The 142,555-nt window shown below is 39.3% G+C and overlaps 4 protein-coding genes and 1 pseudogene across 4 annotated transcripts; 4 read left to right on the plus strand and 1 right to left on the minus strand.

The window, feature by feature from the left end:
- Positions 1–2,680: 2,680 nt before the first annotated feature.
- LOC148358581 (A disintegrin and metalloproteinase with thrombospondin motifs 15-like) lies at positions 2,681–29,849 on the minus strand. The gene is made up of 8 exons (XM_088345310.1): positions 28,748–29,849; positions 23,095–23,227; positions 21,214–21,381; positions 16,294–16,577; positions 14,401–14,578; positions 14,117–14,292; positions 11,019–11,194; positions 2,681–9,265 (listed from the first exon to the last, which is right to left on the minus strand). The coding sequence occupies exons 1-8, from the start codon at positions 29,663–29,665 to the stop codon at positions 8,491–8,493; spliced, it is 2,808 nt and encodes a 935-aa protein (XP_088201436.1). The 5' UTR covers positions 29,666–29,849; the 3' UTR covers positions 2,681–8,490.
- A 6,019-nt stretch (positions 29,850–35,868) lies between these two features.
- LOC148358582 (A disintegrin and metalloproteinase with thrombospondin motifs 8-like) lies at positions 35,869–65,544 on the plus strand. Its single transcript, XM_088345961.1, has 9 exons — positions 35,869–36,720; positions 43,286–43,525; positions 47,696–47,828; positions 47,903–48,070; positions 53,097–53,389; positions 57,686–57,869; positions 59,531–59,703; positions 59,843–60,018; positions 62,953–65,544. Exons 1-9 carry the CDS (start codon positions 36,001–36,003, stop codon positions 63,692–63,694), a joined length of 2,829 nt encoding a protein of 942 aa, XP_088202087.1. The 5' UTR covers positions 35,869–36,000; the 3' UTR covers positions 63,695–65,544.
- A 7,861-nt stretch (positions 65,545–73,405) lies between these two features.
- On the plus strand, positions 73,406–90,996 carry zbtb44 (zinc finger and BTB domain containing 44). Its single transcript, XM_088346092.1, has 7 exons — positions 73,406–73,672; positions 74,298–74,391; positions 77,270–78,368; positions 80,782–80,866; positions 81,741–81,892; positions 85,509–85,809; positions 89,121–90,996. Exons 3-7 carry the CDS (start codon positions 77,306–77,308, stop codon positions 89,533–89,535), a joined length of 2,016 nt encoding a protein of 671 aa, XP_088202218.1. The 5' UTR covers positions 73,406–73,672; positions 74,298–74,391; positions 77,270–77,305; the 3' UTR covers positions 89,536–90,996.
- LOC148358584 (U2 spliceosomal RNA) lies at positions 79,775–79,943 on the plus strand (annotated as a pseudogene).
- An 8,113-nt stretch (positions 90,997–99,109) lies between the features above and the next one.
- pou2af2a (POU class 2 homeobox associating factor 2a) lies at positions 99,110–139,426 on the plus strand. Its single transcript, XM_088346163.1, has 7 exons — positions 99,110–99,127; positions 99,322–99,386; positions 105,284–105,375; positions 125,681–125,781; positions 135,382–135,421; positions 137,844–138,139; positions 138,935–139,426. Exons 1-7 carry the CDS (start codon positions 99,110–99,112, stop codon positions 139,316–139,318), a joined length of 996 nt encoding a protein of 331 aa, XP_088202289.1. The 3' UTR covers positions 139,319–139,426.
- The last annotated feature ends 3,129 nt before the right edge of the window (positions 139,427–142,555 follow it).

The following is a 142,555-nucleotide window of genomic DNA, read 5'->3' on the forward strand; positions in this document are numbered from 1 at the left end:
AAGAGGACCCAGATGCGTAACGTTTTCACACAAGCTTTTTTTTACGGGAATGGGGCAGTCATGCGCATGAACACAAACGCCAGTGATTTAACGATTGCTGGGCGGATGAAGTAAGACAAAGTCCGGCGTGGAAAAACAGGAAGCCAGAGGCCGACGAGATTGATTCGAGATACACGAGCAGATACCGGACAGATGGGGTCAATAAGCAGACCGGACAGGACAGACGAGATTGATACCGGATACTGGAGACTGGAGTCAGATATCAGACAGGACGGGACAGACGGGATCGATACCATACACTCTGGAGCCTGGATTCAGATATCAAACAGGACGAGATAGTCGGGATCGATACCCGATACTGGAGAATGGAGTCAGATATCAGGCAGGACAAGACAGACGTGATCCATATTAGACACTGGGGACTGGAGACTGATATCAAACAGGACGAGCTAGACAGGATTGATACCGACCAGGATACACAAGCAGGATACCGGACAGAGTCGAAACACATGTCTTGCGGGTGCAGAGGTTCGTTAACGGACTGACAAGGGGTGAGTGAGAGCACTGAGCTTAAATAGGAGGGGAGCCAATCAGGCAACGAGCCGCAGCTGGTGCCAAATGGGCGGGGTCAAGTGAGGGCAATGGACAACCGTGTCAATTATCATTTTATCTATCATAGTTCTTGTATAAAATAAAAATAAAATAGTTACGTAGAAAAAATATTTTAAAATTAGCAAAATGATCTGCTAGTAGTACTTAAAATAGTACTCCATTGACGTGTATTGAGGTCCATGTCTGTTGAGGAACAATCAGATTTGACCAAAAATGACCATACATCTTATCAATCAATTGATTGGCAGAGCAAGAAAGTAATACATAAACAGTATCATAGAAACACAGTGTGATTGTCTTTTCTTTATAAAAAAAAGAGTTAATCTGATGCTCCTTTTGGATAAAATAATCAAAAGAAAGATAATACTCTGTTATGAAAAAAATTCAGTGCAACAAAATGACTGGACGGCATGATTTTGCATAAGCTTGTCAAAACTGTCACTAATTCTATTGTTTGTGGCTGAACTGTGTGCCAAAACCGAATCCTTGGTCTCACTATCGCCCTCCGCCATGAGGCAAGATAATTGTCTGCCTTACTCTGCATCTGCAGACGCTCAACACAGTAATTTGTACTGAACGTATTATGAAGATTCATAACTTAGCGGGAAAATTTAATGAATGAATAAATGGGTGTTGTTGTCATTTAACAGAAGTATACCGGAAATTCCGGACTATAAGCCGCTACTTTTTTCCCTAACTTTCAACCCTGCGGCTTATTCAGTGATGCGGCCAATTTATGTAATTTTTCTAACGGCCGCCAGCGGCGCTCGAGTGTTAAAACCATTAACTGCCCTGTCAAAGCTATATTATTATTAAAGCTTTGAAAACTCTCTCGGTGTACCGTCTTTCTTTGTAAATATGTGTAATGTATAATATGTATTTGCAACTGTATATTTTTGTAATGTATTTATTTGTATTTATTTTAGACACTTATTCTGATATGTTTTGCACGTGTGAACAAAAAAAGAGGGGCGGAACAAACGCGGGGTGCCGAGATTAAGTGGGGACCGCTAAAGGTGAGGGACAGACAAGGAAAGAAGAGGGAGTAAAAAGTTGGTTAAAGAAAAAGGAGTTGCGCCAGTAAATGTGTTCATCTGATATATTTTTCCCACCCTTACCATTGGAAATATACACTTTTTTCCTTGGATTACTTTCAAAGGGGCCCGGACTCTGCAGGTCTGCATCAAACATTAAGTACCGGTATCATTTTCCATTAATTTTGCCGGCTGTGATTTTTGGACTGTGGACTTTAATGAAGGACATTTAGTTTCAATCGCGGGACTTGAAGTCGGGTTTGGGTTAATTTTGTGTTTGTGTTACATGTTTAAATGTGGGCGCATGCAGCTTATATACAAGTGCGGCTTGTGTATGTACAAAATCGTTTTACCTCCTAAAATGTGGTGGGTGCGGCTTATAATCAGGTGCGCTCTATAGTCCGGAATTTACGGTAATAACATTGGAGGGAATCTTCTTTCAGTGCAAGTAAAACAAATCAAAAAGAAACAAATTTATACAAATAAATACAACGTTAAAAAAGAAAATGCAAAAAATGTACAGTTTAAGGAGAAATCACGACTTAATAAATATGACCATTTAATATACATATTATTTAACATTTACATGTCTCCCTGACTGAACGCAACAGTAATACTCCGATACTTTTTTTCGAGCATTTTCAGGTTCTTCCAGACCACTATCCCCCAGAGGACGCCAACCGGGTATGTGGTAAGACATATCTGAGCCCAATCTCCACCCACTTGCCCGTAACTATCTGAATACTTTATATTGACTGCTCAGACAGTACTCTGCGTCGGATCATTGCCATTTTCATGTATTTCTATTTCGGGTTTGGTCTTTGTTTCTGGTTTGATTTTGTATGGACATGATTTGCGTTTATTGATCCCTTGTTTGATTGTTACTTTGTTCCTTGCATTTCCATTCCCCAACCCCCAAAAAACCCTAAGCATGGTATGATAAACAGTATATCTAATGTACTATATGTGAGTGGGCATACTTGTAATTGTGTGTACACTGTGAAGAAAATGTAGAACAGAAAAAAGTCCCATGCTTCACATATAAAGTATATATTTATTCAAGATTCATAGTTATTTTCCACCTCTAGAAAAATGTATACACAGTATACAATTCAAAAGAACAGAAATAATATCTTCAGTAAACAGAGGAAAGAGAAATAATCGTTAATTACCATCGTTTAGAGTCTATGAAATGTCTCCCTGAAACTAAAATGACAACAGCCAAGGCAAAATCGGGCATTTTTAACTTGGAAGACAATTTCTGTGGAATGGAGATTTTTTACAAGAGCTTGAATGTCAGCAACATTTCAACAGTTCGAAAAAATCCGGAATGATGAGCGACATGCATTCTGCAATATGGACTTAAAATATCAAGTCTATTTCATGGGGATGGAGCATGGTACAGGTTCACGTTCTCTTCAAATGGCTTTGCATTTTCTGTATCATAAACATATCGGCCTTTAAAAGCTAACATCAAGATGCCCTTTTTTATATCAACTGTGATGAAAGCGCTGAAGCGGTCATGCAGAACAAATTTGCAGCCAGTAAGCAATCTACCCAAAGCGATGCAGCAAATGTGAACGGAATAATCAATTGTGGAATTATATAACAGTGACATGGCTCAATGTAATAGGTGAACGTGTTTTTCAGGAACTAAAAGTTGTACAAAGCTTGATATAGACAAAGTCCATTGACCACATGGAAATTTGAAATAAAACCAAAAATAATTCATGTAACTGACACAATTTTATAATCGTATACTGATCATTAAAGGTGGACAAGCACCAGGTGTCAGTAACAGTCCTGATACCAGACTTTTTACGAAATTGGCACTCACAATGGTGAGATAAGAGTATCAGCTGCCTTCTGGTATGATTTAACAATCAAAAAGCAATCAGGGATTGCCGAACTTTTTGAAGGCGAGAGCTATTTTTTTATTACTGATTAGTGCGAAGGGTTAGCAGTTTCAGATCCATTTCTAAAATAGCATTCCGTGCTATTACTATGTTATTACCGTGGTATAACTACATCATTACATGGTTGTGAATATTTAAAGTTGGGTTAAAATAAGCATAGTCAATGACTAAACTATTGCTTTTAGAGACACTGATTATGTTTGATTTTCCATGCCAGTTAGAACTACTCAGGTGCCTTTGGGGGAGTCCTGATTTTTACCCATATACTTCCAGCTTCACTAAAATGGATCTTTGTCGTAATTGGCAATCTAGTCCGAATGGATCTTTTACATCTAAAGCAGACAATGGCAGCCTAAATAGAATGAATCTCTGATGTCTGTATTATTCTATGTCAGTGACAAAATAATATCAGTCTATGGCAGCCTAGCTAAACAGGAGCTATGAAACAGTTAGCAGACTATGGCAGCTTTGCTAAAACCAACCCATGAAGTTGAGTTGTTAATGGCAGCCTTGGGAGAATGGATCATTAATTTCTTAAACCGTCTACTGCAGCCTAGTTGAAAAGGATCCATGGCGGAAATAGCACGCTATGACGGCCTAGCTAAAATGGATCTTAAGTAGTTGTCAAAGTGTATCTTTGATTTATCTTTGAAACAATATTGATTTGGATAACAAGCAAAAATGTAATTTTTAAAAAATATTTGTAGGTAAAGAATTTGGTATCTATTTTACAAAACACGAGGCTCACCTAGAGGAAGCTGACATAATTGTCTGCTATCTCGCTGAAACTGATCTCAAATCAAAATACAGCAACATTTTGTGGTCAAATATTACACAATATTCTTCAAAATTAATTATAATAGTAAAGTTAAGGGGAAAATACTTAAACTGAGCAATGACTGTTTAATCAAGAGATGCAGTAGTGATATTGACCGTGTACGAAATATTTTGTTATTTTATTTTAAATTTGATGTATTAAATTTGTACTTTTTTAACACCCCCAAAAAGGGTTGCTGGATAAGTTAGGTCACACACAACACTTTGAGAACCATTGATGTACCGGTAACTTATTCTTTGGCTTGATTAGGTATCCAGTAAATATAAAAAAAGAGGTTGCAGAATTTGACATACCGTATTTTCCGCACTATAAGGCGCACCGGGTTATAGGGCGCACCCCCAAAAAATAGGTTTTGGTCCTATATCTTCCATACATAAGGCGCACCGGATTATAAGGCGCTACAATGGGAACGTCGACAAAACAGTCAGATAGTTCAGTCAAACTTATTACCCCCTTAACATTCCGAAAGCTTGCAAAGAAGCAAATACGTGTCTCAGACATATACGGAAACAGTGTCTGTACGATGTCACTCAAATGCATCGTTCCAAATATCATTCGGAAGGTTAAAGTCTTGGGATTCAAGAAATGCCAACCATTCCTTAGTTTCTATTTTCTTTTTCGCTCGCAACTTTACTGTGCATATGACAATAAACACTTGGAATTGAGTTTAATTTAAAAATAGACACTCCATTCCATCCATTATCTGCACCGCTTATCACAGAAACATCGAGATCAGTCTGAAACAAGATACTGGGAAAATATATAGCTCACCGAAGTCGTCGCGTTCAATAATAATGTGCAACCATGGTCCTCTTATATCCGTGAGTGTAGTAAATACAGGAGAGTAAAATATTTACAAATACAGAATAATAAAACATGTTTTCTCTATGCCGTTGTTCAAGCAAACTTGCTATTCACATTCATCTTTTTGGGCCAATTGCAGGCTTTGTTTTGCCCCTTTAGCCTATGCGAGCCTGTAAATGATAAAAAGGATCCGCCCCCTTTACCTTCGAATAAGTTTAGCCAATAGTGATCGATTCAAATGATGATTGACACATTGGCTGGGAAATGAAACGCCGGCATGTGTATCCTAGCATACACCTCGGACCACATCGCCTACGAGGAAAAATCTAGTCGGCGGCTGCTTGCCTTTGTTGCGAGACCTTGCGACTTAATATTGATCCATATATAAGGCGCACTGTATTATAAGGCGCCTGGACAGCTTTTGAAAAAAATGAAGGCTTTTAGGTGCGCCTTATAGTGCGGAAAATACGGTACATGAAATAGTTAACAGAATTTCACCTTGGCAAAGAATCGAAATTGGACCTTTTCTGTAGACCTGCAGTATAAACCTCGCCTAAGGTTATTATTCAGCAGCCAAAAACATACGTTTGCAATAATACAGTACTGCTTTTCACATTTCCATCTCCGTAGCGAAAATAATGGAAACCCATAATTTCACAGGTAACGCACGTTACGCTTGTGAACAGTTAGCCTGCTATTTACATGAGAGGAATGCTCCCATCGAGTCCAACCTGCCTGTGTTGGTTGAAAAATCGAGGTAAGCAAAACCTTTTTCTAAACAGAAAGTCTGAGGAAGACCCTCCCTGTCGCCTGTACTTTATTTGCTGCAGTCGTGGAGCGTTTGAGTGTACAGTGGTACCTCTGTAAACTGGCACCTCTGTACACGAGAATTTCGGTATAAGGTTTTTTTGCTCTACGTAGGAAAATCCAGTTGATGCGCTGTCCATAGGTTACCACTAAAGACCACCTGAGAACACCCACTGCTTATTGCCAGCTTCAGATTGTTCAGTTTCAGCATGCACACTACATCAGGTAAAAAAAACAAAAAAATGTTCTTTTACATTTTTCGTGTGTACGTTCATCTAAAGTTACCGTAACTTTAATTTAAATGTACAGTAAGTGCTTGTGTATCATCAACAGTCTCTCGATTTCATAACTGTCAACCTCAACCAATTGCTCCCTTTTATTAATGATTTCAAATCCTCCTTATTAAGCAATAATGAACATTACACACACAACGAAGCACCTATTTACTCAAAGTGGGACAGAATAAAAAGAATACCACCACCATATTATATTAATAACAATAAGTTTGATCAAATTACCATGATTTTAGCTAACCTGCATTGGCGCCCTGTAAGCTTAAGATGTGATTTTAAGGTTTTGTTGGTGGTATGAAAAATTGATCATGGATTTGCTCCCTCATATCTTTCAGATTGAATTTCGCCCTATTTTCCGGTCCGGGGCCTTCGCTCTGAAAATGCTGGTCTACTAGTGATCCCAAGAGCCAAGAAGAGATCCGCAGGTTCGAGAGCGTTCTCCATTCGGGCCCCAGTGCTGTGGAATGCTCTTCCCCCTGAGTTCCAATTTGCAACCTCAGTGGAAATGTTTTAATCTAAGCTTAAAACACTCTTCTATTCTATAGCATATGAATAACCTATTTTTATGTTGACAATATCTGTGTATTATTTGTTATTGCAACATCCATTGCAGCCCGGTTATCCTGAAAGAGGGATGACCTCATGTGCGGTCCCTTCTCAAGGTTTCTTCATTTTCCTCATGTTGAGGTTTTTGAGTTTTTCCTTGCCCTCATGTAAGTTTTAGATCAGGGGATGGTGTAATAATCTGTGGTCTGTGCAGCCCTTTGAGATTCTTTGTGATTAAGGGCTATACAAATAAAAATGACTGGACTTGACTACACAATTTGAAAGGATGAAAAATGGGGAATACGTGAGAGTTGAAAGCTGTTTTTTTAACTAAAGCTTCATTTGTAAAAGCATATAGAACATCTTAGAAACCTGGCCTTACATTTCATGCCCCAGGGAGTAAAATTAGTTGACAAATATGGTTGTTTTAAATGTAGATTTAAAGTTTTAAGAAACAAACTCTTAAGAACATTCAAGTCAAGTCAAGTCAAGTCATTTTTATTTGTATAGCCCTTTATCACAATCTCAAAGGGCTTCACAGGTTATTACACAGATTATTTTTTCAGACTATTATTACACCATCCCCTGATCTGGAACCAACATGAGGGCAAGGAAAAACTCAAAAAACCTCAACATGAGGAAAATGAAGAAACCTTCGAATTAAATCCAAATTCAATAAGACTAAACCAACCTCCACACCAGGGGCACATATTCGGGGGCACATATATTACTAGGGGCACAAATACTCATCGTAAACTCACATTTTATTTTGTTAATATGATCTTATTTATTGTGTTCCTGTATTTTTTACTGTTTAATTACTATTTTATAGTGGAAGCTATAGCTCTTGTTGGTGATAGGATTGAGTTGAGAGGTGCTGTAAAAGGATAGTGGGGTGTTTAGACGCATTCTAAGGGATAGGCAGGGCACCTGTATGATGCGGCAGGGGTAAACCAGTGAATGCTGTCAGGCCCTGCTGTTGAACAGAAGAGTGTGTTGTGTCACCCTGACCCGAATGACATGGCCGTTTTCTTGTGTCCCGTTTCATCTGGGGGGACGAAAGCATGACCAACTTGGGTGCCGAGGTGCTTAACTTGTTTGGGTTTTTGGCAATTTGGGTTGGCCGTGGTCAAATTTTTTGTGTTTTCTGCTACTTTTTAACTTTTTTTATTGTCTTTGTTTTTGCGTGTGTTTGTCTTGCTGTTGGTCACCCCTCTTGAGGGATATGACCAGGATAGATTGATAGTTAATGACTATTTGAATGTGTTTTTAGTGACCAGGAAGATGAGTTATAGCATTCACACGTTCACTTATACCTAGTCACCAATGAACCTGCCATGCATGTTTTAGGAATGTGGGAGGAAATCGGTGTGCCTTGAGGAAACCCACGAAGGCAAGGAAGAACATGCAAACTCCGCACCGGTAACTGGATTTGAACACAGGACTTTAGAACTGTCGTGCGGACGTGCTAACTACTCATCCATTGTGCCGCCCTAGGATTGTCCCAATTAGTTTTTGATTATTTCGTATTGGGAAGATGCGCCCACTACGAGCACAATCCTATGAAGAGGTACCACTGTATTTTAACCCAACAAAAAAAACTGATAACCACAATGTGTGGAATTCTCATTGAGCCAAGTTTAGCATACCCTTAGATAGCATATATCCAGTTCCTGAGGCTTCCGTTTCCCAGCACAATGGTCTCTGGGTAGATGGAGACCGTTCTCAGTCATGCATCGCACTGGTCGCCGTTTAAACCCCCTTCCACAGGTTTTGGAGCAGTGAGACCAAACCCCAACGTCCCACATTGGGCACGGATCTCCGCACGCTCTCATGGCAGCCGGCTTGCCAGCAGCATCGCAGCCAAAGGCCGGGGTCCCGTCTGTGTTCTGACACATAACCAGCCTTTTCTGCAGGCCGCGGCCACACGTTACAGTGCACTTGTCCCAGTTCCGGCTCACCCAGTGTTTGATAGGATGCTTTCCTAGGACTTTCTTTTTGGCTTCCACTTTGTTGCCATTTAATAAGACGCTATTGTGCGAGGAGTGGTCCTCTTCTTTGCGCAAGGTCTTTCCTTCTTTAGTCTCTTTGACAAGGTAGTAGGAGTAACGCACCCTGGGAGGGGTCATCTTTCCCACGGAGAGGACTTCCACCGTCAGAGTTTCCTGAAGAGGCCGAGTGGACTGAAGGATCTCCACAGAAGTGGAAGTGCCGCTGTAACGCAACAGGCTTCCCTTCACGATCAGGTCGCGCTCCGCCGCCGACACAACGTAGTTTCCATTCAGCAGGTACTTCCCGTGCTTGTTCTTAACCGCTAGGTAGTTATCGTCATTGAGGATCCCTCGATAGCCCCGCTGGCGAATGTCGATGTTGGATGCGCCCGCGGGAAGTGTCACCACAAAGTTATAGCCGTGGCTGGAAAACAAGAAGGATGTAGAGTTTTAAAGGAGAAACGATTACCTGAATCGACTTCTGGGGGCTTTTGGCTATTTTGCTAACTCTTCACTTAAAACAGTGGTCGGCAAACACACAGGCACACGTGGCACTTAAGTTTTGTAGTAGTACATCACCAAGTTTCATCTGCTGACCACATTTGCTCGAATTGGATTCAATGGGATTCAAACCTGGATTGCGGTGGTGAAAATGCTGAATCCTAACCACTTGGCCACTATGATTGTAGATGACACGGGAAACGGCCATCAATTTTATCTCATCATCTCACTATTTTTACTCACTGTGCCACCTTGTGCAACGTTTTAATGGAGCACTATGGGAAATAGTTCAGCCAAAACAACATTGAAAACTGTGGTACCATGAGTAAAACCTGTGTGGATAAGATAAATCGATTGCCTTTTCCTATGGCATGTAGACCCCTAGTTGTCAAGCGATTACTTGGTGGATAAAGGCTTATTACAATAATAATAATAATATCTACAATTCATGTTATCATTATAAGTACTGATATTTTTGTTTGGCCGGGCCGCAAAAATATAGTCAGTCATAAAAATGGCTGCAACCTTTCACAATAGGTTTCTCAAACTCAATTTACTTTAAGGCCAACTCAAGATAAAAACATTCCACTATTCTCAAGTATCTTTTTTTCCACACAAAAGAAGAGCTAAAGATCAAAACCCTGTATTACAAATTAACAAGAAAATATGCAAATAGGGAACATAGGAAAGACTTGAGATACCAAATACAATATTTGATTCCCTGTCTCTTTCTCTCTCTCTCTCTCTCTTTCTCGCTCTCTCTCTCTCCCTTTCTCTCTGTCTCTGTCTCGCTCGTTTCTCTGCTCTCTTCCTCTTTTTCTGTCCATCTGTCTTTCTCTTTAGGCCTTTCTCTGTCTCTCTTTGTGTATCTGCCTCTCTCTTTCGCTCTCTCTGTCTGTGTCCATTTCGCTTCGTCTAATGCTCCTAATAGGAGCAGCCAGCCTAGTCCACAGACTTTCAAATACCGCATTTAAAGCACACTAAGATGGGAATTTGTGTATGTGAGCTAATGTTTTTTGATTTTTATATCCCGCACATATTGTAAGTGTGGCTGCATTTGTGGGTAAAATGTTTGCAATTTCAAGCCCTGTCTAACTAATTAACACATATCCCCGCTGACATTAAAACATTAAACTTTCATATTAAGGCCAAGTGTCAAGGCCGGAACAAATAGTGGACCCAAATGCGTAACGTTTCACACAATGCTTTATTAAGGGATCGGGGAAGCCAGGGCGGAGTTTGCATGTTCTCCCCGTGCCTTCGTGGGTTTCCTCTGGATTTCTTCCCACATTCCCCAACACATGCATGTCAGGTTAATTGTCTGGTCCAAATTTTCCCTTGGCGTGAATGAGCGAGTGAGTTGTATGTGCCCATCGACTGGCTTGCAACCAGTTCAGAGTGTACCCTGCCCACTGCCCGAAGATGGCTGGAATGGGCCCCCGCGACCCTACTAAGGATAAAAGGTGCAGATAATGGATAGACGGATGGATGTATAAAGGATCTAGTTTAAGTTTCTAGGCGGGTATAAAGGTCTTTTTTTTATTAGGCTAGGTAATTCATGGAGGCACTCTAATAATAATGTTTAGGCTGCCTGGTCACTCCCTATTGTCTTAACGTGTCTTTTGTTAGGAAATGTTTTGTCAACCATGCTGACGAATCACATACAAACCACATACATGGGTTTTGTGAACATTCCCGAAACCTTCTTGCAGCCCTGGTTGTCACCGCCACACACGTTGCACTTGTCAAATTTTTTCTTGGAGTCCAGTTTTCCGTCGCAGCCCGCTTTGATGCATCTTCCCTGAACGCATACAGCCGTGGAGTCCGGCGAACACGGTGTCCCATCCACAACCTGCAGGGTACAAATGTTCAATCGTTAAAAAAATCAGACGCAATAAAAAAGCTTTTCAGAAGACAGGGATGATTAAACAACCTACAAAATTAACTGTAATATTGACTTGATTCATGTTTAGTACAAAATTGTAACAATTCCGCATGGAACTAGTGCAAATACAATTTATGTTTATTACTATTTTTAAAGGTAGGGTTCATAGTTTGAGGGGTGTAAAATAGGTTTAAAATTAAATATGTTCTGTATTAAGTACGCTACAATGCCCAACTGAGTTCAAAGACCCTTTATATAAATCCTTTGTACTGCGCCTATATGCTTTTACCTTACTTTTATCGTGTTCTGATTAGAAGCGCGTTAAGGGGGACGGAGTGATATCCCGAGTTTGGTCGTAGTTTATGTCATGATTACTCATTGCACTCACTTGCACCCGCTCGTTTGGCGCCAGCTGTTGCTTGTTGCCTGATTAATTCCCATTCTATCTGTACTCAGTGCGCCAGTCACTCCCTGTCAGTCCGTCAGCGAACCTCTGCATACGCAAGGCAAGCACTTTGACTCTGGCTCCCGTCTGTCCTGTTTTCACCTGTATACCACTCGTCTGTTCCTGATTTACCGTTTGGCTCTGGCTACGACCAGTTTTTTGACCACCGACCACGTTCTGATCTCCTGCTCCGGGAGATCAACTTCCGTATTTCTATCACGCTCCGATCCCGTGAGCGGCTTGCTTCCCTCGTCCAGCGAGCATCGGATCTCTGACATTTGTTTTCCTCTACATCTCAATAAACTTGTGAGTGAACGCTACGCATCTGGGTCCTCCTCCTGTTCTGGTTCTTACAGTTTAGTTTATTCCAGGATGAAAATGGTGAGAGTAGAAAAGGACTCAAATACAGTCCAAATGACGACCTTAACCCCAAAAGGATGAAAAAGGAAGAGTTTATTTGAGCGCATCAGAAGGAGCTGCAAAGATGATTTTAGCCAAGTAAAATATTTTGAAGTTACATACACCGCCTTTAAAGCCCCAGTGTGTATTATTAGACAACTAGATGGCACTGCATTGACTGGTGCGAACGAGGGCCGTTGCCACAGAGCACAACGCGTCGGGTGGATGCCATACAAACATGGCGGCAACCTAAGTGTGGATTCCGAAGTGTAAAAAAAAACACATTTATTTTTTAAATAAAAAATAACGTTGATGTGATTGTTCATTTACATTCTCCCAGTAATCAAATCTGTGTTTTTTTTAAAGTTAGCAATGCACCTTTAAGTAAATGAACCCTCATAAACCTGATACTACTTTTGATCTGTCTTTTACCAGCTGATTTTTGTCTGATTTTTGTCTAAAATATCTATTTATTTGATCTATTTCACCTTGTTGTTTGCATTTATTTACATTCAATACCATACTCATACTGTGTTTATTATTAATTAAATGCAGTTTTTTGCCCTGATTTTTGTTATCAGCGGTTTCCAATGTGGTGCCCGCGTGTACCAGGTAGCCCCCTGAAAGCACCTAAGAGATTGCAGACAGGTTACAAGTCATTGGAATCTTCTTGTAATTTGTCCTATGCTGTCTCAGTCAGATGCGGACATTATTATTCACACATTTGTTACTTCCCGTCTTGATTACTGCAATGAACTACTCTCCGGTCTTCCGAAGTCCAAAATCAAGAGCCTTCAGCTGGTACAAAATGCTGCAGCGAGGCAAGAAAGTTTGATCACATTACCACGATTTTAGCTAACCTGCATTGGCTCCCTGTTAGCCTAAGATGTGATTTTAAGGTTCTGTTGGTATTATACAAAATCATGCATGGACTTGCTCCCTCATATCTTTCAGATTTAATTTCCCCCTATGTTCCGGTCCGCAGCCTTCGCGCTGAAAACGCTGGTCTACTAGTGATCCCAAGAGCCAAGAAGAGATCCGCAGGATATACCAGTATATGTCACTTTATTGTGTAGTGCAACCAAAATCAGGTGCTAAAAAGGACAGAGAAAAACAAAAACTATGGAGACTTAAAGTGGCCAAAGTCCACCATTTTTTGGGTACCCGTAGCAGCAAGATGGCGGACAATCAAGTCAACTCCTTCTACGTGAGCCTCATGTTTTGTAAAATAAATCCAAATGTTTTTGACCTATGAGTATTTTTAAAAAGGTTTTATGTTTTATGACACTCATTGTTTTTGCATATTATTTAAATCAGTCTACATTATTTTTAAGGAATTACAATTTTTTGGGGGCGGCAGTAGCTCAGGAGGTAGAGCGCTCGTCTTGGGATCAAGGGATCCCAGTTCGAATCCCGGCTCGTCCGTGTTACATGTCGAAGTGTCCTTGGGTAAGACACTGAACCCCTAATACCCCCAATAAGCAGGTTAGCGCCTTACATGGCTGCAAGGCCGCTATTGGGAAATGTGGAGCACATTGTAAAGCGCTTTGGGAAGTCATTGACTTGAAAAGCGCTATATAAATGCAGGTCATTTCATTTCATTTCATTTTTCCCACGAGCAGGCGTTAATGATAGACAATTGTGGAAAAAAAAAGGTATCCACAGTTTAGATAGAGATAGATAGATAGATAAATAGATAGATAGATAGATAGATAGATAGATAGATAGATAGATAGATAGATAGATAGATAGATAGATAGATAGATAGATAGATAGATAGATAGATAGATAGATAGATAGATAGATAGATAGATAGATAGATAGATAGATAGATAGATAGATAGATAGATAGATAGATAGATAGATAGATACTTTATTCATCCCCGAAGGGAAATTCACATTTCCAGCAGCATCCCTGAGCTGAGAACAGTACAATAATAAAGCCAAAAGAATACAATATACAAATACCCAGTGTGACGTGCAAATGCCCACTGTAGCGTGTTATATAGAATAACTAAATAGTGCTACACAGAAGGTTTACAAACCTTTGGTGCAAGGACATAGAAGTAACCAGTCCCGTTGGCGCGACAGATGAGTTTACATTTATCCTTGGGGGAGATTCCAGAATATTTTGGCACCCACGTGACAGACGAGCCTAGTCTGTTGGTGTTCAGGTTGATGCCATTGAACGCCTCACACTGCTCCTCACGGAAACTCTTAACTACAGTGCAAAAAGGAGGAGTTTATGTTGAAAAACCAATCCAAAAATCATGACGCGGAATCCAAGGTCCTGTACAAAATGTTTGAATGTGAAGACAAATATTTGTACCTGCGTCAAGACAATGGTTGAGGTTACAGGAGCGATATTTAATGCGAAGTCCGTAGCAGTATTTGCCTCCGTTTTCAGGGACTGGGTTGTTACAATCTCTCTTGGCCAGCTGGACACCACCACCGCACGTTCTGGAACAATGTCCGAATAGTCCCCACTTGCCCCATCTACCATCTACCTACAAACAAACAAAAATCAAATTACTTGACTTTTTTTTCTGCCAAGTGCTCAAGGTTATGTTTTTTTTTGAGCATTAAAGCATATCCTGGTCTAATTGGGTTATTCTGTTAATCCTATTTTCAGGACAGATGGCATATACTCTCTTCAGCGTTTTTAATGTCCGAATCAAATCTGGCCCAGATGACATCAGTTACTGTTCTGACTGTTTTTTACAACATTTTGACAACACATCTTTTATCGCTTAACACGGCCTGACTGCTGATTCGTCATTCTGACAGTGCCTGTGATGTATTTGAATTTCGCATTGCGTAAAAACTCCAGCTCCGGGGCTATTTGCAGCCTGACAACTATTTTTCTGCCTACAGTGTCCAAAATATGGTGCGTGCATTTGAATGGGTTTTATACACTATGTATCGGGTTTTTTTCATATCCAAAGATGATTTAGCTGTCATCTCAAACTTTACATTTTTAAAACAGCAGACAATGCACCCAGCAAGGGCATCTGATCATAGGGACAGCGATCATAAACCTTCCATATCCAGGCACTGAAGAGCTCCTCTAATGGATTTTTAAACCTTTAGAAAAGGTTGGACTCTTTGTCCAGCCTCTCTAAATGAAATCTCAGGATTGATAACGTGATCAATAACAGTTGCCTGAATTACATCCCAGACCTGAGCCCTTCCAACTTTACCTCCCCCTCCACCTAGAACTTGTACTATTTTCCTCAGACTGCTTGGCCTCTTACTCTCACTCTCATCTGCTTTTAACCTTTTCCATCAATGTGTTGTCAAAGAAAAACACATACGCTGCAACTTTTGACACCTACCGACTAATTGCTAAGTGAAGATTTCTGTGCAGGAGTGTCAAGCAAGGGCTTCAGTGATTTTATACTGATGTAGGTAGTTTCTAATAGTTAGCAACAAATGGTTCCTATTTGGTTACCAGATCGAAAACAATGGAGTTTTGATTGATCGAAAGACACCAGTGTTTACTGCTTTACAAAAAGTGGTGAAAGTTTGTCAGTTTGTTGGGAAAAGTTTAACACATTCGCAGGAGGTGTTTTGTGCTCTGCTGAGACAGCGATGATAAAAACTCAGTACCTCCCGTATTGTTTAAGCAGGTCAAAGCGATAGACAAACACCTGTAAAGTGATTCGTAAGGGAATCAACAGGGCCAATATACAAAGGAAAGGGGGTGGTTGCCACAGGTAAAAGTTCCAGGAGAGCAGATGATGTAGCGGGGCGAATTGGCGGCTGCTAAATCCTTGGTTTTCCTCAACACATTTAATTAAATGCTTACAATTTAGAAATAAAGTTTTTTATTCAGGAAAACCTATTTTTCATTGAAAACTGGCATTATAAAAAGTGACTTGGGTATAAAATAGTTTATAACAATGTAAATTAATCATATTTGCTGAGCAAAACATCAAAAGATCATTTCATTCTTTCTTTCTCTTTCTCTCTTTCTCTTTCTCGCTCTCTTTCTTTTTTGTTCTTTCTCTTTCTCTCTTTCTTTCTCTTTCTCTCTTTGTTTCTCTCTTTGTCTCTTTCTTTCTTTCTTTCCTTGTTTTTCAAAACGGAAGAAAAGTAGTATCCCAGTGTCTCGCTCAATTAATTGAGAAATATTTAAGTTGTGATGTTCAGTATCTAAATAAGAAAGGTCATCAAATTATTAATGACCCGTAGTTGTAAAAACGTAAGCAGTATGTCACACCTTGATATGCATGGTAGTGTTCTTCTCACTGCAGGATCCTTGGTAACACACTCTTCCATTGCCACAACTGGTGCCATCTGCCCAAGGAAAGTGTCTGGTCTGACAAACCAGCTGTCCACGAGCCTTTCCAGTGCACCAAAGTTTGGAACATGGCTGCATATACGGGCAAGGCTTGGAGCCATCCCCGAAAGCCAATTCGCACTGACTGTGAAGACTGTAACTGGAGCCGGGCAGGTTATCCGGAAGAGACAGTTGCCTCTGGGGCTGATCCAGCAAACAGTCTCCTGAAACAACAAAAAACAGCAGGAAAAACAGTCAACATCATTTTTTTGTGTTGATACAAAAAACATGCATCAGTTTCTTTTTTTATCGCTTGTCCTATTTAGGGTCCTGAATAACTGGAAAGTATCCTGGCTGACTTTGGATGAAAAACAGACTAAATGCTGGTGTGAATGCTAGACAATCACATGTCACATATTCTTGTCGAAACAGACGATTCAGACTTAACTTCACAACATAATGGAGTAAGAACTGAGCCCATTCTGGGATTTTTGTTGCAATATAACATGTTGGTTTTATACAACGAATAATTAACTCATTCAATGTCAGAAAATTCGCTTAAATGGGAAGAGCTGGTGGCAGACAATTTTTGCCAATTTTTGGTCTATGGAAATTTCAGTTCTGTAGCTATATAAACATAGGACATCAAAAGAAAGCTTCAAGGCTCATCTTTCATTGGAAAAAAATAATGTTTCTACTTTTTACCAATGTTTAGAAAAACAACAGTTGGACATTTCTAGGTTTTTTGAAAATACTTGTTTACTTTTTGTGAAGGGAATTTCAATGAATGCTTTTAGTGTTGCATTTGTGATACTTCTAATATCTAAGCAATGCTTTTCATAAACACATGAGCACTTTGCTTGCAAAATCAAATTTCATTGCAAGAAAACATAACTTCTGCATAAACGATGCATCAACTTTAAAACAAATGTTCAGCCCCGATCTTTACAGTGACGTGATCACACAATTTCGGTCACCATTGGAATCGTGTTCCAGGGGAGGTGCATGAAACATCATCCCTCCATTCACAAAGAGACTTACTAATGTTTTTTTTAAAGGAAAAACCTCTGTTGAAGCATCCGTCCTTATTCATATGTTGGCTTTACTCACAACACTCTTTCACTACATCTACTCTGGAGCAGCCTACACACTCTCAATCGCTGGATACAGGAAGCAAAACTAAGAAGTGAGGCCCTCCTTGATGTGGAGACAAATATTTGATCAAAACCCCTTCTGACATCCAATAGTGATTTTTCATACTGAAATCATTCCTAGAGGCTCGATATTTACTGATGATCTGCGCCAAACCCTTTATAACACATTTTTACGTTTTGGTACTCAAGGACAATGATTCTGAAAACGTATTCATGCATTATGGCACTGAATGAGTTATGGGTTATGAAGGCTAAACTGCACATATTTACAAAAGAAGTGTGGAGTCAAAGGAGGCAGGTTAGGCTGGAAATATAAAATTAAAAATGTATTAAATGGTTATATTTATTAAGTATTAACAATATTTCTCCATCATCCTTACAATCTTTGTTGTTTTTTGACCAATATTGCAGAATTTTCACATTGTATTATAAATATATTTAACACAATTAGTATATAACATATTACTGTGCTGAGTGTCTGCAGATACAGGGTGAGGCACACATTTATCTTGCCCCATGGCAGAGGGTGATAGTGATACCGAGGATTCTGATTTAATGCACAACTCAGCCCAAAACAATTGAATAAGGGATCTGAAACTTAATAGCGAGTCAAGCCATCCGGTATTATTTTCCTTTATGCATGGACCCTTTCTCATAATGGAGCATTGATGCTTTTATTTAGAAGAGAATAGAATATACCTTTATTGTCATTGTTACAAAATGGGTTAACATATTGTGACAACGAAATTGGGCATGACACTCCAGTTTTACACATTCACAGTGAGGTATGAGCCAAGAAGATAAAGGAACAGAGAAGATAAGGTTATAAAACAAGGGGGATAAGGCTATAGTTATAATTTACATGGTATTTACACAAGAAATGTCGGCATGTGGGATGTTACATACAGTGTTGTCGTGATACCGTTGGTATCGTAAGGGTTGTGCAATATTGCATTTGGTGCAAAGTCATTATAGTGCAAAAAATAGTCAGCATATGCATTGGTGCAAACATAGACAACATAGTGCAGAAAAAAGGAAATGGTCAAACATTGTGCAAGGTGAGCAGTAAACGTAGTGCAGTCGACATGTAAAGGGAGCAGCACATAAATGTATGTATCTTTAAATTAAGGTAAGACAATTCAACGTTTTTTCCCCTCTGTTACAGTTTATATATTGCTTATATTGCTGATAAATACAATTGTGTTTCATTATTTGTACATCTTACTGTGTCTCACCCAAAACGAGCCTCAACGCACAACACTGTTATACACAATTGTATACGCTAGCATAGCTAGCAATGACTCATCACATAAATAACTTCATGACAGCCGACTTGCTAAGCAGCTTTTTGCAAGTGGATGTTATAAATTGTGTTTTATTGTCGTTTACAGAAAACTACTGAGAGGAGTTTATATTTGAACAGAAAATGCTGGTTCTTGCTTGAAGTCAAATGACTAATGAATACAAATATTATTTTAGGTGTGCGATACCTTATTTTCTTAGAGGATAAGATTTGATGTTCTGCAAACCTGACTTGAGTGGGCTATCAGTCCAAAAAATGTCAAATAAGATCACCGGTTACGAACAATTCTCACAAAAGACATTTTGTTGGCAACAAGCCTTTTTGTTGTTCTAATTATAAACATTCTTTTACACTAATTAAAACAGAAAGTTATTTCCCAACACTTCTCAAAAAATACCACCTGAGTGTGTAATAACATTTTGTGTGTTTTTTCATAATGTACATGTTTCCATAGCGGTCGGTGACAAGCGTCTTTTGAGCTCGTTGGCTAATGGCTCCTAGGCGCTTTTTCCAAAATGTTTGATAATGGAAAATGATATGAAGTCTAATATGACAATCATGGCACAAACATTCTTAAAGTTTTCCAATTAATATAGATCTATACATATATATATATATATATATATATATATATATATATATATATATATATATATATATATATATATATATATATATATATATATATATATATATATATATATATATATATATATATATATATATATATATATATACTGCGATTGGCTGGCAACCAGTCCAGGGTGTCCCCTGCCCACTGCCCGATGATTGCTGGGATGGGCTCCAGCATCCCCGCGACCCTACTGAGGATAAGCGGTGCAGCTGATGAGATGAGATGAGAGCTAATAATGATACAGAAAATGATGATGCCAGGTGTAATTTGTGTGGTACAGTGGTCTGCTACTGTGAAATCAGCACAATTTACATAAACACACGAAAAAGCTTACCCTGCCGTGAGCAACGAGCTGCAAACAAAACATGTTACTGTTCCCGAACAGAAATCTGTAAATCCGTTGTCACACAACCAAAGGGTCTTTTTAATGACTTAATTTTCAAAATATTGTGCAATGGATTTTTTTTTTATATCTTATTGACATTGTAATGCAGTATTTGTATTTTCTCCGGGCTTTATATGTTTGTATTACCGTAAATTCCGGACTATGAGCCGCTACTTTTTTCCCAAACTTTCAACCCTGCGGCTTATTCAGTGATGCGGCCAATTTACGTAATTTTTCTAACGGCCGCCAGCGGCGCTCGAGTACAAAAGGTAAGATTTAAACTGCAACTTCTTAGCCTGTGCACAAATTAAATTAGCGTAGACATATCCTCGTCATGCAAATTGCAAAAAGAAAGGCACATGACGCCACTTTCAAGCTAATCGCAGACGTGCAAGCTAAATGCAGTCGAGCAGTCCGATATAGGACTTACCCTGCTAGCGTGATGCTAGCGTGTTTTTGAATAAAGGAGCGTGGGACCACGTCCATATGACAAAGTCTCTTTCCCATATTAAAGGAAGACGATTTGGGATGAAAGTTATAATATTATTATTAAAGCTTTGAAAACTCTCTTGGTGTACCGTCTTTCTTTGTAAATATGGGTAACCATGTATAATATGTATTTGCAACTGTATATTTTTGTAATGTATTTATTTTAGAAACGTATTCTGATATGTTTTGTACGAGCAAATGAGGGGTGGGGCAAACACGGGCTGACGGAAAGTGGAGTAAAGGTGAGACGTGTTTGTGGACGCGGCCGACAATAGTGGATATATATTTTTTCCACCCTTACCTTTGGATTTATACACTTTTTTCCTTGGATTACTTTCAACGGGCACCTGGACTGGCAGGTCTGCATTAAATGTTAAGTACTGGTATCATTTTCCGTTCATTTTGCCGGCTGTGTTCTTTGGACTGTATCGGGTAAGGGTTAATTTCGTGTTTTTATTTCGTTTTTTTCCAATGTGGTCGCATGAGGCTAATATACAGGTGCGGCCGTCTTGTGTATGTACAAAATCGGTTTTCCTCACGAAATGTAGTGGGTGCGGCTTATAATCGGGTACGCTCTAGTCCGGAATATACGGTAGTTCATATGCTAGGTATGTATTTATGTAATGGAAAAATAATCACGTAGATAGCTAGAAGATTGTGCTGTTTGTTGTAATCATAACCCAAAATGAAGGGGGAAGGGTTGTACATTATTCAATGATCATGACGTTTCCAAGCAAAAAGTATCGGTATCAGACCAGTGACCATTGATATTATCCTGTATTTACTCAATTCCCAAATTCCCAGTATTGCCCAACCCAAGTACTCAATACGACCAGCTGATAACCCCCGAAGAGAATTCTTAATCAAGACTCACACATGGGAAAATTCCACTCACCGTGACCTCGATCCAGAAATTCAGTAATGATGGCCGCACTGCAAACTGACCAGGGACGACTCCTGTCGATCTGAATCAGAGTCGGGGACATCATATGGTTGTCGTTTAGTTTCCCAAAGACGTCCTCACATGCCTTCACGTTATCATGGGGCATGTTAAAGACATGACCTAAGAGAACAGTGTGGGAAGGGAAGACGAGAAAAAATAGGATCACATCTTCATATTTTCGTCCTTCAGTTTATTGAGAACAGGATAATCTCTAATTTGACACGGTTTGTGGTTTTATGTTTCGACATTCAACATTGACAAAAAAATAAAGTAAAAATAAAGCCTTTGCCAGACCTCAATTCATTGTGTTTGGAGAAGGAAGAGTGGACTAAAATTGGACTGATTTGAAGCTGATGTCATAGCAGGAAGGAATGTAGTTATGCATGGGAATATAAAACATGGCATCCATCCATGTTCTAAACTAGGTCTAACAGGGGAACTCAATTCCCAAGGAAACAATGTTTTCTCATAAACGAACATGAAAATCCTTCGAAATGAAGAAGACACTGTGAGTTTAGAGTGATTAACTGAAGAAAAAAACACACATTTGGGGAAGTTGTTGAACTATTTATATTCATTGTATGCATAAGAGGAATATAAGTTGATTCGTCTCCAGGGGAATTATTAACTCACTTAAACATGACTTCAGCTAACTTTATAAATGATCCTAAGGAAGCTCAATATATTTGAACCTTGAATCTACTTCATTTTTATGAATAAAACAAAGTGCTACCCGGTTTATACACCTAAAACAAATAAACATCCTTAATTTAGGGTAGAGGTAAAATCGGGCCTCAAAAATTCAGCCCGGCCCGCCCCGGGTCGCCGTCATATAAACCCGAACCCGCCGAAACCCGACGGATTAACTTCATGTGATAACCGAGCCCGAAACAAACCCGAAACTTTAATTTGCCGCCAAAGTAAACACGAACAGTGCTTTTTAGTTGAACTACGCAGTTCGGGCTTTCCTCGGGTGCCTCAAATCAAGTGTGCACTACAAGTGGCGCACCAAAAGTACGGTTCAGCGTCGAAGTTCGCATTTCGGTGACGTGCAGCGAACGAAAGTGAATGTGAACGAAAAGGCACTGAAAAGAAAATCATATTCTGCAGATCACAAGCTGCAAATAGTGAAATATTTGGCCAGAAAGCAGAACAAAAGTTTTTCAAAGCTTGTAAGCTATTGGCGAGAAGCGTAAATGACATCTGACGTGAGGGAGGTGGAAAGAGGAAGCGGCGCATCTTTTACTCCAACACCGAGGATGCAAATTTCTTCGGATTTAATGATTTGGAGTTAAACTGATGTTTTGATAAGCATCTTCTTTATATAAATTATTACTTGAGTAAACGTAAGTACATGCTGGCCCGACTTAATGATTGACATTTTAAGGCCGAGACGGGCCCAAGATCATACCTCTAGTTCAGGGTATATCTCATTGTTGTTGAGCTCAGTAGCTTGTTGTCGATGTTATGCTTTTGACATTTAAAACATCCATCCATTCATTATATGCACCACATATCCTCTGTAGGGTCGCGGGGGTGCCGGAGCCCATTCCAGTTATCTTCGGGCAATGGGCAGGGGACACCCTGAACTGGTTGCCGGCCAATCGCAGGGCTCACAGAGACAGAGAACTCACTTGCTCATTCACACCTAGGGACAATTTGGACCAGCCAATTAACATGACATGGATGTTTTTGGAATGTGGGAGGAAACCTGAGTCCCAGGAGGAAGCCCATGCAAGGACGGGGACAACATGCAAACTCCACACAGGGAGGCTGCGATTGCTGGACTTGAACCCTGAACCTCTGCACCGTGGGGTTGCATCTCCATCTTACCGAGTTCATGAGCTGTTGTGAATGCTGAGGGAAGGCCATCATCTTCAATGACTGAGCAGCTCCTCTTGGGGTCACACATGGTCCCCACATCAGCCATCCCCAGCGTATCGCAAGTTGTGGCCCCACAAAGGTCCTGGTGGGGAAATGTTTCTTATGAAAAACTGATTCCAACTCTTACTCATACTGTTTTGCATATCCGAGCCATGACGATGACGGACACTAATACGAGGCACATGCTCTCTCGGTCTTTGTTGTCAGCTTACTGGATGTTAATGTGTATGATCATACAAGCTTGGATTTTGCTTAAAGGGGCAATAACGCAGTATAAGGAAATGATACATACATTTCGCCGGCCTGCGGCCTCCGGTAGCCATCAGGAATGTGTTTTGTTAATGCTGGTGAAGTCGGTTCGGGCAGTTTTCCTTTCGGTGACGGCATCACAAGCAAATGGTGAACCCAAATTTGTCTTTGATTCATTTGCGGTAAACCGCCGGGTTGGATCGACCTTGTGTTGGATCATTTAAGGAATTAAATGAACTGGCAGAAGCCGGAATGAATTTGTAGCTCATCAGATCCATGGTGAAGCAGTGAATTTAGCTTCTGCGCTTATTTTTCTGTTGCTAGTAGTTTTTTTTTTTCCAACATAAGTGTATAGGTCCAAGGTTGGCAACCCAAAATGTTAAAAACAACTTTGAATCATATCAGTACATGTTAGACCCAGTTATAACAAGAAGTGCCGTTGAAATTTCCACAGCTACTTTATGTTTCTTTTTCCTCAAAGTTTAGGTTTCGGTTTTTCGAACCACACTTTTAATGTAAGAGAGCTTGTTTCATTATTTTCTGTTTCCTTAAGTTTTTTTCACTCATGGATCCAGTATAGTCAGTCATGTTAGTCAAGTCACGTTTATCTTTATAGCCCTTAATCACAAAAAGTCTCAAAGGGCTGTACAGACAATACACATACATCATCAACATGAAATATAGCTAATAACAGAAAGTCCGATTGACAGCTTCCTGATGTCAACGTCATTCATAAACTATATTCATATTCATAAACAGATATTAAGCCTACTACAACCATTGTTCTGAAGCTCCTTTGTGACCGGAATATTCTGTAATAAAAACGTTTTAAAAAACTGTACATCTCACCAGATTTTATTGGGACCAATTTATTGTTTACAACCCAGGATATAAAAGGAATGTAGGGCAGATGAACAAGTAATTCCTCTTTAGTTGCGTCATATTCAAGTTGCAATTTAGACATAGGGTGATAGAAAATAACCATTTGGAACGAATAAGACTGTGCTGGTACCTCAGAGCAACAAACGTTGGTTGCTTTTGTTTTCGGTGAGGCTTAATGACGACATTGTCACGGTCGCCATGACGACCAGTATGCCACGCCCCGAACTCAAGCTGAAGCAGATCAGCTGATTGCTGTTCTGCTTTTTAAGGCTGGATTTTGGGTTTGGCGGGTGCTGGTTTACTACTCATTATTCACAATCCCGGTCTGTTATGCCTTGTCCTGTTTTAGTCTGTTATGCCTTGTCCTGTTGAGTTCGTGCCGGAGGAACTCTGTATTGTTCTGTTTTGCCTCGGAGTATTGGGCGACTTTTATTTTATTAAATAAAACCTATGGATCGTCAACGCATTTGAGTTCCCCCTTCATGCCTCCTGCCTCCGTTCTGGTCCGGTCACCTTCCACGCCACCACGTCCCGTGACAGAATGAACCAGCCAACAAATAGAACTCAGCGAACGATCCCAGCGCGACTTGGGAGAGCTGGAGAGCGCAGTTCGGCAGGCGCCTACTGAGTTGGCCTTCCCTGCCCGTTCGAACCACGGCCCCGCCCGTCGTGGCCCTTGCTGTGCCTCGAATGGGGTCCCGGGAAGAATTGACGCCTGCCTGTTCAACTCTCATGCCTGCCTGCCCGACTCCCGTGCCGATTGCCTGCTATTCCGTCTCCCCTGCGTGCCAGCCCGACTCCGACTCTGCTGCCCGTCGGGCCGACTCCGACTCCGCTGCCCGTCGGGCCGACTCCGACTCCGCTGCCTGCCAGTCCGACTCCGCTCCTCCTGTTTTGTCTGTTCTGATTTTGACTCTCTCATGTCTTGTCTGTTCTGATTTTGACTCTCTCATGTCTTGTCTGTTTTGATTTTGACCCTCTCATGTCTTGTCTGTTTTGATTTTGACCCTCTCATGTCTTGCCTGTTCTGATTCCGCCTGTCCTGTCTGAATCGCCACTCTGAACCCGAACCCCCAGAGTCTGACTCTTCTGAACCCGAACCCCCAGAGTCTGACTCTTCTGAACCCGAACCCCCAGAGTCTGACTCTTCTGAACCCGAACCCCCAGAGTGCGACTCTTCTGCATCGGCCTGACCTGAGTGCGACTCTTCTGCATCGGCCTGACCTGAGTGCGACTCTTCTGCATCGGCCTGACCTGAGTGCGACTCTTCTGCATCGGCCTGACCTGAGTGCGACTCTTCTGCATCGGCCTGACCTGAGTGCGACTCTTCTGCATCGGCCTGACCTGAGTGCGACTCTTCTGCATCGGCCTGACCTGAGTGCGACTCTTCTGCATCGGCCTGACCTGAGTGCGACTCTTCTGCATCGGCCTGTCCTGAGTGCGACTCTTCTGCATCGGCCTGTCCTGAGTGCGACTCTTCTGTAGAGGCCTGTCCTGAGTGCGACTCTTCTGTAGAGGCCTGTCCTGAGTGCGACTCTTCTGTAGAGGCCTGTCCTGAGTGCGACTCTTCTGTAGAGGCCTGTCCTGAGTGCGACTCTTCTGTAGAGGCCTGTCCTGTTTATCTGTCCTGATTTTGCCTGTCATGTTTATCTGTCCTGATTTTGCCTGTCCTGTTTATCTGTCCTGTTCTCGTCGGTTCTGCCTGTCTGTCATCCCCTGTCCAGTTGGCCACCAGACCCCCCCCTGCCGAGCGCCGATTCCGATCCGCCCGACGCAGATGGCGCCTGCCTCTCCCCGTTCCTGCGTGTTCGGAGGAGGGAGCAGGGTTGCCCCAATCGCGATCGTCAACATTCCGGGGCGCGAGGTAGTAATTTTTTCTTTTTTGGGACCTCGGGAGCTGTCCCTTAAGAGGGGGGCTCTGTCACGGTCGCCATGACGACCAGTATGCCACGCCCCGAACTCAAGCTGAAGCAGATCAGCTGATTGCTGTTCTGCTTTTTAAGGCTGGATTTTGGGTTTGGCGGGTGCTGGTTTACTACTCATTATTCACAATCCCGGTCTGTTATGCCTTGTCCTGTTTTAGTCTGTTATGCCTTGTCCTGTTGAGTTCGTGCCGGAGGAACTCTGTATTGTTCTGTTTTGCCTCGGAGTATTGGGCGACTTTTATTTTATTAAATAAAACCTATGGATCGTCAACGCATTTGAGTTCCCCCTTCATGCCTCCGTTCTGGTCCGGTCACCTTCCACGCCACCACGTCCCGTGACAGACATTCATAAATACTCTTACCCTCTGGTCTGGCAGCCAACATTTGGTGTTTTGGGATCTCCAGTGACAAGTTTCGTGGTTATAATATATAATAACTAGTGTCTCAAGGCTATAAAATCAAATACCAATGGGAATATGTGGTTATGAATGCACACATTTGTTAAGATGTTGTATTAACTATATTGAGCGATACTACCTTTCTTTTTTGTGGTCAGAACTGAGTAGGACTTTAGGTCAATAATGACCTGCTAACAACGGTTAGTGGTGTCAATTCCTAACACAACATAAGGGTTAAGTCAATTGTGAGATTTCATATATGTAATTTATGGGTCTTTAGACAAATATCATTTAATGTTTCTCTACAAGGGGCATCGTAGATTGTAGGCGGGAGTCACCTAGCTTCTTCTAGGGGTGGCTAACAGATACAAGAGAATGCTGTCCTCACGCCATGCTAAGTTTATTTAGTTCATTGTTGCTGTTCTCAATCGTTTTCTGGTAAAAGGGCTTTAGAATTTACACTGTTATATTCCATCACTGGTCTGAAGCGATATGTGAACGGCCTTTTTGTTAGGAACAACCTTTGCCTAAACATTGATAACCTACCGCATGAGGACGTCATGATTGTTAGCTAACTGCTCAATCTGCACGAGCGGCAATAACTTTATTGGTGGACTGTTGATAAAACAGTCACGATCAATGAGGATCAAAACACATTGTTATTTACGCAAGTTCTGAGACTTAGCTTGGAAATCACTCAAACTTTCGTATTGAAAATAATATGATAGAAAATGTACTCTGTATGATGGACATAAGAAATTAAGTCCTGTAGATGGACACGAAACTGATTGAAATGAACAAAATAACAGTAATTAAATTAGCATGTTATGAATCAACTAAAATCTGGACCTGACTTTCAATGTTTGATATTCATGTTAATCATGCATAGAGACAGGGATCATACAAATATGAGTTGCATTGCGTAGCGGTTTAGCTTTACTCTACAGCGATCAGAATAAGAAAATGTGTTTTGCCGGATGGTGGTTATGGTTGTTTGATAACCTTTAAATGTCTCTTCTTAACCCCCAAAATCATAAAAAAAATTCTTTTTGGGTTTTTGTGCTTTAAATAAGAAGACAACAAGGTACTGTAGCTTCCATTGTGTTTATTGCACTCGTCATTTTCACTTGTTGGAGACATCTAGAGACACTGTGTTCTGTTTAGCACCTCCTTCTGGTTAAAAAACGTTAATCAAAATAAATACGGATTTTAAAAATAGGCAAAAATACAAAGACTATCATATAAACAATTGTAGGTTAAGAAGTTGTGTTTACTTAACATAGCATTAGGCTCACCTAGAGGAAGCTGAAAGTATTGTCTGCCATCTTGCTTCTACAGGTACCCCCCACCCACCCAAAAAAAAAAAAATTGTGAAAGGCCGGGCAAAAGTATCAAGTTTGGTCACTTCGAGTCTCCGTAGTTTGTGTTCTTCCTTTGTAAGACTCGTTTCAGTTTCACTAAAAAATACAGCGGCATCCAGTGGTCAAATATCACATAGTGTATCTTTAAGCAACAATCCTCTGTAGTTTAAATTATTTTTATCATATTACACAACTATCGTTTCTCCGGCGCCGTCACGAATGGCAGCCACTCCAGCAGCTCCCGTGTTATTTTCGATTGTTCTCAGTTATTTTCGATTGTTCTCAGCTTAGGGATGCTGCTGGAAAAGTGAATTTCCCTTCGGGGATGAATAAAGTATCTATCTATCTATCTATCTATCTATCTATCTATCTATCTATCTAACTAGTTTTAGACATTTAAAGCCACAAGGTGTAATATTTGACCACTAGATGGCACTGTGTTGTCTGGTGTGAGCGAGGGCCAGTGCCTCAGAGCTAAGCATGGCAGAATCCCACTGAACAAACATGGCGGGGACATAATGCAAATTTCTTGACCTATGATTTTATCTTAATAAAAAAAAATAACATTGGTATGTATGGTTGTTCATTTTTGCTTGGTATTCAAATCAATGTTTGTTTTCTGGCTGAATTAAATATATTTTGTACCACTGGAAGGCACTAAATATTACACACTGTCCCTTTAAGTGGCCTCAATATAGAACATTAAACGTCAGGCCAATTTTTGAGGGTAAAAAATGTGAAACAATCACAGATTGCATCAAGCTATCATCCGATGTGTTTTTCTTACCTCTCTGGTGAAGAGAATCGCAGTATCCCAGTACTCAGGATGCTTGTCACTGTATTTATTTAACTTTTTCTGCCAGGAGCAGAAATTGCGCAGAGTTAGGGCAGCGTTGCTGGAAACTTTTGGTCCCCTGTCATCTTCCTTGAGCACCATAAATCCTACAACTACAATGTTAATGGAGTTGAGGATGCTGGGATGCTTATAAATCTTGGCTGCTACTGACATAAGTGTCAGTAGGTAATGTTTCAGCTCATCCCCGTGAAATGAATCCATGGATGGATCTGCAACTACCAGGACCTCCACAAACCTGGGGATGGAGGTGAATCGTTTGGACCTCCCCAAGCTTTCCAAGACAGTTTCAGGCGAATTTGCAAAATCCATTTCGCTCATGTACTTGTATTTTTCCAGGGATACGTTGAAGTTGGAGTCAGGTGCCACTCCACACCTGCTGGTCAAGTTTGCGGCCGATGGTGCGGAGCTTTTCCGTCGCTGGATGATGTGCTTCTCGGATGAGAAGTTCCCATCCTGGGTTCCTCCATCCTCATCCCTCACAAGGCTGATGAAATACTCCACGCCGTTCTCATAGAACCCTCCTTGGAGACCTTTGCACAAGCTTAGCGCTGCAAACGAATCCGGGTTCGAGTTGACGTTACCGGAGTAGAAGCATTTCCGAAGGTCTCCAGTTATCGATGCATCAGCCGGTCCGAGGAAATTAGAATCCGGTTGGAGGTTGAGGTAAAATTCCCTGTTGAATGCGTTGACCCTAAAGGCAACGTGTCTTTCACTGGTGCGGAAATTGTTTCCGTGCGGGGGGTCCACTCTTACCGGTGTGCAAAAGTCAGTTTCCACGCCGTGCGTAAAAGTCACGTAAAGGAACACTTGAATGCAAAAGATCAAAGTGGAGGAAAAACGTGCAGCCATAGCTGATCCAACTTATTTCAAATCACCTTCCCTTGCTGCGTGCAATAGATTTCTATTTGCAAAAGTCCAATTTTCAAGCTTGCTCCTTAGCCATGTATCATCGATCCGTCCGCTGTGGTCATGCACAAAATCTGCAAGCATGCTCACCGATGACCTCTGTCAGCAGAAGAAGTGAGATCGTTGATTGTTCATGCATCTCAGTTTGTGATGTAGACCGCAGATACTTGTAAGTCTCCAAATATTATTGTTGCTGTGCAGCATGTGCAACGGCGTCATCATCCCTCCCCCTCGCGCCCACTCCCCCACACACTCACGTGAGTCTCAGGCAGGCAGTTGAAGGGACAATGTGCAATATTTGACCACTAAATGTCGCTGTATTGTATATTGCGTTGCAACTGAAAAACTAGTGCTAAAAAGACTCGGTGTGACCATTTTCCGTTTAATTACTTTGTTAACAAAAAAAAAACAACAAAAAAGAGGGGGGACTGAAAGAAGAGAGAAAAAATAAAAAAGAAGCAAGCAAAAAAAAAAAAAGAAAGGACAACTTAAAGGTTAAAGTATAAAAGAAAACAAATAAATCAAATAATTAAAAAAAAGATTAAAAGGTTGGAATAGAACAATAAAGAAGCAAGAAAAAATGAAGAACGACAACAAAAGCAGAAAAAAGGAAAAATAAAAAATAAAGATAAGTAAAAAGAACAATGTGAAAATAACAAGAAAAAGAAGAAGAAAAACAAAAAGAAAGTCAAGAGAGGGACAAACAAATAAAAAGAAAAAAAACATAAGAAAGAAGAAAAAGTTAAAAGCAAAAAAGAGAAAAGAAAAGAAACAAAAAAAAAGAAAGAACAAAACAGTAAAGAGAATAAGGGTAAATGGTAAATGGTCTGCATTAATATAGCGCTTTTCAAGTCAATGAAGACCTTCCAAAGCGCTTTACATGTGCTGCACCCATTCACACACACACACTCACACCCCGATACCGGCCATGCAGCCATGCAAGGCGCCGACCTGCTTATTGGGGGCATTAGGGATTCAGTGTCTTGCCCAAGGAAGAAAAAGATGGAAAGAGAGGAAAAACAAAAGAGAGAAAGAAATAAAGAAATATTCGTTTTTATTAACAAATATAACAGTTTTGGGGGTACCCAAAGAAGCAACTTAGTAAAAACTATGCACACTTATCAACCAACCACAATTCTTTTTAAATACATGTTTTCACAATAGTTCACGCATTTGTGCTTATTATTTAAGTCAATATATTTCATTTTAATAAATTACATTTTTTGACCACTATAAGACACCAAATAATTCATAATGTCCCTGTAATTAATACCCTTTTAAATTGCATTCATATCATTTTATATTGGTCCATACATCCTGGGAAGTAAAAGGTGACATCTGCTGGTGATTGCAAGTAACGGCTTTTAAGTATACAGTACTTGTCATACAAAAATATATTGTGCAGTGGCGCTATCTAGTGGTAGGCGGTACAAGGCCTTTAAAAACGATAATACGGGTATTCCACAAAGGAGATAGATAATGAGGTCTATAATTTTCTTTTATTATGTTTGATTATGTTTTATATTTCAATATAGTTATCACTGAACAGTTTTTTTCAATTTAACGTTTATAACATTTTCATTCTCGAGTGCCAGGTCTAATCTCGTCGTAAACAGTGTTCAATATGAATTGAATTGTCTTGACCGTAATTGATAAGAATGTAGTTAATATGGTATGCTACCAGATTAGACATGGCAGTAAAGACTTTAAAGACAAAAAAGGCAGAAAATACTACAGTATAAAAGGCAGGGAATAGAAATATCCACAACATAGAGCTGAGAGACTGGCCCAATTTATAATAAAATTACAATGTTTGTGAATGAAAAAGAACAATTGTCATAACAATAGTCAATGAAAAGAAACATTAAAATCTATCGACAACAAAATCCCCGAGATAAGTCACAAGGTATATATTTTCACAGTTTTGTACAATAACATATAGCAGCAACAACAACAAAATAAAATAAACCCAAAATAAGTTGCAAGATGTGAATTCACAGATTCGTGCCCTTGTTTAGGGTGGTGATGTCCGTAGGGAAGAAACTGTTTCTGAGCCTGTTTGAAGAGTCTTTTAGAATATTTCTGGTATCGCAAGTCCGCATTTTCCTTTAAACTTGGCAGGGAGAAACTGTTGATTTTCTGGGCTGTATTGATATTTCATGTTAATCCAGGAGTGCCACGTCAAATCTTGTCGTAAACAACGTTCACTATGTTGTTATCAATGACAATAAAAGTTATTATTTTATTAAATCATATTTTGAATACATCAAACAATGCATTATTCAATCATCCTTGCCAAATTACTGAAAATTGTAGATGGAAGATTTATGATGATGATGATGATACTCTTTGATCAAATTAATAATAATATTTCTAATAAAAATGGCTCTTGATACCACATTTTAGACGGACACTAATACAGAAATCCTGTGTAGTCATTGGTCCTGTTACAACATTCTGACACGACTAGTACAATAAATTCCTTTACCTCGGAGAGAAAATCTCACTTTTGTCTTGAAATATCTTTAGATTCCAACAATGTTCAATATTTTCGTTCATAGCCGTTGTTATCATTCTTCAGATATCAGGTTTCTCATTGTTTAATGATGACTAGAAGGCAGCTAATAACAACTCCTGGTTCATGGATCCCTTAACCACCTGGGTAGTCGGAGCACCACTTTCTGTGGGGTGTTTTGGGCAAGTACAGCCTGGCGACACCTGTCCCAGGCTGTTATATTTATTTGGTGAGACAGATAGTACTGGTTTTCGTGGTTAACATGAGCATGAGAAGATTTTTGGTTCAACTTCAACGACCTGTCGGCCCCTAGATGGGCTTAGGTCCTCTTGTGACCTGCTTTGATGCGGTCTCCCTCACCAGGTTCTTGTTTATAGAGGCTTCCAAGGCAAGCTAAACTTGGCCGCCTCTGTTGCGACAAAAGGGGAAATCAACGGGTTTTGCCCCTTTTCTTTCTTCATTACCCAACTGATGTGTCACAACACGTGTAGTTGGCAGTCATTAGCTGATCAAACCCCCCAAATCCTACCCCTGACTCAGGCCATGGATACCAATACTGTAAGTCTTAGGTATGACTCAGCGAGGCGTGAACCAGCAACATCCTAGTTCCGGGCCGGGCATCCTACCTCCAAGGCTGGTCGACGAAAACTCCTAACGAAAACTCCTGATCTGACTCAGATACAGCACCTTCATCATATAATCCGTCCTCCTCTTCATAGATCAGCTGGCCCTTCTGCAATAACTGTTATCGGCACAATACAATTAATAACTGAAACTGCCTTCCTGGTAGTTGGGTGACTGGTTATCACATCTGCCTCACAGTTTAAAGGAGTTCAGATCCGCTAGCTAGCTTCAAGTGTGGAGTTTGCATATACTCCCCATGTTTCAAGTGGGTTTCCTATGGACACCCTGGTTTCCTCTCACATACCAAAACATGCATAGGAAGTCACCTATAGGAATGAGTATAAGAGGTTGTTTATCTCTATACGCCCTGTGATTGGCTGGAAACCAATCCAGGGTTTCCACTGCCCAGTCATCTGGTATGGGTTCCATTGCTGCAACGACCCTAGAGAGGATATGCGGCTGAAAAATGAATGATCAAAAAAACTCCCTTTTGCAAGAAAGAAATGACAGATATTTAACGAAATAGCACCTTCACACGTAAATCCAAATTACTTACCCCTTGATATTTAATTTCAGGTTCCTGATTGTTAAATGGCCATTTAAGAGGAAGCTTATACTCATATCCGCAAACGCCAACAGTACAGTTGCCTTAAATAGAGTGGCATTGGCGCCATCACAGATACCTTTATTCATCCAAAATTAATAATTATTACAAAAATGTTCTTATAGTAAGAACATTTGGACCAGATTTGGCATGGATATGGCCTGATAACTTGGATCGAGGTGTCTTTGTCATATCCGGGCTAAATGTGGTTGCCTTAGAAGGAGGACAGATTTTTGTCTTCCTCTGCATGTTCTAATCAAGGTCCGGGTTGCAAACCAGTTAAGCGGAAATAAAGGTTTGAGTTTTTATTACAATACAACAAACAAAAAACCTGAAAAAGGAGCCTCTAATGGTTTCACAAGTGAGCTCTAAAAAATGGCTGACAAGCATTTTTATAACAAATGGGCGAAACACAGAAGTTAGTGGTCAATTCCTAAGGCACCAGCTTTACACTAGTCCTTTGACCTGACTGAATCCTGAAGGTAGTGTCCTAAGAATCATGGCTTTACACCATTCAATAAATCAGAACACCACTTACATCAACGTATACATTGTATAATGACTATATAAATGGATATAATTTGGCGGCAAGTGAAGAAAACAAGTACATGTGAATAAATAGATATTCATAGGGTGCATTGATTACCACCAATGGAGTTACTTGAGTAAAATATCAATGTGATGATTCAAAAGAAATGAAAAGGATATAACTGGAAAACTCACAATTATGACTATAGCAATAGCATGACACATTTCAATTAATCAATCGAAACACTTTATTTTACCCAGGGGCAATTAAAAGGCAAACAGAGTAGCATACACCACCCACCCACATACGTACAATAATCCAATGTTCGACCGTAAAGTCCTGAAGTCTATACAATAAATAAGAATGAATAAAATGTTTAAGAGTAAATAAAATACATAAAAAGTACCAATATAAATGAGTGAATGATGCAGGGACAGAACACTACTGAACACTAAGGGGCGGGGCAGCGAGTTCAGGTGCTGAACAGCCATGGGGATGGGTTATTGTTCTATCTTCGTTATTCATTATCCATTATCCGTTATCGGTCAGTTCATAATACGCTACAAAGCCAAGGAGCCGAGACTCTTACTCTCAGCCAAAAGGCCAAGCTAAGGTCCTAGCCCTAAAGCCTTGCTGCGATCATTGCGAATGCACCGTTCCCGGAGGTACTGCAATACCGGGCCGATGCGTGGAGTGGACAGAGCAAGCTCTTATTCCATCTGCAGGCTCTTGCCAAATTAGCGGGCAGAGGTGAGTAAAAATCAAAAAATTAAACCAAAATTATAACGCAGACTTTGTACTTGCACACAAATGTCAGATGTAATCGCTGGAGGTTAACTTAGTTCAGGGGTGTCCAAACTTTTCAGAAAGCGGGCCAGATTTGGTTAGCTAAAATGTGTGAGGGCCGATTATTCAGCATGGTGTTATTTGGAACAGTTTTTGAAAAAAAAAAAAAAAAATCACTGTGAAAAGTTCGCAGAATTTTCATTTGACCCGCAAGGGTCTTGTGAAAAAGCACTGCTGTGGTGCTAAAACAGCTTCCAGTTGCTTCACATTTTCACAGCTTTCATTTCCAGTTGGCTTTTTGTAGTCGGCATGTGACGCCTGACCGTGACTTTTGATATCATGTTCTTTGTTTTTTCAGAGTTCAGTGAAAAAATACTCTTATGTTGTCCTGGAAGTGGCGGCCCTCACAGTCAACTTTCCTTTTTCTATTAACAGTCGCCAATTCTTATACAAAGGTGAGGGCGTTTGGCCAAAAGACTATTCCCACGAATTGTTTCTTTTTTTGTTGTTGTTTACTGGCAAGCCACAAATTATTAATTTTATGACAGAGGCCGCGGGCCAGTGAAAAGTTGCTCACGGGCCGTAACTGGCCCTCGGGCCGGACATTGGACATGGCTGACTTAGTTGAAATCATTTTGAATCATGTTGGTGATCCAAAGCAACAATCTATTATGACCACAAGAATTTCTTAAGGCGTTATTTGAATGCCACAGGAGCCTGAATTAATATCATGATGTGATTTTAACGCATGAATAGCAATAAATAAGATTGGTTATGGGGGTGGGGCTGTCACTCAATCGGCCAAACTCAGAAGTGAAATAACATGCATAGCGCCCATGTCTGCCTCCTCATGCAACATGCTGGGTTAATAATAGTTTCTCCACCAGGGTTAGGGGAGGCTTATTCCCACCGGGTCCATTTTATCCTCCACTTTCTTGAGTCCGAGTGGGAGGAGGATTTCCAGCAAGCAGATGATCAAAAAATACATCCCCGCCACCCCCCTTTCGCCTCATGTCTGGAAGAGAAGAGAAAGTATAAATAGAACCGCTGTGTCCCGACTGCAGCGAGTGAGGACAAAACGGGTTCGGAAACACTCACGCACATTAGCCTCACAAGCAGACATACACAAAAGACTGACGTTCCCATTGAGCTTCAGAAACCTTCAAGAAGTGTCCCTGTTGAAGATCTTGATATATTGGCCCTAATTTACCATACAGAAGATGTACCCCGTGTCTTGTTTGCTGCTTTTGTGCGTCTTCCATCCAGCACTATCCACTTGGTTTGAATCCGAGGACATTGTACCTGTTCGGATAAATCCAAGAATCAGCGGTCGCTTTTGGAAGAGAAGTGAGGAGCATTCGATGGTTATCCTCAACGCGTTCGGCAAAGAGATGACCCTCAACTTGGTCCCCGACAACAGTTTCATCTCCCCGCTTTTCAGCATCCAGCGCTTGAGCGCCAAAGGTGGCGTTTTGCGCAGCGCGTCCAGTGCGCAAAAGTCTCCTCTCCACAACTTTATCAATCAAACCGGTGAGAGCGAGGAACATCTGAGGAACTGCTTTTATTCAGGGAATGTCGATCGAGATCGAGACTCACTCGTGGCTTTGAGTTTATGCGCTGGTGTCTTTGGATCCTTCGTCACGGAGGGATCCGAGTACCTCATCGAACCCAAATTCCGAGGAGGCTTCGGGTCACGGTCAGCCGAACAGATGCATGTGATCAAGAGGAGGACATGGTCCAAAAGCCAGAAAAATGTCCCTTTTCTATTCGATCACGCGGTGAAGGAGAGCGGACGAAAATTGGAAAGTTTTACGCATGATGGCGTTGACGCACGGAAGGGGGGACCCCGCAAGAGACGCTTCGTTTCTGCGCCGCGGTACATTGAGACACTGGCAGTGGCGGACTCAAGTATGACCCAATTCTATGGGGATGAAATAAAGGTCAGACACTCTCCTGTGCAGACATTACCTGCTTTTTCTTTTACTGAAGTTAATGTTCTCCCACTATGATATAATATAACATCATATCCAACCATTATCCCCAGTAGGGTCGCGAGGGTGCTGGAGCCCATATCAGCTATCTTCAGGCAGTGGGCTGGGGACACCTTGAAGTGGTTGCCAGCCAGTCACAGGGCACACAGAAACAGAAAACTCACTTGCTCATTTGAGATTTGGATCAGCCAATTAACCTGACATGCTTGTTTTTGGAATGTGGGAGGAAACCTGAAGCAAACCCATGCAAGCATGGGGAGAACATGCAAACTCCACACAGAAGGATGTTAGCTTATGACCTCGGAACTGTGCCGTAAACGCGCTAAACACTGCCGCATAATGTAATATAATATAATATGATACGATACGATACGATACAATATAATATAATATAATATAATATAATATAATATAATATAATATAGTATAATATAATATAATATTATATAATATAATATAATATAATATAATATAATATAAAATAATATTATATTATATAATATTATATAATATAATATAATATAGTAGCGGGTAGCGTGTCTGCGGCACAGTTCTGAGGTCATGGGTTTAAATCCAGCTACCAGCCTTCCTGTGAGGAGTTTGCATGTTCTCCCCATGCTTGCATGAGTTTCCTCCGGGCAGTCCGGTTTCCTCCCACATTCAATAAACATGCATTTCAGGTTAATTTGCCGATCCAAATTGTCCCTAAGTTTGTATGAGCGAGTAATTTTACCCAGATAAGACATGGTACACAAGGACAAGAAAGAGAAAAACCTAATTAAGACTTAAACGAGAAAAAAATAGAAAAACCCAAGGAATAGAAAACAAATCTGTTTATGAGGGAAAAAAGTGGGTTTGTTGACTAATTATTTGTCAATCTTAAGATTACATTTTCTTGTCTAACATTAAATTAAATTCCTTTAATTTATTTGTATCTTATTTTTTCAGCTTTAATCAAACAAAAATGATTTGAAATATATAGTAAAACTTTTAAAATAATCCTCCAAATTAAATATAAAGTAAATATATATGCAATATTGAGCGTGTTACTGTGAAAAAAGTCATTCGTTACAGTTATTAGTTACTTCATTTAAAAAAAAAACGCAAATCCCTGACACCATGAACCATCAAAGTATCTTTCAAAGTAGCTACAAATTACCGAATATACTGGAATAGAACTGCTTAAAATAGTGATATAATTAAGGAAACAAAATAACACTTGTAGACCCACCTGTGGAAGCAGTCAACTCTTCATATTTCTCACGTGTGCAATCTTAAGAGCTTGCAAACAAACACCCAGCCGAGGCACTCCACATCCATTTTGTCTCTGGGCCTTTAATACCTCAAACATCTCCTTCTCCATTTTCAAGTACTGTCCAAGCGCTTTTTTCCCCCCTGAAATGTTGAGTTCAAAAAACATTTAAAAAAAATGTTGTGACCAAATTTTAGCACAGTAAATTCTGTGCTCCAATTGCCCCAAAGGTTTGTTGTTCCTGTATAAGCCACGCCCACGCTGTGCCTACCATTCGCTACTAGTAACACACCAAATATGCGCGGATCAACCGACCAACTGATTACAGTTTTCTATTTTTTTATAGTAAATTCGGCTTGGATGTAAGCATTCACGATAGGGAGAATATCCCCATGAGCGGGAATACAGCATTCTCCTACTACTGCATTTAGTTCTACTTTTTGGGTATATTATACATACATACCTTTCCTGGGGTGCCATTGGCAGATTGATGTTTATATGTGAATGATGCAATCAGAGGACATTATAAACCATGCTTTGCATTTAATGAGTAATAGAATAATGCAGTAATTCATGATGTAGTAATGACAGTAGAGTTATATTTTCCTCCCCTTCTTTCATTCATGGATGTATCTATCCATCCTTCCATTATCTGTACCGCTTATCCTCAGTAGGGTCGCGGGGTTGCTGGAGCCCATCCCAGCTATCTTCGGGCAGTGAGCAGGGGACACCCTGAACTGGTCTCCAGACAGTCGCACATAATTCGCTCGCTCATTCTCACCTAGGGACAATTTGAACTTGCAAATTAACCTGAAATGCATGTTTTTGGAATGTGGGAGGAAACCGGAGTGCCGGAAGGAAACCCACACAAGCACGGGGAAAACATGCAAACTCCACACAGAACGTTCGATGTTGGATGTATCTACAAACTGCAAAAAGTACAAAGTAGACATGAGGGAAAACTTAATTTATTCTAACTTTTTTTTTGTTAAATAATTTGTTTGCTCAATTATTAAACAATTATGTACATTTTAAGTATTGTTATGTTATTTTTGTTTGTTTGATTAGCAAGGATTGGGAAAATAAGTTCCCAATACAAAACAAAGTTAATAATAAATGATACCTAAATGCTCCAAATTGTCATTCAATATAACAAGCTCATATTTTCCTGGAAAAGAGATCACATTTCTTGTGTTACTGTATGATGTTTTACCTATTTTTTAATTAATCCAATTTTGCAGGGTAAAGTTGCAAGTTTTGAGGAAAAATAAAGTAAAATTGCCAAAATAATATTACAATTTAGCGTAAAATGAAAAAAAAAACATTGAACCATCTGCCAACAGAAACATATATTTTGCTTTTTTTTTATATTTCGCAAATTTTTTTTCATTATTATTTTCTCAAGGCGAGCTTTTGTAGTAAGGCGGGAATGGTATTGAGGTCATTTTACTGCTCTGTTTTGCATAAAAGAAAAGTCACGCAACAAAAATGCAAATGAAAAAATGCTGAAACACATTCCTCGGTACTTTGTCATGACTTGGCACTGGAGCAGCAGCATCATGGAAGATACTTCTCATGATTCAGACCTTCACTATGTCTCGTGCATTCCACAGAAAGTCGTGGCACAATCAGTGGTGCATTACTTCTAGTTTGTAGGAATTCGTGATGTTTCATCATTTAAGCTGTTGTGATTCACAACTTGGCCTAATTATCAGCAAATTATTGACAAAGATCCTCAAGAGTATAACTGGACTGTGTCAAGGCAGGGAGAATTATTACTCGGGGTGTTAGTCTATGGACACAAAATAAATAAAACTAAAACTTTTTATAATGACAGATTGATATCCAATGTGATTTACTGTTTCTGAAAACGAAAAAACAGCGCTTCAAACGGGAAAGCATGCTTCACATAAATGTCATGGCGAGCAAACATAAAATGAGTTCAATACAAGTCTTTCCAGTGTCAAGTCCAGACAGATCATTCTTAATTATTCACTTAGCAGAAGACAAAGAGAAGGTTTGAATTATTCCACAGGACTTGGACGCTTAGGGACATCTGCTCCCCTCACTCTTTGTAAATAGCGACACCAACTATGGGCCACAAGGATTTCTTCGGTTTAAAGGAAAAACAAATGCTGTACCATGTACATGGAAATGCACTTATTATTCTTTACAGTATATGATCTGGATCACAAATTATCAATTATGTTGTTTGAGTTTAGGGAAGATTATCATAGTTTAGTTTTCACAATTCAAAATCATTTAATTTGTCGAGTATTCAACGTTTGGTCAGAATTCCGTTTTGCAATGTCAGGAAATGATCAAACAATGTCAAAACATACTGAGTTTTAAGTCAATCACATAGATATGTTATCTGACTGATACTGGTGGAATGTGAGTTGGAAAGGGGGACGTTATCTGGCATTTGTGCATCAAAGGTTGCTGTGACAACTCCACCACAGAAGGTCCACTCAAATGATGCCAGTTTAAGTTTTCAACTTGTAGTTGTCTTTATTTTATTTTATTATTAGGGTTTTGTGTTCTATTCAAGCTTCTTCAGTAGACGATTAGTAAAAGAAAAGTCCATAAATCCAAGAGTGTATGTGTATTGATTAAAGTATATAGAACTATCAAAAACAGTAAAAAAAAACAAAATTCACCTAAAGTGTGTGTAGCCCCCCTTCAGAATAACCAAACAAGGTTTTTCATCCGTTTTCCTGACATCATGATCTAAAAACGTATGTGGTGCTCCAAATGGTGAGATGAGTTTGCAAAAGAATAAACTCTTTAATTTAATTGGACAATATATTGTTTAATGGAATAATTTATTTACCACGAATATTTGGTAAAAATTTGTGGTCATTTTTCATTTACTTTGCCTTGAATATGTATGTCGTTAAGATTGAAAATGTTGTCACCCAGATTACATATATTTTATTGTTTTCCTTGACAATTATGGTTCACGGATCCCTTAACCTCCTGGGTTGTAGGGTTACCGCTTCCTTTGGTGTGTCTTGGAAGAGCACAGCCTGGTAGCCAGGCTGTTTTTTGTGCCTTCACATGAATTAGATAGTACTGGTTTCAATGGTTACCAGTAGAAGGTTAAGCTTCCTAATCTGACTCAGATATAGCATCTCAATAATCTGGTTGCTGTTGTTATTCAGTGTAAAGCATCTTCAAAGGTTGGTAGAAACCTGGTATTGACAAGCAGCTGTGTGTAAAAATACTGATACTAGAATCTAAATCACTCTTTTTTTCTTTTACTAGTAGGTTGCGCTAAATTATACTCACTGCCCCTTTAAAAAAATAATTGTGTTTGCCTTTGTTTCTTTGCCCATGATAAAAACTTTTCCCAGGTTGTAATCTTTGGTAGGACGAATCTATTTTTTAGATTTTTACCTACAGGAAACACATCCTAGCGGGTTTTTTTTTTTTCATCCCTGCCAAAAACTTTTGGTATTTGAATGCGACGGGATGCGCCCCTTCCCAAAGAGGGCTCATTTTTCTGCCTCAGTATTCCAGATGATAGAGTAGATTAAAACAGTTTTCTAATTTTCCTGTTTGTGGTCAGACATATACAGTAGGTTCTCAAGAACAACATGCAATTTCTGCTTGAACCGCAGTCACAAACAGGGTCACATCCAAATATCAAGAGTCTGCTCTCAACCAGTTCCAAAACCAGATAAAAAAAAAAACTTGCCAGTTAGGTATTATCGAAATGTTCTATACATTTCTAAAATGTAAACAATTGGAATGATTTAAGTAAATTAATGGCCAGTAATAGTGTACTATCCATTTGTTACGTGAGTAATTACCTATCTCACCTATTTCAGGATTTGAAGTTTTTGTATCAGCACCTGCACTGCGACTGGCTGGCAACCAGTTCAGGGTATCCCCTGCCCACTGCCCAAAGATAGCTGGCATGGGCTCCAGCACCCCCGCGACCCTACTGAAGATAAGCGGTGCAGTGGATTGGATGGACTGTTTGCAGTCAATTTAGCAAAGTTATCTAATTTTAACACCTCCTTACAAACACAAAATGGCGATGCTAATATGACTGAAAAAAGAGTGAGGGTATATTTTGGAAATGCCGTAGTTATTCAAGTATAACGTGCACATTTTATGACCTTAAAAATAACTCAATGTTTGGGTGTGTTATAAACGATGGCTTATGGTGACATATACTCGAGCAGAGGTGTCAAACAGGCGGCCCGCGGGCCAGATCAGGCCCACGAGACAACACTCAGAGAAGGGCAAGAGAAAAACAAGATCCAGGTTGAAATATGTCAACTTGATGTTGCCAAAGCCAGGTGCCTCGAACAAAGACACTGTACTTGTATTTATTTCTTTCTCTCTCTCTCTCTCTCTCTCTCTCTCTCTCTCTCTCTCTCTCTCTCTCTCTCTCTCTCTCTCTCTCTCTCTCTCTCTCTCTCTCTCTCTCTCTCTCTCTCTCTCTCTCTCTCTCTCTCTCTCTCTCTCTCTCTCTCTCTCTCTCTCTCTCTCTCTTTCTTTCTTTCTTTTCGAACCCCTTTTCTCCCACTCTGTCTCTGTCTCTTTCACTCTCTGTGTCTCTCTTTTTCTCTCACGACTTTTTATCTATTGTGTCTCCCTCTCTCTCCTTTTTCTCTTTTTACTTCTTTGTCCCGCCCTCTCTCCTTTTCCCTCCCTCTTTCTCTTATTTCTTCATCTCTCCTTTTCTTTCTCTTTAATCTACTAGTCCGGCCCCCGACAGAATGTTTGTTCTATCGTGTGGCCCCCGAGTTCAAATGAGTTTGACACCCCTGTACTAGAGGGAGTGTGAGGCAATGAGTATATACTATGTTTCTCTGCCTCATTATTATTATTACAGCTAATACACATGAAAACAAATAACATGCTTAAATGTATTGTTACAGGGGTCTCAAACTTAATCAACTCGGGAGCTGCTGGCCAGTATAAGAGTCTGGTTGAGGTTAAGCCAATTAGCTCAACGGTTATCACTTATAAAGCTTAGTTTGAGCAAGTCAAGTAAATTTTATTCTGATTTTTAAGTGAAAATAAGGAGTGTGTGTTATACACATGTGCTATATTAAAAAATCAAACAGGGGCCCTTTCACAATCATAAGCAAAAAAATAAATAGCTTTAAGCTTTAAAACTTATATTCATGTCAATGAAGCATTTAATGCAAAATCTTGACAATTAATCTCAAATCCCCAATCATTTGAATAAATTATTTCTATTTTACCATTCAATCTTATTTTTCCCTCTATTCTCTTCAACAGCATTATATTTTGACCTTGATGTCCATGGCTGTCCAGCTGTACAAGCACCCCAGCATCAAGAATTCTGTGAATTTAGTGGTAGTGAAGCTGTTGGTGGTTGAGGACGAGGAAGTGGGTCCTGAGGTCTCCAGCAACGGAGGGGTTGCCCTCAGGAACTTTTGTTCTTGGCAGCAGCTCTTCAACCCACCCAGTCAGCGCCACCCTGAGCACTATGACACAGCAATGCTCTTTACCAGAGAGGTAAGTGACACACTGATAAAGTTAAAACTTATATAAACTCTACAGTATGTTGGCAGAATTACTCAAACAAAAACAAGCATTACGGTATTTAAAATTCCTAAGCGGGAGAGCACTATCCGGTGGCCCACTCCGGGCGAGTGCCCCGGCAGCCGTGTGTCTAGTTAACTTTATTCACACAGGAAATAGAAAAATACACCGGAAATGCGACTTCAAAATAAAAGAGTACAAGACTGATAAACGTACAAGAGATGCAATTAGACTGATTATTGAAACGTTACTTCATGTGTGTGTGTGTGTGTGAAAGATTGTTTTTATATTTAGGAATATAAAAACAAGTTATATTCACACAGTGAATTCTGAGAAATGTTACAATCAAAACGACCAACCTATCACACACCTCGTGGAAAATACATTAAAAGGTTAGATCTTCATCATCGTCCATCCAAAATCAAAATATTGTAGTAGTAGCCATATATCCAAAACATTTTGCCGACAATAGCAGACTGGCCAGTGAGCACACATATTTTGGATTTATTATTTTATCACTCCTCTAGTACTTGTAAATTCAAGTAGACCTACAATAGATCCCTGGGGACCTTACATTCTATTTCTAGAAAATGTAGGCGTTCCACTTGTGTGGACTATCCAAACCAAAAGACTGACACTTGGTATTTCATACATTTCATAACAGGATTAAAAGGTTAAATCCATCCTAAAAGAGTCGTCGATGCAAATGTAGTTTTGTTGTTGTGTTCAAACCAGGATTGGCTTAGAAATGTAAAAAATGCAAGGCCCCTCATGGATAACCTAACTTTAGGACAGCCACAAATCAGCCCTGACAAGGCCGTGGTCCTTTGTGAATGCATAGCCCGAGGTGTATGCCATTTTTCCCCAATGTTACAAGAGCCTCTACACATTTTGTGCTTTATATTGTTGTGCAAAGTAAAAAAACTAATTGCCACTAGAAATCTATCTATCTATTTATCTAAGGCATGCACTTTATATACAAAACACCACTGTGCAACCTGAAAACATTTGAGGCGCCATTGTGGGTGGATAAATAAGTTGATTTTTTTACCAACAGTATTCATATAATTTGCAATAATTGTTATATATTTACAAATATTTACAATTAAGTCATTTCCTCAATTTCTACATCAAAATGGAACAGTAGATAATGTTACTCACTACAAATCCAATTTGGTGTCATCAGAGTCATTGTCATGGTCACAGGAGTTCCCTTTAACCGTCAGGAAACGATGACAAGGGAATGCAATTCGGTCTAAAAACGTGGCAACCACCGGTGATAACAACAGAAAAAGACGACTTCTCATGTCTGTGTTACAATCTGGCCTAATTTGGCACAGTATGGTTCAATTGTGCCCTGACGCTGTCATCGAGAAATATGGGCCTAACACCACATTTTACGTGATGCAGCACTTAACAGTAGTAATATTTGCTCATCTGTGTAATCGCTATCTGAATATGTGGTAGCCGCCATTGTGAATGGTAGAGGTGGGTAGGAACGTAGTACATTAACTCCGTTACATTTACTTGAGTAAGTTTTGGAAAATGTTGTACTTCTTGGAGTATTTTTAAATCCCTATACTTTTACTTTTACTTGAGTAAATTTGTGAAGAAAAAAAACGGTACCTATACTCCGCTACGTTAGGCAACATTTTACTTGATAAATCCCCTCCATGTAAATAGGTGTCTGTCTGTCTGTCTCTGCTAAGGCGCATTTATTTTGACAAAGAACTCCGCCAAGCTCTACCATATTTTCCTCCAACATTCCAAAGACATGCATTTCAGGTGGATTGGCCGGTCCAGATTGTCCCTAGGTGTGAATGAGCGAGCGAGTTGTCTGTCCCTGTGTGCCCTGAGATTGGCTGGCAACCAGTTCAGGGTGTCCCCTGCCCACTGCTTGATGATTGCTGGGATGGGCTCCAGCACCCCCGCGACCCTACTGAGGATAAGCGGTGCAGCTAATGATGATAATGAAATGTAGCAGCCTCGTCACGTGACCATATTCCACTTCAGTGGGGGAAATGTTGTTTACGGAATTTATCGCTTAGAAATACTGACTATGAAAACACAGAAGAGAAGGAGCACCCCCGGCCACACATCAAAAGCATGTTCCCCTTAAAAGGATGCAAAACACTAGCTACACTATGCAATATCTCCATTGTTTGAGTTCATGGGCTAGCTTGTTGTTCTGCTTGCAAAGCCTGTTAAGATAAGGATGCTATTGGGGCTTTGAATGTGCTACTTGGTGCCACAGGTGCTTCATTAATTTATTGGATTTATACTAATTTGATTTTATTCATTATTAAAGCACGTGAATTTACATTGATAATTTTAATCTACTTTTAAATTAAATGTATTTTTTGGTGGATTGGATGGACTTTGATCATTTGATGATGTGATCGGTTGTTTTAAAAAAAAACAATAAAGACGATATTGCTACAGTTACTCAGTACTTGAGTATTTTTTTCACTAATTACTTTTTTCACTCTTACTCAAGTGAGTATTTGGATGATTACTTTTACTTTTACTCGAGGAATATTACTCTGAATTAACAGTACTTTTACTTGAGTAAAATTTTTGGCTACTCTACCCACATCTGGTGAATGGTCACATGATCTGAAAACACGTGACCTAGACAACTTGGAGTGGAGCTGAAAACTGCTTTAGGTGTGCGGGGGACGGCCCTGTTTTTGTTCTGCAGCCAGTGGCATGGACACCAAATTCTAATGGTGTTAAGTGTTGTGCTTCACATGCTTTTTTGCTGTGTGTAAGAATGTGGAGCACCAAATTCATAACCATTTGTTTAACCGAAATACATTAAAAAATATGCCTGAAAAGGAAAAAAAATGGTGTGAATAAATACAAACGTAATATGCCGGAAAATACAAAACCAATGGGATAATAAATATCATGCCAGATAAGAAGAAAAGAAATGTGGACAAAATCAAACAATCGTAGCATTTCGCCCCCACTTACAGGCATGAATGCAAAACGTGTTACTTTTTTGTGGAACAAGATGTACAAACATGCTGTGCAGTGCTGGATTGCTCCAGAACCAGATGTGGAGTCAATTTTAGTGGAGTCTTGATACACAATGGAACATGTCTATTCCTAATTTTCATTCAGATGTGCAAAGACAGGGAGGCCCTGCAGGCATAATTTGTGGATAATGACCTCCACCGATTTCGACCCCCCTCAGAATTGGACTACCTTAAAACAAAACTTAAAAAAAACATTCTGATTTATTATCCATCCATCCATTATCTGCACCGCTTATCGTCAGTATGGCCGCAGCGTTGCTGGAGCCCATCCCAGCCGTTTTTGGGCAGTGGGCAGGGGACAACCTGAACTGGTTCCCAGCCAGTCGCAGGGCACACAGAGACAGACAATTCACTCGCTCATTCAACTAGGGACAATTTGAACCGGCCAGTTAACCTGATATGCATGTTTTTAGAATGTGTGAGGAAACCCACGCATGAAACGGGGAGAACATGCAAACTCTGCACAGGAAGGCTGGATTTGACCCCATTGAGTGGTTTCCGTGAATGTGGCACAGTTCTGAGGTCATGGGATCAAACCTTCCTGTGCAGAGTTTGCATGTACTCCCCGCGCTCACATGGATTTCCTCCGGGCACTCCGGTTTCGTCCCACATTCAAAAAACATGCATTTCAGGTGAATTGGCGGGTAAAAATTGTCCCTCGGTGTGAATGAGCGAGCGAATTGTCTGTCCTTGTGTGCCCTGCGATTGGCTGGCAACCAGTTCAGGGTGTCTCCTGCCCACTCCCCGAAGATAGCTGGGATGGGCTCCAGCACCCCCGCGACCCTACTGAGGATAAGCAGTGCAGATAATGGATTTAAAATACACCCTCAACAAAAGCTGTGTTATAAAAAAAAAATCGGTTTATTTTGTGCACAAACACAAAGACTAAAAAAACAGTGTGTTTGCTTTGTATTCTAAAAGATTGGCACTGAGTAAAAGTATTCCTATCAGCGGAATTTGCTCTCATCAGACCGCTCATTCTAGCTTTTTGTCTCAGTTTATATTTGTCAGGCCTGATATTATCAGGAACTCTAGTGAGGATGTCATTCCTTTCCTGTCATAATATTCCGCTGCATTAGTTTATTTTTTCGTTTTGTGCCAGGACATTTGCGGACAAAAGAGCTGCGATACAATGGGTGTTGCCGACGTGGGGACAATGTGCGATCCCAAGAGAAGCTGCTCTGTCATCGAAGACAATGGCCTCCAGGCTGCTTTCACTGCCGCTCATGAACTTGGTTCGTTTTTGAGCTGTGGAATGTAAGTTTTTATGTCTCGTCCTGTATTTTGACAATCCTGATTCTTACCTTAGGTCACGTTCTGAGTATGCCCCACGATGACTCAAAAACCTGCGAAAGACTCTTCGGGGATCTCGGAGGACATTATTTGATGGCGCCGTTGTTTGTTAGCCTCAACAAAACCATGCCTTGGTCTCCTTGTAGTGCTCTCTACGTCACAGAGTTCTTTGACAACGGTCACGGTAAGAAAAATGAACGTATTAATCATCCGTGAGCGAAGCCTTAGTCGTGCAAACTCTATAATTAAGTATGATTCCATCTTTCCTGCTTTGACATGCGAGGCCATAAATTACACCCTAAATGTCCTCATGCTGTATTCCCGTATAAGAAGGGATTTCTGGTTAACACCTCATTTGTTTGGTCTCAGTCATTAAGCGTGCCCAGGCAGGGAAGCGCGTGTAAGGTGGGTATGTCATTTCCACAAGAGATATGGGATTGAGCATTTATGAATGATCAAGAACACATATTTCTTTCTATCCTCGGGCTATGTCATTCTTTTTTGTGAATGTGAGACATTAGAAAAAACAATTCCACTTATTTTGTTTTCTTCCTGCTTCCACTTCTCAGTCTATGGCCTGCCTATTAATGCCAGATATGTTTCAGTATCCAATGGACTATTTCAGATATAAGAATATTGTCTCAACCAGCACAAATGGTAGACCCAAACGCGTAACGTTTCACACAAATGTTTATTGGGGACATCGAGGAAACAAACGCCAGCGATCCGGTGCTCGCTGGACAGGAGGAACAAGCAGCTCACGGGATCGGAGCGTGATCGGAATGTAGAAGTGAGTGGATTTGCCGGGGCGGTAGATCGGAGCATAATCAAATGGGCAAAACGGGTCGATAGCCGGAGCGGGAGATTAGAGCGTGGTCGGTGGTCAAAAACGGGTCGATAGCTAGAGCGGGAGATCAGAGCGTGGTCGATGGGCAAAAACGGGTCAGTAGCCGGAGACAACTGGGAAATCAGGAACAGACGAGGAGGATACGGTTGAAGACGGGACAGACGGGCGCCAGAGTCAAAGCGCCTGCCTTGCATATGCGGAGGTTCGCTGATGGACTGACAAGGAGAGACTGGAGTACAGAATTTAAGTAGGAGGGGAATCAACGTGCAACGTGCAGCAACTAGCACCAAACGAGCAGGCACAGGTGAGGGAAATGAGTAATCATGACAAATAGATATTAATATATATAATAATAATAATTCATATATAATATAATATAATATATGACCACTCGTTATCGCTATACAAAATTGTGTAGTGTAACCTAGACAGAAGTGACACTACAAAGGGACCAATCTGCACCATTTTTTAAACTATATATTTTTTTAGCCTTGTGTGATTTATCCAGCAGGCAAGAACATCAGCACATCAATGTAATAGTGCTGTTCTTAAGCGTTTGTTAAGACATTTAATGACAACACGTTTTGGGTTAACTGCCAACCCAAATATATGACCACAGAGTTAGATTCACTCTTTACTCGAAAATAAAACTGTATTTGTTGGATGACTACTTTTACTTGACGTATTCAAATGTTAACCAAAATAACAGAGATTCACATAAAATGCCAAGAAAGAACATGCACCCAGATAAGGTAACAAAACTCAATTTATAATTGAGTATTCCTATGTTTTTATACTTTTATTTATTTACAAATTTGATTCCTTAATGTGTGTTTAAGTCATATGTAGACATGTGAGAAATATTAGGGAATGTTAAGGAATTCATGTTCATGAATGATAATAGTTTATAATTGAGTACTGACTCAAAATAAGAAGAGAAGACATCAACAAATTTTAACTTGCAAGGAGAACAGGAGAGGGCTGTACAATAACCCTCAGATGAGAAAATTATAACCTGTTGTAAAGATCCTCCACTTTCATTTTATTAAATCTCTTACCTTAAAAAAGCAGATCAGCCCAAAGGGGTGAGTAAATCATAGAACAGGAACATCATTGGCTAATATTGACAGTGATTTTATGAAACAGAGCAAAATAATCAAAATTACAAACAACAGTCATAACAACAAACAAGAGTGAGCAAAAATAACAAACTATGGTGCACAAAAATAGTCAGCAAAGTTCTTCTCATGTGTCTGATAGTTAAAATTGCGATAAATGTTTTACTTATCACTCCCGATATTGTCTAAAAAAAAGAATAACAAAGATTAAATTATACGCTTAACTTTTTATTAATAATTTGAGAATAGTGGTAAGGCCTTTGTTTTCAGTTATTTGATTTTAGTAGGTAAGTGATGGGCTGGGCGACACAAAGACAATCTTACTTAGGCTAGAACACAATGACCGAAGCAAGCGCTGCTGGTGTGCAACCGTTCGCTTTGCAGGTCCGCGGATGTTCAATATATTTATTTCTCGGTTGGATATTAAGCACACTCTGAACCCTATTTACATGCCGAGCTCCAAGCAAAGACTTCAAAACTGGGGGTGAGGGTGTGTTTTGGTGGGAAACCCCCAACTTTTGACAAATTGAACATGCTCTGCATTATATTGTTTTTTTTTAAATTGTGGCTGCTAAATGTTATTGTGCTTATTTTAATGACAATAGTGTTACAATACACTATTCTTCATTGTAATTTTATTTTTATAACTTCGGCCATATTTTTTTGCGAATTCATCTTGATAGTCTTATATCTTTTTTCTCTTCAAAGTCTTCATACATGTTTGACCTTGGAGTGCCATGTCTGATCTCGTTTCACACAATATTTCACACTGATATCAGCGGCAATAAAAATAATTCTAATTCTTATTCTAATTAATAGATTTTTCCCTCCCAGCGCAGTCGAAATAGAGTAAAATAGCTGTCAAAGAAAGTGAATGAGTTCAAATTGTAAAGTGCACACATTTTGCAAAAGGATCAATTGGTTAATAACATTGGCGCACTCAAAGTACCGGTATGTTTAACCTGCAACAACCCCCCCTTGGGGATGATGCAATCGGCTGAGCATGTGATGTGCGCAAATGGAGACTGCCTTGCACGGGCCTTGCGATCCCGGCGTACAGTCAACCGGGTGCAAAGAACTTTCCGTTAGAAAAAAACAAATAATAAATCATTCAATGAATAAGATTTCTTTGCAACGATTAGCTAAAGCAGTTACAAATACATGTAAGGACATCACTACACACATAAGTGGTGCTCCAAATCCACAAAACTACTCTTACATCACATGTACAACCCATTAGATGTGCATATCTAAAATTCCGTCACAAAAGACATAGGAATATTCCCATACTGCTCGTTTAATCCGAAATCTGCATGTATGTTTAGTTTGAGTTTAACACATAGTCATTATTCATTTCCAAATTAAGCAGTCCTAAAAATCTAATCTTTGGTAAAATCTTCCTATCGTTTTTGGGCAAATAATGTGTACCTGCTGTTGTCACGTTAGGCAGCGGTCTGGCATGGAAAGACAGGAAGCCAGAGACGGACGAGATTGATACCAATTGCCTGAGCAGATCTCGGTCAGTTGGAGTCGATACCGGACAGGACGGGACAGACAGGATTCATATTGAAACAGGATATTGAAACTAAACAGGACAAACTAGACGGGATCGAAAACTGGAGAGAATAATAAACAGGACAAAAATAGACGGGAACGAAACAAAAAAAACGATATTGAACAGGACAAAATAAACTGGAACAATAACGGACAGGAAATACCACCAGGAAACAGGGCTGAGTCAGAACCCACGTCTTGCAGGGCAGAGGTTCGTTGACGGACTGACAACGGAAAAGTGAGAGCACTAAGCTTAAATTGACGGAAAGCCAACCTGTCAACGAGCTGCAGCCGGCGCCAAGGCAACCGTGACAGCTGTGTTGGGCACGTACTAAAGAACAGTAATTATTTAGTTACTTCATTCAAAAAATAATTCATTACACCCCATAATACTGATACAAAAAAGTAGGACGTTACAGTGAAAGTAACTGGATGAAATTAGTGTTTATAATTGGATGGAAGCCAACCCCTTAAAACTACTTTGCCACATAATAAAAAGAAACAGAAAAATACATGTACACCATCCAGTGGAAGCAGTGAACCCTTTTCATTTGTATTGGCTTGTGTAACACTTATCCAAGAAAGTAGAGGGTAAGTTTGGGGCTAAAAATCTAGCCCGACCCGACCCGGCCCACGGTATTAAACGTGGCCCTGCCCGAGCCCGACAAATTAACTTGAATTGAGGGACTGGGCTCATCTTATTTGTAAGGACTCAGGAGAAGGAAGAAATGGTGATTTGGGCTAACTACGCCGCCCGCTCGCAACATTCTGCATTGCGCTGAGACAAAAGACAAGACAAAAAAACACAAGACAAATGACGAGTGGATAAATAAAAAAAGAAAAGTCAACTAAAGAAAAAGCCCAAACCCGAACTTACATTTTAGGCCCGATCCGGACTTCGGGCCGGGTTCATACGACTCCATATCCATTTTTTCTCTGATCTTCAAAACGCTCAAAGATCTCCCCCATTTCTGGGTACTGTCCAAGTTGTTTTCCTTTCCTCCCCAGACATAAACAAAACAAACACAAACACCAAAATTGAGCATACCTTTACCGCACATTCTGTGCTCACGTCTGCCCCATTGAGTATCCGTTGGTTTCTTCTTCCTGTATAACTCACACACCACTCCCTACACACTGATTACCATCTCTACTGGTAACACACAACCAAATATGGCATAGGAATTTACCCACTGATTTAAGTATTTTATTTTATAGTTGTAAATATGGCTTAGATTTTGGTATATACAGTAGGGAAAATATCTGCATGAGCAGAAATCCACAGCCCTCACACTCTTTGCTTGATATGGCGCCACCCTAACTATTCACTTGTACTTTGTAGATATTTTTAACACGCCCACCCATGAAGAACGTAGTTGGTGGATCGAGGGTTGTATGTTACATAATGTGAGATACAGGAGTATTCCGCAATAAGAGACCATTATAATTTGTAATCTGATTTTAATTAGTAGAGGAAAAATGCAGTAATGCACAATGTAGTAACAACAGTACAGTTACAAAATTGTATTAATAATGTGTTACAGTACTCTGAACGGAGAAAATTCCTGTGCAATGCAATAGTCCCAAAACTTGTCACCTGCAATAACTTCAATACTTTGCAGTGTCACAAAAACTAAGATTTCTTAGGTGTGATTGACCTGTTTCAGTATTGACCTGCATTGTCACCACAGGAGACTGCATGCTGGATGTTCCCGAGAGCACCTTACCATTGCCGAAAGAGCTCCCGGGCACAAATTACAACTTGGACCATCAGTGCCAGCAGATTTTTGGAGAGGAATTTTTCCATTGTCCTAACACAACAGACAGCGATATTTGCAGCCAGCTCTGGTGCCAAGAGGATGGAACTTCCCAGTGTTCCACAAAGAATGGCAGCCTTCCCTGGGCTGACGGCACCCCTTGTAGTCTCAACAGGACGTGCCTCCATGGAGTGTGCATGCCGACAAAAGAGGCGCTGGAGCCACTGGTAAGAATAGCAACATACAGCAAGGCGGCCAAGTTCATGTTTGTGCACAAGTATATTGATGGGCTCCATCAAGTGTAGTTAGATATTGCTGATAAATGGGATCTCAAACTTGCAACCAGTGTACATTGAAAAGGTTCATCTAAAATGGACAGTTTTTATATAGTATTGATAAATGTTATTAGTTTTAGCGCTTTGGGAAGTCTTCATTGACTTGAAAAGCGCTATATAAATGCAGATCATTTCATCTCATCATTTACACAACAGGGGTCCGCAGCCTTTTGTGTACCGCTATTCTCGTGGCCTGGTCCAAGAACAACAAAAATAAAAACAATAAACCTAAATCCACTGTGTATTCTCAAGATCATAACAGATCTAGACGATAATGGAAAGGCATTAGATTTCATCTCATCATGATACTATTTTTACTCACGGTACCATGTTTTACAATGTTGTCCTGGCTGAACACTTTCCCATAATTCTCCTTTCCAACATTATACATTGTGGCATTGTGAGTAAAAATAGTGCAACAATGAGATAAAATCTATGTCATGACCAGAAGAGACAGGACCCACTTGCGTACGTTTCTCTCAGTTTTAATGGGAAGAAGGGAAAGGATTGCACATACGATCCGGTGATCACTGGTCGCAGGGAGCAGGTTGCTCTGAACGCGGAAATGGTACTTAAGTGGCGAGCGATGGCGGTGTCCGGAGTGGAAAAAACAGGTCAGTAGACGGGACAAGAAAGCAAAAAACGTGGTCGAGATCAGAAAATGGGTCGAAGCCGGAAAACAGACAGGAGCCAAAACAGGAGTGAGTCAGTTTAAATACTGACAGGGAGCCAATCTGTCAATAAGCTGCAGCTGGGGCCACACGGGCGGGACCAACTGGGCGCCATGGCAATCGTGACAATCTATTGCCTTTTCCTCGGTGTTCTGCAATCCTAATGGCCAAGTGGATTCAGTGTTTTTACCGCCACAACCCAGGTTTGATTCCCGTTGCAAACAATGTTGCGCAAAAGTACACTAGTCAGGAGAATTTGTCAACTGATCAATCAATGCCTAAATACTGCAAAGCCTTGTGTATGACGTGCACCCAAACTTTGAGTTTTTTGGGGTAAAAGAAAAAAAGCATTTACACACGAATAAATAGGGTACGAGGTAAAATAAACAAACACTTTTTCTTTCCGTACAGCCCAGTACCAGCCTGGTACTGGTCCACAGCCCGGTGGTTGCCAAACACTGTTTTAGAACATTGTGTTAAATTTGCACTGGACATCAAATTGTAGTAAAAATTACGGAATAGACAAGGTATAATAGTGGTTAAAGAAATGAAGTATAGTAAATAAAACAATACTTATTTCTTACCAGTTTTCTTGTAGCTTTCGTGTCCGCTAACAATCCTCCACAAATGAAGACTTTTTTTAGCTGGGTATTGTTCTCATATTCCTAGATTAGAAAAATCTCTCAAATTCACATTGAAATGATTTGGTTTTAAACAAAAGTTGCCAGTATCATCCGTAAGATTTAATAAGAATATCCTCTTTAAGAATTGAACTAAATGCAAACTATCTTTATTTCTATGATTTTTTTTATACACAATAGTATATCTATGGTAATATTCAAGGCAACTGGTTTTAAGTCATTGGCAAGTAAATAAAACGGGAAAAAAATGCACTACAAAAGAATGCACAGCTCGAATTTGTAAGCGGGGCAGTCTCAGACTATTTTTGCCTCTGGCATCCGAATCACCAGCTACGGCTGCTGCTTGAAATGCACATAGATATACTAAATCACACCCTGTGAACAGACCAAACCAGGAGCTGCAGGACAAAATTCCCCTTTTTTTCCCGTTCTTTGACAAGGTGAGGCCAATCAGAAAAAAACCCATTTTGAGATTGATTTTAAGGAAGCATATCCTCCTGACTCAACTTCTTGATAAATGCGAATTCCTCACAAAAAACAGTCAGCATGCTGTTTTGCTCCAATAGCCCATGTTTGGGAATTCCATCACAAACACCATCTTGTAAAAACGTCTGGCTGTATTTTTATGTCCTACTTTAGAAGTAGGGTGATATAATAATTAATTTGTTTTCCAAACCGCTCAGCCACACTAGGATTACGGGGTGGTGGAGCCCTTTCCAGCTGAAAGCAGACATTGGGTGGGGGATACCATGGACGGATGGCCAGCCAATTAAGGGGCACACATAGACAAAAAAAAACATCCAGACAGATCAATATCTAGAGACAATTTGCTCAACAATCAACCTGCCATGCATGTTTTTGGAATGTGGGAGGAAATTGGAGGAAATCCCATGCAAGCATAGGGAGAAGTGCACACTCTGCACAGTTTGGTTGGTAGCTTGTACATAACCTGGGACCTACGAATTGGATATGAGGTGGATATGCTCACCAGTCAATCACTGGGCCGCCACTGACATATTACACTATGAGGCGCATCTGAATAACCAAATTGTAGGAGGGTGCCTTATAATCCAGTGTGCCATATATATTCTACAACACATTGGATACATTGGAAATGCATACAGTGTCCGTAGGTGTGCATTACTATACTAGGTTTTACTGTATAGTGCCGTATTCGAGCAGCAATTAATCTTTCGATAATCATTGCCTAGACAAAATCGCAATACATTTTATGCAACAGGATTCAAATCCGGGTTGTGGATGGGGGGGGGGGATTTTGTAAGGTTTATTGTTCTATAATCTTTATCAATTATCCATTATCCGTTTTCGCTCGGATCATAATGCGCTACAAAGCCAAGGGGCCGAGACACTTGCTCACAGCCAAGAGGCTGAGTCAAGGTCCTCGCCTCAGAGCCAAGCAGCGGGCAAACACATTCCCACCACACCATCAGTGGTACAGATTACATTGGAAAAGGCATTACTGCTTATCTCATAATCACACTATTTTTACTCCTGGTGCCATTTATTTGTATAGTGCATTTTTTTCTGCATTCTCTTAGGTTAAACACTCACTCCACTCATTCACCTGTGCATCATTAATGTTGCGAAAGACAGAAATCGAAAACAGAAAGTCTCTCAACAAATTACTACACAAGCTCTTTTACGTAGGTTTACATATTAAACTGCAACATTATTGACACACAGGTGAAGAACTGGAGAGACAGTATAATGCAGAACGAAATGCACTTGGATATTCAGTGTTTCTGGATTTGTGAGTAAAAATGAGCTCTAATGCCTGTACCACTGGGTGTCTCGTGGTAAAGTGTCAGTGTCTTAAATGCCACGACCCGAGTTCGATTCCCGTTGCAATTAATGCTTTGCGATTTTACTCTGCAACCCTTAACGACTGATCGATCATTGCATTGTATGCCGTAAATGTATAACGGGCAAAATGGTGTTCCCGGTAGCTCTTACTGTACTCTAAAATGCATGTGCCTTACAGTCCGGTGCGCCTTATTTAAGAAAAATATAAGACAAAGGACTATTCTTTATAGGTGCGCCTTATAATCAGGTGTGCCTTATATCTGAAAAATATAAGACAACAGCCCATTTTTGGGAGGTGCGCCTTATAATCCGGTGCGCCTTGTAGTCCCGAAAATGTGTTATTTAGCATTGATCACAACTTACAGTAGTGACTGTATTCCACGGGGAAATTACTCTCTTTTGCAGATGCAGTTTTATTATAGACCATTTGTTTTTTGGGGGAAAAAAATGTTTCAACTATGTTTGTTTTATCTTAAGGTTTAGAATTAAGAACAGCAATATATTGGACTATCCTAATATAATTCACTATCCGCATTGCAGTACAGTCTACTGAGAATATTTTGCAGCCATGCAAGAAGAGCTCGTATCCCATCTGCAAAAATAAGATAAATCAAAGACTTCTTGGTGGCATGTTTTTAAGAAAGAATGACTTACTCTGTTTAAATTTAGTCTGGCTACCTTGATAGCTTTTCCACGTGCTACGTTCGCACATCTGTTGAAACACCCAGACGCTGTGGCAGCTGGGAGTTAAGTTGTCCTAATGTCATTAAGCTCCTGGAAAAGGCGCACAGCCCCTAAATTGTGCAGCAGTATGGCGGACCGTTTTCGTTTTGAGTGACACAAGTAGCGAGAATGTGGGTACGGGCAGACATGAGACGCGTGCCGTACTTCAACGCGAAATTAATTTGGAGTCACGGCATGCCAACCCGCTGCAACCTCAGAACTCCAAGCCCAGACTGCGGTTTCGGTTGCACAGTCGAGACTTCCTGTGGTGACCAAGCTCTCTGACTGACTACTGCCTGTCTTTTCTGCCTTTTTTTTCTCAACTGCAGGTGGCTGTAGATGGTGGTTGGAGCGTTTGGGGACCATGGCAACAATGTTCTAGGACATGTGGAGGTGGGGTGGAGTTTTCCTATAGGGAGTGTACCAACCCAGAGCCTCAGAACGGGGGCAACTATTGCGAGGGACAGAGGGTCCAGTACCAGTCCTGTAACACGCAGCCATGTGAAAATATTGGTGAGACACAAGTTCAGTAGTTTCTAGATTTTGTCTGCCCTAATATAATGATTATATTTGGCAAACAAAATCACAGGAAAATACCTGGGAACTTCAACCAATTGTCCTGCTTAATACTGATTACAATTACTTTTATTAAGCGCTAATAAACCTTGGAAAAAAACGTGGCATCTGTTTACTCACAGTAAGACAGACCATGTAGAATAGAACACAAAAAATGTGTTTGAAAAAGCTTGTATTATTTACCAAACAAACAACACAAATAATTCTTTCAGCATTTTTCTTGGTTATTTTTCCACTGTCAGTAGATTAAGTACTTCTTATTACACGTAGCATATTAGAGTTTAGAGCCAAAAATGTTCTAAGATACAAAAAGCAGATCCTGCCTAAAGGGTATGAAAATCAAAGAACAGCAACATTACCGACCAATAGTGAAACTAAAGTGAACAATGCATACAGGTCGAAAAAAACAAAAGTGAGTAATAACACAGATGCTGCCCTACTTACGAACGAGATAGGTTCCGGATGAACGTTCATAAATTGAATTTTTTCGTTGCTTCAGTGCTAAATTTTGTATGTTTAAGGTTTATATAGGTATGTTTGAGGCTTGTATAAGTAACCTGTATTGTTTTGTACTAAAAAATAAAACTTTCATGAAATAATATGCTCTATAAAGATAAATAAAGTTGAGTTTGACTTACTGTTGGAAGATGCGCTTCAAGAGGTCCTCCTTCATGGTAAAAAGAGGCCGAAAAAAAGCGTTGCGACCATTTTCCATTATTCCACTTTCATTTCAAATGAAACTACTCGACTTTTTACACTTGACATCAACCATAATGAATGGATGCACGAGATATTAAACAATAAGAATGTCAAAGTTGTTAGCGCACTGGAGATAGTATAAACATAGAAAGAATAGAATGTACACAACAACTAGGAAGAAAAAGCAGATTTTTTTTCTTCCTGGTGGATGCTGGGTGACCTCCCACAGCGCCCACGCCGGTGACGGCGGAAAGAAGCACTACAGTACTGTCGTTTACTCGGAAAATGGTGCACACAATACAAAATCTAACTAACAGCAATGTCCGGATATTTTCCGACATCCTGAAAAAATTATTCATATCTACCATTTTACGTAAGTCGAATGGTCGTAAGCAGGGGAGCGTCTGTAGCCAAAATAACATACAGCCCTGGGATCCTATGGAATCTTATTCTCAGATGTCGGACATGAGAAAACAGAACTACATTCTTTATTGTAAGCAAGCAGAATAATCCTAAAGGTGAATTTCAGTTTAAGTATGAAAAAAATGAGCCTGAGAATACTATGCAAGGGTATTTGAGCACGTGTAGAATTTTTTTTTGTATATCCTGTAAAACTGTATCTCTAGTAACATATCAGAATACATTCACTACACAGAATTTGTATTCTTGACACAGCTGCTTGGGTGGTCAAACTCACAGGTGTTGAACCTAACCAGCAGTTTTTGGCGGATTACTTTCCCCCGTATTATAAACATGCCAGAAAATGATAAGTGACTCGTTTCCTTTCATTGTGGGTTTAATGTGCGATGCTATTTACTATAGTGAATAAAACAAAACATTGGTTAAAACATGCTTTCAATGGGTTGCTGACACAACACTTTTCCACTTTTTCCATACAGGCAAAAGTTATCGAGAGGAGCAATGTGAGAAGTACAACAGCCCCAATTACTTGGACTACAATGGTAACATTAAACATTGGATACCAAAGTATGCGGGTGTGTCTCCTAGAGACAGATGCAAACTGTTCTGCCGGGCCAGGGGCAGCAGTGAATTTAAAGTTTTTGAGTCTAAGGTAATTACACATCGCTCAAATCACACATTGTGAAAATATGACAGATTTCCTACACATTCAAATAATGAAAATCAGAAGCTGAAAATTGATTTTTTTTTTTGCAATTTTTTTTTATAATGGAATAATTATGCTTTTGTAGGTAATTGATGGAACCCCATGTGGTCCTGACACCACATCTGTATGCGTTCAAGGCCAGTGTGTAAAAGCGGGCTGCGATCAAGTGATTGGATCCAATAAGAGGGTTGATAAGTGTGGCATTTGTGGAGGTACTGGGCTCACCTGCAGGAAAATTACCGGCTCCTACAACAAGGCAACGTAAGTTGAAGAACTTTTCATTTATTATTGCATCAGAAATTATACAGAAACAGTGGCAAGCCGTGCATTTCAAACCTAGTTCTTTTATAGGGCTACGTCTGAATCAATCTAACCCTCACTAACTATTTTATAGCTGAAAAACATTTACTCCAACTACAGCAGCGACACATATTAAACGCAAGAAATGTCAATATTTTTTAGGGATATAGCCACATTTTACTCACCAAAAATGTTTTTTTTATTAGTGCACAAAATCTGCCCTCCATTTTTTCTCAAGTCGATTTAGTTTACTCTTTCGTACAGAGCAATTCAGTTCCATCAAGAAGTTACTTTCCACCGGCATCGAAGCTTATGCTAAAAGTCGACCCTTTCCTAAAGGGTTTCTTGCATACGTTTTTATTCGATTTAAAGCTGAAAATGTCCGTTTTGCAGAAACAGTGGACACAGGGATATTTTTGTTCACCTTTTTATTGTGATTCTTCTGTTACCACCCCCTAGCCAGTCATTGTTTGTGAAACGGCTGAGGTTTCCCGAGGTTAGCTCGAAGGCTCTGACTTTCCCAACTCAAAATCTGATGGCTAAACCAACAGCTTTATCTCCACGTATTTTATGCCTCAGGGCCTGCAGAACTGATTGTGAAGGCCTTTGGGTAAATCTCTGACCCTGGCAAGACGTAAGGGCTGACATGTGATTGTTAAAAGCAACCATCTGGAAGCAGCACAACCAGGGCGAAGCGATGAAAGGAAGCTGACAGACAATTTGAAATGATTAAATGAGTATTGATGGAATTAACATCACATGATTAAGATATTTTCTATGGCAGCCAAGAAGGCCTTACAGGCCCTGATCGCCCGCTGCTGTCATAAATCGATTTTATATTCCAAATAACGCCTAAGCTTTAGGCCATCATCAGCACGTGAGGTTCTTGCTTTTGTCCACAACAGATCCTGGGGATGCGGTGATATTACCAGTTTCGTGATATTGAAATAATAAACTGAATACATATTTCTGATTTTATTCTCATATTTTAAAAATATATGTTCATGGACAAGTTTTGGTTTTTAGCACTTTAAGCTTGTCTTACTGCTGTAACAAAAGAAACTTCCCCATTGTGGGACAAATAAAGCATTATCTTATCTTGTCTCTTCCTCAAACGACTTCTCCTCAAAACAACTTTTCTCTTAAATCAAATTTAGTCAGTTATTAGGGATGGCAACAAACTGCTAATTTATTACAAGGTGTATAGCACAGCATAAGTGTCCTGCGTTGGCAGATAGCCTTTGGCAGTTTTGGAAACATTGACATAGTTCAGCGTGCTGTGATATGCATTCAAATGCAGTTGCACATTTTAAACGGTCCATCAACGCATTATTTCAAATTTACCCCCTCCTACAAAAAACAAATTCAACATAAATACGTTATACTATTCTTTTTTTAGAAGTTCATGAAAAATCAGGTCTTTTGGGCCCCAAAAATGTTGGATAACAAATTGTATCTGTTTCGCAATGTGTCTAAATTGATTTAACACACATTGAACAACTTTATTGCATTCGAGTGGGCTGACTTGAACATGTTTGATATGTTCTGTATTTTACACAAAATATTCAACTCGGTTCCAGTAAATTATTCATTGGTTGGATTTTTTTCCCACGTGTGTTCGTTTATCATCCACATTGTACAACTGGTAAAACTGGTGCCTGAGCTGAGCAATTCCATTTAAGTTTGTATTGCAAAATATTACAGGGGCAAAAATGTGGTATAAAACAAAGTTTGATTCACAAGTTCGGTGTCAATTTGGCTGACAGTCACTTTAATACTAGGAGTGGAGGATATAAAAAAATTAAATACGAATAACAGGTAGTGGAAAAATGACTACCTCACACCAGCCATTTGTTTGGGCCGGGTTTGGTCTGGCAAGTACGGATAGAACAAAAGACCTTCTCCTAACTGCAAACTAAAAACACCACTTCAGACTGAATAACATCTTAATGAATGGATATATCAAGAAGTAACTAATTAATAAACTTATCTATCCATCTATCTATCCTGGTCATATCCCTCGAGATGGGTGACCGACAGCAAGACAAATACATACACAAAAACAAAGAAAACAAAAAATAAAAACAAATTAAAAAAGGGAGAAAGTAGCAAAAAACACACAAACAAAACGAATTTGACCATGGCCAACCCAAATGCCCAAATACCCAAACAAGTTAAGCACCTCGGCACCCAAGTTAGTCATGCTTTCATCCCTCCAGATGAAACAGAACACAAGAAAGCGCCCATATCACTCGGGTCAGGGTGACACATCACACTCTTCTGTTCAACAGCAGGGCCCGACAGTTTTCACTGGTTTACCCCTGCCACATCATACAGGTGCCATGCCCATCCCTTAGAACACGTCCAAACATCCCACTATCCTTTTACAACACCTCTCCACTCATTCCAATCACCAACAAGAGCTCTAGCTTCCACTACATTCATGCCGTGCACTTCTAACACCATTCATCAAATAAACGTAACAATTAAACTTAAATAAACGAAAAATCCTGAAGTACATTAATTTGGACTAAATGAGTAAAGGTTTATACATAACTGAAATAATAAAAAGGTTTTAAAAGAAGACGTCATTCAATTATTACTACATATGCATTGACACATTTAAATATGACAACAGTTGCCATATTTTGTTTATTGGTCAGAGTACAACAGGATATTTTGCCCACTATTGGTCCCCAAGCAACATTCTTGCAGCCTGGTCATCCTGGAAGGGGGATTACCTCATGTGATACACCTCCTCTAGATTTCTTGTAATTTTTAGATCAGAAGATGTTGTAATGGTGGTCTGGTAGCTCTGCTATTTATGGCTGTATGAAAAAATGTGACTCAACAAAACCTAGACTATACTAATCAAGTTTTACTACTCCTTTTCAGCTACGGCTACAGCGACATCGTGACAATCCCTGCTGGTGCGACCAATATAGATATCAAACAGAAAAGCCACAGAGGAATCAAACATGACGGAAATTATCTGGCTGTAATGAGAGAGAGCGGAAGTTACATCCTCAACGGCAACTTTTCAGTCTCTACAATGGAACAGGACATTCCCGTACTTGGTGCTGTGTTAAAATACAGCGGTTCTTCCACCACCTTGGAGAGGATCCAGAGTTTCATGCGGCTTAAGGAGGCAATTATAGTCCAGCTTCTGGCCACAGCGGGAGATAACAGCCCCCCCAAAGTGAAATATTCCTTTTTTATCCCCAGAGATGTGGCTTTCAAATCAAAAGAGAAAAAGGGTTCAACTGCATCATTACATGTGATTCACCCTTTTAGCGCATCAGACTGGGTTCTAGGAGAGTGGTCCGAGTGCTCAAAGAGCTGCGGTTCAGGATGGTCCAGGAGGAATGTGGAGTGCAGAGACAATACTGGCTTCCTCTCCAACCTTTGCGATAAGGACCTAAAACCGATGGACCTCAGGGCCTGCGGGGACCAGCCGTGTCCTATCTGGCAAATGGGCCCTTGGTCGGCCTGCTCACGAACTTGCGGTCAGGGCGAGCGGCGCCGAAGCATATTTTGTATAGACTACACTGGCAAGACTGTCGAAGCGGAAAAGTGCGACCCTAATAAAAAACCCGCGCCCGTCTCCGGGGAATGTTTTAACTTTGAGTGCTCATAAAAGAGGACGAGTGAAGTGAACAGTTCCCCTTTTGATCCGACTGCACTTATCTACAGATTGCATCACAGCGCAGTGCATTTGTCTGAGTATGGTTTTGCCTTCTTATTTTTGGACTGATGACAACCACTGTTTAAAGTAACCAATGGAAAACTACCTCAGAAATGTAATGAGATGCAATTTTTGGATGCTAGATCAAGGTGCTGAGATTTGTGTTCTCCACTTTAAATGACAACTAATTTATTGGAGATGTAATTACATACCTGTCAACCTCAGTCAACTGCATCGTTTGAGGTGTTTTTTTTAAATTTGAAAGGTAAATGTTTTCTCCTTTAATTATCCCGAACGATCCCGAACTGTGTATTTAAAGATCCAGGCTTTCTTTTCCACAACACCAATCTGCTTTTATCTTACTTTTAGCAAAGCTGTTAGGGGCGGAACAAATTAGGTTCAACAAATGGGGGCAGTGCTGTAGAGTAACGTTATGCTCAACCCCACAGTTTTGTTAAAAATTTCTATTTGTCCGTGTCATGTGAAAATGTTGGAAGTAAGAAAAGGCATGCTTCGAGCAGAGTCCAAAATTCCAACCTAAACCCAAGAAAGATGAAAAAATTGTAGTTTGTTTGATCGCATCAAAGAAATACACATACTTGCCCTGACTCAAGAACAAGCTGACTGAGGCTTTAATGATGACACAAACCAGAAGATGTTGGCAATGAGTAACAAAGTTCCACATTTCGAACAGTTTCCTCAATAAATGCAATTTCCCTTACTAAGCGATACTAAACCTTACAAAAACAACACGGCACCTATTTTCTTACAGCTAGAGAGACTATGTACAACACCGCGCCAAAATTATAAATGTATGATGACGTTGTTGTCTCCTACCCGTGATCAAGACAATCCCGATCAGAGCCTAAATGGTAGAGACGAAATTAGTCCAACAAAAAATGAGTGTTTTTATGTAAGTACATTGTTAAACAGCCTACGCAAGTTCAAATGATCATAAAACGTATAAAATGAAAACAAAGAAACGCTATAAGTTGACAGGTATGTAATGAGCATATCCAACAGCGTATATTTCTAAAGAGGTTATCATGTATAGCGTGGCTATGGAAATTGCATTAACCCCACTTTTTTGTATCATAATGTAAATAATTGTACTTTTATCTGACATACTGTCTTCCACAGTGCCCCGACACTGCCTGAATTTAACATTTTATCTCACTTGCTTACGAACGTCAGATGAGTGTATTGTGGGTTTAAGCTTCCTCGCCGTGTGCTCATCTTTTCCTGATACTTTCATCAAACGGGCTATTGAATTATGCTAACAACTGTAAATGTTTTTTTTTCAAAGTATTTTTTGTTCTCACTTGAATAAGCTTGTTATTGACGGTCTCAAAGAAAGCTGAGGTATCGGGCTGAACTAAAAGACTTTTGCCAAAACTAGTATGATTTAATTCGAGTTTATGTATTCTGCTAAATATTTTACATGAAATGAATGCTCCAATTTGAAAAGTGATAATGCTATTTGTTTTCTTTTCTCCTTTTTGTTGCAATTGTCTTTTGAGGATTCACAGCGCATCCGATTTAATGTGTATTTTATGTTTTGTAATTATGACGGTCATTTATCTGTCTCACGTTCTGTCAATGTTCATATCTAAACACACATTTTCATATATTATTTTATTCTTCATTCCTGTTAATTCACAGTATATAATGGCAGACAACAGAGTGAGCAATAGGATTATATCCCTTCAATGAAGGACCATACAAATGTATGATTAGAGCTTCCTTTTAAGCTATTTATTTTTGTAAGTTTTTATTTGGTGAATAAAATGAACATGACAGATGCTACTGTTTCACAGTTTTGTTTGTAAAGAAATGTCAAATAAACACATTCATGTCCATGATTCAAAATGTCTTCTTCAATGTTCCAAAATAAGTATTGGTGGATTTTGTCAAGAACCGGAACAGGAGGAGGACCCAGAAGCGTAATGTTTCTCACACAAGCTTTATTTTACGGGAATGTGGCAGTCATGCACATGAACAAAAACGCCAGTGATTCGGCGATCGCTGGGCAGAAGAAAGACAGCTGTCTGGTGTGGAACAACAGGAAGCCAGAGACCAACAGGATCGATCCCAGGTACACGAGCCGATACCGGACAGATGGTGTCGATACTTGAAAGAACGGGACTGACAGAATTGATAACAGATATAGGAGACTGGAGTCAGATAACAGACAGGACGAGATAGATGGGAACAATACCAGACACTGGAGACTGATATCAAAACAGGACGAAATAGACGGGATCAATACTGGACAGGATACACAAACAGGATACCGGACAGAGTTTAAACACACGTCTTGCGGGTGCAGAGGTTCTTTGACGGACTGACAAAGGGTGAGTGAGAGTACTGAGCTTAAATAGAAGGGAAGCCAATCAGTCAATGAGCCACAGCCGGCGCCAAAAGGGCCAATTGGGTGCCATGGGCAACCGTGACAGATTTTCTTTTATGACACAGAGGGTTTATATGATCAGCTCATGAGCTCTGCAGGAGCTTGATTGCGATCCTAGTCATTCAAATGAAATAACTGATGCAAATAAACTCCAAAATAGTTCAGGACTTAGGCTCTTGGGGAGAAAGGTTCACAACTCATGATTTAAGACAAATGTCGTGAACACACAAAGGCCCAATCCCATTTCTCTCACTCGGCCCTGAGAACCCTCCAGTGAGGTCCCTCGATAGAGGAGTGTCCTCCGCGAGTTGAGTGCAAAGTGGAGATGGTTTGGACAAGACTTGCAAGGTTCCACCCCTGTCCAGGAGATGGCGGTAATATTAATTGGCTGTAGACCTCAGTGACGTATTGGTCTACGTCACATGTTAACAACTCGAGTCTCAACCTGTAGTGTGTCAGTTGGAGAGTTCGTGCAACGTTAAAAATGCCCGCTACTGCTGTGTTATTACCGATTGCCTGAAAGCTCATCATCTTTTCCGTGTCTCCAATCAATGGAGGAGAAATGTGCTATACTGAAGACAGCTTCGGCGCTATGTAGTGCTGATTCATCTTTACAAGGTACGTACACTCATTAAAAAAATGACCCGTTCGGTCAAATACAGTAAGAGTTAACATACAATGCACGGTCACATAATACCCTATGTTTGTGTAGACATAAATGGCAATCTACTTATTAGTATTTTAATGCCATTTTATGACATATAGTAGGGGTCTTGAATCTGTGACATGACGAAACGTAAACAAACACAAGAACAGTCCACCTGACCCTTTAGCTGACATAATATCGTCACCAAACTTCCCTGTACGACCCAAAAACCTTAGTTCATAAGGAATTTAATTCAAAAGAGTTGTCATTGAATATAAAAAGGTCATTTCAACATTTTTTCATGATGCTTACATCACAGTTAAAGCGGTCTTTTTCTTTTCTATGCCCACATTTATGTCTAAATTGTTTGTTATCTATTGTGTTCCAGAGTGGCTGTCCCATAAGCGTGGACAGGTTGGACAGGAATGTTCCCATCCTGTGCTTATGGTTGGATGTGGAGTCAGAACTCATTCAGGACTTAAGGTTGAGCAAGAAGGTTATGTGGGCCCTGCAGGAGCTGCTAAAGAGTGAACAGGGCAATGGCTGGAGGTCCTGATCTACGTGTACTGGCTGGTCCACGCTCTGTCCTACCGTGTGGTGTCACGGGTCTTCAGGGTTCCCAGGTCCACCGTACAAAGAATTGTCCACAGTTAATATGGAATAAATTGCCCAAAATCCATATTTTAGGCTCTGGAAGTCAGACCCACATTTGCATTATGTGCTTTTCTGCATTACTATTCAATAAACATCTTCATTTTGAGTAACACCTTGGTGGTTTATTTCATAATGATGTGAGATACTGTGTGTGAACTATGTGACTGTTGGACAGAAAACAACTAGAAATCACTCCAGCTTAAATAATAGTTTACTTTCAGAAAAACAAACTCACATTGGGCCAAAATACATAATAGTAAATAAATAATGTGTCACAAATTTTAACAAAAATATACCAATACTTCCATAAAGTTGGAAACACAAACTGGAACTTCATTTAGTTCTTAATAAAAATAAAAATAAATCCTTTTATAAAACAAAGGGAAACATTGCAGAGATGTCACTGTTCTGGAAATTTGTCCACGAGCTTCCCAAAAAGGACGGGAACCGCTCAGTTTTGGCCACAGTTTCTTCGAGCCTTTTCCTCGCTCCGGCAGACTCCGCTTTCAAAAAGTCAAGGAGTGTATCGTGCTTCCTTTTTTTTCTGGGTGATTTGGGGTTTGGCGCCGGATTAGAAGGTGCCAACGATGTGCCCGGTGGTGTGCCCGGTGGTGTGGATGGCGTGGTAGCTGTGATGGTGACCAGCTCTTCCACGGGACGTTCTACAGTGGCCTTTAGGTTGGGTGGAAAAAACAAGAATTACTTAATGCCTATGTATTGTACAAAAACAACTGAGTATAGGATGCTCAGCAAGTTGATGTGAGACAGGAAATTATAGGATGTGTTCTGGATAATTATTTGATAGTGAATAGATACACAAAATTGACATGTTATTCTTATGGCTGTATGAGCCTTCTATTGGCCAGCATCACATATGCTTTAGAATTGTCTCCACATTTGGACAACATTTTGAGAAGCTAATTAGTTTACTTAATATGTGTTTACAGAGAAGGCAGTGGACTATGTGATAGTAGTTTGTTTCAACTGTATTTCCACGTGAAATTCGGAGACATTACTCATAATGCATGATGAAAACTAATGCATTCTGATCTCACATGAAAGAATCATATTGTAAATAAAACACGACACCCGAAATTGTGTGCAGTAAACAAGCGCTTATGTCCAGAACGGTATTCTGACTATGCTCCTTTAGCGACTGGCCATGTACAGTAGATGTAAAAGGACGACTCGTTTAAGATAAAAACAGGGATGGGCTGAACCGTGATTTTCTGCACAGTTATCCTACTTTACAGTTTGTAGCGAGAAGATTTTTTTTTTGCCAGCTCCCTTGGTAGATTAGTGCACTTCGTAAAGTAGCGATTTTGCAATGTTCGTGTTTTAACGCGAAAATACGATTTTCTATTGCATTTACGTCTAACTAAGATATCTCAATACATTTTGTTGCAAATACATGCGTGGTTGTGGAAAACTACTTACATTTGTGCGGTTCCTTTTCGGGCATGTTTGTTGATATTGAGAATTCGTAAAGCCTTCTGGGTAGTCACTTTGCTGCCAAGTGAGGTCGAGAGCCCCCTCGGTCTTGAAGTGGTTACGACATGGTTTGAGGGCACTTCTGCCTCGGTCTTGAGAGTATCGGGACACACCCCATTTTCACGTGAACGCGCAAACCGAGTGACTAGGGCACATAGCGAGTGAAAGTGCGAAGAATGGGACTCAGCCAAAGACTATATTTGTAAAATCATTTTCTTATTACTTTAAGTCAAGTCACATTTATTTGAATAGCCATGAATCACAAAAAAAAACTCAAAGGGCTGCACAGACCAGCAATACAACATCCCCTGATCTGAAACCTACAACGAGGACAAAGAAAATCTGCAAAAACTTCAGTAGGAGGAAAGTATACCTTGAGAAGGAGTCGCACATGAAGTAATCCCCCTTCTGGGATGACCACGTTGCAATGCATGTCACAAGGGAATCAACAGCACTGCAATTTAATACACATTATGAAGAAATCCGACAAAAAGTGGTGCTTTCAAGATGGATAGTAGGGTGGAAAACAGTGAGGTTATTCAGTGGAAAATTCCCAAAGTCCCTGCTTCCTTTGTTCAGACTGATTCCTGTGGGTGGTTTGATACGACTTAAGGCAAGAAAAGTGGGCTGAATTTACTTAATAATTGCAATTTTCTATATCATTCACTCAACTGAAATATGGTTCTACATATAATTGGATTGATAAAATAAAGTGCAAAAAACAATTAATCATAAACAACAGTTTCCTCAAGAAGTAGCACACAGTGAAAATAAACAATGCTTCCTGGTTTATGATACAATATTGTATCATTATCATCTCGGGGGCCATAGAACACACTCTAATGGGCTGGATGTGGCCCGCCGGTCTTGACTATTGGACTTCAAATGTTGTCAAAAACTGTATAACAACTAAATGAACGGATACAGATACGTTTATAATTTTACAGATACTCAAAATAATAACAGGTGTCATGATCTGATTGTAGTGATGATGAAACAATTTAGGGGAGGCTGAGGTTCCCAAAAGGAGGGTAGTATTTATTGAAAACAAAATCAAGACCAAAGTACCAAAAATACAAGTGGGCACAAAAGCAACAAACAAAATATCCAAACAATTAACTAGGAACAAACAAACAAAAAAAAACACTAGAAATGACTGAAACTGGAAATGGAAACTGCAAGGAACAAAATAACAAAGTATCAAACAACCCAGCGTGGAGGAGAAACTGACACAGAGGACAACAGAATAACTCAAAATGACATGAGAGAGTCTGCTGATAAAAACTGTCCTTTCAAAGGGTTCAGGATGATTAGGCACAGGTGTGTGATAATTGGACACACCTGCGCCCTGTTCAAAATGCCAGTTTTGCCCCCTGGTGGTGGGAGGTATGCCAGCCCCTAACAAGATGACGTCAATGGATTTTGAACCTTTGATCAGATAATCCTTCAGATAAGAAATCTTAACCTGTTCTAATTCCTTCCCCTGACCCCTTTTTTTTTTATAAAATCTTTAAGGTTACAAAAAGCAGATAAGTCCTAAGGGGTGTGGTATATCAAAGAACAGCAAAATGATTGACTAGTAACAAAAAAATGATGTAATAGTCAAAACAACGAACACTGGTATGCAATAATCGCTAAAAAAAAATGAACAGGCATCCTATGCGGATGTCCAATATTAGAAACAGAATAAACTTATCGGATACATTGAGACGTCATGTGAATAAAACAATAACTACATTTAAATATATGTATAACCACCTTATAAATGAAGGAAATACTGTCACGGTTGCCGTGGCGCCCGATTGGCCCCGCCCGTGTGGAGCCAGCTGCGGCTCATTGACAGATTGGCTTTCCGTCTTTTTAAGGTCAGTGCTCTCATTCTTCCTTTGTCAGTACGTCAACGAACCTCTGCCCCGCAAGACGTGGGTTTTGACTCTGCCCTGTTTCCTGTTGGCATTTCCTGTCCGGTATTGTTCTCGTTTATTTTTCTCCTGTTTAATATCGGTTTCCAGTTTCGTTCCCGTCGATTTTTGTCCCTTTTATTATTCTCTCCAGTTTTTGTTCCTGTCTAGTTTATCCTGTTTTATTTCAATATCCTGTTTCATTATCAATCCTGTCTATCCTGTCCAGTATCGACCCCATCTGTCCGATATCTACTCAGACAATTGGTATCGATCTCGTCGGCCTCTGGCTTCCTATCATTTCAGGCCACACTGCTGCCTAACGTGCATGACTCCCCTTTTCCCGTAAAAAAAAGGCTTGTGTGAGAAACGTAACGCGTTTGGGTCCTGATCCGGTTCCGGTTCTTGACAGCAACGAATGACTGAAATAATAAAAGCTTATAGGTGAAAACTCAAACAACCACGACTATATAGTATATGCAGCAACACATTTCAATATTACAACAGTGGTTTTCATGTCCCTAATTTTGCTGTGTATGACCAATGCTCATGGAAGAAAATCAAAGGCAAAAACCGAGTCCAACATGAAGGCAATAGGAAAGTAAAAGGTTGAGCGGTTTTTGGAATGTTGCATGATACTTTATACCATTACTTTTAAGTTTTCCCCATATTTTTATGTTTTTTTTGTGTACGCCGTATAACATTTTGTGTCTGTTAAAATGTTCTAAAAATATCCCGATATGTATAATGAGCAAGACAAAATTTACTGTGAGTGCAGAAAGAACTAAGGAAAACGCTAAAATAGTTGTGTTGCTTACTTGATAAATGAACCTCGTTTACACAAATGATCTCTGTTTTTATTCCTTTTAGTCTGTCTTCCTGTGGATAAATAGGTAAATTGGTGCCGCGTTGTGTTTGTAAGGTTTATTATCACATAATAAGGGGAATTGCAATCATTAAATGTGGGGTGCATCATTTGAGGCGTCCTTAAAAAATCTAGAGTAGAATATTTTATTTATTAAGTATTTGATAATAATGCCCAAATGAGCCTTGTATTATCAGAGCTGTTCGGGAAGTTTGTTCAAGATTGTTCAAGATATGCACGTACTTGCACGCGCCACACAAGCAGCTTGATGGATACTGCTATAATGACTTAAGCCAGAAGATGGCGTCCGCGAGTAGAACATTTGAAAATTCCAACCAGCACCCTTGATAATGTATACATGACCATATTCTTGTTGCATTTTTGCTGTAGTGTTTTTCTTTAGGTTTTTTTTTTTTTAGTATTTCTGTAGTAGTATTTTTTGTAGGATTTTTTTGCGTTTCTGCAATCAAATTTTTATTTGTATAGCCTTTTTATTTGTATAGCCTTTAATCACAATCTCAAACAGAAATACTACATTTCTGTTTGAGATTGTGATTAAAGGCTTTACAAATAAACATGTCTTGACTTAAAAATCTTTAGGGTGAACAATCCATGTCCCGCCGCATGTTCCATTTCCAGAGTTTGGACAGCGTGTTTTGACGGGGAATACAAAAGCAGAAAAGAACAGTTTGGTTGTGGGCTTTTATTGCAAAGAAACAAAATAAGACATAGAAAGAATATTCTGGGCTTAGGCCAACAGGACAAAGTCCTCCCGAGGCAAGCTTCGAAAAATGGCTGACCACTATTTCTATACAAAACTTAAAGAAACATAGCTGTAAAATGAAACTTTACAAAGACGGGATTTTCTAGTAAGTGAGTCACGTTTTACACAAGAGTATTTTGTTAAAACTGGATCAAACTAGATTTTGCAGATAGTATGATACGATTATGGCAGACTCATCAGTCACCACAAACATTGAAATAAATAAAGCAAGTAAATACTTCATTAGGATATGTCGATAAGAAGAAGGTGCATTTCCATCCGTTATCTGTATCGCTTATCCTCAGTAGGGTCGCCGGGGTGCCGGAGCCTATCCAAGCTATCGTCAGGCAGTGGGCAGGGGACACCCTTAAGTGGTTGCCAGACAACTCACTAATTTGCTAATTCAGACCTAGGGACAATTTAGACCAGGCGATGAACTTGATGAACATGATTTTGGAAAGAAACCGGAGTGCCCGAAGGAAACCCACGCAAGCACAAGGAGAACATGCAAACCCCGAACAGGAAGGCTAGTAGCTGGATTTTATCTCATGACCTCAGAACTGTGCCGCGGACATGCTAAGAAAGGTGCGTTTACAACAACTATATCAATAAAGTGATTATTAAAGTAATGATGTGATAATTAAATAATACACCTATTATAACTGGAAAACTCATGCAATTGTGGACCACATATTCAGTGACATTTTAATATTCTAACAGGAACTAATATGTTTATGTTGTTTACAAGAAATAAAATAACCTTGTTCACACACATTTGTTTTTATTCTACATAACCTGTCTTGCTGTGAGTAAATGGGTGCCCCGTTGTATTTCTGAGCTTTATTATTGTTTGATAGAGGAATTGCAAGCATTGGCTAAGGTGGACAGGTATAGGACTTCCTGCCCCACAATGTACAGTAGCGTAACAGATGCGCAATGCATTGTGGGGATACAACTAAGAGCGCCCGTGGTCTATCTGACTCACTAATATTTTCATTTAACGAATGGACTGTTTAAACCACAAATTGAAATGTGACTTTAGCTGAGCCTTTTACGGAGCTGTAAATTTGAACGAAAGAAAAGCGTTGGGAATGTAAGCGCTCCGCGAGAAGAGACAGGACACGCCGCTCGCCAGCAACTCAACTGTTTACATACAACATTACTCAGGCCCGGCGGGGAGAAAAAACCTCACACTGAAAGGTAAACATTCTTCTACCAATGTGCGTTCTGAGCTCGTTTTTATGTACACGCTTTTTATTAGAATAATTTGTCGATTCTAAGTGTTAGTGAGTAAAATAATCCGAGGTTCGAAATCTACGGTGAGCTTTGAGGCTAACGTGCTAGCCGTGTCCTCGCTCGGCGCTTTCATACAGTCAGGTTTATCCACGGCTTAACCGGAAGTTCAGCATCTTAAGCTTCTGAATAAAAGCTTAGTATGAATTTGAAAGGAAAAACAAAACGTTTATGGTGGGTGTCACGACTGTAGCTCGTATGGAGTGGATGATTCATGCATTAAAATATTTATCAAAAAGTCTAACTCGTTTTTATTGTCACTCCAGTGTACAAAACAGTTGCGATGAAAACTTTCATTAATAGATATTCAGCTGAAAGGTTGAACTCGATGTATTTCCCGTTTCAACGTAGTAACACACTGTAACTTGACGCTTAGCTGGTGTTTGCTATACAGTAATGTGTGTAGATTTTCTCAGTATTTTCATTTTTGTCAATTGTATGTTCTCTTTCCTTATCTTTTAAAAGAGTATTTGCATTTTTGTTGACTTCAGCCCAACAGCTTCAATTATTATTGTTTTCCCTCTTGTTTCAGGCAAGCTGTTGTACCACTTGCTATTAGTATGTGATGAGTTACAGTAAAAAGACCTAGTTGTCAAGTGGACGTCGCCACCACGAGTAATTGAGAGGTACAGTGATTTAAATGTTTTTTTGCGGAATGGTTTACTTTATCTAACTTGACTTTTATCATATGCGATATTGATAAGGGTAGTTAGCATGTGATCAACATTGAGAATAACAAGCATCTGTCACCACTCGTGGTTTAAATATAGTTCAAACAAAACAATGGCATTCCTTTACAAATGCCTCCAAGGTTGTTTTCACACGGTCAAAGTTTGATATGGATCATGTGAAAAATTTATAGACAATTTTCAAGAATTAGTTTCTTTCTAAATACTACAAGCTTGCGCACATGTAGTCAATTCCAAATCTTTATAAATACAACGCCAAATTTGTTCCCCCCCCTAAAACTTGTCAATTAAAAATCTGACAAATTGCTGAACCCTGAAAAATATTTGGTTTTCTAGTTCACTTTGTTTTGAAAAGACCAGTTCAGACTAGAAGTACTTTTTATTTGCTCTATGTGTGCGTCAGGGAGTGTGCTTTCCCTACAGGAGCCCCTTTTATCCAAGCTTTTGTTTGATGGAAAAATCTCATGGCTCGGAGTTCACATGTCTCACAGACAGCTGCTAAGCATCCTGTAGTTCACTGGCCTCCACATGAGCCAGGCTTGCCTTGATTGTAGTTACATAACTTGGCATTTTGTCCTTGGAGCTCTAATCACCATCACCCACCCCCACCTATTTCGTATAGGGTATTGTTGCTGCTTAGCTGTTCACTTTTAGCTGTTTTTTTTTAAAGTTTTATCTAGTTATAATTGGAATTTTCGTTTTTGCAGTGTAGTGGATATAGTTTATAACAAGATTCGGCATGGCACTTTAAGACAACCACGTTATAAAGGTTTAAAAGAAAAAAGATTAAACGAATGTCAGTACATACAGGCAAAATATTTATAAAATATTGCTTGCAGATAGGGGTGTGACTAGGCATTATTTTTAAGATTGATGAATCGGTCGATTACTTTTTCGATTTATCGATAAATTGGATTTCTTGAAGACATTTTTACTTTCCTCCCCTTGATTCAAATATTGAAGTTTTGCACAGATAGAAAAAAAGTGCACAATAAACAAAACTTTTTACAAAAAAAAAAAAGTAAAAGTCCAAGTGTTTGTCAATCAACATTACAATGAACAAACGTTCATACAATTATATGCTCTACACTTGCAAATATGTAAGATACATTTTTTGTACTACCTTATCCAAAGATCATATTATGATTGGACAAAACAAAAAGAATGACCAATACATTTCATTTTATGTGCAGCAAGTTTTCTGGCATGGTTATGAGGTCATGGGTTCAAATTCAGCTACCAACCTTCCTGTGCGGAGTTTGCATGTTCTCCCAATTCTCCTTGTACCGGCGTGGGTTTCCTCTGGGCAATCCGGTTCCTTCCCACTTTACAAAAACATGCATTGCAGGTTAATTGGTGACTTTTAAGTGTCCCTAGGTATGGCTAAATGAGCGAGTGAGTGAGTTGTCTGTCTCTGTGTGCTCTGAGAAAGGCTGGCAACCAGTTTAGGGTGTCCCCTGCCCACTGCCAAAAGATTTCTGGGATTGGCTCCAGCACCCCCGCGACTCCAGTGAGGGTAACAGATGCAGATGATGAATGAATAGCTGCTTTGTCTGGCGTCTTTCTTTCATGTGTAGAAGTTCAAGCTTAATTATTTTTACCTGCCTAACAGTTCCAGTTACAAGTGGGATTCCTATTTACTTTAAAACCAAGGTGCAGGTTTCTTAATGAAAAATAATAATGATACGCATATTTTGTTGTGACTCAGTCACAGTTACTTGGCGTTTTACTTTTAGGTATTGAAAAAATTTAGGAAACAAGACAACCTTTTAATTTAAGACACTCATTTCTTAGGTGAACTTAATTATTGTTATGTTTCACTGATGGATGTTTCAAATTGCTCAAGTGTTTACCTTTTATGTGCATTACACAGATATTAAAACTGATTTCTGTTATTTAAACATGAGCTCCAGACAATTGTTAATCGAAAAAAACCAAATCAATTCTGAAGTTAAGACGAGGGGGAAATTTATTCAATGGGGAATAGCCAGTACAACAAATTTTGTCTTTTGTGGAAAAGAAAGACAAGAATAATGTACTGAGGAACATTGAACAGGTTGCTCATTAACTGGGTGAGACATTCAGATCACAGTGAAGACATTCTTTAGTTATATCCTCTACAGAGCAGGAGTGCTCCCCCAAAAAATTGAATAAATGTACATAAGAAATATACATACAATACAATGCAAACAACTACAAAACCAATAAACCTGTAACCCAAATTGGATGTTGATCAAAAGAAAGGAAATGAGCCTCAGACGTTATGTAACAAAATGTTAAGAACTGATCAGACAGCGATTAACCTCTTTTGAAGTGATGGAAAGGCAAAATCATTGAGTAAGAACATATCTGCTTTTGATACAAAACACATATTCACATGCGTAAAGCACGGTTGGGGTAAGGCCATCACTTTCGCTCACAGGGCTTCTCTTGAAACAATTTCACTTGTCTTTATTAATGATCTAACTCTTGACGGTTGCAGCACAATTAATTCTAAAGCATACAAAACTATTTTGTTTGGCAAATTAAAAAAGAAACAGTGCAACAAGACCAAGAACAAACCGTCCTCATAAAACAAAAATACTTCATCAACAAATTCATGATTAAGTTTGTAAGATCACCATGTTGATTACTAAACCATAGCCCATGAGCTTTTTTTGTAGAAGTGAAGACTGAAACTAACCATGCATTTGTAATTTAAATGTGTGTTTTTTTGTTTTTGTTTTTATCCGCATTCTTTAACTGATGGAACATAGCAAGGTATTACACAATCTTACTCAATCGTGCATTAAATACGTTTTAACTGTCTTTGTAGGAAACAGTCGCTCTACATGTTCAGAAGCTGACTAACATGGGAGTCCAAACCTTCACCCATTGCTCAACATCTCACAGCCAGGAGATGCTCGAGAAGCTCAACACGTTGCGGAACCAAGGTCACTTGTGTGACGTTACCATCAGGGTGCAAGACAAACATTTCCTGGCCCATAAAGTGGTCCTGGCCTGCTGCAGTGAATTTTTCCGTTCAAAACTTCTGGGCCGGCCCGAGGACGAGGACAAGTTTGTGTTGGACCTACACCATGTGACAGTTAGTGGCTTTGCTCCATTGCTGGAATATGCCTACACATCTACGCTTTCCATTAGTACAGAAAATATTATCGATGTCCTCGCAGCAGCAAGTTATATGCAGATGTTCGCTGTAGCAAGTACATGTTCCGAGTTCATGAAGTCCAGTATTCTATGGAGTCCCGGTAACAACAGTAACAGCACAATTGCAGCAGGTAAAACCCTTGAATCAGCACCCGAGAGTGCCTCTTCAAACTGTGCCCTAACGCCACTCGATGGCAGCGTGTCACCTGTGTCGTCAGACTGCAGCGTGATGGAGAGAAATGTTCCTGTTTGCCGTGAATCACGCCGGAAAAGGAAAAGTTTTGTAACCGTGGCGTCTCCTGAGAGTCCCCTCAAATGCACTTCACAGATGGTCACTACCTCCCCCCAGGTCCCCAATCCATCCCCTTCATTTTCAGACAGCACAGCCCAGCCTGTGGAATCTTCCCTTGCCTTCCCATGGACATTCCCTTTCGGTATCGATAGGAGATTCCACTCGGATAAAGCAAAGCTCCCGGAGAGCCCCCGGAGCCAGGAACAAGCAACAACGGTTTCGTCTGAAGTGGCGGTCGGCCGCCGATTAAGTGACTTTTTAGCGTGTGAAAGCGCCAAAGCAGTGTCATCACCCGTGCCTGTTGAGGAGGAAGACGTGAGGGTAAAAGTAGAACGCCTGAGTGATGAAGAGGTTCAAGAAGCCTCTGCCCACCCTGCCAGTGCTTCCCAGAGCTCACTCAATGATCAACAGACGGTGCCAGGAAGTGAGCAGGTTCAGGAGGATCTTCTCATCAGTCCGCAGTCATCATCCATAGGTGAGATTGTCGTGTAAAAAAGTAATCTTTTTTTAAGAAGCATTTTGTTCAAATGAAACTAAGGCACTTGGAACAGTCTTAATCTTTTTACATCCATTCCCCTCTATTTTTCAATAGACATTTAAGAAGAATTATTTCTCAAGATTAATGTTGACTCAATAGTCGAATGAAATAATTATTACTGCTAATGTGTAACCCTTGGTCAAAAGATCCAAACATAAATGCCCCCCCCAAAAAATTTGAAATAAATACCCTATTTTCGGACTACAAGCCGCACCTAATAACCCCAAATCGGCCAGAAATTTTAAAGTGCGCTTTATATACCGCAAAATACTGATGTATACAATTTCCGATCCATACAATATATATTCATGTGCGTTACTACACAAGGTTTTATGCTATAGTACTGTACTTTTGCAATGATCGATCATACAAAAATCATTACTGACCATAACCGCAATGCATACGGGAATCGTGTTTGATTCTCGTTGCATCCAATGTTTAGCAATTTTGGTCAGCAACATTTTTCGACTTATCAATCATAGCACTAATATATACCGTAAGTGTATGCAAAGTTTTAATTCCATGCACCTCATAGTCCTGTGTGACTATATATGAAAAATATATGACAAAAGACTATTTTTGGGGGGTGCGGCTTGTAATCTGGTACACCTTATAGTGCGGAAAATATGGTAAATAATTAAAACGTGCATTTTTCACTTAGTTTCTTTAAAGGCATAACATTAAATGATAAACAACTTACTGGCACATTACTAGCTACTAACACTTATATTACATTGTCATACAACAATAAAGGACATTGAAGTTATTTAGAAAATCCGTCAGACATCAAAGTGCAACAGATGAAAAATGTTGAAAGACCAAAAGTGCAAATAATACGAGCAAGTTCATTCTTCTTAAATTAGCTTTTTATGATAAGAAATGAATATCTTGCAGTTGCTTCTTTGAACACTATTGCTCATTTTTTGGGGGATTCGTACCGGGTATATAATTTAGGGTCTTTTAGCTTTTAAATGACAGGACAATAAATAGTGACTAATAAACAGGAGAAGGGCACTAATGATGACGGTAGTGTGGCAGTGTAATGCAACAAACAACAAGTCATACTCCCATACTCGCCAATGTTAAATAATAACAATACTTGACTATTAAATTCCTCTTCAACATAGCTTAATGCCAACCCATAGACTTTGTGGACTAAATGATTGAATGTCACACAGATAGTGCGTGTTTACTAATTGAAACTGCTGAACTGTAGATAGTTAGCTCTGTAGTGTTAGCATGTAAGAATAAGCCAAAGTCCGGATAGCAGCTAAAAATTGAGACACGTATCCTCTTCATAAATAGAGTTATCTGCTTCACGGCCAGGAATTTCTGGCCATGGTTCAGCTTGGCCTGTTGGCCTTAATGCTAGGACCTTAGCTTAGCCTTTTAATGTTAGGTCCTTAACTTGGCCTTTTGATTTTTGCATTCCGGAGATGGAATAAGAGCTTGCTCTGTCCACTCCATGCATCGGCCCGGTATTGCAGTACCTCCGGGAACGGTGCATTCGCAATGATTGCAACAAGGCTTTAGGGCTAGGACCTTAGCTTAGCCTTTTGGCTGAGAGTAAGTGTCCCGGCTCCTAGACTTTGTAGCATATAATGAACTGACCGATAACGGATAATGGATAATGAATAACGAAGATGGATCAATAACCCTTAAAAACCCCAAAACCCCCATCAAACTTGTTTATCTATACTACTTCCAGTGCAGATAATTTTGTTTTAAGTGTTACTATTCTTATACTGTACTGCTACAGAGTTCTATTACTCTATTGTCGCCGACAGCCGAAGGAACTCCAGGTGTGCTAGGTATCTGGTTACCCACAGCTCGTATGATTGCTTGTCGCCATCAAACAAAAGCCAATCAAACCGCTGACTAGACAATACTGGGCCCATAACCTGTCCGATTACCATTAATCATCTTACTTCCGCGGCGCAGAAAACGTGCTCTTCACCAGATCACGCCAAAACACACCACTCGCGGAGTCAGAGAGGAATTTCGTTTTCATCTATTTTGCACATGCGCATTATATATGTTTTTTACGCCAGTGGTCAAATAACCTAATGAAACTGCAATCACACGATATCAAGAATAACACGTCCAACAATAATAATACAATACTTAAAATGTGCAATGTTGCTTGTATGGACAGGGAAAACTTATTAGTTATTTTGTTGGGCATTGGAAGACAGCACCCATACTAGAGTTGACACTTTTTGCAAAAGATTTTCTGTCACTATAAATGCAATGAGACAATTTAATGTGGCGCACCAGGCAATGTCTCATAGTACATTGTGCAGGTTGATAAATACTTATTTAAAGATCCCAACCTGTTTTTTCCCCTTAGGATCAATGGATGAAGGTGTTACAGAGGGCTTGCCATCAATTCAGAGTACTTCTAATGCTGGAGGACATGCAGACGATGATGAAAGGTATGAAAATGTTTTCAGACACGCCTCAACGTGAGTCTTTATACAAATTGAGTCCAAATATTGCATAAAACCCTAAAATGGTCTCACACACTTGTGATTGAATTGAATCCAAATGCTGCCAGATATAATGATAAAATCCATGGTGAAATGCAGTAGGTGGTAACATCCAGTATCCAGAACTGGACCGTGTCCACTTGTTTCTTAAAATGTGTCACTATTGTTGCAGACTGGAGGACGAAATCCCCATTGCAAAGCAAAATAGCCAATGAGCCATTAGATGCATCATTGCTATCCAGCTTGATGAGATACCAGCTCGGTAGCCTAGATGGTAGGGCGCCTGACGCTGGTTCAAGCCTCGGCCGAGTCATACCTAAGACTTACAACATTGGTACCCATTGCCTCCGTGTTTGGCACTCGGCATTAAGGGTTGGAATTGGGGGGTTTGGTCACCTAATGACTCCCAACACAGCAGTTGGGTCTAAAAACCCGGCGCCGATCGATGTCGATAGCTTCGTGTGACAAAATGATTTCCGGTAGATATCATGTTGATGGTTGATACTGGCTGAATAATAATAAATAAATAATAATGAATAAAAATAAATAAAAAAATAAATAAAAATACTCTTAAATAATATGCGCATTTTCAGCGTCTATGAAAAATGAAATATTTGGCTCAAAAACTGTCAGCTTTACATTGCACTAAGAATTCGAAACTTATATAATTTGTTATCAACTAACAAGTTCAGTCTAATATAATCCAATAACTCAGTTTTGTGATCATGTTTGTACTGGATTGAAAATATCAGAGATGCAGAAATGATAATACATTATTTTGGAAGTTAAACCTGTCTTTCCTCTTTTTTCGGCGTTACAGATTAGAAGGTATTCAATATCCGTACCACCTCTATATTGGCCCATCAGCCCGGCCCGGCACCAATGGCCCTGACCGGCCCTTTCAGTGTCCAACTTGTGGAGTTCGATTCACACGCATTCAAAACCTGAAGCAACACATGCTCATACACTCCGGTAAGTAAAAATGTGAACATTATGGTCACAAAAATCCAATGCATGAAACATAGAAATCGTAATGATGTGTTGACTTTAAAATGTTTCATTGCCGAAAGTGTTTTAAAATACATTCTTAGTAGGTGTAATATCACAGGTTGGTTAGAACGTCTGACGGACAGTTTAGAGGCCCCAGGTTTGATTCCAGCTACCGGCCTACCGATGCGGGATTTTGCATGTTCTTCCCGTTCCTTCATGGGTTTTCTCTGGGTACTCCAGTTTCCTCCCACATTCCAACATCATGCATGGCAGGCTGACTGGCGACTCCAAATTTGTCCCTTGGTATGAATGTGTGAATTGTATGTCTATGTGTGCTCTGGCTATCAACTCCAGCACCTCTGCAACTTTAGTAAGGATAAGAGATTAGCAAAATGAATGAATGAAGCAGTAAGAGTATATATTCTGAGCTGTACTATTCATTTCTACACAATTTAGATCTAATAAGGCAACCATCATAAGGATTTTCCTAAATCCTGAGATTGAGTCTCCTACCACTGGAGGCCCTCTGTGTAGCTCTTGCAAGCTTTTACAAGATTTTGCTCTCAGCTCCCTTTAGCTGTTATTGCTAACTACTGTCTTCCAGGCTTCTCACTTAATGTCATCTGTTAGGTTGGTCATTCAATCATTCCAAATTAAATAATAATTAAGTACACAAATTGTAGTCTGTCTAAGCACCATAGTTGGCATGAATTGAATTGAGACCAAAAAAATAACACACCAGTAGATGACACTAGCTTTAAAAATGACAAACATTGATTTCCTAAGATTACTCAGAATACAAAAAAACAAACATTTAAGTCGCTATTTTGCCCTTCACAGACTTAGCCATGTTTTACTTTAGTAGGAAATTGGTTTGCAAGGTTACTCGAAGTCACCTACAGCGGGAGTTTTATAAAAAACATAAATACAGTACAAGAGTATAATGAAAGCCGGTGCCTTTCGAGACGCTATTTTTCTCTTGTGATTGGACGAAATACGTTTTTTTTTTTCAGGAATTCTGTGCTGTTGAGTTTAAATGTGTTGAGGTTAAAAAGGTTTAAATTGTTTCGTATTTCATCTTTCTTTTTGTAGACTTACGAATATTTTAATTTATGTTTCTTGTGTTTTTTTCGTTGTTAACATTTAAGTGTTAATTTTGCTTTATTTCCCCCTGTTTAAGTCATTCAGAATAATATATAATATATGGTAATACAGTATACGGGTTAAACAACAAAAACAACCCAAAGAGCCATTTGGGAGCTGAAAGAGACGGGTCTTTTTAGTGAACTAAGCCGGAAAAGCCGGTTCTCTAAAAAGAGTCGGAATTCCCATCTCGACAACGAACCATTTAAATTAGATTATATTTATTAAGCTCACATTATATTATTTACTGCCGATTGTTATTTTTTTATTCTATTGTTTACTGTTTTGTTGCACTTCAATTGTTCAACTGACTCGAATACTGCTCAGCAAAATCTCCAATTCTTTGACATATAACTTCTTTAAAGTCTTCTTTAAAGTAACTGAAATAGTTACTTCCCCTAGTAATTTGTTACTTTTACTACAGAGTAACTTGGTTACTAACTCAGGTACTTTATGGAAGAAGTAGTGAGTTACTATAAATAATTCCCTTTTTAAAGTAACTTGCCTAACACTGCCTGTTGTACAAAAACAACAGATTTGATTTCTTAAATTCAAATTGTAAGAAGCTTTTTCTTGTCAAGATATACTTTCTTTGTGGACATTTTTAGTATTGATATGATTTGTAAAAAGGATTGTCTAATGGTTTGTAATCAGGCAAAGAATGAGATCATGAGATTGAAATGCTTTTATTTTGAAGTTTTTCTGCATGACTAATGATCACTTATCGCTGACTATAAAAGACTGGTTTAAGATCAGGTAATTGTGTAATTGTGTAACTGTAATCCTGTGCAGTCCTTTGAGACATTTTTGTGATTAAGGGCTATATAAATAAATTTGACTTGACTTGACTTGACTAACTATAAATTAGTAAGTATTTGTCAATTTCCCCAAAAACAGAAAATTGGAGAATTTATATTTTTCATTTTATTTTTTGAAATCTAGTGCTAAAATCAATGGACTTATAAGATATCATGTCTCACTGTCTTTGTCCTTAGTACCATGCTTACTTGTAATTTATGTGGTAATCTAAGGACATTTAAATTGTTGAAAACAAATATTTTCAGGATTTTCTTTACTTTGCCACTATCCACTTGAGAACTACTGGTTAGGAGCAATTATGTGACCTCAGGTAACTGAAACACAAGCGGAATATGAGTTAAATCCATTTCAAACACTCCACTCAACCTTCATTTATCTAGTTTTAGTCTTCAAAAACACACCCTTGATAATAATAATAGCAGAATAAGTGATTTTAAATGACTTTTAACATAATTTAAACAGACAAAACTTGCGCATAACAAATTATTTCTCTGTGACTAAGTTGCTTTAATGGCACGATTAACTATTAGCTATTGTTTCATAAAGAAATCCGTGGTCATGTGTTTGTTTAGCACTTTTCATGAAGTAAAATGTGACTGAGAGTGCTGTTTACAATAAACTCAACTAATTTAAATCCACGCTTAAATTGGTACCTTCCATTTTGTCATGTAGCAAATTCACAAACTTCAAAATGACAAATGAAACGACTTATATTCATTTTTTGCTAAGGCTAAAAATGAGTAATGGAAAGGACTATTTACAACAAAAGTAATGATGTTCCAATCTTACATTTTAGACCAGGCGTCGGGAACGTATTGCTCGCGAACCAGATAGGGCTTTTCATGAGTACATCTGTCTCGACAATAAAGTAAGGGCCATTGCAATTTTCCAAATATAGCGTATGCAAAGCCGAAGCAACAGAGAAAGGTAAAATTTCAGTCCAAAATAAATAGGGCAACGTTTCAATTACAGTTTACACTCAAGGTGTTACACCAACAGACCCTGTTTTGGTCGTCTCTCTCTAAGGAATCCTTCGTATGGAAGCTCATTTAACAATCTATGTTCACTGTTGAGACATTTTATAATGAAAACCAACAGAACAAATTGTAAACACCCCAAAACGCCAGCCAAGCACCCAAGAGGAATTTTATTGGGTGAGCAGTAGGTTCTCTACGCAAAGAGCGCACTACCCTAAATACATGCGTATCTTTCTCATTTGCAGTATTTAGTCACATTTTTGAAAAAGAACTCTTGTTTTGAAACCATTAAATACGACAAAAATGATGGCCAAAATGAGCATCAACAGTCTTAAGTAACTACAGGAGAGAGACACATTTTAACTGGTGTATGTGTTGATATGGGAGACAGGCCCTGGCATTTTTATTTCATAGAATTTATCAAATCATCAAATGTCTCAGAGTGAAATAAAATGCGCTGAAGAATTGGGCTTTTTGCTGGAGAGCAAATTTGACGTTTATGTTAAATATTTTGTTAAAATAAATGGTGAGGCTCTCAAAAATCCAAATATTTTGCTTATATGGCTCTTTGAGTCAAAGAGGTTCCCGACCCCTTTTTCCAAACTATTTTCCTAAATAAATTGGCTTAATAAAAGTGTTCATTTTCCTTGTCCTTCTAGGCATTAAGCCTTTCCAGTGTGACCGCTGTGGGAAAAAATTCACACGGGCCTACTCCCTAAAGATGCATCGGCTGAAGCACGAAGGTAAACGCTGTTTCCGATGCCAGATTTGTTGTGCCACATTCACGTCCTTCGGTGAATATAAGCACCACATGAGGGTCTCCCGACATATAATCCGCAAGCCGCGGATTTATGAGTGCAAAACGTGCGGCGCCATGTTCACCAACTCTGGCAATTTAATTGTACACCTGAGGAGTCTGAACCATGAAGCATCCGAACTAACAAACTACTTCCAGAGCAGGTGAGAAGTCCAGAGGCGCTAACAATATGTGACGCTAATGTACTCTGTTTTAGGTACTTTCAGTACGTGTTTTTACATGTTTTCCAGGTTTTGACTTAAAGTTGAAGTATGACTTCTTTATTTAGCTGTGTTTGCTAGCAACAATTCTATCAAATGCAGTGCAATGGAAAAAACAAAATTTATTATTTTTTTTAATTATTATTATTTTTTTCTTTACAAATATAACGTTTTATTCTGATTTCGAAATCTTTGTTTGTTTTGTAAATTTTGGAATTTCGGTTCGTTTGTCAATTTGCATACTCGGCAGCCAATGAGAAGCCTGCATCGAATAACTTCATGCTTCCGGACTTTCCCGAGCGTTCTAAGGTCGCGCATTTGCATATCATTTTCCAAAGAAGACGCACAGAGAACACAAGAAAATGTAGAAGTGGTTAGGAATTGTTAAAATTTGTCAATTTAATAGCCCTCTTACTCATAGTATTGCGGTAAGACGTTTTCCATTGTGTGACGTCATTACGCACGCATTATTTTTCGTTTTGCTAATTGTTGATCGCCATGTTGTATTGAATGGAGCCGTGTTGTTGTTTGCTTGCTGTTGAGGAATACATATGCTTAAAGGCTGAACCACAATGTCCTACTTATCTTCTCACGCATGAGAAAACTGCACACTCTGACATATCCTTACCAGGAATCAAGCCAAAACCTCAGCTGCAGAAGAAAGATTCAAAAGAAGCTAACAAAATTTATGACGCTACAAAACGTAAACGTACAATAAAAGAATCGTAGAAAGAGGAGTTCAGGTGGCTTGTAGCAGACGACGCAACGCAAACATTGCATGAATGACGATGAGTAAATACAGGTACATATTGATGGCAGATGGAAAACAGCGATGTCATATACATGCAATGAATGTTATAAGTAGATTTATAATAAACTGCATTTTAAAGTTTTGTTATGTTATGTGTTCTGATTATCAATCCTTAATACTTTGCAACAATGTTTTTTTTTTGCGATTTAGTCGTTTTATTGTGTTTCAAGTTATGAAAAATGGGGAAGGCAACCTAATGGCTGGTGTCCGGTAACTTTTTGTCATGAGTTTCAGACACTGATTAGCTTTGCTTCTAAATGTATATTAAAACATTTTCCTCCGTTTAACAACATATTGTGAACGTGCAAGCCCTACGATTTGTAAGTTTTATGTTGTGTCAAGCTCTTCATTTTTGAAAAAAATCAAATTTTGTCTTTAATACATTCACATACAATCCAAAGAACAAAGCAAGAGTGCTTTTTTCAGAATGCAAAGTAAAACAAAAGGGGATGAAAATGACTGTTTTGACTATTCGTTGCACAGAAGTCATTTTAGCCAGTAGTAGGGCTGCAACTGGTCTCAGACAGTTTTAACATTTAATCAAATAATCAGATAATTAGTAAATTTTTCTTAAATTTAGCATGAAGTTGATTTCATGATAAGGTAAATGATAAACTTATGAAAAATGGGTAAAGTGAAAAATACATTATTTATTGAACGTACTGCGGATTTGTACAAAAACACCAATAAGTCAAATTGCTCTGTAGAGTCATAATTCCATTAATAAACCTCTGTACAGTAAATAAATAAATAACTTTTGTAAAGCACATTCAGTTGTCAACTTCAAAGTCTGTAATCAAAGAACGATTCTCAAACGCTTCAAACCTTGCGAATCTTAACGGTTTTAACTTCTGACGTTTGTTATTTTAAAGGTTTTCAAGTCTGACGTTTGTTCTTCGACAACCTGCATTTCATTTCAAATAGGTTTTTCAGGCACAGTCTGGCACAACGCTCAAGCTCACCTTTATTGTGGAATATACGCGTATAAAATGTAACATGCATTTCATCAAAACCGTAGTGGGTTGAATGTTATTTGAATCGTATTGAGGCGAGTCAAAGACTATCCTTCATTCGCTTTCTGACGTCGACTAATCATAGCAGACCTAGCCAGTAGTAATTGTTTTTATTCCTTTGACAAAGAGGTAAGAAGCTTTTATGGCAGTCAAGAAACATGGTTTGGTGGCATGTTGAGAAGGACGATTGGGTCGCCTGGGGCATTTTCCGATTGTGAGATCATATTTGATATTAGCAGACACAAACGTGCTGGCTTTTGTGGTAATTTCTTTTTACAAGTTGGACACAACACGTTTTAATTTTGACGATTTCGGTTACAGAAAAATTAATGGACTTTTGAAGTCTAAAATTGGTGACCCCTGTAAGTTTGACACGCCCAGCGTGAGACATGAATATGAACTAGTATGGTGATGTACCGTATTTTTCTGCACTAAAAGGCGCATCCCCGAACATAGTTTTTAGTGGTATTTTCTGTTCATATGTACAAGGCTATAAGGCGCATAGGATTAAAACTACAGTCTGGGTAGGGTTGCAGAAAAATGTATAGATTACTGGATTTGTGCTTTGATGGACACGTTGGTATATGTCACTGATGACAAATGCATAACATTCGGCACCACAATCTAGCTACACAGACAGAAACGGGGATACAGATGACACAGGAAAAGGCATTAGGTTTTATATCATCATCACACTGTCACGTTACTAAAATGTTGGTGTTGTTATTGGGCCGGGCCGCAAGAATATTGTCAGGCATTAAACCGGTCCCTGGTACAGAAACGGTTGGGGACCACTGAAATACAGTATTGTATGGCCGACTCTCAAAGTCTTTACAGAACGCCCCCGAGATTTTGAACTGAATGAAGAGAAAGGCATTGTGGGAAGCAATCTGCTCATCCTGAGAGAAAAGAATAAATGCATGACTGCTCATATTTAAAACGTTTGTCACTTACCACTCTTAGTTTGAGCTGAGAAAAAGTCAAACACAATTTTCTATCCATTTTTAATCGCTTTCCGTATTTTGATTTCGATAAAACATCTGGTGCTTAGCTAATAATAATGTAATAGGGCATTAGGTCTTATCTCCTTTTCATGTGTTGTCTGTTTTCCTATTGGTCTGTTGGTTAGAATTTGGTGTTCTTACCATTGCTATCTGATTTGATCACCGTTGTCCCCATTTTTATGCAATGGTGGTCATAAATAACCATTATCAACTGATCAATAATTGCATAAATACTGTAACACATTTTCAATTTGGTCCGCATAAAAGGCACACTCGCCTGTTTGGAGTTTTTGGGTGCGCCTTATAGTCCAGAAACAAATGTATATGCAGTCTTCAAGGTGCCTGAAAACCCAAAAACAATGTGTCACATTGAAGGTTTCAGATAAGAACTGAAATGTTTTTCTTTTTTATGTCTGTTTTCATTAGTGATTTCCTCGTGCCCGACTACCTGAGCCATGTGCAAGAGGAGGAAGAGGAGGAGGAGGTGCTTGGACCCCAATATGATATGGAAGAATCCCAACATCCCCCAATGTATGAGGGCGGCAGCTCCACGACCACTGCTGCCTCGTCCTCCTCCTCAGTCCTTATGGCAGTCATCTCCCAGGTTTCCTCCTCTACCCACAATTGCAGCATCTCACCTGGCTTCCTTCCACCAGAAACCATGGATCCCCTGGATGCTGCTGCCTCCTTTAAATTGCACGCTGGCAGCTCTGGTCCCCTTGCACATGAGACCAAGACTGACAACAGAGAAGAGGGCCGCTCTCCCGAGGTCTTTACCCAAGAAAATCATAGGATGCACAACGTCCCGGCCAAGGAGTTGGCTTCTATCACCATCGAGTGAATCAAGTCTTTCCTCTTGCCCATTTTGTGCTACTTTGTTGTCTTGTCCAACGGGAAAATCCGAGGAATATATTCGCCAAAAGAGATAAAATGGACATGTTCACATTTTCACTTGCAGAGTCATGGCAAGACTTTGGTTACCGCAGTGAGGATTTTCCACCATAAAATGAATCATTTTATTCTTTTAAACTTTTATTTTATATTGACACGGTGGGAAGGTTTTGCGAAACGAGTTATTCATCCCATTTGACGTGAATGCATTGTCACTGGAGTTATGTGAAATTGAAGCCTTGTGGAAAGTGCCTGCAAAGAGATGAAGAGCACTTGGGGTCGCCAACCGTAACAAACCAAGGCTTTGCAAATGGAGTTTTTTTACGTCTCCTTTACAATGATTACGTCAGTTGTTTTTGGCACATGCACACACGTGACACAGCACTTAAAAGTCAATATTGTCTATTGCAATATCAATGTAGTTTACTGTCTGAATGCAGTACAATGTTTGCTGCCTCTTGTGGGTTAGGTTAGTGGTCGGCAACCACCGGGCCACGGACCAGTACTGGGCCGAAAGGAAAAAAAGAAAAAGTTGCCTTATTATTTGCCTGTTCCGTATTTATTCGTGTATACATGCAGTTTTTTACCCCCATAGTTTTGCGTGCGCATTGTACAAGAGGTTTTAAGACAGTATATCATTGTAATTGAGCAATGCTAATCAAATTTGCTCAGCATTGAATACACAGGTATAGAACCCATACCGCGCTGAATCATCACCACTAGTCCAATAAGATTTTAGATAACAGGATAGGCAATACATTTTATCTCATTATTACACTACTTGTACTCACGTTGCCATGTTGTACAACGTTGCTGCGTACTGGAGAAGAGTTTATCCAAAACAACGTTATACAACGTGGTACAGTGAATAAAAACAGCGTAATTATGATAATATACTGCCTTTTCTTATGTCACCAAGATCCTTAATGGTCTAGGAACTAAACAGAGAATTTAGGCTTACTATTATTATTAACATTATTATTACTACTAATGTTATTTTCATAGCCCCGCTATAAGAATATCGTCAATATTAAACTGGTCCATGGTACAGGAAAGGTAGCGGGCCACTGGGCTAGGTCTATTTTTTTCTCAGTAGAATGAGAATGCATTAGTTTTTGTTTGTATTTATGTTTTTAACTTCAAAATATATTCATGGTTTTGGGGTTAGCAACACTGTTTTAATCAACTAAAATATTTGCATTGGCAAGTATTAACATTTTACTCAATTGAATTGTGGTCTAAAGTTGTGCCAGTGCCTCACATATCCATCTGTCATTATTTGGAAAATGGCAAGAAAAGTCCAACTCTGAAAGCTTTTGCATGACTTGATGGTCTATCACATCTATGAAACTTTGGTCTGATCAATTGATTGACAATCAGAAGAAGTTGAAAGAAAACCACCCCAGGGTAATTGCTTGTTTTGATTTCTCACCAACATTGCTGTTTTTTCAATTATGTGTTGGGAAACAGCATTTTTACTGTTTTGAAGCCAACAAAAGAAAAAAATGAAGGCATAACAATGTTGAAAATAGCAATTTTAAATGCTGACTTGAGGAAGGGGAATGTGCTATGGACGGACTGACTATTGGGAATTTAGAGATCATTCTGACCTATCCATTTTCAGACCAATTACACCTTCCAAGATTAAGAACAATAAGGTGTGGCATCAGCCATCTTGCACACTCCAAATAGTAATCGCTGGTTTTAGGCAGTCAGGCGCATAACTGAAAAACATTAACTAGTTACAGTTACTTTTTACTTCACTTAAAAATAATTCAGTTACCGGCTTGGGTCGTAGCGTCACTATTTCCTGCAGTATGTCTTTGGCAGGTACCGTCTGGCGGTGCCCAAACCTCTCTCCAAGCTCCTTTTTGGGGTAGGGGTTTTCTCCCCCCACATGAAACGGATAATACAGATGGTACTGGTTTCCATGGTTACCGGTAGCAGGAACCTCCTGATATGACGCTGATACAGCACCGTTATCATCTGTTTGCCGTTGTTTTTTGGTATAAAGCATCATCCCTGCTCTTCATAGATGAGGTGGATGTTGGCATAAATTACTGACACCAAAAAGTATGTAGTCACAAATTATCTTAAATACTCTCTTGGAAACCTACCCCCCCCTAAAAGTACACATACAAATAAAAATGTGTACACTACCCTGTGTAAGCAGCTCACCCTTTATATTGGCTTGCACATTCTTAAGTGCTTAATAGCAAACACTTAACCGAGACAAGCCATGTCCATTTTGTCTCTGGACTTTGAACCACCTGAATATCCTCCATTTTAAGGTTCTTTCCAAGACGTTTTCTTTTTTATTTTTTTTTAGGAATTGGGTATTGCAAAAATAATTTTGCAAATAGAAAGACCAAAATTCAGCAGTTTTACTGTAAATTATGTGATCACGTTTCCCCCCCATTGATATCCTGTTCGTTTGTTGTTTATGTATAAGCAACGCTCGCCTCTCCGCGAGCTGACTACCACTCGCTGCTGGTGACACACAACCAAATTTGCGCATATCAAGTGACCCCCCTTATTCCATATTTTTTAATTCATAGTGGTAAATTCGGCTTATATGTAAGTATATATGGTAGGGAGAATATCTCCATGAGGTGAAACTTAGTGTCTTTGTTCTCTTAGACGGCTTTGAGGGAAATATTAACATGCCTATCCTTTGAAGAAAATTGCTGGCCAATCAAGGGTTCTATGTGTCAATGTGAATGATGCAGGTGTATAAACCTAGCAGCAAATCGTAATTTATGATTCACAAATAAGTAGTGGACTAACGCAGTAAAGCACCATGTAGAAACGACAGTAAAGCTACAAATTTTTAATAATGCTTTACAGTATTCTTTACAGTATTTCCTTTGAAAAGCGTTAGTCCCAACACTTGTTATCAGCCACTTTCACTCCTTTTCATGTCATCAAAAGAAATATTTGCCTGCCTGCCCCTATTAACAAATATAGGATTGGTTCCCCCCACCAAAGAAATATTATCCTGGTCTTAAATCTGTTTCCATCCCCATCCATGCTGCAACAGTTTCAAAACAGCTTCAGTGTTCTATTCTCAACCGAGCGCTTATAAGTTTTAATGTAGCATTTAAAGCACAGTCACAGTCAGACTTGCCTGTGTTAATTAATTTAAAGAAATATTTTAATATATCTCCCCATTTGCTGATATAGTTTTCCAGTCATTTGCTTTTTGCACATTCTCCAATTCCTCACAATAAACACAACCCTTTAGAAATCACAATTCTGTCGCTTTAGCATCTCTGAAAAAGAGGGGCGAACAGCTGGCTTGCATAAGTGTTTGTGATCCTTATTTGTAAAATAACTTGTTGCATAACAGTCATTCAAAGCACATTGCATGACAGTTGGACATTTGTTATAACACAATCGTCTTTTCCAAAATGTTATCCGTGCCTGATGGTCCCAAATTGCACGTTGGGTTCTTTCTCGTGGCAATTTTTCCAAACTGAGCAGAGCTGCTTGGTTATTTTGGAAATAAGTTATTTGATAGATGTTATATTTTGTTTGGCTGATTTCTTTAAAGATACAGTATGTCACTAAAATGAGTACACCCCTCACAATTCTGCAAAAATGTCATTATAATGTTTGATAGAACATCACTGAAGAAACATCTTGACACAATTAAAAGAAGTCTGTCAACAAAGGCCATGGCTTACTAGAAAGATATACTCTGGTCTCATTAGACAAAGATTAATTTATTTGGTTCAGATGATGTGAAGCATGTGTGGTGGCAACCAAGTGAAGAGTACAAACATGTTTGTGTCTTGCCTTAAGTCAAGCATGATTTTGGGAAAGTCATGGTTTGGGGCCGCATAAATGCAACTGGAATTGGGGAGTTGCATTTCATTAGGGGAAACACAAACTCAAGGATATACTGTAAAAAACTGGAGGAGAGAATGATCCCCATCCAGAAACTGGGTCGCAGGGCAATGTTCCAGCCTGAAAATGACCTCAAATACACTTCTAAGATGACCAAGGCTTTTCTAAAGGGGCTAAAGGAAAAGGGGATGGACTTGCCAAGCATGTCTCCAGATCTAAACTCAATAAAACATCTTTGGGGTATCGTTAAGCTGAAGCTAGAGAAGCACAAGATCTTGAATATCCCCCAGCTCTTCCATGGAGGAGTGGAAGAGCAATCGAGTGGCCTTTTGTGAGGCTGTGGTAAAATCCATGGCCAGGAGGATTGAGGTGGTTCTGCAAAATCATGGTGGTCGCAAATTTTGAACTTCAGGAACTTTTACTTCCGGGTGTACTCTTTTGTTACTAGGGGTTTAGGTTTCTAGGGGGAAAATAAATTTGCACTGCTATACAACTTTACACAGAATACCTTTCATTGTGTCAAAGTGATGAAATCTCTGCAGAAATGTGAGGGGTGTACTCAATGTTGAGACATACTACAATTAATATTTATTATTTCCATGGTTTGAATGATATTGATTGTCAGGCTTACGATACATAGTATCTATAGATTTTTCAGCAGTATCCCCAAACGTTTTTTTTCCCAAATAGGCACAGAACGTGTAGTGTTCCTCTCCATAATTATGCAAATGTGTTGCAAAATATTCCACGCGCTGGAGGACAAGAGCAATATAATCTCAAAGTTGACCCATGCTCTGTTTGCAGTAAAGCTGTGACGTCATTGAAGGAACACAATACTTTTAAAATGGCGAATCCCATTAACACAAATTGTGAGGCCAGTTAAGAAAAATACAGGGCTTGTAGTGAATAGCGATTGCATACCACTCATTCTGCTTTTAGGTAGACAATTGTGTCTTTTCGTTTGTTTTTATTTGCTCTGTGTGTCGCGGTTGGTTTAATTTTGACCGGCAAGCTCCCGGTTAGTGTCGGGGCTTTTTTTGCTCCTTGTTGGCGCTTTTCTGCCACCCATCTCGTGTTATTTGGCCTGCTAGCCTGGTATTAGTGGTGTTTTAGCCGTGTCCCTTGGTTTGTTTTTTTCCGGCCAGTCTTTGCGTTTCTCGCCGTATCTGCTGATTAACCAGTTAGTCACAACGTGTTTTTTGATCAGCTAGCCTGGTATTAGCTCTGGTTTAGCCGTGTTTGTTGGTTTGTTTATTCCTGTCAGTCTGAGTGTATGACCGTAGCTTTTGCTGCATTTTGTTGTTGGTTCCTGATTATTATGCTGCTCACCATATGTTCTTTGATCGGCTAACACGGCGTTAACGCTGGTTTTGCCGTGTTCCTTGGTTTGTTTATTCCTGGCCGGCTTTGCATTTGTCACTGTAGCCATTTTTTGTTGTCAGTTCCGGGTTAGCCTGGCTGCTCACTGCGTGTTTTTTGGTCGCCCAGCCTCGCGTTTTTTGGTTAAAGCTGCAGCGGTCTTCCAATGATCGGTCTTGGTCAGCTCTCTGTCGGTTTTTACTATTTAGCTCCTTTTTTGGCTGCTCACCTTTTGTTGTTACCATTACTGCATCCACCTGCCACAAAGCGCTTAGGCATTCTCCACCAAAACTTGGCTGAAAAATCTTTGACGAATTAACATGTAAACCAATATAGCGACTGGGTGCTGGTGTTCCTCCAATGACATCACAGCTCAGGATGATAAAGACATGCATTATCTCTGAACATAATTTGATTGTACCACTGAAATATATATATATACTGTAAATTCCGGACTATAGAGCGCCGGATTATAAGCCGCACCCACCACATTTTAAGAGGATAACCGCTTTTGTACTTACACAAGCCGCACCTGTATATAAGCCGCATGCGCCCACATTAAAACATGTAACACAATCACATACTTAACCCAAACCCGACATTGAGTCCCGCGATTGTAACTGAATACAAAGTTACACAGCCCAAAAACCACAGCCGGCAAAATGAACGTAAAATGATACCGGTACTTAAGGTTTGATGCAGACCTCCAGAGTCCGGGTCCCGTTGAAAATAATCCAAGGGAAAAAAATGTATACTTCCAAAGGTAAGGGTGGGCTGTTAGAAAAATTACATAAATTGTCCGCATCACTGAATAAGCCGCAGGGTTGAACGTTTGGGGAAAAAAGTAACGGCTTATAGTCCGGAATTTACGGTATATATTATGCAGAAACCATGTACTTTGGTATTACTTTGAGGTTCATATAGGAAGAGGAAAACCTATTTTGTTTGCCTATATTTCTTTTCTTTATTTTTCGTAGAAGAGCTGATTGTAAAGATGCGTGTTGTACCATTTGATACCGCATTTTATTTCCTTTTTTTTTATATATATAATTGACTAGTTTGCGTTTTAAGATTATTTGTCACACAGTGCCATAGTGTCCACCACATTTTCCAAGTTGTGCCATTTGACTTTTCGACTGAGGGAAAAAAAATGAGCTCTTGCCCGCAGGACCAAATGTTCTCTTATCTCATTTGAGGATTAACCGTGGCAATCAGTACTTGCACAAGAAAAGTAAAAAAAAAAACATGATAATCATGAAAAGCGTTCCATGCAGTCTATTGAATGGGTCCCGCTGTCTTGCAACGTGGAAACAAGAGGCTAGCCCTAGGACCTACGAATTCTACTTGCACATTATCAACTATTTTTCTCCATGTACTTGTTGTGTTTGTAGTGCCTGTTTGTAAACTTTTTGAGTATATATATCGGATATGTATACTTTACATGAAAATGCTGCTGTTAGCTGAAAAGTGCCCCAACTATTTTTGTGAACTAATGTGTGCAATAAATGGACAGGTGTTGTTTTTGAAAGTGCAAATTCTGCTTCTAGATTGCTAAATTGTGTATTTGTTTAAAACAAACTATCAAAAAAGAATGTATTTTTCATCTGTTTGGAAAAAAACCCAACAACCCTTTTGGATCTGTGCGGCAGTGTCGTTTCTGTTCTTCTTTGTGTTGGTCTCTAAAGTTGCATGTTTTGCGGAGTAAAAGTAAAGAGCACTTCATGTTTAGTTGCCGTTGTGTTCTGTCCAGAGTAATTTGTTGATCTCACAGGCTAGTTTTTGATCCGAGCATGAACATTTTTCTTTCACGTGTGTTCGACCTTTCTATGTGCAGTGTTTTAAGTATAACGTCTTGATGCTCTACAAGATTAGCCTATTTGGTGTTGTATACCAGTTTTCTACCAGTCTATGCTTTATTTCAAAGTTGTCTTCATAATGCCATATGGATATATCGCGAATATATTATATTATATACACACTGTCGGTGAATTTTATATCATGGTCACTGTTAGATGGCATCGTTCATGTTGAATGTGTGAATAGAACCGTTTCACTCGGGTACATTTTGTGACTGTCTGCAATATGTGTATTACAAATGTATGCAGTCTATACATATTATGTTGCATAGTCTTTATACAGTCGGTTATTTAACAACAACCTGCTTTCTGACAAATGTATTTTGTGTCTTTGATACTGTACTTAGTTTTGGAAAACTGTCACAGTTATTAATATAAGCAGCGCATTAGATGCACTTGATGTTGTGTGGTCTAAAAATCTGACGATGCCACTTGGTGTTATAAGGTTTGTGGTTGTACTCATTTTGAATTTGCTTGTTTACTGGGTCTTTAGTCCTGTTATGACAAAAGAGTTTTTTGTAAAATGCATAAGATGCAGATAAAAAGACAACTAATATCACACGTGGATTTGTTTTCATGAGTTTCTAGTCAGCGAGTTTATTTAAATTCACCAGTGATGTAAAGTCAGTGGGAGGCAGGTGAGACTGTGCCTCAAATGTACATTGAAAATTAAAAACTACATTTAAAAGGTTTATTTGGTCTTGACGTTCTCGTTTAACTTCACAATTTGAGGATTTTATTTTTCAAAATTGCAAAATGATCTCATTAAATTATGAATACCATTAATTCAATTAGTTTGTAACATATTTCTGTGTTGAGCAGACGCAGTGAGGCACGCTATTCTCTTGCCTCATGGCAGAGGGCAATAATAAGACCAATGAGTCTTATATGTCGCACATTTTAGACCCAAACAAAAGAATCAAGTCAAGTCATGTTTATTTTTTTATAGCCCTTAATCACAAAGGGCTGCACAGATAAGACTATTGCAAACTATTATTACAGACTTTGAAGATGATGACGGCGGGCACGGACGCAGCGGCTCACAGCTCTTTTTTGTCTTTTTTGCTTTATTTTCTGGACACGTGCGTGGCAAATAATACCTATTACCGGGAGGAACTCATACAATTGGGTCTGCATCTAAATTTCGACTTTTTGGGCACTTTTTATACCACCTTTGATATCCCGCAAGAGATACAAAGAGATCCGGGATCTCCGTGGTTGGCCAACCCACTTACGAAGTGGCGGAGACGGCGTAGGGATCGTAAACAAAAACGGTGCTGTCAAGTCAAGCCTTAGTTTATTTCTCGTTGTCTGGACTTTTTAAAGATGGAGGATAATATATCTATGGATACTTTTATTCAAAAGGATTAGCACATATACTTAATATATAAATTAAGATTGTTGGGTTTTCTTCGGTGGACCCATGTGAATAAAATTTGGAATGGAATCTGGGTGTTCAAAATAAAGATGGTATTTAATACAACAAAACTCAGGAACAACAACCAAAATAAACCAGAGGATACAAAGCAATGAAATGTCCTGACAAAACCTAACCTGACATGATCCAACCCAGAAACAAAGAAAAGCATATAATGGTACAAAGTAATAAACAAGGGGACACGGAACAAATCACATGTCCAAACAGTCAGATCAAACCATATGCAAACGAGAAACAAAGACCTAAATGGAAAAAGCAATAAACAAAGTAACAAACAAGTTGGCACTGAAATTATCAGCAATATGTGGTAACAAGAGACCCAAGACAAAAAAAACAGACGTAGTGTGTCGGTGGAAATGCAAGGAATTTGTTCCTTGCATTTCCACCGACACACTATGGGGGCAAAACAACTCACAAAACAACTCACAAAATGTCCACAAACTAGAAACGGGAAACAAAAAAAAACAAATAAGATGTTGCAATGACTGAACGATGTGTGTTGTCCAAAATGTCTTTATAAAGGGTCAGGATAGTTAGGGACAGGTGTGTGGTGATAGGACACACCTGGGCATGTTAGCTTTTTATCACAAGAAATCGCAAATAGCTGCCCAGACTATATCAAACTACAGACTATTATAACACCACCCCCTGATCTAAATCCTACATGAGGGCAAGGAAAAACTCAAAACATCAACTTGAGGTTGATGAAGAAACATTGAGACGGGACCGCACATGAGGTAATCCCCCTTCCAGGATGATCAGGCAGAAGTTGCGTGACATCCATCTTTTTATCTCAGTGAGGCACGCTTTCAAATTTTCATTGTTTAGTCGGGCAGATTCCTCCATCGGAAGATATAGTTGAGTGTCATCTGCCTAGCAATAGAAACTGATATCATACTTGCGAATTACATCACCTAATGGAAGCATGTAAATCCTGAAAAGAAGGGGCCAAGTACTAAACCCTGCGGAACACCGCATGTAATACTAAAGGGCTCGGATGTCTTTTCACCGTATTTAACAAAATGCGTCCCATCCGAGAGGTAGGATCTGAACCATAAGAGGACGGTTCCTGAGCGACCAATCCATTTTTACAGCCGGTCTAGTAAGATATTATGGTCCACAGTGTCAAAGGCAGCTCTAAGATCCAGCAGCAGCAACAGTGATGAAGCGCCGGAACCAATTATATTTACGTAATTTTAGATTCATACGCCTCTTAAATCTTTCCCTATCCTAGGTCAACATTTACAGGGGCCAAATGGCCCAGGGCCACCACAATTGGTTGGATGCTGGCCCAATGAGGTCAGTGGTATGAATATCATGAATAAGATAAATGTGGCTGACTGGTTAGCAGTCTTACGCTTCAAAAGTCCTGGCTTCATTTCCAACTAACTGCCGTTCTGTGTAGAGTTTGCATGTTCTAAGAAAGCATCAGTGGGTGTCACTCCCTCGGCCTAAAAACATGCACTGCAAAAATTGTCTCTAGGTATTGAGCGAGTCTGTGGATGGTAGTCTTAGTGCAACGGTGAGCAACCTGCAGCTCTAGAGTCGCATGTGGCTCCCTATGCCACCGTAGTGGCTCCCCTGAGGTTTTTCCAAAATCTTTGGAAACAGAAAAAGTAGGTATTTCTCGCTAATTCGCGCTTTGGTTATCGCTGGTTCACTCGGGTCACTACTTCAAGGGAAAAAAAACTAAAAAAACAAATAAAAGAAGACGGATGGTAGCTCAGGAGGCTTTGAGACCTGAAAGGTCGCATGTTTGTTTCCCACCTCCTTCGAGTTAAAATGTCGAGGTGTACCAGATACTGAACCCTAATACCCACAATAGGCAGGTAGGCGCCTTGCATGGCTGCCTCTAGCTATCGGTGTGTGAGTGTGTGTGTGAATGGGTAAGATTGAAGCACATTGTAAAGAGCTTCAGGAAGTCTTCAGTGAATCGAAAAACACTGTAAAAATGCAGACCATTTACCATCAACTAATCCAAAATACGTACTGTTCACCTTTAAAATCTAAAATCACCAGCTAATTCATACTCTACCTTAAAAATCAAAGCAAGGCAAGCACTTTGACTCTTGCTCCCGTCGGTCCCATCTTCATCCGTATCCTACTCGTCTGCCCCATTTTTGCTCATTGGCCACGTTCTGATCTCCCGCTCCGGCTATCGACCCGTTTTTGCCCATTGATCACGTTCTGATCTCCCGTTCCGGCTATCGACCCGTTTTAGTGCCTGACAACGCTCCGATCTTCTGTCCCGGCGAATCACTTCCGCATTCTGGTCACGCTTCGATCCCATGATCTTGCTCCTTCTCTCCAGCGATCACCGGATCGCTGGCGTTTGTTTCCTCGCACCTGACTTCCTCGATATCCCAATAAACTTTTGTGTGAAACGTTACGCGGTTGGGTCTACCCTGTATTCCGGTTCTGACAGGCGTATATAAGTTTGAATAAAAGTTGAATCCCTCCTTTCTGTTTGCATCCTTATGTGATAAATGTAAAAAATAGCTTCTTACACTGGCAAATAATTGTGAAGACAAAAAAACATAACTACGAATACATCAAATATTCATACAAAAACGTGCATGTATTATTTCACAGTGGCTGATCGAGAATTGTATTCCTTTGCCTACCTGCTTTGTTCTTATTTTGAAAAAAAAAAAGAAATTGACTTTAAAAATGAAAAACAAAAACATAAATAAAAAGATTCGACTTGTGGCACGAAAGACAGGTGGTTATTTGTAATATAACAATAATTAAGCACATTTTCTAGCCAGTTCCATTCGCTCCCTGTTGTGTAACACTTGGCTCCTCGCATTTTTTTTTTGTTAGGTGTTCGCAGATGTGTTTACGACTGGTTTATATTTTGGGCGATCTGCGGACGTGCGTGGGCAGGAGGAAGAAGTGGGAGTGGGTTAGATCAAGTGAATAAGGCAGTTAGCCAGCAGACTGATAATGCAATGGTGAGTTACCTAGCCAGGAAAAATAAAACAGTCTGCATGACTAATGCACATGTCATACAGTCCCAATCAATGGAAAGGTTGGAGTCAATGGAATATTCCACAAATCAAACATTCGCCAGATTCATTAAACTCGAGCAGGAAATAACAGCATGGCTTTTATATTCTGCATTCTGAAAGGTGAAACAGCTTCCTAACAGAAATTCTACTGGTGGAGGCTGTGTATTTTTCACCCCTGCCTTCAGCTCAGTATCATGATTACTGATGTGGGGCACCTAAGGCTCGCACCCGAGCTAAGTGCTTAAAACAGGGACCAAATATACAATTTATCTCTAAATGTGGTTGTTTCAAAACCAATTTAATGAAAATAATCTATTTAAAAAGAAGTATAACATGTCACATGCAGCCCCCGACTCCAAATAGTTGCCCACCCCTGCACTACATCTATACTATGGAAATATGATGAAAATACAACAAAAATAATACTACAGTGACGCCAGATATCAATAAGTGGTAGCGTGGCTGAGCGGTCTAAGGCGCTGGTTTAAGACTCCGGTTTCTTTGGAAGCGTGGGTTCGAATCCCACCCATGGCAAAGATGGTTATGATGAATAACTGTCAGAATTATTTCATGAGTAAAAATATTATAGTTTAGGAGTAAAGCCTTGTGAAATTCTTTAACCTTACTGTTAAATTAGGGGTACATTAAAAACGAAGTGTCCTTGGGTAAGACACTGAACCCCTAATACCCCCAATAAGCAGGTTAGCGTCTTACATGGCTGCAATACAGGGCCGCCATTGGAAAATGTGGAGCACATTGTAAAGCGCTTTGGGAAGTCATTGACTTGAAAAGCGCTATATAAATGCAGATCATTTTCATTTCAATAAACCGCCTGCAGAATTTCTACAATTACATTAAAACAATGCAACTACAGTAATACTACATTACCTAATATCAAATGTAGTCAAAACAGGGACCAACCAGTAATATTACAAAGCAATTTTATGAGACAAATGTTATTAAAAGGAAATCTAACATTTTGATTTATTCATCAATGAAAAAAATCGAACCCTTAGCTGAATCCTATAACCCAATGGGTCCCCGTCTCCTAATAGTTGCTCTTTGAGCTTGTAAATTAGAAAACAACAGACGCAGATACTCATTGAAACAAGCTGGGGGGCCTCACAAGAATGTTGGGAAAAATCATTAGCTTGTCCACATTGTCCCCCAGCCCACAATAACAAGAAACTGAGCCAAGACAAAGCTTTGGTTTGTGATTTTTATTGGGTAAGACACGGCAAAGTCCATTTTCTCCCTCCTTCAACGTCAGCATTCCGGTGACAGAAATACCAAACAGTATGCAAATTTCTGGATCCTGAAGTAGTGCCATTCTTTATTTGCTGAAAGATTCTTCATTTTCTTTGCCTGTGATGACTGCCCAGATGCTCCCCTCTGCCATTTCAAACATTTTTGCTATTTGAGTCAAATGTGTTTGCAATTACATCATTACTGTTATTTTGGCAAAGCACCTCCCGTTATTTATGTGTCACATCACTTCTTCAAACCATAATCATGCCAGGAACATAGCTTTTCATCATTTCGATTGCCAGGAAGTGCTTTATGTAACACGTCTGAAAATTCCGTTTTGACCCATTGTTGTTCACAGAGTGGACTGTGTCAAACCCATGACCCGTGGGCCATAGGTGGCCCGCCAGATCCTTCTATGTGGCACAAGAGACAAAAAGAGAAGCACAGGATAAGATAGAGTCCCAATGACTGCACAATGACTTGTAGTTCTAAATGTATCCACTGGATGTCACAAAAGCTAGGCTCCACTCGCAAAATACCTCCTGTTGCTGATTACCATTGATAAACTGGAGAATTTTGAGGAATCTTACTTAAAAACACACAGACATGCTGTTGAAGGCAAAATAAAAATAAAAATAAAAAATAGTACCTCGATGTTTAGCTCCTTTCTATAATAGATATAAAATCTAACAGCCAAATTCCGATTTTCAGGTTAATATTTTCATTAAAAAAATCAATAAAATAAAACCAGAAAGACTTTAAAATCACTAACTCAATCATTTTAATGAGCGTTTGTATCCTTTTCTTTTCACTTTACGGCCTGCATAGTGTTACCTGAGTCACAAACTGTACTAGAAATTTAAAAAAATATAGTATTGCTTAGCTTAGCTGATAAAAAACTATACGGAATTAAATCTTTTAAATATTGAAAAACAATATTTAGGAAAAACAAAATCAAAAATCGTTTAATAATCAAATGTGTGGACACTGCTACAAAACCATTGTCCCTAACCTTTTTCCAACCACTGACTGCCAACACCTCAAAAGACCAACTTTTATTCACAGGAAGTGATCAAACTCTCCAGCTGTATCATAAAGATTTGGAAGCCCAAGTGTTCACATGTAATAAAAAAATTAATAGTTTCATGACAGAGGATTTATTTCATTGTGTGTCCGCACAAATGTTGCCTATTATCAACAATCATAATTATTACAATAATCTTGAGCAAATGATTGGAGAACTTTATTTTGAAAAGCACTAACAGGAACTCATCATAACCTTGACATCATCACTTTGAAAGGAAAAGCGCTAACAGCTTTAATCCCCTCTTCTACCCACCTTCTGACTGCAAAAAAGCCTCCTATTGGGAAAAGGTTGCGTGGACCAGGACTAAGATGGTCGACCGAGGTCCCCAGGCTTAGGGCCTGGACACCCTAGGTTCTCTCCGTCCCTGTCGTCTGGATGAGAACAAGCGCCGTGAAGTCCACCTCTAAAAAGGTTAGGAATCTGGCCTTCTTGGTCTTCCTTTGAGGCCATGTTCTGCCTCTCACACACCCTTGCCTGAAGGGCCCTCTTTCTTTTCAGAGTTTATTAATGGTAATCAGCAAAAAGCTAAATTTGGTGTTTTGAGCAAGTGTTCCATGTTGACATGCTATGAAAAGAATTCCTGATCATTTAAACTAGTTGATTATCTTAAAATCGGGTTTATTGATCAGTACTTTCATTATTGCTACCAAATTTCTTCTCCCTCCCTTCTTGATACCACCGCGAGTGTTTCCTCAACAAGGTGCCTTAATCTTTCGTTTAATTCAGTTTTCTTTGTCATGTAAATAAAACGTAGTTTGTTAGAATCAAACCATGTGTATTATTCATTTGTGTGAAGATATTATTTTTCATCTGTACTGATCAATCCTTATCCATATCAATAAACTGCAAGATCGATAATTTAAAGCTGATAATACAATATTGCTTACTTCATGATAAATGCGAGACACAATATGAGGCCAAATTGGTAACCAAAGAAACAGATTCAGAACCAAATTAATATAATTTAAAGCTGATTTCTCAGCAATGTTTACATCCCTGAATCATCATTTAATTTGCGGGTTCTAAAAACACCCCCAGCCCTCCAAATAAGGCACACTTTTCATGCCATTAATTTCGGAGTCTAGCCTTCATGGGAATTGTCTTATTCTACCATGTGGCCCCTGAGCTAAAAAAAGTTTGACACCCCCGGCATTGTGTCTAGTTGCATTATCTTCATCTTATAGGCCAAATAAATGATGCATGAAATTTGTAAAAGTCAGTCTGTCAGTTTAGCTCATGGGAAAGAAAACAATGCATTTGACATATACACATTTTAAGGTTTAAAAATATTCAGAGGGATTGTTGTAATATTGAAATGTGTCACTGCATATACAATCATGATTCTTAGAGTTTTCAGTTAGATCCTTTGTTATTTTTTTAATTCCAGCAACTATTCATTACATTCAAAAGTAATTGGATACCAAAAAGACATTTCATTTCATTAGGAGAAAACAAGTTTATTTTCTGATGGATCAACATCTAAGGACAATAACCCTGTCCTAACCAACTATAGCTTTATAATTTTTAAATTGTCATTTGTCACTCGCCTTTATTCTAATTTGATTACACACTAACCACTCATAACCTTGCACACCCTGATTTAAACATAGCAAGCGGGGACGGTTTTGTCTATCCCCAGGTCCTTAAGTATTTAGAGCCACAGTTTGCATTATTTGAACTTAAGGTCTCACTGTATTGTTTTGCTCAATCAAAAATGAGTGCTAAAAAGCACAAGGAAGAATAGAAACTGCGGAGACTCAAAGTGAGCAGGCCACACTATTTTCTTGTGAACTTTTTGCCAAGCCTCTCGCAGTTCCCTCTTGGTGATTCTTGGTGAGGCCGTATTCCAGAGTGCTTTCCACTGTGGCTTTGCAGAAGGACATCAACAACTTCTTGTTCAGGTTGTTCCTCCTGCACCACAGACCTGGTGTTGGCAGACCAGGTGGGGTCGTCAGAGATGTTGCACACCCAGGAGTTTGAAGGAGTAGCCTCTCTCCACATAGTCTCCATTTATGATCAGTGGGGCTGGGTTTGTGTATGTCCTCCTGAAGCCAAGTATGACTTATTTGAATTTTGTGTTGTTGAGTATCAGTTTATTTTTCGAACACCACATCTTCAGCGTCTCCACCCCCTTTCTGCATGTGATCCAACCGAACGGGTGTCATCAGCAAACTTCCTAATTGTGTTCGTGGGGTGGGTTGGTGAACAGTCCGAGGACCATTTTGTGGACTGATAAAATTAGAATTGTCCTTTTTGGGTTCAGGGGCCACATACCGTGTGTGAGACAACCCCCAAACTCTAAATTTAAACCTCAGTACACATTGAAGACAATGAAGCTTGGTGGTGCAAGTATCAGGGTCTGGGCATGTTTCTTCTACTCTGGTGTTGGATCCATTTATCACATACCAGGGATCCTAGATCAGTTACTTGATACCTGAAGAGGTTATGATGCCTTATACTAAAGAGAACATGGCCTTGAAATGGGTGTTTCAACAAGACAATGACCCCAAACACAACAGTAGAAAAGCAGTCTTGGTTCCAAACCGGAAAAAAAAATTATGTTATGGAGTGGCCAGCCCAATCCCCAGATCTCAATCCAATCGAAAACCTGTGGGGTGAAATCAAAAATGCTGTTTTTGAAGCAAGAATAAGAAATTGTTGAATGTTGTCAAACTATCAAGGAGTGAAAAAAACAACTGAAAGGTTTCACAATTTGGTTGACTTTATGCCTCACAGATGTAAAGCAGTTATAAAAACTGTGGTCATGCAACTAAATATTAGGATTGCTAATTTTTTTAAGTTACAAAATAGGTTTGAGGTTGTACAGTCAACAGCAGACACTGCTGTATTTTTCAACAAAAGTCAAAAGTCATAGGATACCAAAAATACATTACATTTGATTGGGAGCAACCAAACAAGTTTACTTTTCTGATGGATCAACATCTAAGGACAATGACCCTGTCCTAAACAACTATAACTTTATAATTTTTAAATTGTCATTTGTCACTCACCTTTATTCTAATTTGATTACACACTAAACACTCATAACCTTGCACACCCTGATTTAAACATAGCAAGCACGGGCGGTTATGTCGATCTCTAGGCCACAACATAAATAGGCAAGAACATTTACATTGTATGTGTGAGAAAGTAAAACAGATTAGCGCTTTTACATTCAAAAAGCATCTCTACTTACAAGTAAGCCGACAAAATCACTTTCAACACTTTTTCAACAGATTTAACGTACAAAACATACCCTTTTGAACGATTTTCCCAATTGCACAGTCTTCGTAGTGTGCCTATAATAAATGCTGGGTCTTTTTTGTTTTCTAATAATCCACTACACCTACTGCTAACTTGTCTGGCATGTAATAATAAAAAATATACTAAAACCCATGATATTCTGTGTTAGTCCCATTGCACTGCTATTATTTTGAACAGCGCTGTACACGTTGACAACTGACGTCAAACAATGGTCTCAATTTCCAAATGATCCCCGAGCAGCCCCGTCTGGAAGTCAGCCTGCCACAAGTTTAGACCAGAGTCTGTTTTTTCAGTCCGCAGTGTCATCATTTCTTTAATACGCTTTGAGTGATTCCACATATTACCCTGTGTGCTGAAAAGAGACCCTTGTGACGACCCATTTGTGACATAAGGCGCGTGCAGCTCATATTAAATGCACGGATTCACTTTTTCCCTTCATTAGCATGCGGTTTTTGTCCGCAAAAGGCCGACCTTTATTTCGAGACAGTTTCAATTCATGAGTGGACAAACAGCAATCATTTTCGGCTCACTTTTTAGCCATTTAGTAAATTCCAACCAAACAATTAACAATCAAAAGAGGGTCTGGAGAAGTTTTTCCGACCGTTCTATCACAGCAGCCTTTTCCATTGCATTTCTGGGAATTCGGGGATAAGTGGACCTGACAGCGGTGACAGTAAAATGCATAAAATACCTGTGACATTTTCCAGTAATTCATGTGTCAGACGGCACATTGTGGTCAATTTGAGCACACAAATGAAGGCCAGGACGTTCATAAGAGTTTCGCAGAACATGACGGGACATTAAATCTAATCCCCACGTCTTATTCGGGTTTTCACGTTTATGTCAGGATTGTGTGAATGTTTATGTATTTTTTCCAATTCTAATATAACAATGAAATAACAAAATTCATATACAATTCTCGGTTCTCGACCATAAACCGTTCCAGAACCCTGTTCGAAAACCGATTTGTTCGATCACCGAAATCATTTTTCCCATTAAAAATCATGTAAATCGTTTTAATCCGTTCCAACACATTGAATGTTTACCTTGAGTGTTTAACGTAATCTTACGTTCGCGTTATCGTAATCTTCCGTACGAAAGATTACGCTAACATGAACGTGTAAAAATAAAAAAATCAAGTCGTTTACAAGTCATTTAGCACCCGGGTCTCCCCAACAAGTGAAGAGCGGTTCATTGGAAAGGGGGCTCCGTTCCAACACCCTGAATGTTTACCTTGAATGTTCAACGTAAACATAAAGCTAAGCCAGGCTAATCGTACGTTCGCGTTATCATAATCTTCCGTACGAAAGATTACGCTAACATGAACGTGTAAAAATAAAAAAAAGGATAAAGAAAATAATTATGAATAGGATTTCTTACCTTTGTGGTGGTCAGCAGAAGGCGCAGGTGGACATTAGGGTATTTCCTAGCAAGATCAAGCACTCGCACTTCATATTTTGCTATTATTTCTTTCTTAAATGCAATAGTTGTACGCACTACTTTTCTTTTTTCACCTGTAGCAACTTTGCTGCTTGCACCGACTTTCTTCGGAGGCATAATTAGGGGCTAAAACACTTCGTACACCTATAATAAAAGCGAAAGCAAAACGAAGCACATCCGCACACAATAACAATTGGTCACGAAAAGAGCCATCTACACACGTACGCCGCTCAGCATCGCACCCTAGCGTAGACACTCACGCATTACCGACGTTCGAACTCCGATTTTTTGACCGAACAGCGAAGCAAGAATTTCTCAAAAATTTTGGTCGGACTCCGATTTGTTCGAACTGAGAGGCATTCGAAAACAGAGGTTCCACTGTACCTGGGTATGATATACATTGATCCCTCGTATTTCGCAGGGGGTTGCGTCCAAAAACCTGCCACGACAGTCAAAGCCCACGTAGTAGAAACATCTATTTATTTATTAAAAGTGTTGGGCACGTTATTTTACAGAAGCAATTAGTTATACTTACTCACTACTTCTTCCCAAAAGTAACTGACATAGTAACTGAATTACTCTATAGCAGGCATGTCCATAGTTTGACCTAGGGGCCAATTTAAGCCCGTCATCAAATTTTTACTGGCCGACGGCCTTTGTCGTTAAATTAATAATTTGTGGCCCGCCAGTAATGTAAATAAATTGTACCAAAAAATAAATAAATCACCATTTCACCAGATGATGGCAGTAACCCTGTGGCCACCTTGCCCATGGCTTTATATTAGAATTTTAACCCCCATCTGTTTTGGACGTGGCGGCTGTAAATAAAAAAAGGAAAGTTGACCGTGAGGGCAGCCCCTTCCAGGACTAGTGGAAATTGGAGAATTGTTTCACCAAAAACCAAAACAACTGCTTTTACCCGATTTACCAAGCCTGTGGCTGTTTTCAAAGAATATATTATTGAGAGGTACTGCCAGACGAAACATCCTGACTAGAAAAAGCTAACTGTAAATGAACGCTGTGAAAAAGTGAAGCTGTTTTAACGGCACATCGGTGGTTTTTCACAAGACCCTGGGAGTCAAATGATAATGCTACAAAAACGAGCTACAAGGTTACAACGCTGATTACAAATCCTGGCAAACCTTTCACGGAGGGTGAATATATTAAAGACTGTTCAAAGAATGCCAGGCTAAATAAGCGGCTTTCAAAAGTTTTTCAGCTTACCAAGTCTGGCCCGCTTTCTGAAAAATTTAGACACCCCGCTCTATAGAAAAAGCAACTAGTTACGACGGAAAATAACTATTTCCCAAAAGGTTGTTTTATGTTAAAAACGTTAAAGTTTTTGAGCAAATATGACCTGTAGAATTTAGGAATTCTGACTATTTTTAGAGAAAAGGCTTTTTCATCTTGGCTTACTATAAAGAGCTATCTCTTTTCCAGAGAGATCTTCACTTTTTTATTTTTTTTTCGTTTTTTGGTAATTTTAACCTCTACATGACCAATTATTACGTAACATTTTGCATGGAATTACTTAAAAAGGAGGGAAAATAATGAAAAAGGACTAAAATACAAAAAAAAAAAATAATAGAGAGACAAAGGAACAGAAAATGATAAACTTGAGATTTTCATCTAAACACGTTAAGACTAAAAAACACAGGAAATATAACTAAAATATTTATAAATCCACAAAAACATGGGAAAATAAAAAACAGATTTAACGTTTTTATACCCAACAAATTTAAAGTCAACAACATAGAATCACCCCAAAAATGCATATTAACCAATCACAAGAGAAAAAAGTCGTCCAAGTGAACCAGCTGTTGATTGGTGGGGAGCTGGGTCCCTTTGTTCACTTCCTCATAAAGACATTTTGTCTGCAAGTCGGGTGCATCTTTTGCGAATCAGCCCTCATTTGCCTTTTCTTTCGGCGCATTATATTAAATACTTTGTTCGGAATTGCCATCTAACTACACGGTATTTTTATTGGGGATATTATCCCCCCCCCAAAAAAAACATCACACCGCTGAAAACTGCGTCAGTTGTGCGGGGACACACCGTCGTCGACGTTCTGCAGCCAAAGTAATGAACCACTTTTGACCATCAGTAACAATAACACCTTTGTAATGGCGGAAAATGAATTTAGTTAGATTAAGCCTTTACTAAAACATAAGGCCGTTATGTAACGATGTTATTTTTAATGGCGTTATTTGCTGTGAAGTTCATCTGGATTTAAAAGGTCCACACGATGGTTAGCTCAAAACAACAATTTTGAGTGCTAGGCATATCTTAACTACTCTTAAAGTTTTATGGCGTTGAAATTGTTCTAGATCATTAATAGATGTGTATTGACGGCGTTTACAAAGGTTAATGCGACTCTTTTATGAGGCCAGTCCCCGTGCTACTTTTTCTATTTGTTTGTGTAGCATGGAAATGGCGAAAGTAAGAAAAGGCCTGCTTCAAGTAGAGTCCAAACGCCAAACAAAACCACACGAAAGGTGAAAAAATAGTTTATTCAAGTGCTTCTAAGAAATGTATATACTTGCACGTGCATCGTGAATGAGCTGACTGAGGCAGCGATGATGACAAAAGCCAGGAGTGTCACAAAATGGAACGGGACTGTCTTGAAACGGGTCGGGAAGCAGGAAGTTGGAACTCATTTGCGTGGACGATCTGTCACTTTAATTGAGAAAGAAAAGTTGTCCAACACACAAACGGACCAAAAACAAAAGAAAGCAGGCTCAAATGCAGGCAAAACTACAGACTAGGCATTTAACGGGATTAAACAGAACTTGCAAGAATCTCTCAGAAAGTTACACCGAAGTGCAACAAAGTCCAACAAGCACAGCAAGAATAAACAGGTATCAAACAGTCATGAACAGGTTTTCAACAAGGATCTGGCGAAAAGGCAGTTCCAAAAGGCACATTTAATTACCCATAGGAGTAATCAGGAAATGCAGGTCAGCCGGTGTCAAGGGGCGGGGCCAGCTGGGCGCCAAGACAACAGTGCAGGACATGACAAGGAGATGGTGGCAGAGCGTTTCAGAGTTCAAATTCCGTACATTTTTGACAATAAACAATTTAAAAATTACAAATGTGATTGATTGATTGATTTATGTCCAGAGCCTTCACTCTGAAAATGCTGGTCTACGAGTGATCCAAAGAGCCAAGAAGAGGTCCACAGGTTCGAGAGCATTCTCCATTCGGATCCCGTTGCTGTGGAATGCTCTGCCCTCCAAGATTCGATCCGCAACTTTAGTGGAACTGATTAAATCTTGGCTTAAAACACACTGATATGCTATAGCTTATTAATGACAAAAATTTCATGATGACAATATCTGTGTATTGTTTGTTATTGCAACCTCCATTACAGCCTGGTCATCCTGAAAGGGGGGTTACCTTATGTGTGGTCCCTTCTCAAAGTTTCTTCATTTTCCTCATGCTGAGGTTTTTGAGTTTTTCCTTACCCTCATGTAGATTTTAGATCAGGGGATGGTGTAGTAATAGTCTGTAGCTTGCAGTAGTCTGTGCAGCCATTAGAGACTCCTTGTGATTAAGGGCTATACAACTAAACATGACTTGACTTGATAGGAATTTTTATTCAGATACGCTGCAATTGCTTTTTGACCCTTGAGAGAATGGACCACCCCCCTAAAACAGAATGAATAATAATGTCATCCGAAAGAAGTAATTATCATTAAATAGCAGGTAGAGCAAGAGAAAGTAAAAACAAAAACAGCTGTTAACTCCCCAAAGGTGTTGATCCGGCTGACAAGAGTTCGGCAGAACCGGGACCGTCTGCGGGGCAATGAGTCTACGTCTGGATCGCTCTTCATCTCAGGAATGTTCGCAGGTTTCTCGCCAATATTTTTGACGTCAGGAGTGGCCTTGGGTTGAAAACAGCCCGTTTATATCTCAAATGAAATGCAGATGGCCGTTAGGACTACATTTGTTACTGTAAATAGAACACTTATATTTTCCCCCTTCGAGGGATTGTAATCAGTATCGCAAATTAAAAATAGATTTGGGTTTATCGAAAAGGATTCTGGCTCCTATTTGTTTGACAGATTTTGAGTGAGCTGAAAATTCTATTTTTTAATTTAGTTTAATTCATCTTTTAATTTATGATGCATGGATGTATATAGAAATGAATGATTCTCTAAAGCAGGGGTGGGCAAACTCTGGCCCTTAAGGCTTTTTGATCCGGTCAAAACCAAAATGGGAAAAAAATAGCATGACTTTATATGTATTGTTCCATCTATCTATCTATCTACCTTGGTCATATCCCTCAAGAGGGGTGACCGACAGCAAGACACACACATACAGTAACAAAAAAATAAATAAAAGGGAAATAAATAACAAAAGAAACACAAAATTTTTTGGACCATGGCCAACCCAATTGTCCAAACATCCAAACAAGTAAGGCACCTCGGCACCCAAGTTGGTCATGCTTTCGTCCCTCTAGATCAGGGGTCGGGAACCTTTTTGACTCAAAGAGCCATAAAAGCAAAAAATATTAATTTTATTTTGGGAAAGAGCCACACCATATATTATGAGACAAATTTACAAAATTGCTAAACCCGCACCCCAGACAAAAGCTTAGTCTTCAGCACATTTATTTTTGATGATTTGATAAAAATGATGAAAAGAGAATAATGCCAGAGCCCCTGTCCCAAAATCAACAAACATACCACTTTAAAATGGTCTCTTTCTTGCAATGACTCAAGATCGGTTAAACTCCTTTTGACCCTTTTTTTCATACATATTGGTTTCAAAACCAGATGCAAGTTGTTATTGTGTAAAAACGTCACAACATTCTGCAAATAGGGAGTCTGATGAGCTCACTTTGGGCGCAGATGGCGTAGGGCGAGAGATGGGAGGGAGTGCTTGCGCTTTTTGCATGGCTCCACCCATCCCTCCCACTCACCCAATCAAAAGACTAAGTTCTCTTCCGGTGTTTTGGCGTATTTACAGTGTGTTCTGTGGATTCATCATAAGGTATCTGAACACTGAACACAGATTATATAGTGAACTTTTACATAAAGGATTCTTTAGCGTTGTACAGCCAAAACGAGTTTTTCCCCCCTTTTTTGTGTGACACCTTGACTGTAAATTGTAGTGAAAAACGTGCCCTATATATACTGCGAAGTAACGCCATTATACTTAGCTCCGGATTGGCTTTGCGTGTACCTGAATAGGACGAACAACTCAAGTTTCGAACAGGATGGAGAAATTTTGCATGCAATCAAATTTGTCTCTGAGCCATAGATATTCATAGAAAGAGCCATATATGGCTCGCGAGCCATAGGTTCCCGACCCCTGCTCTAGATGAAACAGGACACCAGAAAGCGGCCATGTCACTCGGGTCAGGGTGACACAACACACTCTTTTGTTCAACAGCAGGGCCCGACAGCTTTCACTGGTTTACCCCTGCCGCATCATACGGGTGCCCAGCCCATCCTTAAGAACGCGTCCAAATATTTATTGTTAGATTATTAAAATATGTCACAGAATATGTTGTCAGTATTGCATGAGTTTTCCAGTATGTTCGTTTTATTATTTAATCAGCGCAACATTACTTAGATAATTAAATTATCAATTCAGTAGTTATAAATGCACGTAATTCTTATCCAAATATGCGAATAAGGTATATTTCTGTATTCATTCGATGTTTCCCAGCAATGGTCTTCCGATGCGTCAGCCTTATCTTATCATACAACCGTAAAAATTCCGCTGTGTCCAGTTTTAAGTTTCTTGTTCAATGACATTCTTTATTTTGTCTTAATGTTCCATTTTGCAAATGCACATTTCCTATATGACAGGGGGAGAAACATTCTTGCGTGTGTTTTTGGGCGGAGGACCCTCTCCTAGCCAATTAATCCGGAGTGCAACATGTTTTGTTTTATTTCGTAATTTTGTAATAAAAGTTCTCAACTGAACTAATGCTCTATTCTTCTTATCGAAATACTCGGTCCAAATCCCAAAACTTGAAAACATGCATATAAATATACCCTACCTCATAAACTCACCTAAATCCAATCATGAAACACTTCTCCCTAATTTCTTGTTGTTGCTAGGTATTGGTATTGGTGTGACGTAAAAGAGTGAACTCTATCAAAATGCAATGACATAATAATCAATCCACTGTTGTTGTTGTTGTTGAGTCACTCAAGGCGCCTAAGGTAATCCTTAGTAGTGCTAGACCCGCTTGTGGGAGGCTCCGTAGTTCTCCGAAGGAGAGGGGGCTGCAACTGTCCTGTGCCGCCAGGCCTGACGGGGTGTGACCCAAGCAAACCAAGCATACAAAGCCTCTGAAGTCCTTAGTACGTTCGGACAGGCCGGTGCATGATTTATGGAAGCCCCGTGGGCAGGTAGTACAGGTGATTGGGGTGTGGTCGCAGCGAACAGTTCGAAAGCACCACTGGCATTTTGACTGGGGGCCAGGGTTGCTCTCGATGTCGCCCGCTCTAAGAACAGAGAGAGGAGAGTAGAAGAGAGAGAAAGATTGAGTAAAATGCTAAAAGGGGGAAAGAGAGTGAGAGAGATGGGGAGAGAGTAGGAAAGAGAGGGATAGAGAAAATGAGAGACAAAGAAGGAGAGAGGACCAAGAAAGAAAGAGAGAGCGAGTCTGAATGGACCGAGTAGGATTCGTAAGGCTCCCCGGGGAGAGAGCCCTTCGCAGGACACCACGGGAAGGTTCCTAGTCGTTGTTCTGCCCACTGTTGTTGTCCATCCAAATAGTGCCACTTTAAGTCCTCAACTTATAGCTGTCTGTTTTATTTTATTATTACTGTTTTGTGTTCTGTTCAAGCTTCTTCAGTAGATGATTAGCAAAAGTAGAGTTCATGAATCCAAGAGTGTGTGTGTCTTGATTAAAGTATATCGAACTATCTAAAACGGTAAAGAGAATTCACCTAAAGTGTGCGTAGCCACCCTTCAGAATAACTGAACAAGGTTTTTCATCCGATTTCCTGAATTAATGATCTAAAAATGTATGTGGTGCTCCAAAAAGGCGAAACGAGTTTTGAAAAGAATAAACTCGGCTCCTTGTTTCAATCTGTCCATAAATTGTTAGGACAATTTATTGACTGCCCAAATATTTGCCAACATTGTTTTTAGGGAATAAAGAGATAAACAAGAAAGGCCTTATTCGTCTTCCCTTTAGCCAATAATGAGGAAACAACACAAACTGTTGGTGCTGCCAATTCACAAACACTAAACTTTATTCCGGTCCTAAATCGGATCGTTGGCTCTCTGACAAAAGTGATGTGAATGTGTGCAGACATATCTGAAATAAACATTTATGTTACCCCACTGAGCAAAATATATTTTCCAGACCTTTGGAAGAATGCAAAGTATTGCTCTCAACTATGACAAGGTACAAGGAGTTCCAGGAGACAGCAAGAAAGCGAGACTCATACACATACCGAAGCATTACATTACGTAATTTGTTTTATGAGAATAATCCCTATATGCGCATGATAGTCATAGGACGAAAGGGAAATTGACGTAAGAACAACATCTTTCTCTTTGCCGGACAGAATACTCTGTCGCTTGGAAAATTTCCATCACTGATCCAAGATCGTTTACTGTACTGTGATCTATCTATCTATCTATCTATCTATCCATCTACCTACCTACCTACCTTGGTCATATCTCTCAAGAGGGGTTATCGACAGCAAGACAAACACATACAATAAGAAAATAAAAAAGGGAAAAAAATAGCAAAAACACACAGAAACATTTTTGGACCACATGCCCAAACAAGTTAAGGACCTCTGCACCGGTTTTGGTCATTCTTTCGTCCCTCCAGATGAAATGGGACACAAGAAAACGGTCGTGTCACTCGGGTCAGGGTGACACAACACACTCTTTTGTTCAACAGCAGGGCCCGGGGCAGCATTCACTGGTTTACCCCTGCCGCGTCATACAGGTGTCCTGCCCATCCCTTAGAACGCGTCCAAACATCCCACTATGGTACTGTGATAAGACACATTATTTCAAATGCTGGAAAAATACTGCGCTGGCGCTTCTTTCGATTTTCAAAACTGCCTTTAATCTCTAAACATTATGCACTGTGAGGGTTTTAGTGTTTTCTGTATTGTATGTTTGTTCTCTAAGTATTGTTGGTATTTAGTCCTTACCTTTGTTGGTACTTGTTCTTACATCAACCCGTCTATTTTCTGCGCCAGTAGGGTCGCGGGGATGGTGGAGCCCATCTCGGCTATCTTTGGGCATCGGGAAGGGGACACCATGAACTGGTTGCTTGTTTTTACATTGTTGGTATGCTATTGTGTCTTGGTAACTGACTGAAACGAATAAATACATGTAATTGTTGTAATTATTATAAAATTGGTTATGCACTGAATTTATATGTCATATCTGTTTGTCTATCTGTGATTAACTTTTATTTTTTGTTACTTCCAGTTTTACATTTTTTTTTTTAAACTATTAGAGGAGGGCCATAATGGGAAGTTTTTTATCGATCCAACCTACGTTACTATAGGGTCGTATAGCTCAATGCTGATATGATACCGATACTTTTTGCCTGGGAATGTCGTGATCATTGAATCTTTGAACCCCTCACCCCTTGAGTTAGCTTATAATGATTTAAACACCCCACAAAAGTTTAGGCACTGTAATGATTTTCTTTTTGGATTAAATACCTACAATGCTCTATTTTAAGGGAGAGTTTGTGTTATTGAGTGCCTTCTAGTGGTAAAACAAAACGTATTTCAGATAAAAACAATATTGGTTTAAATTATAAGCAAAAATACACATTTCATTTAACTTGGATTTGAAAAATTTGCATTTTTTTGACATTACATGAGCCTCATCTTGAAAGAGCTGACCTCATTGTCGGCCATCTTGCTGCTACGTGTACGCAAAAATTTCAAAAGGGCTGGGCGAAAAAATAAAAGGAAACATGGACACTTTAGTCACTTTGAGTAGTTTCTATTCCTTCTTGTTATTAAAAAAAAAACGTTTTCTGTTGCACTAAACAGTACAGCAACATCTATTGGTTTCATAATAGATACTGTAGTTTGCCTCACTGTTTTCCTCTTATCGTTCTGTTTATCTCTGTTGTTCTTGAGACCCATGTTCAAAAGCAACAAAATCCCAAACCAGGAAAAAAAAAAACTTTGAAAATGACATACCTCTTCACTCATTGACGGTCCGGATAGAAGTGGCGCTAAAGCTAGGCTAACTCGCGCCGCCCAGTTGTCAGAAGGACCAGAACAGAACAGGAAACCCCAGAGCGTCCGTTAGAGTTCTTTATTTAGGGAAGCATACAGGGCTAGCGGGAGACGCGATGGCTGTCGGACGTCAGCAGCGGAGCCGGGAAGGTAGCTTCGGAACACGTAGCCAAATGGAGTGCGGAAGTCTAGCAGTTCAAGTTTACCGGGACTGGAGAGAAGATCATAGCATGGGACGGAAGCAGGTCGGATCGGAGGCAGGCAGGCAGAATCAGGTAAACACATCAAGACGGAACAGGTAATCAGGAGAGTCATACAGGGTACAAACGTAATCCTCAGACGAAGAGGTCTGGGCGTAGCGTGCTTAAGAAGGGAAAATTAGCCAATCAGAGGGCGTCCACGTGATTGCTCCAGGTGACTCGAGTTAGCAATCACGACACCAGTGCATCTCGGCTCCACTCGGCTCCACTCAATAAGCGCCAAATCTCATTCGATTAAATTGCTTTCGGCAATTTTGGGCTATTTTGACTCGACTATTTTCGGTTGGGCACCGAATTCCGTGTCGAGCATCGAAACATTTTTTTGCGCACATTTTTGGGTCGAACACCGATTTGGTTGAGCATAGAGGCGGTTGTGCCACTGTACATAAATCCTCCATCTTGTCTATTTTACTGATGTTTTTTAATGTGTCTTTTGAAGGGCCGGCCCAAGCCTTCATAGGGTCCTAGGCAAAATTTGATTTGGGGCCCCTATTACTTGTTAATTTGCATACCTACTAGAACTTATTCCATGTTCTACTCCAGGGGTGGGCGACTATTTGGAGTCAGGGGCCACATGTGACATGTTATACTTATTTTTAAATAGGTTTCATCAAATTGGTTTTGAAATGACCACAATTAGAGCAAAATAATGTATTAAGTCCCTGTTTTAAGCACTTCATTTGTAATTTAGTTTTGAAGTATTGCTGTAGTTTAATTTTTAATTTTTGTATCTCTAAAGTCAGACCTTTTGTGTCCCATAGTTTTTTGTCTGGTAGCTATTTGTAGTGCTACTGGAGTTTTATTTTTTTAGTTTTTTTTATTATTTTTGTAGTACTTCTAAAATGATATTTATGTATTACTTCCATAGTAGTATTTTTTTTGTATTTTGAAATTAGATTTTTTTAGTATATCTGTAGTATTTTTATAGTATTCTTGTATTACTACAGTAGTTTTTTAAAATGTAGTATTTTGTAGCATTACTGTAGTATAATTTTTGTACAATTTCTGATGTATTTTGTAGTTTTTCCATTTACGAATATTTGTTGTATATCTGCAGTATTTCTGTAGTATTTTTGTTGTACAGCGTTACCGTAGTTTTATTTTTGTAGTGCTTTAGTGATATTTCTATTGTAAATCTCTTGTAGTAGTATTTTTGAGGTAATATTTCTGTAGTAGTTTTTTATATCATAGTGTTATGTATTTGTATTTTTTTTTAGTATTTCAGTAGAAGTAGAATTCATGTATTTCCAAAGCAATATCTAAGTAGTATGTTTGGACAATTTTTATAAAATTTCAATCGTAGAATTTTTGTTGTATTTCTTTAGTATTTTTGTAATGATACGGTAGATGTCTTTCTGTAGTATTTTTGGAGTAAATAATTCTGTAGTAGTATTTGGTAACATAATATTACTGTAGTAGTATTTTTGTAGTAATTCTATACTATTTTTTAATTTCAGAATAAAAGCAAAATAATATATGAGGTCCCTGTTTTTAAGCATTATATTTAAAATTTAATTTTGTAGTTATTGTGTAGTATTTCTTTTTGTATTTCTGTAGTATTTCTTTTTGTATTTCTGTAGTATTTTTGAGTCGACGCACTAAGTGACAATGTTGGCACCAAAAACGTTAACCACTCTTAGGGGCCCCCTAGTGGGCCTAAGCAGCCGCTCAGCTCGCTTATGCTCTGGTCTCATGGCTCCCTCAACTCGAGCACTCTTGTCTGGGCCACCCATTATAGTTACTAGTCTTTTAGCCCCGTTCAGTGGACAATAGGCGTCATTGCTGTCTTGGCTGTTATCCAGTCGTTACAAACAGGTCACGTAACGTCGTCCAGGATTCTGTGCTACTGAAGAACTCGCAGGTGCTGGTTTTTATGGATAATAATAATAGTAATAACAATAATAATTATAATAATAATCATTTGGTCCAGTGTTTTTCAACCATTGTGCCTTGACAGTTTGTCTGCCTTGCCTTGGGAAATTGTATGCAATTTTGTCTTTGCAAAAAAAAAAAAAAAAACAACAGCCATTGTTCAGAATATTTTCTTTCTTCCAGTAATCAGTCAGATCACTGTAATATTTATCCACATCAGTAGGTGGCGGCAAATTACTTTTGTTTTATTTAATATACGCGTGATCAGGTCAGGAGCTGGTACAGACGCTGCCCTACTTTCAAACGAGATAGGTAACGGACGATTGTTCTAAAGTTAAATTTGTTCGTAAGTTGCTACAGTGCTGTATTTTGAATGTATGAGTATGTTTGAGGCTTGCATAAGTAACCTGTATTTTTTTGTACAAAAAAATAAACCTTTCATAAAATAATATGCTCTATAAAGATAAATAAAGTTATGTTTAACTTACTTTTGGAAGATAGGCTTCAAAAGTTAAGCGACTTCCTCTCCCTGGTAGAGAGTGGCTGAAAAAAAGCGATCCAACCATTTTCCAACAGCATCAAGCTTTCTTATTCCACTTCTTATTCCATGCCTCATATTTATACTTTACACCAGGGGTGTCAAACTCATTTTAACTCGGGGGCCACGCGATAGAACAAACATTCTGTCGGGGGCCGGAATAGTAGATTCAAGAGAAAGAAAAAGAGGGATAAAGAAATAAGAGAAAGAGGGAGGGAAAAGGAGAGAGGGCAGGACAAAGAAAGAAAGAGAGAGAGAGGGAAAGAGCGTGAGAAACAAAAGATAAAAAGTCGTGAGAGAGGGGGAAAAGATAGGGAGAAGAAGAAAAAAATCCAAAGAGAAATCGAAAGACAGGAGAGAAAAGAGAAAAGAAAGCGAGAAGGGTATGAAGAGAGACAGAGAAAAGAGAGAAAGGGAAAAAAGGAAGTTAGAGCAAAAGAGGTTAAAAGACACAGAGAGAGAAAGAGACAAAGAGCAACAAAAAAAAAGAGACACAGAGAATGAAAGACACAGAGACAGAGTGGGAGAAAAGGGGTGGAAAAGAGAGCGGGAGAGAGAGAGAGCAAGAGTGAGAGTGAGAGAGAGAGAGACAGAGAGAGAGAGAGAGAGAGAGAGAGAGAAGTACAGTGTCTTTGTGAAAGGCACCTGGCTTTGGCAACATCAAGTTGACATATTACAAACTGCAGCTTATTTTTATCTTGCGCTTCTCTGAGTGTTGTCTCGCGGGCCGGATTCAATCCCTTAGCGGGCCTGATTTGGCCCGCGGGCCACCTGTTTGACACATGTGCTTTACACAAACCATATTGAATGGATGCACAATATATTTAACAATACAAATATCAAAGTTTTTAGTGCGATGGAGATACAGAATAAAATGTTTCCATATGAACTAGGAAGAGGAAGACGGATTCTTCTTCGGAATAGTGCTGGGTGACATCTTGCAGCGCTACACGCCGGTAGCAGCGGAAAGAAGCACTACAGTAATCAGTGTGGGTAGACTTTCATCCATCATCTGCACCGCTTATCCTCAGTAGGAGCCCATCTCAGCTATCTTCGGGCAGTGGGCAGGGGACACCCTTATCTGATTGTCAGCCAGTTGCAGGGAACACAGAGACATACAATTCACTCGCTCATTTATACCTAGGGACAATTTGGATCGGCCAATTCACTTGACATGCATGTTTTTGGAATGTGAGAGGAAACCTCAGTGCCCGGAGGAAACCCACGCAATCACGGGGAGACCATGCAAACTTTGCACAGGAAGGCTGGTAGGTGAACTTGATCCCATGACCTCAGAACTGTGCAGCGGACACGCTAACCACTCAGCCGCTGTGCCGCCCTGTAGGTGAACTTGATTTACATACTGTCCAACAATTTATCTTCACAAGGATCTCCAGGACTACATGAGCCTACAATTACACATTTATATTACACATCTCATTACTAAATCACTTACATTTGCTGAAACTAGTGCCAAAAGATGTCATGAAAGAAAAAACAAAACGCGGTAAAACATGAAGGAACACATAAATGTCGGAAAATGACTGAAGCTATGTTTGACAACATAAATACTGTATTTACAAAATAAAACAAAAGCATACATGTATTTAAACATAGAAGAAAATGAAGGACCTTTCCAGTCCAAATATCCTTTGTTTTGGTTAATTTTAAGAAAACACTGTTCTAATAAACGAGTATATTGCGCCTCTTCTTATTTTACTTCATTACAATCTTTTCCCATTTCAACTTTGGTCAAAAATAGTAAAAAGGCATCAAATAGATTTTTTTGTAATTAAAAGTGAAAATGTTCCTAAATCTGTCTGAGGTGTCTTGAGGTTTTTGCATTTTTCCTTGTCCTCATGTAGGTTTTAGTTCAGGGGATGGTGTAATGATAGTCGGTAGTTTGCAATAGTCTGTGGTCTCTACAGCTCTTTGAAACTCCTAGTGATTACAAATAAACATAACTTGACTTGACTGAAATCCTGTTCCATATAATTTTTTTCATTTTTCATGTACATTATTGTTTAATTAACAATTTAGTTGCATTTAAACTCATGTACAAACGTCAACCCGAGGCCAAAGTTACACTTGAAGACCCACTGTGTAATACTTGACCACTAGATGGCACTGTGTTGTCTGGTGCGAGCGAGGCCCAGTTCCAGAGAGCACAGCGTGGCAGCTGTATGCCTGGCAAACATGGTGGCGACCTAAGTGTGTAAAAGAAATACAGATTTTTCCAACTATTATTTTTCTTTTTACGAAAAATAAACTTGATATGATAGTTCATGTATTTTTGCCTAATATTCAAATCAATGTTTTTTTTACAGGGTTAAAGTTTTGGTACTACTAGGAGGCAGTAAATAGTACATGGTACCCTTTAAAGGGACACTGTGTAAATTTTTTACCACTATATGACATTGAATTGTGTAGCACTGCCATGAACCGGAACCGGATCAGGACCCAAATGCGTGACGTTTCTCACAAAAGCCTTCTATTTTATGGGAAATGGGGAGTCATGCACGTTAGGCAGCAGTCTGGCGTGGAATGTCACGAAGCCAGAGGTCGACGAGATCGATAACATTTGCCCAAGCAGATATCGGACAGATGGGGTCAATACCGAACAGGACGGGACAGACATGATTGATATCAAAACAGGATATCGAAATTAAACAGGATAAACTAGAATGGAATGAAACTGGAAACCGATATTAGGACAAAATAAACGGAAATAATACCTCACAGGAAATACCAACAGGAAACAGTCAAAACCCATGTCTTGCGGGGCAGAGGTTTGTTGACGGACTGACAAAGGGTGAGTGAGAGCACTGAGCTTAAATAGAAGGAAAGCCAATCTGTCAACGAGCCGCAGCTGGCACAACACGGGCGGGGCCAATTGGGCGCCATGGCAACCGTGACAAGTACAACCAAAAAGAGTATTACAAAGTACAAGTGAGTATTTAAACTACAGACCAAACTTCATCATTATTTTTTGCAATTTTTGCCCAGCCTTTCATGAGGTTTTCTGTTTTTGGGGCTACCCGCAGTAGCAAGATGCGTACAATACCCTCAGCTCCCTCTACGTAAGCCTCATATTCTATATTGTATTATGTAAGTACGCAGAAATGGAGATCTTGGAGTGAAACACAGAGACAAAATGGATATGGAGTGTCTCAGCTAAGTCTCCGTTTGCAAGTTCTCAGTATAAGCCATTAAATGGGAACGTTTCATGGCTTCCACAGGTAGGTGTGCACATTTTCTTTTATTTCTTTGATGAAAAGCAGTTTTAAGGTGCAGGCTTCTAAATTTTTTTAGGGTAACACGTGTTTTGTGTCGGCGATCTGAAAGGTAAGTGAATTACTCTTTAAATGAAGTATCACATCCAAAACTGCACCTAAGTTATCAGCAGCTTTTAACTCAAATCTTTTGAACCATCTCTTGAAAATAAGATTCAAAAGCAGGGTGACATTGTACTTGTGAGCCCCCCAAAATATGGTCTACATGCTGACCTCCGTTCTGTGCATGCACTGTTTTTTGAACGCAGAATCTTAAACGCGGATGCAAATAATTCCCCCAAAACGTCCTTACCCAAACATTTGCATTTAAACAAATCAATTTTAAAAGGCTGAACACTTCACATGTGTTACGGTGAAGTAAGATGTCATGTTCCACGCATCCCTGCCCTCCTGACGCCTTGAATAAAGCTCCCGGAGGAGAAAGACGGCCCGCTATGGTGCTCAATGCAATTGTTCACTCGCTGTGAGACAAATAGTGTGCTCTGCAGTCCCAGTGTGCGTCAGATCCAACTTTGCACGGCATTATGGAATCTGGTAAGCCATTTCCACGCTTAAATGGATGCTATTTATTTATATTTTTACGAATTTGGTGCTGATTTGCTAATGTCTTTGCAATTGTGTGTTGGTTATACAATGGAATAATAATTTATATATACAATCAACCGATCAAACATATATACTTTTACTTAGGGTATAAACACATCTTATTTAATTTGTTCTCTTGTATTACTATATTAAACTGTTGTGTAAAAATATCACTATAAATAAGCAGAATTTTTTGCCAGAAGAACGAGGATTTGTATCAAATAATTATTTCTTCCAATGTATTATTTTTTTTTGGGTAGAATAATACTATAAACTTTCAAGAAACAAAAACTCAAATAACATAAATCTGAAATTAGGTCATTTATATGCTGAAAGGAGAACTTTCTGAAAATCCTGCCCAATTTTTGAGGATAATTATTTTCTTATTTTACAATTATATATGTCTTAAGGAGTAACAAGATTCTAGAAAAATAAGTGATAGCAAAATAATATGGATTATATGTATTTTATATATATACCGGTATATTTTAAATGGGATTGGATAATTGTGGCAGTTTTAAGAATATATTACATCAAAATTTACCCGAAAGAGAAATTTCTGAAGGGAGTAGGAAAAATATGTCAGAACAAGAGAAAGTACAGTACAATGATGATGAAATAATACTTCAAATAATTATAAATAATATATATATTCTAAAAGAAAATTATTATTGTACAAAAGTGGTCCCTGAAAATACATTCTTAATGTAGTGGGAATATTAGTTTTTTAACAAAATATGATTGAAAAATAATTTTAAAATCCAAGAAAATAAAAACCAATAGTACTGCCAACAGAAAAATAATATATATTTTTTTATTACTTATTTAAGATGTTTTTGATTTTTTTTAATACAAAAATAAGCAAACATATAACAAAAAGGCAAGAAATATAATTGTAAAAAAGACAAGTCATACTGGAGATTATTTTATAAATCTGAAATAGCAGAAGTATTTGAAGAAACTATGTTTTAAGACAAAAAGACAAAACAATACTTAAAATCATATCATATACCTGTTAACACTGTAATATTTTTGGTGTACTTCACAAAGTTCTTAAGAATTATAATATTCTCATTTATATGTGTTTATGTTAGGTGTATTGCATCATAGACAATCAAAATAAGGAGAGGAGACATCAATGGATTTTTGAACTTGCAAGGAGAACAGGAGATAAGACTTTTTAACATGTTCTAAATGCCCCCTGCCGTTGAGCTTTTTCTTTCTATAAGATCTTCTAGTTTACAAACATCAAATTACTGAAACATGACTGGCCCAAATTGACAATGATGCAAACAAAACTTTATATTCAAAGCAAAAAATGAACAGTGATAGTCAAAATAACGAACTTGTATCCTATGTAATCTCCTTTGCAGGTGTAATGTCAAATCAGAACTTTAAAGAATAATCTTGCACTTTCATTAAACAACCGTAAAAACTATGGACATGATTCACTTCATTTTACATACTAGTTATAGAAAACTCCAAGTACCTTTTGGTTCTGTCTTACAGAAACAATGTGTTTTTTCCATTATCAATCATTTTTCAAATAATGTCAGGGACCCCCTAAAGAGCTCCAAAGAACCGTGCGTGACTCCTTAACAAGTTTAGAGGATCGAGAAGTTCAAGTTTATTGGCGATGGAAAGCGTCTTCTTCTGTTTAGCCAATCAGAATGTAGAACACATTGTACAATGAAAATCTGCGAAGTAGCAAGACCGCGATTGGTAAACCGTGATACAGCAAGGGATTTCTGTACACCCATGTGTTATTTGTAGTGAAAGACTGTTTTATGATCCTATGTAGAATATACGAAAAGAGTGTACCAAGGTGTCCGGGTCAAGCACACAGTCAAAGACCTGTTGGCAGAAAAGCGATCCAGACAGACGAACGGGCCAAAATACAGTGTAAGTACAATATTATAATGAATACTTTTCTTTGTCCACTTTAATGTACCATGTTTTCTAGACTCTAAGGTGCAGCTGAAAATTCCAAATCCGCCCAAAAATTTGAAAGTGCGCCCTATAGTCTGGTGCGCCTTATATACAGACAAAACTGGAAACGTGTTACCATATTTGGGTGATTATTGATCAGTCGATTCATTTTATCTCAGACCACAATTGCATAATTAATCTGGCAACAGGGATCGAACTGGTTAGGAACGGTAAGAGCACCAAATCCTAACTACCGGGCCACCAGGGACATGGATGGTTGTTGACAATAGCATAACATTGGATGCAACGGGAATCAAACTCGGATGGCATTGAGGAGCGTGCCAGATCATATCCACTAGATCACTGAGGATACAGATGACATATTAGAAGGCAACAGATATTATCTGATTATCACACTATTTTTAGTCAACAGGCTGTACTTGCTTAAGACACACCATAGAAAATGGTGCCACTAGTGGTTAAAGGATCCAAACAAACTTAACAAAACAAATCAGATATGTTAAAAATCAGAATACAGAAATCCGTATACATTTTAATTCACTTTTTCAGCATTGTAAGTGATAAACAATTTTAATACGTGCGGCATTTATATTTTTGGGTTCTACAAAATTACTTCCCTTAATGACCTTCCCTTCATTTAGTTCAGAACAACCAAATTACTTTCCACAATGTTTTTCTTTTTATTTTGCTTAAAACAACCAACTTATTTCCTACAATGCCCTTTTCTTCATTCAGTACAGGATCATGTGCGCTTCTTAATGACTTTGCGAGTCGGCAATATGATATTGTATTTCAGTAGTCCACAACCTTTTCTGTACCATGGGCTGGTTAAATGTCTGACAATATTCTCACGGGCCGGCCTTATAGTAACATAAACAATTTGGTACTGTGACTGAAAATAAATAAAAACTCAATGAGATAAAAGCTAATACCTTTTCTGGTATCGTTTCTCACCCTAGTGGTCGAGTCCGGTTGTTCTCAAATAGTGGGGAGCGAGGCTCAGTCAGATGGGGCATGGGTGCGTTTGTCCTCAGGAAACGTTTTTTTTTTTTTAATTTTCAACTTTCCAAAGAATCAAGTGCAATAGCACCTTTATTACACTAGGGAGCAGTGGCGCTCTCATTGGCAGCGTTTTATTTACATTTTACTTCCAAGTATAAGTATGGAAAGTAGATACGAAGTGGAGCAGACCCTCGTGTGGCCCCTGGAAAAAAATGATTATTCCTGATGAGGAGACTCCGCGAGAGGATTTCTTCTTCCGATGAGAGGCGTTACTAACTGAGAAGCACTGAACTAGTGCAGTGTTTCTCAACTGATGGATCGGGACCCGAAAAAACGTTGCAGGTAATATTTCAGTGGGTCAGCCTTCGTCTTCGAAAAATATGCAAGGAAAAAAAAAAAGGATCAATTATACTCCTTAACAGTAGATGGAGCTAATGCCCTGCGCAATCTCTTCAATCGCCAGTCCATTGTATTTGAGAGGGACCAGATCTCACTTGACTGTGATTTTGTTAGTTTTATTGCCTATTTTTTCCATTTAGTATTGATGCTAACAATTTTAGTGGTAAAGGGAAGGAAAAATACAAAACAGTGACCACATCGATCAAGTAGAAGAAAGAAATGATTACGAAATACTAATATTGTGTACGAGTGTCTGCCTTTTAAATGCTGCTTGAAGGTACAGTAAATGTTATAACATTTTAGATTTTTATCTTTTTTCTCTGTATATTAATCTTTTAACCTACTTAAGATAATTATTATAGTTGGTTAGGTACACGTCTTATTAATATTTAAGATGCATATTTCTTTTGGTATGTGGCTATTTTAAAGCAGTTTTAGGGGGTCGACCTATATGTGATGAAGGCTTACATAAAAGTATATAGAGTAGTTAGTTGTTTTGGTTTTCCCAGTCATTTTGTTCATTTGTTATTTGAAAAATAGTCGGATGTACTATACTATGCTAGCCCTGCTTTAATCGGCAAACTCCTTTCATTCAATACATTTGAAATGTGAATTTTCTTTCTTGATTTGGGTTACGGCTTGTATTCAGAGTGTGATTGTGGGCTTTCAGGTTAGACCATTGGATAGGACCTGGTGCGCCGCAATGCGGGCTTGATTCACGTTGCATCCAATCTTATGTAATGGTCATCGGTGATATGTTTTGATTGATCCACCAATGCACAATTGCGATACTTTTTAACTTTATTTATTAATTCCATGCGCCCTATAGTCTGGTGCGCCTTGTATATGAAAAAAATATCACAAAAGACCCTTTTGAGGGGTGCGCCTTATAATCTGACGTGCCTATAGTCCATCTGGATGAAACTTTGTGACCACAATTCACAATCTGGAAATAACTTTTTAAAAGTCTTGATGTTAAAGCCCGTTTGTTGGAGCAAAGCTTCATAGTTGATTCATTGTCTATCTTGTAGCCCCCTCCCCGCTACCCACTCTAGCTTCTTTGCCTACAAAAGCTCTTGCAAAGCCAATCTGTAAAGAGCTAAGCACGGTGCTGAGAGCATAACAAAAGAGCGCTAATTCAATGCTAGCAGAAACGAAGCGGCCAAAAAGCTTGCGTGGGGCGGAGGAGGGAACGGGGGAACCGTGTACCGGCATCATAAAGAGACAGTGAAAAGCTGATGAAGGAGGCTGCCTATGCAAAGTTGGTGCCATGCACACCTGCAGGCCTGTATTGTCCATATTCTCCCACAGGCCGCAGACAACCTCTCTATCGTTGCCTCAGAAACACACATCACGCATTCTCACTTGCGGTCAGGCTCGGCTTTCGACATTGACATACACAAGCAGGATTGTTTTTTTTTTTTCACCCAAACCAGCTGACACCGTGTTGTTGTAGGACTGTTTGTGTATGTTTGACGGAGTCCGACTTTACACTAGAGTGAAAGTAACGACGCTGATGTGAGACATCTTGGATTTTTTTAATATGTTGTTGGATTACTGGTTTCGTCAACCTTTGGAAATTAAAAAATATATACTAACTTTCAAAAGTTTAAGGTCGCCTGGAAATGACCTTATTTTTTAAAGAAAAGCACTGTTTTTTTTTCATAACATTAAACATATCTGAAATATATTGTCACCGTGGTAAATGACAACCGAAATAAGGAGAGCAGACATTAATGGTAATTTAGCTGCAAATGTCTGTTTTTTGATGCAATACCTACTTAGGTGTACCTACGCACTCCTACTTACGACCATTCGACTTACATAAAACGATATATACGAAAACAAATTTCGGGAAATATCCGGACATTGCTGTAAGTTACATTTTGTATTGTGTTGACCCTTTTCCGAGTACAGGACATTACTGTCGAGCTTTTTTCCGCCGCTACCAGCATGTGGCGCTGAGAGAGGCCATCCAGAATCCACCCGGAAGTAAAAAAAAAACACTTTCTCTTCCTAGTTCGTGTGTAAACATTCTATACTGCCTATGTCTATACTATCTCCAGCCCGCTAGGAACTTTGACCTTTTTATTGTTTAATATCTCGTGCATCTATGCAATAGGGTTTGTGTAAAGAAGAGGCGAGCTGTTTTTTTTTAAATAAAAATGTAATAAGAAAGCTTAATGTGGTTGAGAAAATGGTTGGAATGATTTTTTCGTCCACTTTTTACTGCAGAGGACCTTTTGTAGCCCATCTTCCAAAAGTAAGTTAAAATCAACCTTACTTATCTTTATCAAGCATATTATTTTATGAAATGTTTATTTATTTAGTACAAAACAATACATGTTACTTATACAAGCCTTAAACATACTAATATGAATGAAACCTTAAACATACAAAATATAGCTCTGAAGGAACTTACGAACAAATTCAACTTACGAACGATCGTTCGTGAGTAGGGCAGCGTCTGTATAGAGGTGTATTTCCAGGAACCAGCACTCCACTGATGGTTTTTATAGTTGGGTGCACCTTATAATCCGGAAAATAGGGTTTTTAAGGTTCTTTTCAAATGAAGTACCAGGTTATTCTAAGGAATTACAAATTTTCAGTAACTTTTATCTAGCCGATCGTAACTAAATTTCAAGTCAACGCTATTTATTACGTCATCTCTCAGGCCCAAAAAGACAAGGAGCTCTTGGTTGAAATGACAAAGCTGTTAGTAGTATTTTTATCGCTAATAAATCATCTTTAAATTCTATTTCTACCACAGGTGGCTTTCAGCATTATACCAATGGGGCCAGGACTTCTTTATAACGTATCTTCGATCCTTTGTATGAACTCAAATAGGATGGTTGAAGCGCAAGGCTAGATAATACGAGGATATTGTGTGTGAGGGTATTCGGTTTTAAGTGAGGTTTCTTTTCACGTCACTGTTTACTTTTATGTTTACAAAAGGTGCCATGCAGGTAAATCAGCCCCTTCCTTTATGTCCTCTAATGTTGTCCGTTACGCTCGAGAATAAAAGGCCACTGAGAGCTCTGAGCAAACAGTGACCACAGAGTGACTCGTCCACCCCTAGCAACGTTACAGTAGCGCTATTTTTTTCCAAACAATTGTTTAAAGGCAAGCAATCACAATTTCAGGACTCGGTACAAAAAGATGGATTACCGTATTTTCTGCACTTGAAGGCGCACCGGGTTATAGGGCGCACCCCCAAAAAATTGTTTTTGGTCCTACATTTTCCATACATAAGGCGCACCGGATTATAAGGCGCTACAATGGGAACGTCGACAAAACAGTCAGATAGTTCAGTCAAACTTATTACCCCCTTATCATTCCGAAAGCTTGCAAAGAAGCAAATACATGTCGTAGACACGTGCGGATGCGGTGTCCGTACGATGTCACTCAAATGCATCGTTCCAAATATCATTCGGAAGGTTAAAGTCTTGGGATTCAAGAAATGCCAAACATTTCTTAGTTTCCATTTTATTTTTTGCTGGCAACTGTGTGGACAGCAAAGTAAGAATTTTATTGTGCAGGGAAACGGGGTTCTTTACTGTGCATATGACAATAAACACTTTGAATTGAATTTAGTTTAAAAATAGACTTATCACAGAAACATCAAGATCGTTCTAAAACAGGATACCGGGAAAATATAAAGCCGCATAGCTCACCTAAGTTCTCTTGCAGCCACCACGTTCAATAATGATACGTAACCATGGTCTTCTTACAACCGTGAGTGTAGTAAATCCAGGAGAGTAAAATATTTACAAATACAGAATAGTAAAAAATGTTTTCTCTATGCCGTAGTGCAACCCAACGTGTGATTCACATTCATCTTTTTCGGCCAATTGCAGGCTTTGTTTCGCCCCTTTGGCCTATGCGAGCCTGTAAATGATAAAAACGATCCGCCCCCCTTTACCTCCGAATAACTTTAGCCAATAGTGACTGATTGAAATGATGATTGACACATTGGTTAGGAAATGAAACGCCGGTATATAAATCCCAGCATACACCGCGGACTACTTCGCCTTCGGGGGAAAATCTAGTCGGCGGCTGCTTGCCTTAGTTGCAAGACTTTGCGACTTAATATTGATCCATATATAAGGCGCAGGTTTTTTTTACATCTATCCGTATCTTTTGTTGATATATTTTCGTTTATACATATTATAAGGCGCATGGTCAGCTTTTGAAAAAAATAAAGGCTTTTAGGTGCGCCTTATAGTGCGGAATATACGGTACTTTATTTAACGTACTGTAAGGTGCACCTAAAACCCCCAAAATGGCCAGAAATGTGAAAGTTCGCCTTGTAACCTCGTACGCGTTATACACCGCAGTGTAGATACGATTCGATATGCATAGTGTTTGTTGGTTTATTTATTTACATAAGTGTGTGTTACTGTATGAGGTTTTACCGTATACCACCGTATTTGACCAAAAATGCAATACATTGTGTGCAACGGGATTCAAACCTGGGTCGAGGCGCTGAGGGTGCTGACATTTTACCACTAGCTGGAAAGCTGACATACAAAAAGTAAGGGTGGGTGGATCAATCTGGTTAGGATCGGATGAATATTATTGTCTTTGGATAGTGTTTTTTTCCGCCGCTAACGGCGTGTGGTGGCGCTGTGAGAGGTTACACAGCATCCACCCCGAGGAAAAATCTGGCTTCTACTTCTTAGTTTGTGTGTAAACATACAGTGCTACGTGTACTGAATCTCCAGCGCGCTCAGAACTTTTTTTATTGTTTAATATCCAGTGCATCCATTCAATATGGTCCTTGTAAAGTGTAAAGAAGAGCCGTTTCTTTTCAAACGAAAGTGCAATAAGAAAGCTTGATGTGGTTGAGAAAATAGTCGGAAAACTTTTTTCCGGCAACTTTTTACCACGGAGGAGGACCTCTTAAAACGCATCTTCAAAAAGTAAGTTAAACTCAACTTTGTTTATCTTAATAGAGCATATTATTTTATAAAATGTTTATTTTTTTTAGTACAAAACAATGCGGGTTACTTATACAAGCCTTGAACATACTTATATAAACCTTAAACATAGAACATATAGCAATGAAGCAACTTACGAAAAAAATTCCACTTACAAGACGATCGTCCGTAAGTAAGGAAACACCTGTACTTACTTTATTTTCCAGTTATTGTGCAATAGAAGGTGTTTTAGTTGTCTTGTTGACATTGTTATAGAGTAGAGGTCTCTAACATTGCCACCTTATATTACCTGAGAAGCCCACTGACTGGATCTGATAATAGCTCAGCAGTCACAGCTAATAGTGACTTTTCTATCGTGATTTTCTAGGAAATTTTGTTTTCAACTAGCATGAGAAATAAATATCATGATCAGTGTCTTTAAGGACAATGTTTTTGTTGTTGACTCTACTTCTAATACTCACAACCTGGTAATGACATGATAATAATAATAAAAAGAAGAAGATTGTAACAACATTGTAATCACATAAGTTGCTACTTTAGATATACATTTCAAATCACTAGGTATTTTCCCTAAATCAGTCGCAAAATCGTTGGCGACCCCTATCTGCATCTGTACTTAAGTTATGTTGCTGCTTTATTGGTTTGACTCTCTTGATAGCGTTGTTTTGGAAACAGTTGTAATAGAAATCTTTGAAATATTTAAAATCTTTGTGCCGTGTGTATCTTAAAATCATTGCATTTCCGAGCAAAAAAGATCAGTATCAGATTGGGAGCAAACAATGCAGCATTATATTTACATACTACCGGTACAGAGAATAGGCCTCCACTAATGACAAGTCATTTGACCTTATTCCGTCATCACGCCATTTTACTCACGGTACCAGAATTGTGTGATTTGCATAGTGCATTCTGATAGGTTTACAGTTTCTCCCCGCTTCTTTACCTTTATGTTAATAACAATGTCATGGTTGCCATGGCCGTGCCCGTGTGTGTCACGGTTGTCGTGGTGCCCAATTGGCCCCGCCTGTGTGTGTCACGGTTGCCATGGTGCCCAATTGGCCCCGCCCGTATGGTGCCAGCTGCGCTTGTTGAGAGATTGACTTTCTATTTATATAAAGCTCAGTGCTCTCTTGCTTCAGGGTCAGCCTGACTCTGCCCTGTTTTCCTGTTTCCAGTCCGGTATTGTTCCCGTTCATTTTTGTCCTTTTTGATTTCGGGTTCCAGTTTTGTTTCTGTCTGTTTTTGTCTTGTTGTTATTTTCTCTGGTTTTTGTTCCCGTCTAGTTTCTCCTGTTTATTTTCGATATCCTAATTTGTTTTTTTTTATCCTGTCTGGCCCCTCCTGTCTGGTATCGACCCAATCTGTCCGATATCAACTCGGGCAATTGGAATAGGTCTCGTCGGTCTCTGGCTTCCTGTCCTACCACGCCAGACCGGCTTCCTAACGTGCATAACCCATTTCCCGTAAAATAAAAGGCTTGTGTGCGAACGTCACGCGATTAGTTCCTGTATTTGTTCTGGTTCCGACAGACATTACAAGAGCCAGAAAGCGAAAACAGAAGGTATTTTAACAAAATACTATACAAACTCTTTTATTTATTTATACATATTTAACCAAGACACACAGAGAAAGGAGTGGAGAGGCGGTGTAACCAGAATGCACTTTGCAAATCAGTATTTCTGGTACCGTAAAAATAGTGTGATAATGAGATAACCTTAAATGCCTTTTTGCATGTCATATGTACTACTGGTGGTCCACTGGAAAAGTGCCGGCACCCTCACTGCCATGATCCAGGTTTGATTTTTAACAGAGTTACCAATTTACCTAAATAATCATTGCGTTCTATGCTGTGTCAGTAGCTTATACTGTAACATTTTCATGCACCTTATAGTCCGATGCGCCCTATTTGTTAGAAATATCTGGACAAAAGACTATTTTTTAGGGGTGCGCCTCAAATTCTGGTGCCCCTCATAGTGCGGAAAATGCGGTAACTGTCAGAATCACACAGTAAGTTTGCACTTTGTCAAAATAGCATCGTCTGCGTTTGTCGTCGTTTCCAAGGAAAGAGCAGACAGCCTGAACTTAAACGCCAGATTTCCATACGCTGCCTTCAGAGATGCACTGAGCCGTACCTGGGCCATAAGAGGAAGTCTTAGCATCGGCAAATCACATTCAAATTCGGTCCTCAAAATTTGCTTGCCTCCCGGCCTACATTGGCTTCATATTATCAACTCTTTCGTGTTGACTATATGCAAACAAAGGAGCCTACCGATTGCTTTTGCTCCACATGCTGCTACGCTTGGGCTTTTGGACCTAAAACATACATTTTAGAATTTTGTATTTGAATTTAGAATTTCAATTCAATTTAAAACCGACTGAAGAGTGGTCCTTAAACATTGAGTAACTCAATGGTATTCAACCAGTGTATAGCGCACTCTATTGTGCAGTGAGATTTGGTTCAGTGAGCCGTCAGAATTACAATTTTAGCTTTGCAAAAACACATGCCATTGTTCAGTATCTTTGCCGTCTTCCAGCAGAGTAACGTTAGTATTCATCCTTATCAGTAGCTGGAAGCAGATTACTATTTATTTCCTGTTAATCTACCAAGTATCTCCCCATGAGGTATTTTAGTATATTTAGCAACTCATTTTGTTTGTACGAAGCTGTGTGAGAATGCACTGTAAAAATAAATAAATCAATAAGGATCTTGCACATAATTTTGCTGAATTTATTTATTCTTATTTTACCTTAAAAATAGAAAAACGGCTGAGGCAGTGAACAATGGTATTTAATAACAAAACCAGGAACAAAGTAACAAACAAACAAGGGATCAGAAAATAACAAACTCAATCCAACCTGTCAATATCAAAACCAGAAATGAAGCCTGACATGGAAATGCAAGGAACAAAGTAACAAACAAAGGATCACGAAATAGATAACATGTTTAAACAAAATCAAACATGATAATGTCCAAACTGTGAATAAAGACCGAACCAAAAATATAAAGTATTTTCGACAATCAGGGACAAGTGTGTGGAGATTGGGCTCATGTGTGTCTTGCTACACACCTGGTCGGCGCCGTCTGGAGGAAAAGTATAAAAAATTATACATTATACATATGTGTATATCATCCAAGCACTGTGTTTTTTCTGCCTATGGCAAACAAAGGAATTTTATTGTCACTTACATGTCCATTCTCCTTTCTTTATAGAATGGAGCGACAACCCCATCATCATTTGTTCAGATGTCAGGTGAGGAAATGCATGAGATCATAAATAAAAGATCTACTGTATATTGATATATATGTATATATTAGAATCTGGAAATGATTTTACAACATTAAATAACAAACATGACAATATTTCATTACTCCTGCAGCACAGCATTATTTGGTTTTCAGGTGGAGTACCGTAAATTCCGGACAATAGGCCGCTACCTTTTTGCTACATTTCAAACAGCGCGGCTTTTTATACAGTGTGGCAATTTATTTATTTGTTTGTGAGGCGGAAGATTGCAGGGATGTTGGGCATTTCCCTCCTGGTCCGGGAGCTGGCTTAGAACTGGTGGGGACCAGACTAAAAAATCCTGTGTCAATACTTAAGAAAATGTCGAGCACACGTATACGCATACAAAATACTGCGGTGACATTTGGAAACATTTCTTTAGAGAGTAATACTCCATAGTCCAACATTACTAATATAATACATAAAAGGAGCAAAAAAGGGAGGTTTGGCAGTTGGTGCTCTATGTAATATTTACAATGTACTGTCAATATTTTGACTTCTACTCCCACAAATTGAATCCTTAGTTTATATATCCAAATTGAACAGCAGTTATTGAACAAAACTTCTTCGCTTCTCTTTGCGTATCATCGGCGTCAATCAAATCAGATCAAATTTATTTGTAAAGCACTTTTCATGAAATAAATTCAAAGTGCTGTATGAAACTTTCTCTGTGAATAAGACAATAAATTCCCCACCCAACTACTTAAAATACTTAATACTCCGACACACATGATGGTTGAAATACAATAAAAACAAAATAATTAGTGATATAAATAAAATATGATTACTGCAAGGCACAGAGTAACCATGTGAGGAAAGGGGCCTAATGGAAGCTTATCTACATTGATAGGAAAGCAGCAGATGCCTTCTGGATTTTCAGCCATTAAACTACATCCTACCTCTGACAATCTCCAACCCGAATTTGTAAACACTGGAAAAACAGACAAAAAAGCAACAACTGTAAAACAATAATCTGAAATAAAAACTCAATTTTTTTACAGTAAAAGGTTATAAGTTAAACAACGCAAGCTAAATAAAAATAATCAATTAAAAACCATATTCAAAAAGCCTTCGCTTTAAAATATCAAGGGTACCCGGGCACAGATATCATCCGGGAGACCGTTCCATAGGTGAGGACCAAAATGGCTGAATACTGCTTCACCAAATTTTTGGTCCTCACCCTAGAGACATTAAACAAACTGCCTCAGGGACAGAGATGGCAGATATAATAAAAGCTAATCACCCAGATTGGATGGCCCACGTTTAAAAATTAGTAAAAGTACCTGAAAATCGATCCCTAAATGCATGGGGAGCCAATGCAACGATTTTATAACTGATAAATTCACATGCTCCAGAATTTTGTAGTAATTGCAAGCTTGCAAAGTTTTTAAGGAGACCAGAGAGCAGGGTATTACAATAATCTAAACAAGAAGATATAAAAGCATGCATCAGCACCTCCTTGTTTGACTTCGAGAGAAATGGGAAGACCCTGGGTATGTTCCTGAGATGGGAAATCCAATTTTAGTTACATTTTTGACATGACACACACATTTTTAACACAATCTGAAGGTCTAAAATTTTGGGTATTAGATCGCTGGAGTTTCTTTTTATCCACGAGGAACGGTAACGATGCAATTTGGTCCATTTCTGCGGCAACTCACTTCTGTGTTGCAATCTGGCACTATTCTCTGCAGTATGGTTGCCCTGGCGCTGTCGTCTAAAAACATAGGTTCGATTTTTTTACACAGCCATCATTCTGTGTTTGTTTTACTTTTTACGCAGTAGTAAATTCTCTATGTAATTTTGTAATTTGGTCCATTACTGCAGCAACCGCCAATTATGACAACTCAAAAAGACGACTTTGCATGTCTGTGTTGCAGTCCGGCACTATTCTCCACATTATGGTTCCTCTGTCACTGTCGTCTCGAAACATAGGTCTGAAAATTTAGTAGACCTCTCTATGTGTTTTTTTTTTGAATACTTTATGTAATGTGGTCCGTTAATGCGGCAACCACCAATGATGAAAACACAAAAAGTCGACTTTACATGACTGTGTTGCAATCTGGCACCATTCTCCACAGTATGGTTGCCCTGGCACTGTTGTCTAGAAAAATAGGTCTGATATTTTATGCAGTCCTTATTCTGTGTTTTTTTTTGTGCAATATTAAATATTGTATGTCTTCTGCTTTGAAATTGCCGTCTTTAATTGTCACATGATCTCAAAACAGGACAGAGGTAAATTATGAGGTTTGGGGGTCTCATAACACCTCAATTGCTGTTATTCCACTTTAACCCTGCAGTTTTAAACCAGAGCGCTCTGTAGTCCAGAACGTACACTAATCTTCTTTTTGTGAGTCTATAAAACTGTCCATGCATTTTTCCCCTGAAGGATCTAACATGTTACCCAGCTACTACGGCACGAGGCGTCCTTTCGCGTCCGATTCTGACTTCGGTCCATCCGCCAAGCAGTTTTCCCCCGACGTGTATTCATCTGCCTTCGGAGGCAGAGCACTGGGCTGTGAAACGTCGAGCTTCTCCCTCATTGACAGCTACTACCCTGACACCTTCACTGAATACCGTAACGCCGCTGCCACCCTGTCCAGCTCTGCGGGATCTTTCCTGTCGTCTTCAGCTCTTTCGTCCCTTCTGCCGGCCTTCAGTGGAGAGTCATCGCATGTATATCTGGTGTGTTTTCATGTGATTTTATGTGGTGAAGCAGGGAAACTAGTCCTTAAAGGGAAATTATGTTAAAACAAAAGTTGTTCATTTAAAAAAAAAAAAAACTGATTGGGATAATTATCAATAATAAATGAGCTATCATACGAACAAGCATTTCCAAGATACTATTTGGTTCTGGAAACTTTTATTTTTTATTTTGACACAAGGCTCACCTAGTGGGAGCTGACATAATTGTCCGCCATCTTGCCATCTTGCTGCTACGGATACCCCCAGAAAAAAAAAAAAAAACTTGTTAGGGACTAGGCTAAAAACTGGAAGAAAAAAAATGGTGCCAGTCGAAAAAAAGAATAGAAAAAAAAGATAGATAAACAGGTCCATAACTCGGTTTCATATTGGGTTTCTCTGATTAAACCACCAAAATTTCAAATGATTTACTTACAAAAGAACTGATATTTTTATGCGTCACAACTAATAATTTGGTAGTTTTGTTTAAGAAAAATAGAAGAAAAAGAAGCCCGCCCCAAAATTGTAACTTGTTTGCATTTACACATTTGTTAAATTGGGTATGTAATTTAAAAAAACTCCAAAAATTGGTGACTTTGTTTCAAACAGCAATCTATTTGTATTGTACAAAACAAGCTAATGGCAAAACATAAATTGAGTCCATTGTGTTAAAAAGTAGCCTGCATACGACCATTGCATATTGCATGTACCGCAATTCTGTGTATACCTACATGGGCTCAAGAGTCTGCAGAACTTTATTGCTGAAAAACAATTATTGTCTTGTGTTCTCACCCGCAGAAAGACTCATGGGAGCAGTCGATTCCAGAACCAGTACCTCAGGTAGACACCCTCTGTCCGGACAACTTGGTCTCAGTCTCGGTCCCGTCGTCGATGCCAGGCTCAGAATCGCAGGGGAGCCCGTCTCAGCCATGCCAAGCCCCGTCTTACACGTTGCATTCTCTTGAGGAAGCGCACTACCACCTGCTGAACTCCAGCAACTCCTACTCAACTCCATCATCTTCCTTTACCTGTCCTGCCTACATCAACAATGACTTAGCTTCCAAGGTCGCAGAGGAAGCAGAAGATTCAGGTCTCCATCTCAGCGTGGAAGCTCAGGCTGTCTGGAACAAGGAGGACGGTGTTAGCTGCTGGCAACCCTATGACCTCAGGCAGGCCTACTGAGTGCCAGAAGGAAGTCTGCGGTTCAGATCAGGAATCGGAGAGGATCCAACACTCTAAAAACTGTCAAAAGGGACCCAGTTTGGGTCTAGTTTGGTCATACCGTACAAAATAAACCACCAAAAACCACGAAAAATAAAACTCACAAGATTAGGTTGTTTCAAACAAAACAAGATACAGGTTTTTAGTTCAGTGGACACTCAAAATAAGGAGAGAAAACATCAATTGACTGTTAACTTGCAATGAGAACAGGAGAGGACTGTACAAGAAACCCTCACAATGACATAGCCCTTTTCTGAGCCCTCTATTTTTTTTAAATCTCCTAGGTAAAAAAAAAAGGTGTGGAAAGCAAAGAACAGCAACTTTATTGGCCGATAGTGACAGTGATGTAAATCGTGCATAGTAGTCAAAATAATAAAGGTCATTAAGGTAAACTATTTTCATTGCATTATTGAAATAACAGTAATTGGTCACATTTACTAGTTACCAAAAGATTACTCACACCCAAAACTACTTACTCAGAAAGTAACTAACTAGTTGCAAATTACTTTATACACTCGCATAGAAGCCAACCTACTAAAAATGATTTAAAGTAGCCCCTTAATAAAATAAATAAAAGAAAATGAGTACACACACCGGTTGAAAAAATAAACCCTTTATATTTGCTGGCTTGTGCAATCAAGAGACTCTCCATATCCATTTAGTGGCTGGGCTTCAAAGCACTCGAATATCTCCTTCATTTTGGGTACTGTCCAAGACATTTTTCCCTTTTTATCCAGGCATGGTATACTGCAAAAATAATCTTACGTATAAAAAGAACACAATTATGTAGACTTTCACCATAAATTATGTGATTACGTTTGCCTCATTGATTGAGTTGGTTGGTTGTTCCTGTCAATGCCCACACCCCTCTCCCCATGCCCTGATTATATTTTGCGACTAGTGACAAAGAAATATGCGCATATAAGCTAATTTGAGTATTTTATTTTAAAGTTGTAAATTTGGCTTACATGTGAGTGTATACAGTAGGGAGAATATCTACCTGGGTAAAAATTCAGCGTCTCTTGCTTTGTGCTTGAGACCTCACCACTGTATTTAGTTGTACTTTGTAGGTAATTATAAACATGCCCACTCTGCCCATACTGGTGGATGCAGAATTATACAGTAGTCATAAATCATTCCAAATTTGTCATATGCATTTAATAAGTAACACAATAATGCTCCATGTAGTAAAGTCAATTGAGATATTTGATTAAAAAGCATTACAGTACTCATTACCGCAAAAGTACGTTCCTTTGTAACTGGAGGTAAAATAATTAATAAATCTAACTGCCAACCTTTGTGTATGAAAATGGAAGTAATTGATCTAAGTAATTAACCCTTTTTTCGGATCATTTTTAAATGGTTTTTAGAGTGAAATATACATTAAACTGCTCCTCACTAAAAATGAAAAAGTAGTTTCAAAACCTTCAGTTTCAAAACCTATTCTGAGAGGTGTCACGAAACGGACCAGGAAGCAGGAAGTCGGAACTCATATGCGTAGACGATCTCTCACTTTAATTAGGAAAGAAAAGTTGTCCAACACACAAACGGACCAAAAACAAAACAAAACAGGTTCAAAGCAATCAAAATTACAAACTAGGTATTACTCAGATCAAACGGGCATGAACAGGGTTTCAACGAGGGTTAAACAATGATCTGGCAGGAGTCCAAAAGGAGCGCTTAAGTACTCTAAGAGCAATCAGTCCAATGCGTCTCAGCCAGTGTCAAGGGGCGGAGCCAGCTGGGCGCCATGACAACCGTGCAGGACATGACAAGAGGGAGCTTTACTGAGTTTTAAACTACGTTTAGCACAACACTCTAAAGTCAATAAACCATTTAAAATGTTTCCTTTTTAATGAACAAGCACATCATTTTCCCATGTTTGCTCTCGGCTGCTGCAACTTCAACCGACTTGGATCGGGAACTTTTTTTGAAAGAACATTCCGCACTGGCCGTTTTATTTTGATGAATATTGATATCATCAGATATCAAAGTGTGTGTTTGCTTTGCACGGTTGTCGGGATTTTTACATTTGCCGTCATGTTTTTTGTAATACTTGTGTAAGGACAGAACGTGATCCTTGAACTATAAAGCTCATTTTCATGTTCAGTAGTTTAATACTACACAATAAAATAAACGGTGTCCATTTAACATTTGGTAGATGAGGACAATGTGTTTACTGAGATTGCATTAAAATTTACATTGGTTAAAACATAGCCTAAATTGGGTAAAATAAATGACCTGTCCACTACTTATTTCTTTACATTTAGTTGTCTTAAACGTGTTTTTTTTAGGTGATGTATGTATATTTGGGATTTTGTAAAAATGAAAACCAGTAGAAATGACTCAATTGCCCGTTTAGTACGACACAGTTCTGGCCTTCTTTACCTCGCCTGGCCTTTTTTGGTTTTCCATTATGAGAAAGTAACCAATTCTTAGTCCCTGGAAGCCAGGCCTAGGGTACCCTCTGTTGAGGTTCCATACAAAGGACTGGGGACTTAAAACGTCACGTATTTCACTGCCGACCACTGTCTGGTGCGCTACGTTGGGGCACTGTATCATGACCGGAACAAGCCGTGGACCAAATTGCGTACAGTTCAAAAAACACTTTATCAAGGGATTGAGAAAGTCAGGGCGAGAGGAAAAAGACAGCAATCTGGTGCTCGCTGGGCAGGATGAGCTTGAAGCCCTCGCGGCCGGTAAGAGGTGACAAGTCGGGTAGCCGGGACAGGAGAGTGGGGCCTGGTCGTGGATTGGAAGCAGGTCGGGTAGCTGGGACAGGAAAACAAAGCGTCGTCGGGGATCAGAAGCAAGTCAGGTAACCGGAGATGATTGGGAAGCCAGGGGCAGGAGATCGATACAGGAAACAGGGGACGGAATCAGGCAGCATACAGGTACAGGTCAGAATCAAAACGGGAGCCAGAGTCAAAAAGTGTTTGCCTGTGCTGAGGTTCTCTGACGGACTGACAAGGAGTGAACGAGAATGACATGCTTAAATAGGGAGAGGACCTATTAGGGAACGAGTGGCAAATGGGGCTGCAAGAGTGAGCGCAGGTGAGGGCAATTAGTGGGCAAGTGACAGAATCGTGACACACAGTTGACCAATGATTGTTCAGAGAGGGTAGTAGAAAAACGAAGGTTCAGTTCGTCCTCCCCGCCATTTTAAAAATTGCGTCTCGTGTTTATATTTTGCCGCAA

Source organism: Urocampus carinirostris, chromosome 10 (genome assembly GCF_059441175.1).
Source record: "Urocampus carinirostris isolate Australia breed hairy pipefish chromosome 10, RoL_Ucar_1.0, whole genome shotgun sequence".
NCBI classification, from domain to species: domain Eukaryota; kingdom Metazoa; phylum Chordata; class Actinopteri; order Syngnathiformes; family Syngnathidae; genus Urocampus; species Urocampus carinirostris.

Excerpts from the sequence above, each read along its gene's own strand:
- pou2af2a (XM_088346163.1), top strand. Across the intron at positions 99,387-105,283 it reads TTGGATGCTGGCCCAATGAG|AGTGCTTTCCACTGTGGCTT; the intron begins GTCAGTGGTATG and ends GCCGTATTCCAG. Across the intron at positions 135,422-137,843 it reads ATCATTTGTTCAGATGTCAG|GATCTAACATGTTACCCAGC; the intron begins GTGAGGAAATGC and ends TTTCCCCTGAAG.
- zbtb44 (XM_088346092.1), top strand. The coding sequence starts at position 77,306 with ATGGGAGTCCAAACCTTCACCCATTGCTCAACATCTCACAGCCAGGAG. Across the intron at positions 81,893-85,508 it reads ACACATGCTCATACACTCCG|GCATTAAGCCTTTCCAGTGT; the intron begins GTAAGTAAAAAT and ends TTGTCCTTCTAG. Across the intron at positions 85,810-89,120 it reads ACAAACTACTTCCAGAGCAG|TGATTTCCTCGTGCCCGACT; the intron begins GTGAGAAGTCCA and ends TGTTTTCATTAG.
- LOC148358582 (XM_088345961.1), top strand. The coding sequence starts at position 36,001 with ATGTACCCCGTGTCTTGTTTGCTGCTTTTGTGCGTCTTCCATCCAGCA. Across the intron at positions 43,526-47,695 it reads CAATGCTCTTTACCAGAGAG|GACATTTGCGGACAAAAGAG; the intron begins GTAAGTGACACA and ends GTTTTGTGCCAG. Across the intron at positions 47,829-47,902 it reads CACTGCCGCTCATGAACTTG|GTCACGTTCTGAGTATGCCC; the intron begins GTTCGTTTTTGA and ends TTCTTACCTTAG.
- LOC148358581 (XM_088345310.1), bottom strand. The coding sequence starts at position 29,665 with ATGGCTGCACGTTTTTCCTCCACTTTGATCTTTTGCATTCAAGTGTTC. Across the intron at positions 16,578-21,213 it reads ATTTCTGGATCGAGGTCACG|GAGACTGTTTGCTGGATCAG; the intron begins GTGAGTGGAATT and ends TTGTTGTTTCAG. Across the intron at positions 9,266-11,018 it reads GGAATGTTCACAAAACCCAT|CCACGGCTATAACTTTGTGG; the intron begins GTATGTGGTTTG and ends CTTGTTTTCCAG.